Source organism: Sus scrofa, chromosome 5 (assembly GCF_054392235.1).
Source record: "Sus scrofa isolate SSC_HxYL_T2T_F1_AM1 chromosome 5, Sscrofa_HxYL_maternal_Yorkshire_Landrace_v2.0, whole genome shotgun sequence".
NCBI classification, from domain to species: Eukaryota; Metazoa; Chordata; class Mammalia; order Artiodactyla; family Suidae; genus Sus; species Sus scrofa.
In genome coordinates this window covers 35,718,301-35,862,479 of record NC_139387.1, presented here as the reverse complement: position 1 = coordinate 35,862,479, position 144,179 = coordinate 35,718,301, and the positions used below count along the sequence as shown (strand labels likewise).

At 42.4% G+C, this 144,179-nt stretch overlaps 1 long non-coding RNA gene across 1 annotated transcript; it reads left to right on the top strand.

Annotated features, from left to right (window-relative positions):
• The first annotated feature begins 36,566 nt into the window (after positions 1 to 36,566).
• On the top strand, positions 36,567 to 119,241 carry LOC146403329 (uncharacterized). The gene is made up of 8 exons (XR_014803565.1): positions 36,567 to 36,642; positions 76,125 to 76,284; positions 76,426 to 76,570; positions 104,710 to 104,897; positions 109,910 to 109,985; positions 111,529 to 111,592; positions 112,535 to 112,567; positions 118,588 to 119,241. It is a non-coding gene; the product is annotated as an uncharacterized LOC146403329 (long non-coding RNA).
• The last annotated feature ends 24,938 nt before the right edge of the window (positions 119,242 to 144,179 follow it).

The window sequence follows — 144,179 nt, the reverse complement described above, 5'->3', positions numbered from 1 at the left end:
CTGCATTACCCACCTGCAACTATATATGGGATATCATTAAACTATTTCTCACTTAATCCTTGCAACAGTTCTTTGAGTGGAAGTTACTGTCTTCATTGCACAGTGGTGTAGAAAGGTAAAGTTACTAGCCCGCAATTATGGCACTAGTGAATCACAAACCCTAATTTGCATCCAGATCTGATCCCAAAGTCTATGTGCTTAACCAGGAAGCTATATTTGCTATGACACTACTGCCCTTTGCAATGGTTGCTTCATAAAATAATACCTTACATGGTAAAAATCAACTTTCTCCATGCTCTGAGAACCATCATCTTCTCCTGTGCTGAGAGCCAACCCAGCAGGTCCTGTCCGTGAGCACCTTCACGCCATGCCACAGCCACTCTTGACCAATGAGAGCTGAATCAAGTGTAACATATGCTGTGTTGTTCCTTGGGGCCTCTCTGCCTGACATTTCTGTGAATCAAGAGATGTCTAAGTGATGGTGCTAGACCTTCTGTAAATAAACAAGAGACACAAAGCTAGATGTTAAAATGCAAGTTCAACAACATCTTCAAGGACATAGTGGAAGAAACAGAGGATAAAAATTAGTGGGCAGTTAGGGGTTAGAGGAAATCCTTTGGCAAATGAAGGGTACCACTGTGGGCTGGGAGGAGTGGCAAACCATTCTATGAAACTCTGGAGGCTTGCCATGACCTCAGAGAATCTGAAGAGAAGGAGAGAACGAATTCCAAAGAACTTGTTGGAAACTCATCTCCACAAGGACCAGTCCATGCACTGCTGTGACTGTTCCCATATAAGGATCCCATCTCCTGTGCTGATGGGACAGCCTTGTGCTGCCTCTTTTATTAGCATCCACATATCTCAGTCTAGTAACCAGCCTTCTCCCAGCACTGTTCTGCACAGCCTTCCATACAAAGAGAGGAAAAGTTTACAGTTATGTAACTGCATGTCGAAGGATGGTCTAACCAGATAACTAGGTTATCAGAACTAACCTAGTGACCAGCCAGGTTATCAGAACTAACCTAGTGTGACCATCTTACTCAGCAGGGGCCATGACAGCATGTTTTACAGAAAGAGTGTCCAGTTAAGAAATTTCCCATCTCAAGACATTCAGGAATTTAAATTGCCAAACTTGAAAGGTATAGTTTTGGGGAACCCTATTCCTCCCTTCTTAAGATATCCCCTTATCCCTCCATTCAAAGTGGTTAGGACTTTTCCACACATGTATGAGTTTGAAATTGTTGCATAATGAATCAACTCTAATACTAGTGGCTTAAAACAACTCACATTTGTTATTTATTATGCATCTACACATTGGCCAAATGATTCTGCTGATTTGGGTTGGACTTAACTGGTTTTAACTGAGCATCCTCATGTAACCTTGGCTAGCTGGCCAATCACTAGGAGGCTAGCTAGTCTAGGATGGCTTGACCTGGCACAACTCACCTCCATTCCATGTGGTCCCTTGTCCTCTAGCAGACTAGCCTGGGTTCATTCTCATGGTAACTTCAGCCATTGAAAGGGAAAAGAAAGCAAACCCCCATGTACAACTGCTTTTCAAGCCTCTGGATTTGGCATATTTTCTAATGTTTCATGAGCAAAACAAGTTTCCTAATGAGCTCAAGGTCAGAAGAGGAAGGAACAACAAAGATACAGGGGAAAGGCCATGGTAGGTACTCTCATACATCACAAACATTTCTCTTTTTAAAAAATTCTGGGAGTTCCCATCGTGGCACAGTGGTTAACGAATCCGACTAGGAACCATGAGGTTGCGGGTTCGGTCCCTGCCCTTGCTCGGTGGGTTAACGATCCGGTGTTGCCGTGAGCTGTGGTGTAGGTTGCAGACGTGGCTCGGATCCCGCGTTGCTGTGGCTCTGGCGTAGGCCGGTGGCTACAGCTCCAATTCGACCCCTAGCCTGGGAACCTCCATATGCCGCAGGAGCGGCCCAAGAAATAGCAAAAAAAGACAATCAATCAATCAATAAATAAATCTTAAAAAAAAAATTCTGTAGTGCTTTTACACTTTTTAAAATTTCACACCCATGATTTCATATCATCCCATAATAACCCTTTTGCCCCCACTCCTATGTTGTTCCTCTCCCCACTGTTAACCACTAGTTTCTTCTCTATATCTGTGAGTCTGTTTCTTTTTTGTTTTATTCACTAGTTTTTCATACTTTTTACATTCCATATATGTGATATCACACAATACTTGCCTTTCTCTGACTTCCTTCCTTCCATAATGCCCCCCAACTTCATTCATACTGCTGCAAATGGGAAAATTTTCAATCTTTTTTATGGCTGAGTAGTATTCCATTGTGTGTATAAAATATATATAATCACATCTTCTTTATCCATTTATTTGTACACTTAGGTTGCTTCTATACCTTGGCAATTGTAAATAATAAATAATACTGCTATGAACATCGAAGTCCATGTATTTTTTCAAATTACTGTTTTTGCTTTGTTTTGTTTTGGATATATGTCCAGGAGTGGAATTGCTGGGTCATATGGTAATTCTCTTTTTAGCTTTTTGAGAGATCTTCATGCTGTTTTCCATCACAAATATCCTTTGACTTCAATTTGAATCATACGGTGGATAGAATTATAGAGGTGGCTTGAGTTGTCCTAAGAAGAACCATACTCACCTAGGCCCTTGGATGACTCACAATTCCAGAATTAGCCTAAGACTCAATTCAGAATATTGGAAGCCCTTTTCTACAAGTTTAATCAACTTAAAGAATTCAGTACTGAAGGGGATCAGGATGTGCCACCCCAAAATATGCCACTTGGCGTAAGGATTATTTTAAGCTGAAGACATTTGAAATTTAACAGATGCGGAAAGGCGGCTTCCTGGAGCTTCCCTTAACGGAATAAAAGCAGAAACTTCTGGGAAATCAGGTTACCACAAATTACCTCTTCAGGGTGAGTCTGTCTGTTCCATAACCAAGAATAAACCTACCATAATCCCCTCTCTTGAGGACTTTTATGGCCCTGAAGGAGACAGAAAGACCACTCATATCAGTCTAGACAGATAACACAAACTTTCTTAACTCTCACTTGTTCTCCTAAAAACTCATTTGTCTTTCCAAAAAAAAATTAAATAAATAATCTGACTTGTCCTTCCCATAGAAGCCCTTCTCCCCTCTCTTCCCCTACTAAGTTAGGTATATAGGCCCCATTCCTTTAAGTTACCCATCATTGTGCACTCCAGCATGTATCTGCATTGCATGTGGAAATTTTTTCTCCTCCTAATCTATCATTTGTCAATTCAATTTACAGGACTCGGTCAACCAATATATGAAGTTAGAGGAAAGATTTTTCCTCCCACACAGTACCCTACCTATGCTCTCCAGGTTAGAAACCACACTCTGAGAATGCCCTATTTAAGCCATTTGAATAGAGTCATCTTTGCTGATAGCCAATAGCATCCTCCCTAATTGATTATTAGGTTTAAGATGCCTATTGAACAACTAAAGGGAGATATCCAAGAAGCAAATGAACATGTGAATCTACATTTAGGAGAAGAGGTCAGGGCAGAAGATAGAGATTTGAGGCATATAGATCTATTTAAAGCCACATGGATGGATAGTACCACATTGGAGGAGTTCCTGTTGTGGCTCACTAGGTTAAGAACCCAACTAATATCCTTGAGGATGCAGATTCAATCCCTGGCCTTGCTTAGTGGGTTAAGGATCCAGCATTCCTGTGAGCTAAGGTCTAGGTTGCAAATGCAGCTTGGATCCTAAGTTGCTGTGGCGTAGGATATATCTCCAATCTGATCCCTAGCCTGCGACTTTCCGTATGCCAAAGGTGTGGCCCTAAAAAAGAAAAAAAAATTGGAAGGAATGTAAAAAGAGCAGAGAAGAGGGTCCAGGACTGAGTTTTGGAGAGTGTAATATTTGAAGTTGGGCAGGGGAAAAGGAGATACCAAAGAAGACTCAGAATGATGAATAAAGTAGAAGGAAAAACCAAGAGAATGTGATGCTATGGAAGCCCAAAGGGGAAAGAAGGAATTTCAAGAGAGAGAGGAGTTGCATTATGTTGACTACTTGTGAGAGCTCATGCTCTAAAGCCCTTTTGGACTTAGAGACCTTCATCTGTTCCAGAACCAGCACCCTTGCCCTCCAGGCTCCAAGTTATTGGCCTTTCTTTTCCTCTGTCTTATATCTCCTGGTCATGCTCTCCTTTCTTCTGTGGTTTCACCTCCCCTGTAGCCTCCACCTAAAACATGCCTCCTTTCATCTCCCCTCTCCAACTCCTGCTGTTCTTTCAGGTTTCAGCCTAAGCACTGCTTCTCCAGTTCTGGCTGAGGGGCCCCTTCCATATGCCTCCAAAGAACCCTATAATTCCCCTATTGTATTAGTCAGCTTGGGCTGCCATAACAGAATACTCCAAACTGGGAAGTTGGCCACACTTTGGGAGACTAGAAGTCCAACATCAAGGTGCCATCTCCGTTGGTTTCTGGTGAGGCCTCTTTCCTTGGCTTACAGACAGCTGCCTTCCTGCTATGCTCACATGGCATGCACATAGAATGCTCTAATGTCTCTTCTTAGAAAAAAAAATAAATAACAGTCCTAGTAAATTAGGGTCTAACTTTATAACCTGTTCTAGCTCTAAGTACCTCCTTAAAGGCTTCACTTCAAATATAATCACACTGGTGGTTAGGGCTTCAACATAAGAAATCTGTGGGAAACACAGTTCAGTCCATAATACTATCAAATGCATACTGGATGATAACTTCTCTATTCCCCATTTGACTATAAATTCTGCGAGGCCAAACCCAGGCAATGTGTGTAATTTGTTTTCTGTTATATTCAGCATGTAACAGAGTGCCTAGAAATGCTTTAAAAAAAATTATGGACTAAATGAATGAATGCAGGGTTGGCCTCTGCTCTACCAACTGGCTAACCCACATAGTCAGCCAAGACCATCTCCTAACTGGAAATTCTCCTCCCAGGAGTGTCCCCTTTTCAATGGTCAGTAAAATCTAACCCATTTGAAATGAATGGAAGGAAGCATCGTGTGAATTAGTGAGAAACTATAGAATTTTTTTTCAAAGTTTTGATATGTTCAGGGAAGCCCTTCAAAAAATATGTCATCTCTGAACTACTGTTCTATAATTTGTCCACTAACTGTTTGCCTTCCCACAAATGCTAAAAAAAAAAAAAAAATGTTTAAAATGTGATGAAAGCCTTTCTTAAGTCAATCATCCTGACAATGGGTTTATACTCTCTCTTTGTTAGCAAGTACCGATAGGACAAAGGTAAACTTTAATTTAGCTTCTAGGGGAGAAAAAAAAATAGTTGTCTAAGTCCCTATTGAGGATTCTGAACGTCCCTGCACTTTTGGCAAAATGAAAATGGATGAGAAAAGGGGATTGAAGAGAGGCTCAGGATTGTTTTATTTCAAAACTGTCTTTTGCTACATAATATCCAAGTAGTGAGTTTGATTTACAGATGTTCGAATACTATCTTTAGAAATAGGAAGTCAGCAATGGCATGTATATTCTCCTTCCTCCCCTGAAGATTATACACACAGTTTTTTAAAGATATGAAAATGATTTAGAAATATGGAGAGAAAGTGGCTTTTTTTAGGAATTTCATTTCTAGGTTTTCCTCAACTCTAGAGTGTTAGGGGAAAAAAAAATCTTTTAACAAGTTTCCAACTGTTCACTAGTGTTAACCCTTCAAGGGTGCCTTTCTTCTTTTTTTAAAATTGAGTGTGTTAGGTAAAGGCTGATGGGGTGGAAATGCCTAGTTCCAATTAGAGCAACACAAGAAAGAGGCACTCAGCTCCCCGAAGGTTCCAGCTTTCTGTGTAGCTGGATTAGGGCTATTATCCCAGCGGTGGGCCCATGAGGCTCGGTGACATGTGACAAACAAGCCCACAGGCAGCCCTTGCTGACACAGACTGGACTAACAATAACACTCAGACACACCCCAGCCTGCTCCTCCTTCCAACCCCAGGCGGTGTCAAGTGGAAACAGGGTTCTAAGAGGCAGCACAGACAATACCTCTGGCTTCCAGTATCATTGCAAGGAGCCAATTTCTTAAACAACTGAATAGTACAAAGAGAAGGGACAGATACTGGGAGAGAAATACTAAACTTGGATAATTATTTCATTTTAGCACAACTCCAAAGCAACATGACTTTGTCCCTTTTAGGCCCCTGACAAACATCACAGATTTGCAGATATCTTCTGTCAGTGAGTTCTTGTGATATTATAAAGAGAAACAAATAGGGCCCAGAGATTTGCAGAGATTTTCAAGAATCAGCAATACCCAGAAGGAAAGGGGACAGTGAGTGCTTGTGCCATGGGCTAGTTCAGATATGGCCTCTTCTTCCAGTTTATCCCTAACGGTTCCCATGGAAAAACTCCCTGACAAAGCCACTTTCTAACAAATATTTCTCACTTTGGCCACCAGACAGCTCTATAAAGCTGTAGCCTGTAGGTTCTAAAAATTATTAAAAAAAGGCTTCAGTTTTGTAAACAAGGCAGCGTATGAAGGTAGGCATGGTGCTGTGTTTGAATGAAAAGAGGGAGCAAGCTGTGGCGGATATGACTGGAAGGGTTTGGTGGGCACTGTGTGTGAGCAAAGGCTGTATCTTAAATGCTGGCAGTTCTTGGCACGGTCCAAGCCAGCCCTGTAGAAGGGTTATGGGCCTCTCTCCAGCACAGAGACAGCAAGACGCAGCTCTGGTCTTGGCTATACTGAACGGAAGAAACTGCCTTGCCTCATCCTTATGGGATAAGGTAGACCTCATACTTGGGCATCCACGGGCTTCCGGGAAAACCGGGAAAACGTCTACGCATGCCCCCCCCCCCCCCCCCCCCCCGCAGCCTTCAGTAAGCGCTGCCCCAGGTTGGTGCAAAGGGTAATCCTTGCTCTCCTCTGGCCTGGGAGCCTGTCCTGCCTTCTCACCAGGCAGGCTGAGAGGATTATGATGCTTATTTTGACTTTGTTCCTAGCTGATAAATGAGTCCTTTGAAAAGGAGCCTGTTCAGTCAGCTGTCCTTTCTGAAACAGAAGATTGGTCTTTAGATAGCATGCATTTGCAAATGTCCCTAGGATTAACTTGCTTTCATATTTTCACTCATTTGGGCCTCAGTTTCTTTATCTGTGGAATGGGATTACAGTGACCTAATCACAGAATTGTGGGATTTGGATGAGAGGAAACAATGTGTGTGATAATGCTTTGCTAGGTGGGAAGAAAAAGGTCCCCATCATTAATAAGATGCACTGATCAAGAGTCAAATTTGTATAGCTATAAGCAGGGATTCTGGGAACATTTTTCTTAGCCATTTACCAGCTGTGTGAACTTTAGCAAACTAATGAACTTTTCAGAGCCTTAATTTTTGTACCTATAAAACTGATGAAACAATACCTATTCTTAGGAAGCGGTTGCAAGGATTAAAAATACCTCCTCTTATTTGATCATGATAAACAGTGGTGAATGCTAATAAAATGGTAGTTACATGGCTGCTCTGTTAACCCGGAAGATGTGTACAGATGGAACAGCCCTTCCTTCTCTAACTCACCAAAGTGCTCTTTCTTGCTCAAGAACAGACATCCCCACTTCAGTTATTGTCCTGAGTGTACAGGGGTATGGCCAATGAAGATGACATCTGGGACAAGGAAATGAATAATTCATGCGCTATACCCTGAACACTTTATGGGAATTTATATGAGAATTGGTAGTTCAGTTTCCTAGACCGAAAAGGCACAAGCACCAAGGACCTGAAAAACAAAGCAAACCAAATTGACCAATCAACCTTCCTAGTATCCAGTTTGGAAAATTTTCTATAAGGTTAGCCAGGGACTGGGGTCTTGACTGACTCAAGGGAGAATGGAAATTGTATATATATATATATAAAATTTTAAGGCCTACTAAATATATTAAGGCCATGACCATGACGTTCAACCTGTAAATTTAATAAAGAAAAAAAAATACCCTAAAGCCTTTCAAGAAGTAAGATAACTTTCAGAGCCATATTATGGTCTGTCAAGAGAGGGGGGAAAAAAGAAACCTCAGAAAGAACTAGATAGAGGGGACTAGCCTTCCATAAGGTTAAAAAAAAAAAAAATTCATTTTACGACCTTGAAGAATACAGCATATCTGCAAACACAAGCTTATGTGAGAATATGTTCACTTGTCACCCTTCTCACGGGAATAACTTGAGACAGAAGTTTGCCAACTACCCAAGTACCTCGATGAAAGGACTCTGCCACTACCAAGGGCCCAAGCAAAGGTCATGGGTCCTGGAACCAGAGTCAGCCAGGCTGGGCTGGCACTGGATTCAATTATATCCTCCAAAGAAAAGAGGAGCTAGTTTTGAGGAGAAATAGTAAAAACCAAAGAGAGCAGGAATTCGGGTTGCAATGGACTGAAAAAAACCTCTGTGTGTCTCCCCCACCCCCTTATAGTTAGAGTCACTCTTTCTCTCATACACACATACTAAAAAGGTGATGTCCACTCACTCCTGCCAGGATAGTCCTATTTGGCTGCCATTTTTGTAAGCCCAGGTAACATGGCAACGCAGGAACAAAACTTGTTGGTCAGTTGGTCATCCACTGTAACTTTATCCAGGGGCGGGGTGCTGCCAGACCTTGTCCAGAAACCTAGTAACCTGACATGCAGTTCAGGAGTTTCTATTTTAACAACCCTGAATAGAGCTTGCTTATTTGTCACTTTGCAAACAAGCACATTGAGACCAAAAACACCATAGGGAGTTCCTGATGTGGCTCAGCGGTAATTAACCTAACATTCAATGAGGACGAAGGTTTGATCCCTGGCCTTGCTCAGTGGGTTAAGGATCTGGTGTTACCATGATCTGTGAGGTCGCAGACAAGGCTCAGATCCTCTGCAGCTGTGGCTGTGGTGTCGGCCAGCAGATGCAGCTCTGATTCAACCCCTAGCCTGGGAAATTCCATATGCCGTGGGTGTGCCCCCAGACACCCCAAAAAACCACCAGAAGAACGCTGCACACCAACAAGATCACTATGAATCCTGGGGAGGGCTGTGGTGGGGGTGGGGGAGTAAGGGTGGGAGAAGGGCTCTAAGACCATTTCCAAGTTTGGAAGAGGTTTTGCTCCCTAAGGGATGCTCTGAGAGTGGCAGCAGTGAGATAATATATCTGCCACAGGTGTATTAAGCACACACAAAACCATCGCACACGTGTAATGCCTGAGTCACTATCACCTAAGGATTGATAGCTGCTGTAGGGTCGGTCTTTGAGCTTCAGCTGTTCCTTGGGACACACACACCCACCCCATCTTTGGAAAGATAGTGCCTATAGGATTTTCTCACACTAACCCTGCGTTGGTATGAGTTTCAGGACTACTGGGTTGGGGTGGTGTTGCTATTGCTGCAATACTTGGCCCCTCTCATTTTTGGGTTTTTGCATTTACATAACCCTGCCTGAATTCCTCTGCTAGGTTGGAAAAATCTCTGGCTACTTAGGAATATCAATAACTTTGTTTTAATTGGCCATACTTGGTGCTTGGTATCTCTCCTTTAGGTTCATTTGACTCAGTGTATGCTACCCAACTCTAACCCAATGAGGGACACTCATCTGCACGCCTAACTGTGCTTCTCTTTGCATCTGTTTCTCAAGACAGCAATTTTCTTCTGGCATCTGCCCCCTTAAGAACTTCGGGTCCTTTTAAGATCTCAAACTTGCCCAAACAGCTGCCAAATCAAGGCCCTCACTGACTATGAAGCGTTGGCCCCAGGCTCCAATAACCACATCAGCCATATTGGTCATCAGTGTGTCTGTGTCCCATTGTTTCCCGTCCACTTCTGGGGTGGGGAGGGGCGGGCTACACCAATGATGTGGTGCAGGAAAGACTAGCTTCTAGGCAAACTGCCAAGAAAAGTCCTTAAGAAACTGACCCATTTCAAAAACTTCCTTCTTCCTAATTAGCATTACTGCTACCTCTGCAGAAAAATTCCCTTTGAGCCTTCAAGTCCTTTTTAGACTCTTTGGGCAAATACCAGCCAGCAGTTTCAATCCCCTTTGCAATCCCACAAGTGCAAGGAGGCAGAGAGGAAACAGAAGAGAGATTTGACACGTGATGCAAATACCTCCCCTTGTACCAAATTGTGCTTCCTTTCCATCTGCTGTGCCTCCGTTTGGTTTCAGGCGCCAACCCCACATTGCCTGTGTACTTGGGAGGCCCAGAGGGGCCAGGAACCCTTCCTCACAGCAGAAAGAAAGCAGATGGAGCTTGCTAGCTTGAAGAGGGAGAAGTGAAAATAAAAAAATTTGTAGCATTTACCTGTCCCTTTGTATAGGTCTGGCTGCTTGTATACCCTCCTTCAGACTCTTTCTGGATGTCCAATTGCACTTACAAAAAAATGGCAGCCACCATTGGATGGCCCCATCACTGCCTCCAAGAAAAAGCATGGAAATTCATGAACACAAAATAGATTATCAAGTAAAAATTAAGCATACAACCAGCATACCTCTAGCCATTTGGCATCTATCAGGGAGGGTGACTCTCCTGAGTTCGAGCGTAAAATTTAGATTGATAAACCTGTCAGAAGAGAAGAGAAAGATGGGTGACTAATCTGATTCAGGGGGAAGAGAAGGTATGTTTCCTATATTAAATAGATTTACCTTCCAGTCTTCCATGTGGGAAAAATAGTATTTGCTTTTCTTTCATTTTTCAGCCACTTGTGACAAGCACACAGCCTGAAGTCCCATGATTGGATTAAATCGCTATAAATAGACCTTGGAAAATTCACTCTGACTTTTAGACCCTGGTACTTAGATTCAGGAATTTCCCTTCTCCTTCCCGATATTAAAAAAAATAAACACATACACACACACCTTTGCTATGCTTTTTTGATCTGCAAGTTATTTTTTACACGATTTCCATCCCAGGTGATGGATGAAAAGTCTGCAGGAAGAGGTAGAATGCAGAACTGTTTAGTTTATTAAAGTGAACAGAAGCACTGGGATGAAGGCTTATATGTGACCCTTAGATCTGGTCCGTAATTCCAGGTACCAGTGGACAGCAAACATTAATTATGCTCTGAGAAAAATCCCATTCTAACAAATGTCCTATTTAAATTCATTTGCAGTGTGCTTAGTTGTGCTTAAATCATACATCTTACTCAAGTCACAAATAAAGAAATACATAATGCTTACCAAATAAACCAAAAGTTGGGCGTCTGTGGCTCTTCCTCTCTCAGTGGTGAGAGCTATGGACTTGTTGGAAGATAACTTGCCTTAAGCTATGCAGATGCCTGCTTGGATGCATCATTCCTGTGTGAAAGAATAAAATCAAAATACCAACTCAGTGTAAACTGATTTTAATGGGCCTCAACCTGACTTTGAGAGAAGAATGTGCCACAAGAGGCACAGCTATTAGAATCCATATCCTGAAACTTGAATTTTTAAGAAGGCTATGCCATTTCTCTAAATTGGTAATAAGCATTCATTTTCTTTTCAGGGATGAAAGGTTCACTGCTTTCATTTAGTAATCTTAGGCTAAGAAAATCTCCATTTGTGGAATTCCCATCGTGACTCAGTGGAAACGAATCCAACTAGGAACCATGAGGATGCAGGTTCAATCCCTGGCCTTGCTCAGTGGGTTAAGGATCCGGCGTTGCTGTGAGCTGTGGTGTAGTTCACAGACTTGGCTCAGATCCCGCATTGCTGAGGCTATGGTGTAGGCTGGCGGCTGCAGCAATGATTCAACCCCTAGCCTGAGAATCTCCATATGCTGTGGGTGTAGCAGCCCTAAAAAAAACCCCAAAAAGGAAAGAAAATTTGCATTTGATATTCACATGTATGGACTATTTGCAGAGATAGAATTCTATCCCGTTAATCCTATAACCAGGGCCTCAGTGAGAGCATGTATGCCTTTTGATTGTTTAGAATGACTTTCTTGATTTGCCTAACTTAAACTAAAGAAGTAGCTCTCAAGAGTTACATGCATGGTAGTAAACTCCTTGAAGGCAAAACACAATTCACATTGTACACACTAGAGGTGTTTACTTTAATGATGATGATTGGAATATCATCAATATCTGCCAGTTACTCCCATCAAGAGTTTTAAAAGAGTTGCCAGGAAATGGTTTTAAATTTCCGGAAGACATGACTTTCTTTGCATTTCCGCAAATATGAGCAGAAAAATCATCAAAGCCAGAGAGTAAGACAAGCCCTGGGTTCAGCAATAAAGGCAGGAAAATATTTCGTGGGAATGCTATGAAGTGATTCCTATAGGACCACTAGAACACAAAGCCAAAGACTATTTTGAAGAAAGCATGGGTGGGGTTTTGCCATGAAGCTCGATTACAAGGTGAACTCCAGGATGGACTATAAAACTTTATGTCTGAAATGCAGATGAGCCTAAGGTGAGAATGGGCAGCTGTCACTATTCTTAAAGCAGCCCAGAATAAGAAAAGAAGTGTTTGTATGCAGATAAAGATGGGAGATATGAATTGGAAGAGGCACCCAAAGCCTCAGAGATATGAATTGGAATTAACTCGGCCCCCTCACCACCACTGGACCTAAGAACACAGGTGTTTTTGCTTCTGTTACTGTCCAGTGTGCTTGGCCTCCTTAATAATACGATTGCTAAAACGCTGGACAGGAAAATTCAGGCAAGGCTTCATTGGAGTCCCTTGCTGCTCGTTTGCTCATGGGGGTTTGAGGTGAGCTGGTTCCTTATATGGGGTGAGGGTAAGGGTGGGTATAGGGGGTCAGGCCAAAGGGGTCGCTAGGTGGTCTGCCCACCCCTTTGGTGGTGTTATCTGCAGGAGGCATACATCGTACCCTCTTTTGCTCTCTCTGCTCTTCAGAAGTGGCAGGTTTGTTGGGTTTTCTTTTGGTTGTTGTTGTGTTTTGTTGGTTTTTTTTTTTTTTTTGAGTCTCTTTGCATCTTATTGCCTATAATTTGCCCTAACTGCAAATATATGCACTTCTTTTTAATTCCTTATGGTTTCTTTGTATTTTGTTTCTCAAGGGAACATTTGTCCAGGTGGAAGCACTGCAGCAAAGGGTCCCAGGTCCCAGCCTGTCTCAATTCCAGGGTCTAGTGATGTCACAGCCTGCTGTGCTTCAGTGCAGGAGACAGAGGGGGCCAGTAAGCCTCCTCAAACAGAGCTCTCTATTATCTCTGAACTGTTCTTTGATGCTGTGCAACTTGAAGCTAGGTAGTAGATTCTCTTGGTAAGTTTGGCTGAAGAAGAACAAGCCAAGCAAAATAAATAATGACCTCCCTTTCGGGAACTTTTAATATTCATTTCAAAGACACCAAAGCATGCTTACCCCACTCCCTCTCATTCCTATTCCAACCACAGGGATTGCCTGACTTCAGAAATAACCCTGAAGGAGTGGTTAGGGAATGAATGCGAGGCCTTCCATCGCTGGCAGTGCTGGCTCACTCCCCATAGTTTGGAGTTTTGGTAACTCAAAGGGTCTCATAAATCTTGTGTGTTTTATTCCTGCCCCTGTGTTCCTTCTCAAGGCCTCCTACTGTCCCCAAGTAATGAAGAGACACTATCCCACCTTCACTCCTGACATCCTTCCTGGGTTCTAACCTTTAAGTCTCCATATTTCATCCCAATGACGGTATCTTAGGAATTAAACTTTCTCAAATACACAGAAATATCCATTTCCCAGGCATTCAAAAAGATAGTCAGGAAGGTCTGAGGCAGGAGGTAGGTGGAGTCCAGCATAGACAATTGCAACTAGCCTTGTGTTTATGCTTCTTGAAGCAGGAGATTGGGGGACTCTAGGATAGACATTTACAACCAGCCACCTGTCTATATTACAAGAGAGAAATAACAACAGACACAAGGCAAATAACTGGTATCTGTCTTCAGTGAACTTGGTAAACAACAGGGATGATAGGATCAGAAGAGGGGCTGAGCCCTGCTTGGGCAGAGTAAAGAGGTCACATACTCCCCATCCTCAGGTTCAGGGAGACCCCTCTGGGTCAGAAAGGGAGGGGCTTCCAGGCCATAATAAGTCTGGATAACCTTGCTGCCATGCTCTGCTTTGGAATTAATCTTGGCCAAAAGACACACGCAGATCAGGGGAGGCCCCTAGATCTGGTCAGGTGTAAAAGATAAAAGAAGTTAATTGGCCAAAGGAAGACAAAGACCCAGAAAAATTTCCCTATATAAGTAATTTTTTTGGGGGGGGGGGTCTTTTTAGGGCCACACCTGCTACATACAGAGGTTCCCAAGCTATGGGTCTAATCGGAGCTTTTGCTGCCGGTCTACACCACAGCCACAGCAACACCAGATCCGAGCCACATCTGTGACCTGTACCACAGCTCACGGCAACGCCAGATCCTTAATCCACTGAGCAAGGCCAGGGATCAAACCAGAGTCCTCACAGTTCCCAGTCAGATTAGTTTCTGCTTTGCCAAGATGGGAACTCCCTATATAAGTAATTGAAATCAACTCTCTGGCATGCTCCTCATTCAGGGGGACGCCCTTGCCCTCACTTCTTTGGGTGTGTATTACTGCTTTACTTCTGCCTTAGATAAACAGATAATACTCTGTATTTCTGTGCTCTCCCACATGTTACACTGTGTTTCTAACAATAAACTTTATACCTGTTTTTACAGTCCTTTGCCTCCTTGAAACATTCTTGCTTTCGATAGGGGCAAGAATCAGGGCAATTCTACTTCTAGCCTCTAGTTGTTCTAGCAGTTCCTGGTTTTCATCCAAGCGGCTCAGGTTCAATTCCTGAGCAGAGAATTAGGATCTCACTTCAAGCCATCACCCACTGCTGCCTCTCTGAAATCAGGTCTAACCTTTAACAAAATACACTCATAGTTATCTAGAAAACAGACAAGAAATATTCTTAACTGAAGTTTTGTCAGCTGGAACTTCTTAATTTTTTAATGGAAAAATTTAGTCTAGGAATTCTGTTGTGGCTCAGCGGGTTAAGAACCCAACTAGTGTCTGTGAGGATGCACGTTCGATCCTTGGCCCCACTTAGTGGATTAAGGATCCCACGTTGCTATGGCTGAGGCATAGGCTAGCATCTACAGCTCTGATTTGACCCCCAACCTGGGAACTCCGATATGCCATAGGTGCAGCCCTAAGAAAGAAAGAAAGACCCAGTTTTAGTCTATAAATCCAGTTTTTTAATTGCTTTTGAATATTTCTCAAAGAATGATAGTGTTAGTGCTGGAATGGATAGTAAAAAATTTTACAACGCCTTGATTTCTTAGATGAGGAAACTGAAGAGGTTAAGAGATTTGTTTAGGAAAATTATACTCCAAAATTCCTTATATAGTAATATTTTTTCATAAAAATAGAAAACCCAAATCCCTACACAGACCTGATCAATAAGCCTGTGACTCCTGCATTAACTCTCATCACAGCATGAAAACCACAACGTGATCAGGAGTCTTACTCCTCTCCCTAATTTAGATTTGACAGTTAGTGGAATGGGCAGAGGCTGCCCACAAATGGTCACCAGGTGAGATTTTCCTGATGCATAAAGAGAGCTTGTAGACCCAAGAGAAGGATTCTTCCCAGATCAAGCCTTCCTGGAAAATTCCACTTTAAATCTGAAGCAGAGAGAAAAACTGGAGGCCATCCCTGTCTTTTTTTTTTTTTTTTTTAATAGTTGATTTACGGTGTTCTGTCAGTTTCTGCTGTACAGCAAAGTGACCCAGTTATACACACATACACATTCTTTTTCTCACATTATTCTCCATCACATTCCATCACAAGTGACTAGACATAGTTCCCTGTGCTATACAGCAGGCTCTCATTCTTATCCACTGCAAATGCAATCGTTTGTATCTACTAACCCCAAACTCCCCAAAGTTCCAATCTTAAAATATAGCAGGACTTCACCACTGTTGAGCCTATTTGCCCAGGAGACGATGCTAACAAAAGTATTCTTTCTTAAAACAGCTCCCGTCTCAGCCACCGTGATGTTTTGTTTGTTTTGATTCTTCTATTCTTGGGGAGGGCTTCAGGGAGGAGGGAGAAGGCAAAAGTGTCCAACATGAAATTGTTCTGGGGACACTGAGCTCAGGGAGGAAGCAAACTGCTGTGGCAACCACTGCACCCCGCCCCCACGCCACCCCCACCTCGACCACCCCTCTCCCACCCTCCCTCCAAGCCACCCCACCCCACCCATGCCCCGCTCCCAGAGCCTGGCGGGAACTCTTGGGCTTCCTAATTTCATATCCTCCATCCAGAGAAATTCCCACGGAGGCACCACACCCCCAATGATCTCTCTTTCCCTTGCATTCCCAACAACTACACAGAAGTAAGAAAAGGCTTTCACCGCAAGCGTGGAAGATAGGATCTTGAAATATTAATCACTGTGTTTCTCCTTCCCTCCAGCCCTTCCTGACCTTTCCCCTAGTGGGCAGAAGTATCTCCTTTGCCTGCAGAGGTATTAGAGTTGTTATGACTGGAAAGCTGAAAGAAAGGAAGAGTTATTTTTCAGAATTTTTCTTTCCACTTGAGGCACATCAGAGAGTTTATGCTAAAACAAAGATTTGTGGGAGGCCTGGTGGAGGCCTGGCTGGCTCCTGTCAAGAGCACCTGTCCCTGGTCTGACTCTCATTTGTTTGTTTTTCTTTTCTCGGTGGGAGCCGCCCATGTCACGTTCCCACGTGTCACCCGAGATGACCCTCCCATGACCCAAGAAATTGCAGAGCCTGTCACACTGCCCAGGGGACGGCCCTTTGTCAATGGTCCAACATTTAGAAAATTGGACTCCTTGACCCCCAGAGGGTGGTGGTAGCAAGGGCCAAGACCCAGATAGGTATGTGAGTAGAGCCAGGGTTAGGGGTGGGGAATTCACCCTAAAACACAATAAGCAATGGTGTTCCTAGGACGGGTATATTTTTAATTGCAGTGTAGGTGATTTACAATGTTAGTTTCAGGTGTATAGCATAGTGATTCCATTTTTTACAGATTATAATCCATTGAAACATATTATGAGATAATGGCTATAATTCCCTGGGCTGTGCAATATATCTCTGTTGCTTGTCTACTTTAAACATCCTAGTTTGTAGCTCTTAATCCTATAGCTCTACTTTGCCCCCGGCCCCCTCCTCTCCCCTGTAGTAACCTCCAGTTTTTTTCCTTTGTCTGTGAGTCTCTGTTTTGCACATACAATCATTTTACTATTTTTGAGATGCCGCATATAAATGATATCGTAGTATATTTGTCTTTCTTTGACTGGTTCTATGAAGCATAATATTCTCTAGGTCTATCCATATCGCTGCATGTGGCAGAATTTTATTCTTTTCTTTTTTTTTTTTTAATCCATCCATCTGTTGTTGGGCATTTAGATTGCTTCCACATCTTGGCTATTGTTAATGTTGCTTCTATAAACATTGGGGTACATGTATCTTTTCAAATTCGTATTTTTGTTTTTTCTGGATATTTACCCAGGAGTGGAATTGCTGGATCATACAGTAGTTCCGTTTTCAGTTTTTTGAGGAACCTCCATACTGTTTCACACAGTGGCTGCGCTAATTTACCCATCAGCAGTGTACAGGGTTCCTAGAAGGACAGGATATTCTGAAACAATTTCTCAAAGTTTCTGATACCAGCTTTTCTAAATACCTAAGGATTCTCTGGAGATGGTTGCTAAGTGGATTTGTGACCCAGGAGTGCTAGTGGTGTTTATGCCTGGCCTCCATATGTTGATCTGTGCCAGGCCAGTGCTGCGTATCTCATTTCATCTTTACAACAACCCAACAGACTAGGTGTTATGTTATAAATGGAGAAAGAGACTCTAGTGCTTCTGATCTTAAATGCTATGCCACATTGCCTCTTACAAGACTGGATGATAGACAATAAGGATAATATATTTCTTCAAATCTTCTACTTCCTAAACTATATCTAGATTTTATGATAGATTCTATTTTAAATAAGCATAGGAAAATACATTTTCAATTAGAACTAGAAAACTCCCCTCATATGTAAAATAAAATTTGACCTACCTGGTTGGTTGAAGACCCAGCTCCCAAGTTGGCTAATGTGCTATTCTAATACAAATTTGTATAGGAAAGGGTCAAATGAATATGGTTGCTCAAATGAAATCATCAAAAATGATTCTTTAAGGAACAATTCAAAGACTAGAAGCCTGTGGTCTCAACCTCCCTTTTGAAGCATGGAAGTCCTGCCACTTGTCCCCCACAGCAAGCTGGCCCTGTCACCACTCCTCAAGCACCCCATTCAGGAACCCAGAGGGGCAGTAAGCTTTTGGAGAGCCTTACCAATGGGAAGAGAGGAGCAAGGGAGATAGATTCTTTATTCATATTCAAGTCCTATCCTAAGGGAATTTGCTGGGAAATTCCCTTTACAGATCACAAATTAAAAAGGCCGTCTGCCATGTGACCCCACCCCATTTCAACCCAGTTTAGTGCCACAGAATGAAGGTAAATAAACTGACTGGATCTTAAGGCTAATTTTGGGAGGCTTAGAGTCTTTGCAAATTAGTTTCCTCCATCCATTTTCCCCCCTTATATGTAAAGCAACATATTTCTGCACCATGTAAGAGAAAAAAAAAATTAGTGTGAGCTGCCGACAGCTGGCTGACAACCTTGAGGGCTGGGTGTGTTGGAACTGGTCCAGATTTCACATAAGGAGTTCATTTTGGGTTAGTCAAAAAAGGGAAGGAGTTGGCCCAGATCCTGTTCCACAAATTCGGGAACAAGGAGCTGAGAAATTCAGGAATTGCTGGAGGGTGGCTCTGCAGGTTCATTGGCCAAGCCTATCTGACATCCATTTGTTTCTCTACCTGATACAAGAACTGTTTGCTGTCTGGGTGTTTCCTGTGACAAGCCAGTGATTCAGTACAGCAGTTAAACCAAGTGAAGTTTAATTCCCTTCTCTCTATATTCCTTTCTGGTATTTCTGCAGTCTCCAGATTCTTTAAGTTTCTTTTTCTTCTTCCTCATGAATTCGCTTCACCTTCCTTTTGAGTTTACCTTATTAGACAGAGGCCGAGTTCACTACCATAACAAAGAACTTAGCATTTGTTGAAGAATAAAATCCTCTTATTTTTCTAATCTATGACTCACTGTTTCAGAGTAATAAACATTTCATGTTTCGAAATGGCCACAGCCATTTTTCTTTTCAAAGTAACAAGTAATCAATGTGAAAAAGTTAGATAATGCAGAGAGGGATAAAGAAAAAAGGGGAAAAAAATCATCCCAAATCTCACCACTGGAGAAAACTAACCACCAATAACATTTTAGTGTCTCTGACTTGAGTCTTTTTAATTTTATTTTGCTTTTTTTTTTTTTTTACAAAAGTAATCTGATTTTTTTCCTCCACATATTTTGGATATTTTTCCATGGGAATAAAATAGATCAATGTCACTGTCTTTAAGAGGTGCATAGTACTGCAATGTATAAATGTGCTTTAACTTATATTCATAGCCACTTTTGCTAATGTAAACAGTACCGTGATGAACTCCCTGTACGTATGACCTTGCCCGCTTTTCTAGCTATTTCCTTATGATAAATTGCTATGAGCACACGACTAGATTGTCATACATTTTTTTCAAGGTCTTTGACACATATTGCCAAATTCCCCCTAGAAAACTTGTATTCATTTACAACCTCAGTAACTTCACAAGAGGGCATTTTTCCTTATGTTCTCACAAAGACTGAGCATAAGCATTTTTTAAAATTTTTCCCATTTGAGAGATACAAATTATTTTATTTTCCTTTGATTATTGACTAGGTTGTACCAACAGGCACAGTACGAGTTAAAATGGAAAGTCTGGAGTTCCCATTCGTGGCTCAGTGGAAACAAATCTGACTAGTATCCATAACTATCCCTGGCCTTGTTCAGTGGGTTAAGGATCTGGTGTTGCCGTGAGCTGTGGTGGAGGTTTCAGACACGGCTTGGATCCTGCATTGCTGTGGCTGTGGTGTAGGCCGGCAGCTGTTGCTCTGATTCAACCCCTAGCCTGGGAACCTGGGAACCTCCCTATGCCACAGGTGCAGCCCTAAAAAAAAAGCAAAAAAAAAAAAAAAAAAAAATCATATTTTCCTCTAAGAATTTTTACAGAAATTAATTTTGGTGTTAGCTTTACAGCAAAGAATCTACTTTCGCCCCAATGGTTAGCCAGGTTTTTCCAGCACCATTTATTAAGGAATGTTCCCTTTATCAGATACTATTACTTACTTTTCTGTGTTTTTTTCTGTGTTCAGTCTATTCTGATCCCCAAATCCTCTCTTTCCTTTCCTTTTCAGAAAAGTCATATCTCTATTTGCCTGAATAGAAAGCACATGTTGAATCCCCTCCTAGCGTAGGCCCAGGAGACACTTGGTTGGGGTGAAGGACCTTGTGGGGCTTGGTTTTCAATGATGCAGATAGGAAATGCAGACACCACAGACTTTTTTTTTTTTTTTTTTTTTTTTTGTCTTTTTAGAGCAGCCCCTGCAGCACATGGAAGTTCCCAGGCTAGGGGTTGAATCAGAGCAACAGCTGCCGGCCTACACCACAGCCACAGCAATGCAGGATCCAAACCGTGTCTGTAACCAACACCACAGCTCACGGCAACGCCAGATCCTTAACCCACTGAGCGAGGCCAGGGATACTCATGGATACTAGTCAGATTTGTTTCCACTGAGCCATGATGGGAACTCCAGACTTTCCATTTTAACTCGTACTGTGCCTGTTGGTACCCACACCCTACTGAGGCCTTGCTGCAACCAGAGCCTATGGATTCCCTCAGGAATATTTGAACTCTGCTATTGTTCACCGTATCACAGAAAAATCCTCAAGACCCATCTGGTCACTGTCCTTTCTGTTGCATCCGTCAAACACCCTGTACATGACTAGAAAGAGATGTGAGGGGAAGGAGACTCACCTGACCCATCCCAGGCTGTGGCAGGAGAACCACGTGGTCTCAGCTCAGAGGAGCACGTAACCCTGAGAGGCTTTGATGAGGTGGGGCCAGCACAGCTTTGAAGACAGTTTCCCTTGGAGCTGAGGGAAAGCTGGAGGGCTCGAACACCCTATAACCTCCTCCTTCTCTGCACCCCATTGCTGCTTCTTCACCTCATTCCCAACAGCCTCTCTCCTGTTCTTCAAACATGCCCCCGGCCATTTGCATGTGCTGGTCCCTAAAATGTTCCTTCCCTAATACCCACTTTGCTTATTCCCCAGTCATTGAAGGCCTTGACTCAAATGCCAACTTGTGGGTGAGGCCATTCCAGATCATTCTACTTCAAGCTGGGCCAGTGCATCCTACCCCTGCCCTGCTCTATTTCCTGCCCAGCACCCTTCACTGTCTGACAAGCTATGTTCCTTGTTTATTGTCTGGCTCCCTACCCTAGGCAGTGAACTTCCCAAGAGTCTATAATCTGTTTGGTCCTCTGATAGCTTCTCAGCACTTAGAGCAGTGCCTGGCTTGGATAGGACTCCGTGATTTTTTGGACATAAATGAACAAATGCATGTCCCAGTCAGGCAGCCTTTGGGATGTGTCTAGGCCTGTTAACAATAGCATGATTTCTCAGAATACGGCTGCTTAAAGGACTCTGGATTTTCAAGCCAGCCTCTGCAAACCAGTCTTTTCTAAAGTAAGGAGAAAAGGCTGCCTCTCTTCAAAGAGGCAGTAGGTGTCTGTCTGCGGTGACTTCTTTCATTCGATGCCCTGACTTCATACCTGGGGCTTCCACAGAGCCAGGCTAAATGAAACGTAGGTGAAAACTACAGTGAGATACACTCCAGCAGGATGGCTAAGGTGAAAATAGAGTATATGCTGAGCTGCGCAAGGGTGGGGAGGAAGGAACTCGCTCATACACTTTGAAAAGCTATCAGGTAGCACATAACAAATGCAGACTTCATGACCCAGCATTTCCACACCTCCATAGATCCTACAGGAAGGCCTTTGCAGGTCCACCAGAAAGACAGGTAACACAACACTGGTACTGCCTTTACAGCAGTACTATTTGTGATGCCCAAACTCTGGAGCAAAATGGTAGAAAGAAGTTAATGCAAACTATTACATTTAGAATAGATAAGCAATGAGATCCTACTGCACAGCACAGGAAACTACATCCAGTCTCTTGGGATAGACCATGATGGAAGATAACATAAGAAAAGGAATAAATATATATATGACTGAATCACTTTGCTGTACAACAGAAACTGGCATAACACTGTAAATCAACTATACTTTAAAAAATTAAAAATAAAATTTAAAAAAATGGTAAAATGGAATTTTGAAACTGTGGTATGTGTGCATGGTGGAATACTATACAGTACAGAAAATGTACACTGGATAAGCCTATGTGACGATGGGGATGAACTATATACACAAAATAATGAGCACAAGTCAGATATTAAGGAGTATAGAGCGTATGCTTCCATATGCATAAGATTATAATCAGGTCAAATGAATCCATGCTGCTGGAAGTCTAGAATGATTAGAAAGGAATGTTAGCAGGCCTTTGGGCTTCGGATAATGTTATATTTTTAATCTGGGTGCGGGTTCCCTAGGAATAGTCATCAGGCTGTATATTTACAGGTTGACTTTATGTAACATTTTTTTGGAAAACTGGGTTCATGCCTTAGAACCACCAACTGGGAAGGCAGGCCACTGGTTTGCTAAAGCTTTATGTTACTCCAAGCTGAAAGGATTCCAGGAAGCACAGCTCTAGCACCTGGTGGGGAGGGTGGGGAGGACCTGACCACAGGCTGGAACACCCCCTCTGAGATGCTACAAGAAAGAAGCGTGGCAGGGCGATGTGGAGGGGGGAGGCCAGTGTTTGAGGTCACTTTTGGCCTCGAGGTCACACTGCTGCCTTTCCGTAAGGGGCAGGATGGCGAAGACTCCACAGCTGACCCTGGGGAGTAACAGCGGCCACTGGACTGGGGAGGTTAAGTTTCTACCTGGATCCGGAGGGAAGGATAATGACCTCTGCTTGTAAATTGAACCTGGGAACTTTGTTATAGAAAGCAATAGAAAATGAAAGGTAGCAGAAAGAGAGAGAAAAAAAAAAAGAAATATGGATATACGGTGGGCCTTATATAATTTCTAAGAGCCAGCTGCAGCAGGAACACGAACTGATATGCCAGAGATAGATTTCTTATTTCTTTCAATTGCTGAAACAAAACAGGAAAGACAAAAATATGCAGGAGCTACCAGGCCCTTCTAGGATGCAATGGCTGGTGTAGAAGAGAACTCACTCCACACCAGACCTCCAGGTTTGTAGCATGCGTTGCGGGTGGCTCCAGCTTTAAGGATCTCATTGCTAACGTTGGGATGTAGGGATGTGTAAAGAAAGAAAAAGAAAACCACTCTCCATTGCTGTGCAAAGGAAGGGAGCTCGTCTTTAGCACCCCAGGAGTAGAGGCCACTTGGAGAAAGTTGGAAAACAATGCATCGGCCAAGTTCTGCACGGTTTTCAGCCTTCCAGGAGCAAGCTCTTGTGAGAGCAAACCTCCAGCCCTCACCCCCAGGATCTGGAAAGGCCCAGAAGGAGAAGCTGCCAGGAGAGACGAGCCTTGGAGCCCAGTAGTGCTAGTTAGGGAATCTTTAATGACACTTGAAAGCCAGCACAGGTCATGCTGGCTCTGGGTCCTGGGGCCCCAGAAGCTCCTGGTCTCTCCTACATATGAGAGTCAGGGAAGAAGTGGGAGTGGGCAGAGGAATTGGAGAAGAGAACACAGCCCATCTGGGAGGTGTGCAAGAGGCAGCTGGACACACAGAGCCCACACTGGCCTGCCTGCTCTACGTGTTCAGATGTGCAGGCAGTGGGTTTGGGTGGTCCGTATGTCTCTTCTCAACCCTATGTGCAGAAAGCGACACAAAGAAGAAAAGAAAATATTCTAGCAGGTCTGGAATATTCCCCATATCCTCTCTTGAGAGGATCCCAAGCAAGTCTCAGAAGATGGCAAGCTTCAGTCTTGTACCTGAGGAGAAGCCAGTGAGGCCAAGAGGGCATTCCTAGCCAAAAGCCGAGTGTGCCCTTCAGGAGAGGGGTGTGCATGCTTCCTGGGTGGAGAGCCATCTAGAATAGAGGTACAAATCCCCTGACCACCTAGGGAAAGTCTAGATGAGAATCACACTTTCTGAGAGGAACAAGGTACAAGATGGGAGTTCCTGTCTCTGAGCCTCATAGCATGTGCATCGTGAAGCATAAAAATCCAGATAAAACTTAGGTTTGGATGGACACTTGCTTTCTAAGCAGACACCAAAGGAAACCCAAACTCAAAACCTAGTTTCAGGAGTTCCCGTCGTGGCACAGTGGTTAACAAATCTGACTAGGAACTATGAGGTTGCGGGTTCGATCTCTGGCCTTGCTCAGTGGGTTAAGGATCCAGCATTGCCGTGAGCTGTGGTGTGGGTCGCAGATGCGGCTCAGATCCTGAGTTGCTGTGGCTCTGGCGTAGGCTGGCAGCTACAGCTCCAATTCAACCCCTAGCCTGGGAACCTCCATATGCTGCAGGAAGTGGTCCTAAAAAAGGCAAAAAGAGCAAAAAAAAAAAAAAACCAAAAACCTAGCTTCAGAATGTCCAGCACTGCTTACCAGAGACAATGGTTTTATTTTCTCTTCTTTTTTTAAAGCTGTTTTTGAAGGAAAGTTGAGTTACAAGTTCGTGATAATTTCTGCTATACAACAAAGTGATATAGTTATACATGTGCACACATCCATTCTCTCAGATTCTTTTCCCACACAGATTATCCTGGGTAGAGTTCTCTGTGCTATACAGCGAGTCCTGGTTGGCCAGTCATTCCATATACCTCAGTGTGCATAAGCCAATCCCAAACTTCCAGTCCATCCCTACCCCCACCATCTGTCCCCTTTGGTTTTCAGTGACTACTTTCAAGAGCCAACAGTGTCAGAGCCAGGTGTCCACAAGGTCAAGGAGAAGACAAATTCACCACCCAGTGGATTCTCTCCATTTTTGGCCACGTTCCCAAGGGATCTTGTAGGCTCTAGATGCTACCCAGTCATTGATGGAAAGGATGATGGCTGATAGGAAATATCTGAAGGTATTAATCTCTTTAGATAATAAAGTTGTATCTTACAAGACCTCAGAAGCACATGCATTCTGATCCTCAAAGTTCGGAGCTGCCTGGAACAATCAGGATTGACCTTGTTCATTTTTCAAATACAGTTTCCACTTGATGTTTAGCATCATGACGGAGTAAGGGCAGATCCTGAATAGCTCTTTGCTGGCATTCATCAGACATTTCCCCCAAAACTTAGAGAATCAAACTCCTGTCAGCTTAGTGGGAAATTATAGGTGATTTCAGGATAACCATGCCATGAGGGCACAGCCCTCCTCTGACTGCACCCAGGGATATTCGGCCAGAACTAAAAAGAAAAGAGCCAGAAGAGGCATACCATGGACAAAAGAGGAGCCAGAGGAAGTTCTGCATCGTGGCTCAGTGATAATGAACCTGACTAGGATCCATGAGGACACGGGTTTCATCCCTGGCCTTGCTCAGTGGGTTAAGGATCCGGCATAGCCATGAGCTGCAGTGTAGGTCACAGATGCAGCTTGGATCTGGTGTTGCTGTGGCTGTAGTATAGGCTGACAGCTGCAGTTCTGATTCGACCCCTAGCCTGGGAACTTCCACATGCTGTGGGGGCAGCCCTGGAAAACTGGGAAGCCTTGTAAGCAGATGGTCAAGGCCTTGGTGACCTGTTCCAGCCAGGTTCCTGCACTAGTATCTGCTGATGGCACCAGGTTTAAATCCTTTAGTTTAAACACATTCCTGTGGGAAGAGTGGAGGGGCTTCAGAGCTATGCTACAGTAGGAAGATGCCAGGAACATAGCCACATTCTGCTGACAGGAGCTTGAACTTGGTGACACCCAGGATCTTGTTGACAAGTCAGAACATTTGGCTCTAAGTCAGATGGTGAGATTCAGCTTCTAGGAGGTTCAGGGGTGAGCAGTAAAACCCTCTGACCTCTGGGCCTACCAGTGCCCAGCAAGATATGACAGCAGTGGTAGGTGGTCCTTAGGGTTGACTCTGCTTTCAGGATTTTCTTGCAGATTTACTGACAGGAGACCACCTCTCTTGCAGGAGTCGGAGTCATATGAGACTCGTGGGATCTAGAGACATACAGGACCCTTCATACCAGAAAGCTGGGGGCTTTCCAAGATGGAGCCAGTGTAGGTTCTCACCTCTGCAGCTCTAGAAAATGTAACTGGTCCAGCCAGAGGGATTAAGGGGAAGCTCAGAATAGGTGACAGTCAAGGAAAGAAACCCAGGACCTCCTGTTGGATTGGACCAGAGTTTTCTCTAAGTGAATTTGAATTTGGCATTGAGATTGGCACACTTTTTTTTTGGGGGGGGTGTCTTTTTGCCTTTTCTTGGGCCGCTCCCACGGCACATGGAGGTTCCCAGGCTAGGGGTTGAATCGGAGCTGTAGCCGCCAGCCTACGCCAGAGCCACAGCAACTCGGGATCTGAGCCGCATCTGCGACCCACACCACAGCTCACAGCAACGCCGGACCCTTAACCCACTGAGCGAGGCCAGAGATTGAACCCGCAACCTCATGGTTCCTAGTCGGATTCGTTAACCACTGAGCCACGACGGGAACTCCTGACAACCATTTTAATAATGCACCACAACTACTTGATGGTGTATTATTAAAATAGATACTGGCGTGTTCTCTACAAAGACTTCCCTAGACTATTGTCATATGGTTCTGAGAGTCTGAAAAAGCTTTGAATGGAGTGTATGAATGTTGGAGAGCTTAACACCTTCTGGAAGCGTCTCCTTCGGGGGCCGAACTCTGGTGGAGCGTTCCACTTGCGAGTCCCACCCTAAAAGTTTGGATGATACTGAAACTAATAAATTCTAAAATTATGTTCAGTTCTCTAACTTGAAACTTAGGGAACTATCGGTACCTATGACCATCATCCCAGGAACTCTTCCTGGTTTTCTCCTGGGAGGCCCCAAGAGGCCTCTGTTGTTTTTCAGATAAATGTTACAGCCATGTATCCCTTATTTATTTATTTATTTATTTCCACTCTACAGCATGGGAACCAAGTTACACATACATGTATACATAATTTTTCTTCCCTTTGTCATGTTGCCTTGTAAGTATCTAGACAGAGTTCTCAGTGCTACACAGCAGGATCTCATTGTAAATCCATTCCAAGCCATGTATTCCTTACTCTCTAGCTCCACTCCCCAACACCCTGCAGTGCTTCTCTCCCAGTTCCACCAGATTTCACTTTACAGGTCCCTTCATGGGATCAGTGAGTTTCTTGCCAAGCATCTCTCAAGACTTCCTGGACGTAGCTTGCCAGGAAGGCATTGCCCCCTCATTTAAAAATATTTAGCTACCTCTTCATTTTCCAGATTCTCCTTCTGATTACAGGGGTCATCATGCCAGTGCAGGTGCATGTAACCTGTGTTTCCTAAAGCCTCTCCAGCCTGGGGTTTTAGAAGGATCTCACTAAACCCTTAATTACCCCTTTTGGCTTTCTCTCCCATGTATGCCCTGGTTCCGGGAGAGAAATCACAGTGGAGAATGACTTGCAATCCAGAAGCCGCTCCCTGGCCAGCAGGAGGCTTTCCTCATCTCCCCTAAATGCTTAGTCTCAGCCTTGCTTTAAAATAGAATCACCTGGGGAACTAAAAAAAAAAGAAAAGAAAAAAAACTGATGCTTGATTCCCACGCCAAGTAAATCAGAAACTCCTAGGCTGAAGCCCCGGGGTTGGTATTTTTCAATACTCTGCAGTTGATTCCAAGGTGCAGCCATGGCTGGGAAGAACCATCATGAATTCTAGGTAGTGAGGTAATCCTTTGGTGAGCATCTGTGTACACCACGGTATCAACCCACGTAGTCATGGCACAGGAAGTCACACCAGGACCCTCCAACCAAGCCGTGCAGATTCTCCCACCCACAGCTTCTTGCCTCCTATGCCTCCCCCGCTCTCTGAGGCAGAGCGCCTGTCACTAAAGCAACTTCTGAGAACACAGGGGATCTCTCTGCTTCTTTCATGAACTCCTCTGCAGATTTCTGAGGCGTTACCACTTCAATCACTATCATTCATTCAGAAAATGTAAATCACATTTTTAGTTTGAGCTAATCATTTCCCATTTTCCCAAGGTGATTCAGAAGCTCAGAGCTCACTGACAATATGTGAGCAGATGCATGGGCCTGCGGACACACCTCACAGTTCCATGTGTGGCAGAACACACCTTGAGAGGTAACCAACAATGACAATAGCAGCAACAAAAACTGGTCTTTGTCCAGTTATGAAAAAAAAAAGAGAGACCTGTCTCTGAAAACACATTTTCATCTCTCTAGAGTTCAAGCAGTGTTAAAATGCACTATCAGTTCAAACCTTGTTTGCATTAATCTTCTTTTCAGAAATTGCACATTTGTTTTCAAAGCATTGGGTTGGAGCATTTTGCTGCTACATGGAAACCATACCAACAACCATAGTCAGAAAATTAAAAGCACCTGCACATAGAGCCCATGCAAGTTTCATATCTGCTAACCCAATGATAAGCACACTAGAAGGAGCATTACTGGAACTAGGGCAGAGAGCCATTGAGCTAGGAAATGTTCACTTTTTAAGGATTGTCACCTTCTGTTGCTAATTAGTACCCCCACCAGCCACTTCAGCAGAGGTTAAATCATTGATTCATTCATACTTGCATACAATAAACATTTCCTTGGATGTCTACTAGGTGCCAGCTACTGTACTTTGAGTTGGGACTAGACTAATATGTAAAACATAGCCTCAGCCCCCCAAATATAGGGTCCACAGCCAATCATATGAAGAGATAATGACTCTTGCAAATGCTTTTCCTCTCCCTGGTATGCTGTTCTCCCATCTCTTTGTCTGGATAAATCTTATTCAGCCCTTTGGATCTTGACTAGGATGTCACTTAATCTAGAAAAACCCTCCTTGACACTTCAAGTCAGGGTCAGGTGTCCTTTCTATGTATTTCCATGGCATCCAATACTTCCACCTCTCTTAGGACTTTGCACTTTGTCTTTTAGTTACTTGTTTACACATCTGTATCCCCTCCTTAGACAATGAGCTACTTAAGGACAAGAGCCATGTCACACCCATCTTTGTATATTCAATGACTAGCATATAATAGGAGCTCCATAGATAACTGTTGAATAAATGAGTGAGTAAGATCTTCATGTGGTATGTTGAGAACACAGAGGAGATGTGCTAAGAAACTTCCTGTAAGAGGTGACTGCTAAATGAAGTCATAAATGATAAGTTCAAGTTATCCGGATCTGGGCTGGTTAGAAGGCAGAAGCAGAGTCATCTATGCTATAAAACCCCCAGTGCAATGGTGTTGATAGAGTGTGAGGTAGGGTATGAGGAGAGGACAGGCCGGTGCAGCTGGAGCACGGGAATGGGGGGATGGGTTCCAATAAACCCGACTCAAACTCTATTTTCCCCTCTGTTCCCATCTAAATGAACAAACACACAGATTGGAGGGTCCCAGGAGCTGATCTCCAGGCATTACACACTTATTTGCAGTCTCCAAGACACAAACTGCACTGAAAACCCTTCTCTGACCTAAGGACCATTTCCTACTCTGCCCTGTGAGGTTCAATGCATGGGAGGAAGAGGGGAGCTCCAGAGGGGAGCCTCCAGATCACCTGCTTAATACTCTGCCCCAGACTTCAAATTATGGGTAAAACACTTGTGAAATGTCATGGGCCCACCTTTCCTCTGCTCAGCCTCTTCCCCGAATCCAGCTCTTCTTCTTCAACCTGGAAAGGCCTGGGAAGAGGACACTGTCTGATTTCTCCTTCTTCCATTGTGTTTTTAATATTAATTCCAGTGATTTACAATCCATCATTTACGTTCAGTGCAACCAATATCCCTTTTAAGATAATCCCAAGCCTTTAGAAAACCCACTTCTGTTTTAAGCAGATCAGCCAATAGGATTCATTCATTCATTCAACAACCATTTAACTAGTAGTTGTATTGGGCATGACTCTGGAGTCTGGAGACTCAAAGATGAAGAGATGTGGTCCCTACTCCTTTGCTGCTCACAGTCTAGTGGAAGAAGCTCTAGGACATGGAAATCTCTTAGGTGAGGGCAGTGATGAAGCCACTGTGGACCTTCTTGAAATGTAGTCACCTGCAGGCTTACAACTGTACAATCTTGGGCCCCTCTTCCTGATCTATGAAATCAAAACTTAGGAGGCAGAGCCAGGAATCTGGGCCCTGCCTTCCTCTCCACAATGCCCCTCTTCTGCTTAGGGAACTACTTGGAGTCACAGGAAACATCAGTCCATTCCAATATGAAGTGAAATACTATTTTATCATGTAATGGCCCCACCAGACACTTCTCCTTAAAATCACAGAGATGGATGGTTTCACGAAGATGGGCGTGGCATGGACTAGACTGCCCAGAATCATTTCAGTGTCAGCATATAAGGAATCAAAGAGATCATGTCCTCTCTCTCTCCATCCTGCTCTCTACCCTTGGAGGAAAAAAAAAAAAAAAAAAAAGAATCATAGCAGCTTGGCTGTTCAGCTAAGAAGCAGGAGCCCCAGAGTTATTTCAGTGCGTGAGAATGGAAATGGGATAAACTGAAACAATAAAAACTTGAATGTTTAAGAAAGTCAAGGCAAGGAGGAGAGATCACCATCCGGGCATGTGAGTTCTGCAACCCTGCCGTAGTTCTAAACCAATTCAAGCACATTGCTTGCTTTCTGAAGTCCTAGCAAAATGGATCTTGCCACCAGCAGCCGTTTCAGAGCTCCTGGCCGCCTTTTTTTGGCTTATTGCCACATGTCATTAGTGACCTATTTTCACTGCAGCAAGAACAGCCATGTCTGCAGGCCCCTGAATCAGCAGTTTCTCCTCCGCTCACTAACTCCAGGCTGGCAAAGCTGATACCAGTGTCATCGAAAGTGCCACCCCCACACTCTCCCCAGAGGTGGGGAGGGCACCATTGTGTTACAATGTCCGCTCTGACCCCAGGCTGTCCTGAGAGTCCAGCTGTCAGGTCTCCTCGGAATAAGCAGCTGAACTTGGAATTATCTTGGCCTAATAATTAATCAGGACTAAAAATAGCTCCAAACTGCCTGGGCTTTGCTTAATTCCTACCCAGGTGGGAAAGGTAGTTTTTAAAAACTAATTGCAAAACCCTATTTTGTAAGGCTTTGCACTGAAATATAATTATCTAACACACCAGCTTGAAAGACAATTCACAGTTAATCTGGTGCTCTAAAATAAATAGGTAATGCTGTCTTTTGCATTGCACATTGATCTGAAATCATCAATTCTTGGTGGATATTAAATGACGCCGGGAATTTTACTCAGAATCTTCTAAGAATATCCTCAAATTCACGGAAAGAAAATAGCCATTGGCTTAAAGAGCTGCAAAAGATAGCCCGTTGCCAGGCAGATTAGACAATGAGTCAAGTTCCACAAGAGGGCGCTCTCTCCACTCGTCCTTCTAGTCAAAGAAACCAGTTCTGCATTTCTCCGCGCTTAGGCGGCTCTTGGCTTTGCCCTCTGCAAACAGCGTGCTCCTAAGAGCAAATGCTTGGTGTCCCTGATGAATGGTGCTTCCGTGATCGCTTTCTGGCTGAGATCATCAGGCAAATGTAATCTCTGCGATATCCGACAAGCAACTTCAAAATGAAAGGAAATCAAGCAAAACATTCAAAATAAAAGGGAAAATATAAACAGGACTAGATTGACTTCTCATAGTCACCTACACTTGTGCGCTCATTTTTGTGATATTCTAATGAGCATATGACATGAAAGTACACTTATCACAGTGATCCATGTCTGGCCCAAAGTCAGAAAGAGGCACCAACCCAGTATTGACAGTCGGGGCGGGGCGCGGGTGGAGGGTGGGGGGGCAGGTGTATTTCAGGAGGCTCCTCACCCTCCTGTCTCTCCTCCCTCCCTGTGCAGCCTCACCTCCCACCCAAGCAGCCCCCTGGGCTGGTCCCAAGGGCCAGTACTTCCTGCTGGATCCCTGGCCTCCATTCATATCCCCTTTTCTCTCTGTTGCTTGTCTTACCTCCTCCAAGACATTCAGGGAGGACTAGCTGGTGAATGAAAGAATAGAATTCGCTCCTTCTGGAGACAAGAATTAGAACAAGGAAGGCAGAATGCATGTACGAATGACTTGGATTCAGCAGAAAACAATGAACAGGCAGCTGGGCTTTGAGAACAAAAAACCTCTACTTCCATCCCTCACACACCCCCCACCCTCCCCACCTATCTGAATTCAGAGACCAAGACTCCACTATGTACCAGCAGCATAAATTACAAGTCGCTTCTCTCCTCTGTGTTCAGCCATAGCATCTGAAAAAAAATGATAATAAAAATATCAGTTCTACTCCATAGGTTATTCTGGGGCTAAAATAAAATAATGTATGTGAGACCCTTTGTGGGTCATAAGAAGCTGTAGCAACCTCGTGAATAGCCGTCCCTGGAGCTGCTCAATCATTCATAGATTGACAGGGATGGACAAGACAGGAAGGAAAGTTGAATTCGGTTCTATTATGATTAACTTATGAGTTAACTTATCTCAGCAAACGAAGAGCACTGAGTTTCGTCCTGAAGAGAATCTGTGCTTCTATGAATCTGTCTCTAGTCCTGGGTTACCCAGTTATGAACTGACTGGTTGCGTGGCCCCCGATTCATATATTGAAAGCCTGCCCTGCAGCATGAGGATATGAGGAAGTGGAGCCATTTGGCAAATAATTAGGATTAGATGAGGTCATGGGGGTGGAGTGTTCATGATGGGGCTAGTGCCCATAGAATAGTCTTGAAAGAGCTCTCTGCCCTCTGTTCTCCGCCATGGGAGGATCCAAGGAGAAGTTGGCTATTTGTAACCCGAAAAGGGGGCTCAGCAGAGCCACCATGCTGGCACTCTCATCTCAGACTTTTGGCCTCTGGAACTGTGAGAACTACATGTGTGTTGTTTACAAGCCACCCAGACCATGGTACTAAATGGACTAAGAATCCAAGTTGGCTTTGACCCAGAGGAACGTTCCGAAAGGTAAACATGTAGAGACTCCTTGCAAAGAGTCTACTGTGAGAAATGTTTATTATAGACTTGCAAAAAAAAAAAAAAATGGAAGCTAAATATCCCACATACAGAGGTTTAATTAAACCTCTCCATATACGGAATTAATGTATATCCATTAAAATGACATAGACATATAATAAGAGTCTACAATAAGGAATTTTTTTTTTTTGTCTTTTTGCATTTTCTAGGGCTGCTCCTGCAGAATATGGAGGTTCCCAGGCTAGGGGTCGAATCGGAACTGTAGCCACTGGCCTACACCAGAGCCGCAGCAACACAGGATCCGAGCCGCGTCTGTGACCTACGCCACAGCTCACAGCAACGCCGGATCGTTAACCCACTGAGCAAGGGTAGGGATCGAACCCACAACCTCATGGTTCCTAGTCAGATTCGTCAACCACTGCGCCACGATGGGAACTCCAGTCTACAATAAGGAATTAACAGAAAAAAATAACTTATCAAACACGTACAGCGGACTGATGTTAAAACCTGTGCACAGGAGTTCCTGTCGTGGCGCAGTGGTTAACGAATCCGACTAGGAACCATGAGGTTGCGGGTTCGGTCCCTGCCCTTGCTCAGTGGGTTAACGATCCGGCGTTACCGTGAGCTGTGGTGTAGGTTGCAGACGCGGCTCGGATCACGCGTGGCTGTGGCTCCGGCGTAGGCCGGTGGCTACAGCTCCGATTGGACCCCTAGCCTGGGAATCTCCATATGCTGCGGGAGCGGCCTAAGAAATAGCAAAAAAAAAGACAAAAAAAAAAAAAAAGACCAAAAAAAAAAAAACCCTGTGCACACATGCCACACTCCCACACACAATGCATGCAGCGTGCAAATCAGAGTCCAGAAAAGTACATATCAACAAGTATGGTTACAGCCTAAGAAGGTTGAAATTATGGATGACTTTAATTTGATATTTTGGGCTTTTTTTTTTTTTTTTTCCTTTTCTAGGGCTGCTCCCGCAGCATATGGAGCTTGTCAGGCTAGGGGTCTAATTGGAGCTGTAGCCACTGTCCTACACCACAGCTCACAGCAAGGCCAGATCTTTAACCCACTGAGCAAGGCCAGGGTCGAACCCATAACCTCATGGTTCCTAGTCAGATTCGTTTCCACTGCGCCACGACGGGAACTCCTGGGCTTTTTTTTTTTTTTTTTTTCCTATTCTGCAAGGAACATATATTACTAGAGTAATACAGCAATCCCAGTAATATAAAAAACAATTTTGGAGTTCCCGAGGTGGCTCAGTGGGTTAAGAACCAGACTAGTATCCATGAGGATGCAGCCTCGATCCCTGGCCTCATTCAGTGGGTTAAGGATCCAGCATTGCCACAGGCAGTGGTTGTAAGTCACAGATGCAGCGCAAATCCTGCATTGCTGTGGCTATGGCGCAGGCTGGCACCTACAGCTCTGATTCAACCCCTGGCCTGGGAACTTCCATAAGTCACAAGTGTGGCCGTAAAAAGAAAAAACAAAACAATTCTGAGCTCTAGCAAAGACCAATGGGAGAGCTTTGAAGCCAGGAATCTTTGAGGATACCCTTAGCACGGCTGCAAAACAGGCACCTGGGCCCAGAGCTCTGCCCAGTTGGCCCTTATCTAAGATGACTCAGGCCCTTGTCTGAGATTTCTGCTCAGACAGCTCTGTTGTGCCAGCTTATCAGAGGAGGCCTGAGTCAGAGATAGAGAAGAAGTTGGCCTCTGAAGTCGTGTGAAGAAGACATCACTCCAAAACCTAATATGTTTTCAGTCTCAAGCCAATGGGAGACCAATGGATGACTTAGCAACACAATGATTCCATGAAAGGAAGAGGATCCCCAGAATACAACACACATGTGACCTTTTAGCTTCTTGCCTTCAACATGGGCTAGGTAAGAACCACTAAGAGAGGTGAGCTATGGCAGTTACACAGAAATATACCCTATTCATCTGGAAAAGTCTCAGCCCTCCCCAGAAGTATCTAATAGATTAATGCCTTTTTCCTACTCAGTGTATTCAGTCAATAAGAAGACTGCTAAAGATCATGGTTTATATTATTAAAATTCTAACAAGTGCATCAGGTCCCAGGCTTGGAAATGCATGCAAATCTCCTCATTTGAATAGTTGATTTAATATTGTTAGTTCTACCCTGGGTCATTGGGGTAGAGCTCCAGTCTAATGAAGCCTCTGGAGCTGGTTTTATTTCCATCCAGTCTTATTAGCTTCAGAGAGAGAAACTTCCCTGCAGCCTCAAAAACCCTTCTCCCCAGCTCTTAACCTGGATATGTCACCAGGAGCGGGAGGCCTCATAACTCCTGGGGAAATGACCCTAAATCCTTGTCCCCACTGAGACAGTAGCCCCATGTCCCTATAAACAGGAAACCGTGGGCCATTCGTTGTGGGGGTGGCCAGAGGAGGCTGGGAGTGAAGCTTGGTTTGGAAAAATGAGGCAGCACAGGGACTACTTGGCAGAGAGGAAAGGTAAAAACACGACATTCTAACTAGCGATGTGGCTGAGAGTCGGCCAGATAGGCAGGGCCAATTTGTGGCCCGTGGTTCCCCAGAGGTGGGAAAAAGATGCAAAGGCAGGATGGAAACACCTAGAAGATGAGACCAGGAGAAGCAGAGATTTTTCTGTCCCTCTTCAAGACAGTGGCATTTCTCCTTTCTCCCTCTGTGCTCCCCACACCTCCTGTTATCCTTCTATCAAAGCTCTTCCCACCCCATGTCACTGTTGCCTATTTGTCTGTGTCCCTTTGTAAACCTCAAGCATCACGTGCCCTGGGGCCATTTCACTTGTCCACATGGTGAACAGACTGGTGTCCCCCAAGCCCAGCAACACACGGCAGACTCACAGGAGATGCTTCATAAGTATGTCATAAATGGGAGGAAATGAGGGAGGTATGCAAAGCTTGGCCCTGAGGAAGAAATGAGCAGCATACTCTCAGGAAGACAGGCCCAGCACAGAACTTGGAGGAGACTCAAAGCGAGCCCCTTGGGTGGGTGGACTTCAGAGACAGGTTTTAAACAAGGAGGCAGGAAGAACTCCAGCATTACTCATCAGTGAGATCAATGAGCTTCTAGAGTTGTCGGTCTAGAAATCGTGTGTATATGCAGCACCTCCTTGGTTTGATAGGAGCTGTAGAGAGTGTTTTCTTCTCTTCCTTATGCTTAAAAGTTAATTTCGTGGGAAAAGTGGTTGCTGTATGTTTCAGATACTCCTGGAGCTAAATTCTTACGTAAACAGGAAAAGGATGGAGAGGAGCTGCATGGTCAGGCCACTCAAGGTGGCTATTCTCTTGCTGTCTGCATGTTCCCTGTTCCACCTGTCCCTGCTTCACCCACCCCCTGCTCACCTGACTGGCCTTGCCCCCTAGCATAATCGGTAAATGCTGGTAAATGCCTTTGTACTTGGCCCCTGCCTCAGCTAGTGAGTGTTCCAGTCCTTAGGTCAAAATGGTTCCACCTGCTTGTTTATTGAAGGGAAACATCAGCCCTCATGATACCCATTAACCTGAGAGGCTGTGTGCTCCTGGTTTCCCTGGTAACTGATGAGCCAACCTGACGTCACTTCCCCCATAAATGGTAACCACCGTCTCCCCCACCAAGGAGCAAAGATGGCTGCTGTGTCCTGCCTGCCGCGCACAGTGGGGTGCCGCTCCAGGACCCCTTTGCTACAAATATGTAAGTTGCTCTGTCCAAAGAGCTATTGATATCTCCGCCACTGTCTCTGGGCTCTTTCTTTGGTCTCGAGGCTGGACAACTCCAAGGCTTGCAGGCTTCGAGGTGCAACCCAACAGGGGCCCATGTCACCAGCAATTTCCTTTAGGGACCTGGGGGAACTGGTATACAGGTGCTCTCGTGGGGTGCGACATTGAGAGGAGGAGAGCCTTTAACGTCTAGTAGATGGTTTTCCTATCTGAGGCCTACTTCTCTTTCTCTTCATCATTGATTTACAAAGGGGGTTTTCCCATTCCCCATTCTTCTTGATTAAGGCCATCTGTCCAAACCAGGAGGCTTGGTCTGGTCACACATTTGCAGGGGTCTTTTCTTTCTTTCTTTCTTTTTTTTTTTTTTTTTACTTGAAGTATAGTTGATTTACAATGTTGTGTTAGTTTTGGGTATGTGGAAAAATATTCAATAATATATGTGTTACATATTATATATTTTTATATATTTTTTAGAGTCTTTCCATTATAGTTTATACAAGATATAGAGTTCCCTGTCCTATATTGTTGGTCCATGTTGTTTATCTATTTTATATATAGTAGTTTATATCTGCTAATCCCAAACTCCTAATTTATCCCTCTCCCCAACCCCTTTCTCCTTTGGTAACTATAAGTTTGTTTTCTGTGTCTGTGGGTCTATTTCTGTTTTGTAAATAAGCTCTTTTGCATCATTTTTTAGATGTGACATATAAGTGATATGTAATATTTGTCTTTCTCTGACTTGACTCAGTATTGTAATCTCTAGGTCCATCCACGTTGCTGCAAATGGCATTATGTCATTCCTTTTTATGGCTGAGTAATATTCCATTGTATATATGTACAACATTTTCTTTATCCATTCATCTGTTGATGGCCATTTAGGTTGCTTTCATGTCTTGGCTATTGTAAATAGTGCTGCTATGAATATTGGGGTGTATGTATCTTTTGAATTAGAGTTTTCATCTTTTCTGGATACATGCCCAGGATTGAGGTTGCTGGATCATATGGTAACTTTATTTTTAGTTTTGAAAGGAACTTCCATACCATTTTCCATAGTAGTTGCACCAATTTAGATTCCTACCAACAGTGTAAGAGGGTTCTCTATTCTCCACACCCTCTCTAGCATTTACTATTTGTAGGCTTTTTAATTATGGCTGTTCTGACTGTTGCGAGGTGATACCTCATTGTAGTTTTGATCTGCATTTTTTTTTTTTTTAGCAATTAGCAATGTTGAGCATCTTTTCATGTGGCCATCCATATGTCTTTTTTTTTTGTTGGAGAAACGTCTATATCGGTCTTCTGCCCACTTTTTTTTAAATTGGTTGTTTTTGATACTGAGCTATATGTGCCGTTTGCATATTCTGGAAATTAATCCCTTTTTGCCTGCATCATTTTCAAATATTTTCTCCTAGTCCATAGGTCTTTTCATTTTGTTTATGTCTTCCTTTGATGTGAAAAAGCTTTTAATTTTAATTAAATCCCATTTATTTACTTTTGCTTTTATTTCCATTGCTCTAGGAGACAGATTCCCCCCCAAAAATTGTAGCAATTTATGTCAAAGAGTGTTTTGCCTATGTTTTCCTCTAGGAGTTTTATAGTATCTGATCTTACATTTAGGTATTTAATCCACTTCGAGTTTACTTTTGTGTATGGTGTTAGAGAGTGTTCTAATTTCACTCTTTTACATGAGACTGTCCAGTTTTTCCCAGCACCACTTATTGAAGAGACTGTCTTTTCTCCATTGTATATTCTTGCCTCCTTTGTTGCAGATTAATTTACATGAGTTTATTTCTGGGCTTTCTATCCTGTTCCATAGATTTGCGTCTGTTTTTGTGCCAGTACCATTTTGATGACTGGAGCTTTGTAATACAGTCTGAAGTCAGGGAGTGTGATACCTCCAGTTCTGTCCTTTCTCAGGATTGTTTGAGGTCTTTTGTTTCTATACAAATTTTTAAATTCCAGTTTGGTGAAAAATGCATTGAATCTGTAGATTGCCTTGGGTTGTACAATCATTTTAACAATATTGATTCTTCCAATCATTATACAATATACACTTCAAGATACAAGTGTCCTTTCTTAAATGGCTATTACATCAATTGCATCATAAGTTCCCAGAGTGAGGTCTGTATCTGAAGATTAAAGGTCACGATGTCTATTATTAGGAGTAGTTAAGAGGGATAATTTTATGCTAATTTTGCCTTCAGTAAGCATTGTAGACTCAGATCACAACAAAGGTTTTAGAGGCTTAGCTAAAAATAGGAGTGATTGAGGAAAGGGAGTGACTTGAAACCAGCTATGCAATCTGTGTTTTTGTCTTTGCTAGAGAATGCCTTGCAAAGGAGCGGAAATCAGCAAAGAAAACGGCCCACATTCTTAAACCTATGGGGTACCCACTAGTGACATGGCTAAGAGAGTGTAAAACTGGCCTGGGAATCTGGATACCCAGCTACTCTCAACATCAGCCAAGTGAATATGGGCTTCTCAGCAAATGAGCTGGGCCTTTCTTACCCTCGTGCTTGATGTTCCCTTAATAAGGAACACCCTATGCCAGATCCACCCACGGCAGATCTCTGACCTCAGGTCTCCACTCAAATACCTTTCCTCAGAGAGGCCCCAGATACACCACCTCCCTGGTCATTCTCTAGTGTCACTCCTGTTTCATTCATCATATCCGAAGCTGTCTTGTACCGGTATTTGTTTTATTAACTATCTCCTCTCACTCCATATATTAGCTCCATAAAGGCAAGGACCCTGTGTCTTTTGTTCACTGCTTTATTGCAAGCACTTAGAACAGCATCTAACACGTAGTAGGTTATCTATCACTGTGTGCTGAGTTTATGAATGAATGAACGGCCTGAATATGAGATATAAGATGGCAGTGGGAAAAGTGCTTTCCTTGACTAGTAGGGCAGGTCCCTTCCCTTGGGAAGGAAATGTGCATTTCTAAAGGTAGGGAAGCAGGGAACAAAGTGGATATTTATATCAGAGGAAAAGCCCTTTATTCCCACGTTGAAGCACTCACATTTCCTCCTGGGTCTGCCTTTCTGCATGTGGGTGGACACAGCAGAAGACAGCTGTGAACCTGAAGAGCAGCAGGGGAAGGGCAGGTGGTAAGAATTAACAAACTAACCAAGTTACCGCTGTGATTTAAAGCAGGATGTTTACATACAGCTCCCAGAAGGCAGGGGATGGCTTTGTCTTCCCATTTGGGTGCAGTGAGATTTAATTAGTCACTGAAAAATCTCTGGGAACGTGTTCAAGTCTTTTGAACAACTGCTGTCCATGGGAAGGTGGTGAGGAGGGGATGTGGGCAAGCTCAGACAGCTCACATTTGGTTGGTTGCCATGTAGCCAGGCAGCTCAGGATACCAGACAAAACTGAGCCTTCCATGGGCCCTCTGCCCACAGCACCCTTCGTACCCATTCTCCCTCTGTCCCCAGGCATCCGTCCTCTGGTTGGTTGTCTCTGAGCACCTGTTCAGTGGATTGATTGTGTCCACCATGCTGTTGAGCAGTATGAAGCCAATGCCTTATTTACAGAATCACTTTGATTTATATAGGATGTCATGCGCTAATGAGAGGGATGGGGGAGACTTGCTGAGAACAATAACCCTATGTACCTGTGTTTAGTATTGTCCATGGCTGACAAAGCTCTTTCCTCCAGCTCATCTCACTTTAATCCTCATCACTGCACTTCCTGAGGGGGAAAAAAAAAGTATTTTTCCATCATCATTCTATAGGAGAAGATGCTAAGGTCAAAACAGGTGAAGGACTCACCCCAGGTCATACAATGGGGAGGACCCAGTTCTCTCCATCTCCACAAGCAGCATTAAAAAGCTAATTTCTAGCAAAAGAACCACGGTTGACACCCTCTTATGTCACAGCCCAATTGTCTCTCTGCAAAGATTTATGCAGATACATGAAGAACCTATTTGATAATTGTGCTGTATCTGATCAGAATCAATGGCTAGACAGGCTTTGCCAGGTGCCTGGCACCTGAGGCAATAGAATGATGGAAAGAAGAGAAGGAGAAAGAAAGCTCTTCTGTTGGAGGGCATGAGACTGAGTGCAGAGTACATCCAAAGCTTCCCTGGGATGACAGTAGGACAGCAGAGCCCCACTGCAGTTGGTTGTCACTCAGTAAATAGAATTTAGGACCTGGCAGGAGTTCATCATAAGCCGTGGAGCTTGCTTTGCTCTGTCACTGTGCTGCAGCTGCAGGGATGTCTGGGTGTCTGCCCCCACCGGCCACTGATCTGAGCTCACATTCCCATACACAAACATTAAAAGCAAATACTTTCCAGACTAAAAATAAAGTCCACATAAAAGTCTGTTTAAATGAATCATTCTTCTTTTGGACGCTGAAAAGGGTGAGGGGGGAGCATACCGGGTACGAGGAGCAATGGAGACAGTCTCTCTTTGATCCTCTGAGAATCTTCAAGTCAAAAATGCCCTGGGGAGAGGATTCCTTCCCTTGGGATACAAGCTGTATCTGACCTTCTCCTGTGGATGTTGGAACTTTCTCTCTTCTCTCTCTCTCTCCCTGGAAATGACTTGGCCATTCGCTACGTAAAATTTTAAACAGCGTGGCTGAACAGATAGGAGAGGCTGGAAGGGGTCACAGCCTGGAGTCAAACAAGGAAACTTACTATTTAAAGTAATGTTAGGGGTGGCCATTAGGTCTGTGGAATAGCCTTCTCCTTTTCCTCTTGTCTCCATCACATGTCCATTCCATCCCTCCTTCACTCATTGCCAGGCGTGTAGGTACAAATATGAATCAGAAATCGCCCCTACTGTCAAGGAGCTCTAGCCAAGAGAGAAGGAGTAGAGAGGAGGAGTAGACGTCAATGGGGGGGGGGGTGCGAAAAGGAGGCTGGAGGGTGATGATGACAAGATATGAAAGGCCTTGTGCTGCTCTGAGTTTGTCCTCTACCCTACAGGTCGGCGTTTCTGAACTTGGACACACAGAACTGTACAGATCAACATTAGAAGTTCCCTCGGTGGCTCTGTGTGTTAAAAATCTGACTATAGGGGCTTGGGTTGCTGGGGAGGTGTAGATTTGATCCTGGGCCTGGTGCAATGGGTTAAAGGATCCAACGTTGCTGGAGCTACAACTCAGATTCAGTCCCTGGCCCAGGAACTTCCATATGCCATGGGTGCAGCCATTTAAAAAAGTATAATAAGATAAATAAAAACCTTTTAAAAATTGGTTAAATATTCCTAGTATGGACAACTTATCTTTATGACAACATTATTTAAATCTACAAAAACATAAGCCAAGTATAACTTCTCAATGTCTAGAACCCTTAGACAATAATGAAACCAAAGCAAATTTACAAAGCAAAAGCTTTTACAAGGCATATTAACAAAATTCCCTTAATGCAAAGATGTTATTCTTTAACAGAAACCAAATGGCTACTGACACGTGAACATGGCACTGGCTAAAAATAAGTGCATTATTTTAAATTCAGCAGGTGCTGAGTTGCTGAGGTGCTAAGTTCAGACTCGGCTCTCCCATTCCGTCTTCCTAGTCAAACTAGCATGGAGCTGCCATCGAAAGAGACTGTGGTGATATCACATAGCTGTCAGTCCCCTTGTCTATGTGTCAAGTTCATCTCTATTCAGGTCTCAATAGCCTGGAACAGTAAAATAGGGCTACTTGGCCCCAGGTTATAAGTGGTCATCAAATAACCTAGAAGATCAATTTTAAACTGTCTTTGAAATTTAAAAAGGATTTTAAAAGGATTATTTTTATTTTATTTTACAGCCACACCTGCAACATACGGAAGTTCCTGGGTTAGGGGTCAAATCGAAGCTGCAGCTGCAGGCCTACACCACAGCCACAGCAACACTGGATCTGAGCCACATCTGCAACCTATGCCAAAGCTTGCAGCAATGCCTGATCTTTAACCCACCAAGTGAGGCCAGAGATCGCATTCACATCCTCACAGAGACAAAGTTGGGTCCTTAACCCACTGAGCCACAATGGGAACTTTGATTATTTTTATTTTTACCAAATAGTGGAAATTTAATATGGGTAGACTACTGCCAATGAATATACAGCCCATATTTGAAATTACTAATCTTCCCAACAATGTCCTTTAGAGCAAAATAAAATATTTCTTCTTCTGATGGGCACCACCTTAGCCAACCAAAGATAATATCATCAATGTATTGGGATAAAACTGGAAGTTCCTGTTGTGGCTCAGTGGGTTAAGGACCTGACCAAGTCTCCATGAAGATGCGGATTTGACCCCTTGCCTCACTTGGTGGGTTAAGGATCTGGCATTGCTGCAAGCGTAGTTTGCAGATGCAGCTTGGATTCAGTGTTGCTGTGGCTATGGCGCAGGCCAGCAGCTGTAGCTCTGATGGGAACTTCCACATGCTGTGGGAGTGGTCATAAAAAGGAAAAAAAAAATTGGAATAAAACCATTTTAAGAATTCTCATCACAAGGAGACTTCTTTTTTAATAAAGGATTGTTTTTGAAGGTCCAAGAAACCCCATTGGCCCCAAGAGATTGAGCAGGGAAATGACATGATCCGTTTCCATGTTAGAGCAGTTACACCAGATGGACTGTTCGAAGAGAGAGACACCTGGAGTCAAGACCACTTAAGAGACCCCTATGATCATTAGGTGACTGATGATGAACAGACAGGATGAGTGATGGTGATGATGTATAAGAGAACAGGCAAGAAACGTCTGCAAAAGTCAGGCTCCATATAATGCAGGGGCTGGTTACATGTGGCAGGGGAAGGAGGAGGGGCATTTCCAGCTTAGGTGATGCTGTTAAACCCATTGGGAAATAAAGAAGGTGAGTCTAGTTTCAGACACAGCCACTTCAGGGAGGCTGTGCACGACCGGGGTGCAGACAGTCAAATACAGTGGATTAGAACTGAAGAGAAAAATTTCTGGGGGAAGCCAGCATGCTGGGACGGCCAAGAAGTCCCCAGCCTAAAACTGTCACTTCTACATCCAAGAAAGTCTCAGTGCTCATTCTCCTGCCTCCCAAAAAATGTTTCTCCTGCCTTCTAGTTGCTACTCAAAGTTCCACCCCCAAGGATCATAACTCCAGTAATCTAACTTAATACTCTGATGCTATTGAAAGCAAAAATCTGAAGAGCCTGACACCCTGTGATTGGTGACATGGATCCAGGAATGCTGTGGTGGGCAGAATGTGGAATCTGCAATCATTCAGGCTAGGGCTCCGACCCCTGCTCCTCACTTACTAGTTTTGGAATCTCAGCAAGTGGCTTTTCCTCTCTTTCTTCTTTGTAAAATGGGGTTATAAAAATCTTACACTGGAGCTCCCCCTGTGGCATAGTGGGTTAAGAATCTGCCTGCAGCAGCTCAGGTCACTGTGGAGACACAGGTTTGATCCCTAGCCTGGCACAGTAACAGGATCTGGTGTTAACTCTAGCTGTGGCATAGGTCGCAGCTGTGCCTCACATTCATTACCTGGCCTGAGAACTTCCATATGCCACTGGTGTGGAGATAAAATAATAATAATAGTAATAAAGCCTTATGTTGAAACTATTTAGGAGCATTAAATGAAGTAATGCACATTTCGGTCAGTGAATCATTCCTGTTCTCCGAATATAATGGCTGAGCTCATAGGCAAAGTCAGACCTCCTAGGTTCAAAGGCTTTACCGCATTCTAATGCTATGACCTTGGGCCAGTAAACTAATTTCTCTGTAACTACAAGGGGTAAAGACACCTAGTGCATAGAATGATGGGGATAACTCAGTGAGTCAATGTAACACAAAGCTGAGAACCAGGTGTCTGGCACAGAGCGTGTCCTACCTAAGTAAGAGCTGTTACCATCTTCCAAGTTACTCCTTCCCCTCTTCCAACAATTAAGCTTGAGAGCCTTTCTTGGTCATCATCTTGATGGAAGAGGAGAGAGAGTCAACGTGACTCTGGGTATCTGACCCACTGGGTGTGAGACCCCACGGGAAGAGGAACAAAATCAAGATTCAGAGCCCCAAAGGCATTCTTTGCCCATTTCTCAATTTTGTTCAAGATAACCCAGGGTTTGCATGGCCGCCCGTAGGGAAATAAAGGGACAGAAGCTGAAAGCTGGGGGATGACCTGGAAAGACTCTCATCAGATGTCTGGCCAAGAAGACAGCCCCCAGAAATAGGTACTGTGAGTTTTGAGGAACTCTAACAACACTTGCAATAAATTTGATTTTCCACTTCTCAGTGGGTCGAGGCCACAATTATGCTGGATTTTGTCCCAAACTGGGAAAAGAAAAGGGAAAAAAAAAACCCTCAAACCAACTTATATTTCCCAATGTCTAAGCCTGGAGAAGTCAGAGCTGTAAGTTAGAAGCCTGTTGGGGGCAAGGAGCAACCACAGATATTTCTGATACGTTCAGCATTATTATATCAAGTTCCTGACGCTAACCAACCAAGGTCAGGAACAAATTAGTCCTTTTACATGTCTTAGGAAAGCAACGGCTATGTCTCTTTCTCTCTGGACTCTCTCACCTGGGATACAAATGTGGCCTGGCTCTTCCAAGCTTGTGCTCACAGCCATTGCAGTACAGAGCCTGGTTCTCGGTGATTTGCTGCCTCCATCAGGATCGGGGAAGAATCTTTTAAAAATGCATTTCAATTCGTTTTAGTCCTGAGAGGATGCAGTGACTTCAGAGCCAAAGTGGAGCAGACCATCTCAGTTGGAGAAGAATATGTTATTTAGGTATACAATTTAATTAATGTTTCCCAAAATTAAAAAAAAAAAGATGCAAAGGGATAATGCAGAAAGAGCTCTGTTTTTGGGGGTAAGGCAGACATTAGCTCCAATTTTAGGTTGGCACCTGCACTGTGTGATGCTGGGCAAGTCGCCTAAACCCCTGAGCTCACTGGCCTTTGCTGTAAGATGATGATAGCACTTCCTACCTCATAGGCTGCTTATAAACCCATCACGATCTGTCCCCGACTCATGCCTCAGTTCCACCCACTTCCTGCTGGCATGGTTCTCTCTAGTCACATCAGGCCCTCAGGGCTCCCTCTTCTTCCAGCTCTTACTCAAGTTGAGATTCATCTACCTGAAGAAAAAAAAAAAAAATCCCCCTCTCCCATGCCCATTTTCTGGGTTGACAGTGACCCTGCTACAGGCCACCCTGTAGATGCTCCAGGAAGTCTCCTTTGTCACTATCTTCTCCAGTTAACATCTAGTTGCAGTCCCTCCTCTGAGTCCAGAGGACCCGTGCATAGCCTATCAAGGCACTAACACCACCACCATGTGGATTGGCCAATCATCCCCCTGGACTATTATCTCTTGGCAAACAGAGATCACGTCCTTGTAATGGCATGGTATCTCCAGGGCTCAGTGCAAGGCCAAACACATATGAAGCATCCACTGTATATTTGCAAAGTGAATGAAGACTGGTAAATGTTACTCTGTTGCTATTTATATGCTCTGGGGATGACGGCTCCTGCAGAAGAAGCCAGGGATATTGGAGCATAATCTGGGATGGTTTTCTAAGTTTCGGTGTCTAGCAGGTGCACTTGCCTTCATGGCCACTCCCCTGTAGCCTAGACTTCACCTTTCCCTTGAAGTGGATGCTGGGAAAGTGGATGCTTTCCTTCTGAACACCATCTGCTGCCCACCTACGATGTTTCAGCCAGGATCCCAAACAAGGCTGTTTTTTGGCATCTTCCTGCCTTTGCTAATCCAACAGCCCCTCAGTCTCATTTCTACCAGATCGCAAGTTGATGGGTTACACAAGATTCACTCTGACCTGCTATCTGAAATCATGCGATCAAGCAACACTCGTCTCCATCTTCAGTAGGGAAAGATCTAACCCAAGCATCCTCCTTTCCTCCCCTCATACAGGTCAGATTCTCTAAGAATATACTGGAAGGGGAGACTGGTTTTCCATCCCTTCTTTGCCTGGACCTTGCTTCTGAGCACCCCATTTTCCTTCCTCCTCTGCCACAGGCCCATCCCCCTCCCGCATTGGTCACCAGCAGGAACTCCCCGGCAACCCCCTTCAATGGGTACCCCTCCCTCTCTTGGGCTCAGATAAGAGGTTGCTGGGCTGAGCATATTTCCACCAAGTGCCCGGATCTTTCATTCTACATTGTGTCACCACAGAGGAACAGAGGTGTATTGGTCTAATCTGAGCAAGTGGGGTAATTGAAAGCAATGATGTATTTTCCCCTTACAAAACTTCATTCCATATGCTGCTGATGATTCTTCTCATTGCCTAAAGGAGAAATATCCCAAACAGTAGGCTTGACTCACAGGGTTTCCATCATGGGCTCAAGCTTATCCCCAAAGAGGCTCTCACATCTACAAATGCCTTGCTCTTCCCACTCTGCAGAGCAATGACAGCTAGTTTGGAATCTAATTTATTACCCAAAGACCTGGTCTTGACTCAGCAGCCATACTTTTCCCTGTGGCACTTTTCCCTAAGTCTGAGTCACTCAGCCGAAGGAAACTGAGAGGAGCTTATTGGAAAGTAAGTGATGGGAACATCCTGATTCTTCAGTGAAATCCTCCCCCTGTCCCCGCCACCAATAGAAGCATGGCTGTGAGCAGGAACTTTGGATCCAGGGAACCAGGGCTTGAAAATGGCTCCAATTTTCCCAGCTGTGTGACCCTCCTCATGTTTCTCAACCTCTCTGTGCCTTAGCCTCCTTATCCATGTGATGGGGATGATAACAGCCTTTCCAAAGAGTGAGGCTTTAAAGAGTTCAAACACATACAGAACTGAGCTTAGCCAAGAAGAAGCACTCAGTAAATTCTGGCGACAACTCTCTATGGTTTCCCACCAGGGTTGACCTGTCTGTCGCTTATTCTGTTCATCTAGCAAGGAATTGTGGCTGCGGACATGTACACGTTTGCAGACAGCTTCTGAGAACAAATACAAATTCCCAGAGACAGTACAATCTGGGGACATTTTTCTGAATGACTCATGAGGAAGTCTCAATGTGGAGTTAGCCCAGAATGTTCACTCCTTCTGAACTTGCAATGTACAGACTTCCATTAGCTGCAAATGGAACTTCCCCTAGTGTCTGCATTTTGGCGGAACCGCTGCAGTGAAAACAATAAAGTACAAGCATCTCTGTCTTTAATCCTCCAGGGACCTGTTTACTGCAAGGTGGCCAAATTGGTCTTCCTCCAGAGTCTGTAAAAGGGGACAAGTCGATGCCACTAGAGGTCTAGGTTGACTAGAAAAGGAGAGGAGGGCTGCTTTGGAATTATGAGGATATTCTGCTTCTTGATCTGGGGCTTGAGACTTGGAATTCCCAAGGGAGGTTGTTGAAGGGAGTTCCTAAGAATAGAGGACACTTGGCTCCACAGGGATCCTTGAGGACTGCGGACATGGTTGAACAGACCACAGCCTGCACTGTGCACTGACCTTAGGAAGGCAGGAGCCCACTAGAGGCAACTAGCAAAGTGGGATCAATGATGAGGAAAGAATTGAGTTTGTCCTGGAGGCAAGAGAAGAGAGTGGAAAAGAGGAAAGGCGCTGTCCAACTCCCTTGCAGAGTTCTTGAAATTTAATGGCATGGTATGGTTATTGTTTGGTTTTTGTTTTGTTTCCTTGCTATTTGGTCCACCATTCTCTTTCAGCAAGTCTTTCCTTTCACAAAGGCTTAGGGAAAAAAAATACAGTTTCCATGTGAGACCCAGAAGAGTCAAGGGGAAAATGCTGGTGGGTTTCCTTTCCATTTTCCACTCTCTCGAAAGCTTACTTTTTGGTAGACACTCTGAATTTTCTTGTAGTAACTAGAGGAGAAACAGCTGGAATAGCAATAGCTAAATTAAAAGGCTGCTGACCTGCTAATATTAACTAGTCTAAAAATACCGTGACGCATGTGGTTTTCATTACAGCAACAAAGCAACTATAGTAGGACAAGCGGCCTGCCTTCCAAGATCAGCCTCATTTACATGATATTATGTTACCCATGGAGTTGGATTCTTGCGCTTAAAGAAAGCAAGAGTTCCACAGCAAGAAGTGAAATGAAGATGTAGGCACTCAGCCAAAACTTTCAAGCTACCCAGAAATGATTTGAGCTTACAGTCACATGGCCCCCCTCTGCTCAGCACTCTCGTCACAGGTCATTTATTCCATGCATTGGACCTTCTCACACATGGTTCTTACCCCAGGCAATTGCGAAAATCAGGGAAGAGGCTGTTTCTTGAGCAAAACCACATCCCATATAGAATCCGTCAGGTGGTCTTCAGCATTGATGGCCTGGCAGCGATATGAGATAAGCATGGGTGGAAAGAACAGACTCTGGAACCCCAGGACTGAGTTTCAGGCCTAGACAGCCTCTTTTTTTTTTTGTCTTTTCTAGGGCTGCACCCACGGCATATGGAGGTTCCCAGGCTAGGGCTCAAATCGGAGCTGTAGCTGCCAAGTCTACGCCACAGCAACGCGGGATCCGAGCCGCATCTGCAACCTACACCACAGCTCATGGCAATGCCGGATATTTAACCCACTGAGCAAGGGCAGGGACCAAACCCGCAACCTCATGGTTCTTAGTCGGACTCATTAACCACTGAGCCACGACTGGAACTCCTAGACAGCCTCTTTAGAACTGTTTAGCCTAGGGAAAGTCTTTTACTTCTCTAAGTCTTGGTTTGCTAATCTATAAAAAGCGTATTATTTTTAAAAATGATGGCTGCTATTGTATTCAGAGCTAATGTTCATTGCCTGCCTTTGATACACCAAAGACTCCACTTAATGTTGTGACGGGCACTATTTTAGTTCATCTTCCCAATAATCTGATGGGGAAGTCCTCGTAGCCTCCCCATTTACAGATGGGATTACTGGGGAACAAAGAAGTGAAGTCACATGGCAAAATTGCAAGTTCAATCCCTGGCCTCGCTCAGTGGGATCTGGGATGCGAATCTGCATCTGCTTCATGTCAAGACCTGTGTCCTCACCTATAGAGTTTAAAGTCAATACCTGGAATTCCTGTCATGGCTCAGTGGAAACGAATCTGACTAGCATCCATGAGGATGTAGGTTCAATCCCTGGCCTCGCTCAGTGGGTTAAGGATATGGCATTGCCGTGAGCTGTGGTGTAGGTTGCAGACACAGCTTGGATCTGGAGTTACTGTGGCTGTGGTGTAGGCCAGTGGCCACAGCTCTGATTCGACCCCTAGCCTGGGAACCTCCATATGCCTCCGGTGTGGCCCTAAAAAGACAAAAAATATAAATAAATAAATAAATAAAGTCAATATCTACCCTGACTTCAATTTGCAAATAGCAAAGTGGTTAAAGGCAAGGACACTGGTTGTACCCCTCCCTGGCTGGCACCTCAATGTCTCACCTAGAAAATGGAAACAATAGGACCTACCTCACACTATGGCTGTAAAGGATTGAATGACTAATATGTATATGGCTATGGAATAATTCCCAGCCTGCAATAGTGCCTCTGCTGTGTTTACTATTTTTATTACAGTGAAACAGCTGACATATAGGTGCTGAGGGGGCCTGTAATGAGGAACAGCATAGGAGGCCACCAAGTGACTGCTTTGTGGCACTTCAAGGGAAACTTTCAGAGATGACCAGGAGCAGTTTCAAGGATGCTGAGTCCCTACTAGGTACACAGATCCTAGAGACATCGATGTGTTTTTCTATGCTTACATGACTCCAGCTGGTAAAACCAAGGGACTTCTGAATAAGAAATGTAATGCTGGGAGTTACCGTTGTGGTACAGTGGTTAATGAATCCGACTAGGAACCATGAGGTTGCAAGTTCGATCCCTGGCCTTGCTCAGTGGGTTAAGGATCTGGCGTTGCTGTGAGCTGTTGCGTAGGTTGCAGACGCGGCTCGGATCCAGCTTTGCTGTGGCTCTGGTGTAGGCCAGTGGCTACAGCTCCAATTCGACCCCTAGCCTGGGAAATTCCATATGATGCGGGAGCGGCCCAAGAAATGGCAAAAAGAACAAAAAAAAAAGAATCTGGCGTTGCTGTGAGCTGTTGCGTAGGTTGCAGACGCGGCTCGGATCCAGCTTTGCTGTGGCTCTGGCGTAGGCCGGTGGCTACAGCTCCAATTAGACCCCTAGCCTGGGAACCCCCATATGCCACGGGAGTGGCCCTAGAAAAGGCAAAAAAAAGAAGGAATGTAATGCCAAGGAAATGTATAGCTTAGTTGTGGCCACCTGTTTGAGGGCTGAAGAACCAGGCTAGAGCAGTCTACTGGTGCCTGGTCCAGGCACATGCACCCTTGGAGGTGCCCCTCCTGTGTGATGATGACACCCTGTGGCCACACGGTGATCCTGAAGCTGACATGCCCATGGACACATGGTGAGGGAGCTGACATGCCTTGTTCATCAACCCCATAAAACCATTTTCTGATCATGCCCATTTGGAAGACTGGCAGCCTACCTCATGGGAGGCCTCCAGGGCAGTGGGCCATTGTACTAAAACTGACCTGGGAACTTCTTAGCAAACCTGGCAAACAAGAAATAAAAACTCTCTGAGATGTGATGTGAGGCAGGGTTAAAAGATCAGGTAAAAGAGGCAAAGCCCTTTCAAATAATTTATGAGGTTGCCATTAAAGCCACAGAGACTGACCAAGCCTCATTTCCAAGTTAAGATCCAAAGGGAGAGAGTTTTTTAGTCTCAAGATGTAGCAGGGAGACCAAGAATGAACATTTATGATGCAAAGACAGAAACAACTTCATCTTGGACTGTGTTTCTGAATTTTGTTTCCACCTGTGAATTCCTGACTCTAACAAAGATGACCAATAAGGAAGCAAGCATTTCCTCTCTTTCAAACTCCTTATTTTATTGCACATATTAGCTATAACCTCAGTTTTCTCCATTTACCTTTAATACGCATCACTAGCTAATTCACAGTGTCCTGGAAATAAAAGCTTATATATATCAGTATGGAGATACTTTAGAAATCTACACATAGAACTACCACATGACCCAGCAATCCCTCTCGTGGGCATATATCCAGACAAAACTTTCCTTAAAAAAGACACATGCAGGAGTTCCCATCGTGGTGCAGTGGTTAACAAATCCAACTAGGAACCATGAGGTTGCAGGTTCGGTCCCTGGCCTTGCTCAGTGGGTTAAGGATCAGGCGTTGCCATGAGCTGTGGTGTAGGTTGCAGACGTGGCTTGGGTCCCAAGTTGCTGTGGCTCTGGCGTAGGCCGGCGGCTAGAGCTCCAATTCGACCCCTAGCCTGGGAACCTCCATATTCTATGGGAGAGGCCTTGGAAAAGACAAAAAGACAAAAAAAAAAAAAAAAAAAAAAAAAAGGGCACATGCACCTGCATGTTCATTGCAGCTCTATTCACAATAACCAAGACATGGAGACATCCCAAATGTCTATCAACAGATGATTGGATTAGGAAGATGTGGTACATATATACAAGGAACACTAGTCAGCCATAAAAAAGAATGAAATAATGCCATTTTCAGCAACATGGATGGAACTAGAGACTCTCATACTGAGTGAAGTAAGTCAGAAAGAGAAAGACAAATACCATATGATATCACTTATATCTGGAATCTAATATAGGGCACAAATGAACCTTTCCACAGAAAAGAAAATCATGGATTTGGAGAATAGACTTGTTGCCAAGGGGGAAGGGGAGGGAGTAGGGGGTGGTTGAGGAGCTTGGGGTTAATAGATGCAAACTATTTTCTTTGGAATGGATTAGCAATGAGATCCTGCTGTGTAGCACTGGGAACTACGTCTAGTCACTTATGATGGAGCATGATAATGTGAGAAAATAGAATGTGCACATGTATGTGTAACTGGGTCGCCATGCTGTACTGTAGAAAAAAAAAATCATATTGGGGAAGTAACTATTAAAAAAAATAATAGTAAAAGAATCTGAGGAAGAGGAGGATGAGACAGCTTATGGGAAAAGATTTCTTCCTCAGAAGGCAATATGGGGGATTTCCTGTTGTGGAACAATGGAAACGAATCTGACTAGTAACCATGGGGTTGCAGGTTCAATCCCTGGCCTTGCTCAGTGGGTTAAGGATCCGGTGTTCCTGAGAGCTGTGGCGTAGGTTGTAGATCTGGCTTGGATCATGTGTGGCTGTGGTTGTGGTGCAGGACAGCAGCTGTAGCTCTAGTTCGATCCCTAGACTGGGAACTTCTATATGCAGTGGGTATGGTCCTAAAAAACAAAACAAAACAAAAAAAAAAGAAAAAGAAAAAAAATATATATGTAAAAATGGGGAAAAAAATTACATTTAAAATCTGGCCCTATTGAGTCTTATCTCTCCTTACTCTGTGATTTTCAAAATATAGCCTTATTTTAGCAATACTATAAAAATAATTGTAGGAGTTCCCGTCGTGGCGCAGTGGTTAACGAATCCGACTAGGAACCATGAGGTTGCGGGTTCGGTCCCTGCCCTTGCTCAGTGGGTTAAGGATCCGGCGTTGCCGTGAGCTGTGGTGTAGGTTGCAGACGCGGCTCGGATCCCGCGTTGCTGTGGCTCTGGCGTGGTTCTGGCATAGGCCGGTGGCTACAGCTCCGATTCAACCCCTAGCCTGGGAATCTCCATATGCCGCGGGAGCGGCCCAAGAAATAGCAACAACAAAAAGACAAAAAAAAATAATAATAATAATAATAATAATTGTGATACTTCAGTTATTAGAATATGGATATGGTATAGACTTCAGTAGAGCAAGGAAATTTTTTTTTTTTTTTTTTTTTTTTTTTTTGGCTTTTCAGGGCTGGACTCACAGCATATGGAAATTCCCAGGCTAGGGGTTGAATCAGAGCTCCAGCTGCCAGCCTACACCACAGCCACAGCAACGCCAGATCCTCAACCCACTGAGTGAAGCCAGGGATCGAACCCACATCCTCACGGATACTAGTCGGGCTCATTACTGCTGCACCACAATGGGAACTTCCACAAATCATTTATTTCCAAATCTATTCATGAAAATTCTCTCAAGATGGAAGTGCCTTTTGCTTAGCACAAGTGCCTTGAAGAACCATTGGGTTGTGAAAAATGTAGTCTCTGAGATCATATTCAGAAGGAAGATCAGTAAGTCAGAGGAAAATGTAGTCCTCTGGGTAAAAATACAAGAAAAAAAATTAACTTTCCAAGGCAGACTGAGATGATGGGGGCAGGATATATTGGTAGAAGAAATAGGTAGGTAAAGAGAGAAGGCAGGGAGGGAGAGGGTCTCAGAGGATGGAATCTGGGAGCCCAGGAGAAGAGAGCTGGAGAGAAGTCACTGCTGGAGAGAGCTGGTCAATTTCAACATCAATGGGGAGATCCCGTAATTAGCTTTAAAGAATTTGCTGTGCTCTGTGGCAATGCAGTCCTTCTGTTATCTCAAAGCCTTTGCAAAAAATAGGCTCCACACTAGTGCCTTCTGTAAGTGGCATCAAAGGAAAAAGCAACTGTGTTCGATTTGAGAAAAGAAAAACCGCATGCATCTAGATAGAAGAGAGATTGAGAATTTAGTAGCGACAGAAGGCCTCAAAGAGCCAAGCCCACCCCACCCCTTCCCCGAGAATGTCCACAGAGTGGGGAAAGGCATACAGGGTTTCCCTTTATGTGTGTGTGAGGGTGTCTCTAGCCATTTTTATTCAATTACTAATGTTTGGGGTGATCCATAAGGCTGGCAGAATTGGGGAACACCCAGAGAGAAGACATCTGCATCCCATTAAATCAGGGCCATCTCTCCGGATGCGAAAAACTCCCTTATGAATGAGAGATTAGGTGGCATCACTACCTTTTCTGCAGCTGGTGCTATTTCTAAAATACCCCAACAGCCATTAGGAAAGTGGCTGGTGACATAAAAATAGAGCCTTTACAGCTAGAAAAATAGGTCTCTCTCCGAAGGAGTTCTTCGGGATACAGCTGCCAGAGCATGATTTCCTTTTTTTTATGGACAGAGAAAATTTTCCCATGAGCTTTTGGGGTGGCAGTGACAAGAAGAATGAAACTCCAGGTGTGGAAGTCTGCGTGATTTTGACTAAGATGTGATTTGAAGGGGGGTTGGGATCTGGTTCCTCCTCATGTCCACCTTTCTAGTTGGGAAGTGATGCCTTTTGAAGTCAGTGGGTTTTAAAGATCCAAGAACCATGACTGGGGGTGCCTGGCTGCAGAGCTTACATTGCTGAGCAGGGATATATGTTCTCTCAGGATTTCTACACGTGCGATGGCAGAATTAGTACAGAAAGTTCTGACAGGCACTGTGTGCGTCAAACTGTTGGACCACAAAAGCTTGCAGACAACTGTAGAGAGTTGCCTTTTAATCTTCACCTTGCCGCTTGCCTCCTCAAATCATTCCAGGGTCTTTATCCTTGTTATCTGCTTCGGCTTCCTGGTCTCTTCTGAGTGGCCCTTTCAAAGGCTAATGCTGATCAGCAAAGAGGGAACTGAGTGGTTCTCTTCCTGCCCTGTGCTCCCTGGCTTCCCAGGGTCGCCTCCTTGAGTTCATAGGGGAGCAGGGGATGTTAGACTCTGACACTGGGCGGAGCCAAGCAGCAGGGGAGGTGTGTCCTGGAGTCCTGGGAACTCTGAGGCTCTGTGAGATCCCTCGTACTCTTTTTTCTTTTTAACCCTTGACCAAGACTTTCTCCTTTGGAGTTCCCGTTGTGGCTCAGTGGGTTAAGAAGCCAACCAGTATCCATGAGGATGTAGGTTGGATCCCTGGCCTCACTCAGTGAGTTAAGGATCTGGCATTACTGTGAGCTGTGGTGTAGGTTGCACATGTGGCTCAAATCCCATGTTGCTGTGGCTGTGGTGCAGGCCGGCAGCAGCAGCTCTGATTTGACCCCTAGCCTGGGAACTTCCATATGCTGTGGGGTGGCCATTAAAAAAAAAAAAAAAAAAGACTCTGTCCTTTGACCAAACTTGAGTCAGTCCCCTCTGAGTCCTCCGTCTGACTTGGTCCTGACCTTGGATTCCATCCTTAGGCCACTGCATCCAGTCTTAGCAAGAATCCTGCTGCATCAGTTTAGCAAACATCTCCTACCCTCGATATCTGATCAAATTCCTCATCTGATGCCCTGAGTGTCAGATCATGCTGGTCCAGCTGTGGTTTTTCTTGAAGAAAGTATTCCTTTTGGTCTTTAACAAGTATCTGAATCATTTTGCCTTGACCCCATCGAGAGAGGCTAATTCCACAGCCTATTTCTGGAATAGCTGTCTCTGCTCTCCTTTTCGGGCCTCAAACCCCTAGATCCATATGCTCTGATTTTCCAAGTCTCTTCTTCAGCTTCATTGCCAGCCCATCAATGGGGTGTTGCTGCCTCTCTCCTTACCATGTGACCATCATTATCTCTGGCCTTCTAGTGGTTTCACTACTTGTTCCCAGTCTACTCCCAACACACTCACACACACACACACACACACACACACAAGCACACAATCCTTGTCCACAATGATGTCACAATAACCTTCTAAACACAGCTCTGATCTTATTCAATGTAAATCATTCAACATCTCTCCATATACTCCAAGGTACAACATTATGTCCAATTCTCCATTTTTTGCTGTCCCCCTTGCTCAAAGAGCCTATCGCTGTTTCATACTCCCGGGCCTGATGCTTTCCCTGCCAGAATTATCCAGTCTGCCTTTCTAAAATTATCCATTCTGCCTTTCCCTGCCAGAATTATCCATCCTGCTTTTCTGAAGTCAGTATAACCATTTCTAATTATCTCTCTGCCTTTCTAAAGTCAGTATGACCATCATGTCTTCTAGGAAGTCTTCCCTAGCCTTTGAGAGAGTGAAGTGGGGGTCCTTCTTTGTGTTTTCAATAATCCTACAGATGACTGGATAAGAGGTTTAGTGAAATGAGCCTCCCACGCACACACCTCTTATAGAAATCTGAACTGAATGTGATCACCACAAGGGGTGCATTCTTTGTAGGGCCAAGGAAATCTCATAACAGGGAGGGAGAGATTAGCCTCTTGCTTCATATGACCAGAAATTTGACCAGAAATTTCTGCATATGTTGTATTAATCATGGCACTCTCAGTTTCAAGTGACAGATATCCAACTCAAATTAGTTTGAACCAAATGAGACTGTATTAGCTCTCACAGTTGAGAAGGTGACAAGTAATATGTTCAAGTTCAGGTATGGCTGGATCCAGGATATCAGATTGTCATTAATGTGCAGTTGCTTAGAGTTCCTGCTGTGCGGCAATGGGCTTGGCAGCATCTTGGGAGTGCTGGGATGCAGGTTTGATCCCCAGCCCTGCACAGTGTGTTAAGAATCCGGTGTTGCCGCAGCTGCAGTTTAGGTCACAGCTGCAGCTCAGATCTGATCCCTGATCTGGGAACCCCATATGCTGTGGGACGGCCAAAAGAAAAAAGAAAAAAAAATGTAATTGCTCCATCACCTCAGACTCTGCTTTCCTCTTCCTTAAGCAAGCTATCTCCACTTGGCAGCACAGATGACCTCAGCCACTTCAGACCTAATGGTTCTTTGCTCTTGCAATCTTCACAAGAAGGGAACCTGTCTCTACTAGCCCCACACCAGTGCCTCTAAAATGAGTCTAAAGTTCTGCTTAAGTTAGATGCCCACCACAGGACACGTCGCTATACTGGGGAGAATGGGGTAGGCTGGTCCATTCTGACTCACATTCCCAACCCTCAGGGAAAATCACCATTTGACAGACCACCAGACTTGGGAGGGGACTTTCCTAACAGACAGATGCTGGGCAGACAAAAGAGTTGCTTGCTTTTTTTATTTTTTCAGAGAAATCTTTGATTCCCATCCTCTGCTGTAACATTTGCAGCACATGTATTCACCCCTTATTCAGAGGGTGTTCAGTGCACTTAAAATTGCAGGGATAGGCATCCACAGACTAACCCCAGGGATCTCAGGGGGAGCTCCACATCCATGTCACCTGCCAGGGTGAAGGTGCTTCCTGAGTGACAGGTACCACCACCAGGTATAAAAGTAAGACACTCCGTGCATGGAGTGTTTCCTCAACCACCCCATCCCTATCTGATTTTTTTTTCCCCTGAAAGGCTTAGAAAATTTCTTCCTAGATCTAGTTCAAAAACAAAACCAAACAAAATTTTAGGCCCCCAATACAAAAATGGTTGGTGTTTGGAGAAGCCAGGAGGTTCCAGGAACTGTAATAAGATTAAAGGATTTGAACACTCAACTTCCAGCAAGTGATTCCCTCAGCCTTGATGAGTCAGTTTCAGCCAAAAGTACATGTTCTTTAAAACAGATTTACCTCTTCAGCTGAGGTGGAGATTCTAAGGCAGGATAATTGAAGGATTCTAAGCCAGAGAAAGTCAAATAACAGTTTTTGTCAGGAGAATAAAATAGCATCAGTTTTCTGGTTGGACACTGTCCAAGAAAAGCCATTACCCAGCAGTGACGTGTGAAAGACCTGCTTTGATTTCACGTGGGAGAGTATTTAGCAGTGTCAAGACAAAACACGCCATTTCCCACGGGGGATCCAAAAATGCCATTGTAAGCACAACCCTGCAAAAAGCAAGTCTCCCATTGCAAATGTCACCAAGCTTCTGATGGAAAATGGATACATTTGCCAGCTTAGAAGAATCAAGAGAAGGCTGGAAGGAGGGAAAGATGGCATGGGGGTGGGAGGAGAGGAGGAGGGAGGGAAGAAGAAAAAGTGAAAGAAAAATGACCTTTCTTAGCCTGCTTCAGATTCATGCTGAAAAGCGTGATGGTTAAAAAGGCAGGCTTTGATCAGACTCAGAAAGACAAATTCTGTTATGGTCTATATTATGAACTAAAAAGTAGTCAGACTCTAAAAGGAGAGAGCATAGTGGTGGTTGCCATGGGCTATGGGGAGGGGGAAACGGGGAGGCCAAGTCAAAGGGCGCCAAGTTTTAGTTTTGCACCATGAATAAATTCTGGAGATTTGCTCTCCAGCATGGTGCCTGCAGCCAATGATACTGTATTGTGTATTTAAAGTCTGCTGAGAAGGTAAACCTTATGTTAAGTATTCTTATCACAATAATAATGATCGTGATAACAAGGGGGCAGAAGGAAAATGTGGGAGGTGATGGGTGTGCTTATGCTCTCTATGGTGGGGATGGTTTCACATATGTATACTTATCGTCAACCTCATCAAGTTGTATACATTAAATATGCACAGATTTTTACATATCACATCTCAATAAAATGATTTAAAAAATGATTGCCTTAGAATGTGATCGCCTTCGGGCAGGGGGGGTACAGGGGGGAAGATGAAAATGTTCCAAAACTGATTTTAGTGATGGTTGCTAAACTCTATATATTAAAGGCCATTGAATTGTAGGCTTTTTAAAAATTTTATCAAAGTATAGTTGATTTATCATGTGTTAATTACTGTTCTGCAGCAAGGAGATTGAGTTACATACATATATGTGTGTGTTTCATATTATTTTCCATTGTGGTTTACCATAGTATATTGAATATAGTTCCCTGAGCTATATAGCAGGACCCGTTGTTCATCCATCCTATGTATAGAATTATATGCTTTTTTCTTTTTTGTCATTTTCCAGGGCCGCACCTGCAGCATATGGATGTTCCCAGGCTAGACGTCTAATCAGAGCTACAGTTTCCAGCCTATGCCACAGGCACAGCAACGCCCGATCCGAGCCACATCTGTAGCTTACACCACAGTTCACGGCAACGCTGGATCCTTAACCCACTGAGGGAGGCCAGGGATTGAACCCACAACCTCATAGTTCCTAGTCGGATTCATTAACCACTGAGCCACGACAGGAACACCAAGAATCGTACGCTTTAAATGGAGACTTAGATGGATGTGGATTATGTACGTGTAGTTAAGTGCTCAGTATACAAGATCTGGTGCCATTGAAGGCTGATGAAAACCATTATGCTGGTGCTCCAAAGAGCATTCCACAGAAAAGCTTTCCTGTACAGAAGCTTATTTAAATTCATCAATTTATAGGAGTTTCTGTGATGGTGCAGCAGAAGTGAATCCAACTAGGAACCACGAGGTTGTGAGTTCGATGCCTGGCCTTGCTCAGTGGGTTAAGTATCCGGCATTGCCATGAGCTGTGGTGTAGGTCACAGATGCGGCTTGGATCTGACGTTGCTGTGGCTATGGTGTAGGTCTGTGGCTACAGCTCAGATTTGACCCCTAGCCTGGGAACTTCCATATGCTGCAGTGCGGCCCTAAAAAAATAACAATAATAAAATAAAGTAAACAAAAAATACCTAGACAGAAATTCTGAATAGGTTATGCCTCTTTATTTCATATAGAATGGCAAGCTATGAATAAAAGGGCACTCTTGTTTGACAGATTGAAAACAGAGAACAGCATCTAAAGAAGCTTCAGCATCATTGATTTCAAATTTTTGTGGAACACTAGAGGTCCCTCTTGGCACTGAATCTCCCAGCCCTCATGATGCAGAATTCAGAGGACAGTTTTCTGCCTCAGCCCCACTAGATGTCTCTTCAATAAAGTTTTAAGATAGTCAGTGTCCTGATGTCAATTCAGTATCCAAGAATCATTACACAGAAAGGACATGGTGTTAAATAACCAACTAATTTGCCTGACTGTGCATGTAGCCGTAAGAAGGGACCTTCTCCTGCCCCACACACAATTGTAATGGAGGAAGTCTTTTTTTCCAGATCCACTGTCTGGTATTAAGAAGACACATGGAGGGAGGCAAAGGTGACAGTGATGTTACTTTGATTCATTAGGAGCCATAGAGGGTATTTGGAAGACATGGAAGATTTCTCCCTAAGAAATTAAAAAGCAGGAGTTCCCTGGTGGCTCAGTGGATTAGGGACCCATCACGATGTGGCTCAGGTCACTGCCATGGCTTGGGTTTAATTCCTGGCCTGGGAGCTTCCACATGCCGTGGGTGTGGCCGAAATAATTAAAAATCAGGTTGCTCTGTCAGAGTTAAATGACCAAATCAATGGAGATGATAGAGATGTGTTGTGACCTCAGTAGGATAAAACAGCTCACGGGATAGAGCAAGTTTTGACTCTGTGGTTGGAAGGAATTAATGCATCAAAAGAAAAGCAACAGGAGTTCCCATCGTGGCTCAGTGGTTAACGAATCCGACTAGGAACCATGAGGTTGCGGGTTTGGTCCCTGGCTTTGCTCAGTGGATTAAGGATCCGGCGTTGTCGTGAGCTGTGGTGTAGGTTGCAGATGTGGCTTGGATCCTGCATTGCTGTGGCTCTGGCAAAGGCCGGCGAAAACAGCTCCAATTAGACCCCTAGCCTGGGAACCTCCATATGCCACGGGAAGCGGCCCTAGAAAAGGCAAAAAGACGGAAAAAAAAAAGAAAGAAAGAAAGAAAAGCAATGTTTCTTCTGGTAGCTGGTCACCCAAGGAAGGCTGGCAAGAGTGAGAGAGGCATGCAGAGAAAGGGGCCATGGCTCTGGTTCTGTGGTGGATAAAAGCTGGTGAGGGCCTAGCCCATCTCACTGGGGAAACTCCAAGAGTGAGCAGACCTCATTCTCCCTTGCAAGGCTTCTGAGAGTCACTGGAGTTGCCATGTCCATCTGCCAGCAGGGAGACGGGACGCTGCTCAAGCTGCATGGGAGAGGGTTCTCATCCTTGTCACAGGTCCCTTTCTCCTAAACCTCACAGCTCGCCTTCTGGCGTGTTCTTCAGTCTCTTCTGAATTTGGTAGTGTGGGCTAGCCTCCCCAAGACTCATGACTTTGGGCCTTGATGAGATTGAGGTTCCTGCCCAAAGATGGGGTTTCCAGAGGTTGTGAGGTAGCTCCTAGACAGACCTTCTCAAGAGACATGGCTTCCATACTTTGGTTCCCCCTTCACATAGTCCTGAATCTTCCTTGGCTGTCAATGTTGAGTGTTTTTCATGCATTGTTGAGAGCAGGCTCTCCAGGACAGTCTTGACTGAGAAGCTTCCCTAGAGAAAAATGCTAAAGGATGATGCAATGTTTGCATTCTTGGAGACTTCTTTCTTATTAGCAGAGTATAATAACTCTAATAACTCTTAGCTAACACCAGTAGTTAAATAGCAATGGCCAGGCTGACCTTAGAGAGGTATTTAATGAGTTAGCAAATATTGAGTGAATACTTGTTCCAGCCAAAAGCTTCCCAAGCCCAGGGATGCAGCAGTGAATTAGAACAAAACTCCCGCCCTTGGGGAGCTATTCCTTATGGTTACACACACAGAACTACTACCAAGCACACCACTGAAGTGCAGAATATGTCCCACGATGGCGAGTGCCGCAGGGAAGACAGTGCTGCGGGCTCCACCAAGGAGCCCCAGACTTGGAGGGCTTGGAAATGATCAGGGTGAGCTGCCTGAGAAGGGGACAGCTGGCTTAGAACTTGAAGGAGGTGAGGGAGCCAGCTCCATGGTTACCTGGAAGAAGACTTTTCCAGTAAAGGGAACAGCATATACTGAAGCTCCAGGGTGAGCCTGTGTCTGGAGAGTCCAGTGTGGCTGGAATGAACTGGGTGAGGGGAGAAGAGGAGGCAGTGTCACCGATGAGAAGGCTGGGACTAGGAATGTGATCAAGCTGGGCGTTTTGGAAATGCAAACATAACCCTAAATTGAGGAGATGATTTTCCTCACTTCACAATGAAGCCTGAGTTCACACACACACACAAAGTATGTTGTTACTACCTTTGGATGGAACAATTAAGACTATAAACAGCCCATGGGAGGAACTGCTCTGTGTTGGTGCATGTCATGCCGATGGAGTGACAGTCTCTGCTCCAGCTTCTCCCCTCGAAGCTTCTTGTTTCTAATGCCTGGTTCGGCTCTCTTTTCATAGTGTCATGTAATTCTCGTCTATTTGTCTGTCTTCCTCCCAATTATGAACGCCTTTTGGGCAAGAAATCCACTCATTTTTGTAATTCCAGCCCAAGCTAAGCAGAGGGCACAAAAGAAGAACTCAATAGTTGCCTTCTCACTTCAGGTGAATTCAATTTTTTTTTTTTTTGGTCTTTTTAGGGCAGCTGCACACATGGTATATGGAGGTTCCCAGGCTAGGGGTCGAATCAGAGCTGCAGCTGCCAGCCTACACCACAGCCACAGCAACGCAGATTCTGAGCCATGTCTGCAACCTACACCATAGCTCATGGCAATGCCAGATCCTTAACCCACTGAGTGAGGCCAGGGATCGAACCTGTGTCCTCATGGATGCTAGACAGATTTGTTTCCATTGAGCCATGATGGGGACTCCTCAATTATTTTATATTTAGTCAATAACTGCTCACTCCTTCAGGATCTCCCAGTATATCCAAAAAAATTTTTTAATATTCTTAAACTACAGCTACTCTTCGGAATAAAAGTATAAATAACACAATAAATCACTTCCATAAGATCAACACATATTATTTTAAAGTGGTGATAGTATGTAATGGGGAGAGTTGACTTTGGATCAATGAATTGACCGAAATATTGAAAATTGAAATAGAAACACAAAAAGTAATTTGATTATATTTTAGGGCAGCCAATTACATTTTCCAGACATTAGCTGATTCCTTAGATTAACTACACATAACCAGTACACTCAACAAAATGCATGTCCATCACCTTGGCCAGGGCATGGTAGCCTCATGACTAAGGACCTAAGACTCACTAGAGTCAGACAGAGCTGGGTTCCACGCCCAGCTCTCTTATTTATTAGCCAGGTGACCTGAGGCAAGTTATTTAACCTCTCTGGTCCTCAGTTTCCTCATCTATAAAAGGGCTCATAATAGTACCATCCTTATAGGGTTCTTAAGTGGAATAAATGATATAATCAATGGAAAGCAGCTAGCATGATTCCTGACAAAGCATTGCACCTGATGTTATCTATTACAGTGGACAAAATAAGCCCACCCCATTACAGATTTTATCATACTCTCAACTTTCATTTGGATTTCTTAATTTTCATAATTGCAACCCTTTTTTAAAAAAAACTCTGGGTTGGGGTTCCCGTCGCAGCGCAGTGGCTAATGAAACCGACCAGGAATCATGAGGTTGCAGGTTCGATCCCTGCCCTTGCTCAGTGGGTTAAGGGTCCGGCGTTGCTGTGAGCTGTGGTGTAGGCTGCAGACACGGCTTGGATCCCGCATTGCTGTGGCCGCTGGCGTAGGCCAGCGGCTACAGCTCTGATTCGACCCCTAGCCTGGGAACCTCCATATGCCGCGGGAGCTGCCCAGGAAATGGCAAAAAGACAAAAAAACAAACAAACAAAAAAAAACCTCTGGGTTATGGAGCACTGCAGACTAAAATCTGCAATAACAGACACTTGAGCAGGTCTGTAATGCTTCATCTGCAATTCCAAAATACGGAAAGGCTTAAAAGTTTGACAGTTTTGTCATGACTTCTTTAGAAGGAGAACCTGAGTTAACCTCAATCATGTGATCGTAAACCTTCACCAGACCTCAAGAGAAAATCTACTTCGTCTTGAGTTATTGCACTTGATTATGAATATTCATAGTTTTGGTGCAGAAATATCCATGCCTTTGATTATGCAGTATGGCCCCAGACTCTGCTGGGGGTGTTGCAGAATGCATAACGAGTGGTCAGTATTGCTTTTTGAAAATCCAAAAACATCTGGATTCTGAAACACATCTGGCCAGCAGGATTTCAGGTTAGAACTTGCAAGCTGCAGACTCGCAGGGCTAAGAGGCAGTACCATGCCTTGCTTATGTGTTGGGATTGACAAAAGTTCCCATTGATACTGACTGTGGCTTTGATGGCTCAGATTCCTGTTTAGCAGGAAAGTTAGACATCTGACTTCGGAGCAGCCAGCTTCCTCCAAACACAAGGGGGAGAGAACGCCTTTCTGCAGGAAGCTGGTTTCTTTTAGTTATGTTCAATCCAAACTATATACAGAAGGTTGACATTGCCTCTTATTTTCCTATTAGGATGCTACTGGCTTCTCACCAGCTACAAAAACCACTCCAAGTTTTCTGGGCGTGATCCTCGACACAAACCAACATCATACCAGGACAAAAGGCACTATTTTTGTCCTATGTTTAATACACGTCCTTATCCACAAGCTCAGCTAGCATTGTTTCTTTCTTTTCTTTTTTTTTTTTTAGACCTATGGAGCATTTGGAGGTTCCCAGGCTAAGGGTTGAATCAGAGTTGTAGCCGCCAGCCTATGCCACAGCCACAGCAACACAGGATCTGAGCCATGTCTGTGACCTACACCCCAGGTCACAGGAACGCCAAATCCTTCACCCAGTGAGCGAGACCAGGGATCGAACTTACGTCCTCATGGATGCTAGTCAGATTTGTTTCCAATGAGCCATGATGGAAACTGGCATTTCTAACCAGCATTTATCCATTTGTCTGAGTGGATGACGGATCACCTTATGGGCATAGTAACTGTGGCAAGTGGAATGGCTCCGTGAGGGGACCTGGGGAGTGATGACGGGGAAGCTGCATCCTTGGAAGGTGCAAAACTTCAAGGTCATGTTAGTTGGTCTGGATGAGGCAGAGACAAGTAACAGTGGGGGGATAGCTTGTATGAATGACTACAATTTAGCCTGGCACTTCAGGTTTTAGGTATTTTACTGAAAATGCCTTCAAGCATAGCATTCACTCCAGGCAGCCACTGTCCCACCAGATCCTATTATTTCCTATTGTCTTAGGTCTGAGCTAGTTTGATAATGTTAAATGCTTGGGCCAGGACATTTGGGGGGGGGCGGGGTAGGTGGGTAATGTGTGCTATAAAAGAAAATATTGGAACAATTAAAAAGATATGAATGTTGGACTTCCCTTATGGCTCACAACAAAAAATATGTGAATATTATCTATAAATAAAAGTATTATAACAAGGTTAATTAGGGTTTTTGATCATCACACTGTGATTTTGAAGAAAATAGTCTTATTTTTATGTAGTGCACATATAAGGGTAAAGGAGCAAAGAGAAAAATTCAGATTTACAAAATTAGAAGCTCTGGAAGGAAAGCAGAGAGGGAGGCATTGGTAGGAAATAGGCCAAGGGGTTCGCAAGCCCACAGAGTTGAGACCCAGTGAACTATCTATCAGTGCTACTCAAAGTGTATTCTGGGAGTTCCCCAGGTGGCACAGCAGAAATGAACCCAACTAACATCTATGAGGATGCGGATTCAGTCCCTGGCCTCCCTGAGAGGGTTAAGGATCAGGCGTTGCTGTGAGCTGTGGTGTAGGTTGCAGGCTCAGCTCAGATCCCGAGTTGCTGTGGCTGTGGTGAAGGCCGGCAGCTGTAGCTCCAATCTGACCCCTAGCCTGGGAATGTCCATGCGCCATACCTGCGGCCCTAAAAAGCAAAAAAAAAAAAAAAAAAAAAAAAAAAGTGTTCAGTTCAGGGTAGCTCTGGCCTCACCCGGGAGCTTGTTGGAGATACAGCCTCTCTGGCCCCTGCAGTGACAGACAGCATCCAAACCTGCACATTTAATACATTCCCCAGGGGATTCCTCTGTACCTTCAGGTGCGAGAGGCCCTGATCTATATCACCTGCTTTCAGATGTCAGTGTTCTAGGTGCGTGAAACCAAAGAAAAAGCTCTTCCTTTGCTGTACTCTTTGGGAGACTCCAGAGGCCAGGAAGAAGGAAGGAGGGAGAGAAGGGCAGCCCCCACCAACATCGCTGTCATGTATAACTACCGCTGCGCTCCACTCAGCTCAGATGGAGAATTTACTGCTAGTACACAAGTGTCATTTCACTCCATCAGGGAGGTACTTGGTGTTCTGCCTGCCAGACATACTGCCTGGGAGGGACACATTGCCCCAGACAGACACACTGGATGCTGCCCGCAGATCAACACTCAGAGCTGCCACGGCAATTTTCACCACAGGGCTAGAAATGCAAATTTATCAGGTACAGGGGGTGTTGTTCCGATTCCAAAGACCCACTTAGCCTTCCAGTAAAAGCATCTAATGAAATGGAACTCGATGGTCACGCGACACAAACAAAACAAAACAAAAAAACCTCTTCTTACCTCGAAATATGGGAAGCAAAACTGACCTCCAGTACTGAGGATAGGACTCCGCTGAACACCATGAAGCATCCTTTCCCAAAGGATGTTCCAAAGAACACCAGCCTGGTAGATGCTCCTGACAACAGGACCTCGTAACAAAATAAGTGGTGGAAACACTGTATGTTCTCTCTCTTCTTGGAAACAGAAGATGTATATTAACATAATTAATAAACACTCTGAGAAGCCCTGCAGTATAGAAAAAATGTCTATGTCAGCAGGGTTTCCCAAATATTTCTCAAAGAGATTCTTTGATAGAACCCCTTTTTTAAATTTAGGGTTTTTTTTAATTGAAGTATAGTTGATTTACAGTGTTGTGTCCATGTCTGCTGTGCAGCATAAGGGCCCAATCATACATTGCTTTTCTCTTACTATCTTCCATCATGTTCTATCCCAAAAGATTGGATATAATTGCCAGTAGTGTACAGTAGGACCTCATTGCTTATCCAGTCTAAATGTAATAGTTGCATCTACTAACCCCAAACCCCCAATCCATCCTTCTCCCTCCATTCTCCCCCTTGGCAACCACAAGTCTATTCTCTATCTGTGAGTCTGTTTCTGTTTTGTAGAAAGGTTCAGTTGTCCCATATTTTAGATTCCACATATAAATGATATCATATGGTATTTGTCTTTCTCTTTCTGACTTATTTCACTTAGTATGAGAATCTCTAGTTCCATCCATGTTGCTGAAAATGGCATTATTTTGTTCTTTTTTATGGCTGAGTAGTATTCCATTGTGTATATATACCACATCTTCTTAATCCATTCATCTATTGATGGACATTTAGGTTGTTTCCATGTCTTGGCTATTGTGAATAGTGCCACAATGAACATAGGGGTGTCTGTGTTTTTTTGAATTATAGTTTTGTCTGAATATATGCCCGGGAGTGGGATTGCCGGACCCTATGGTAATTTTATATTTAGTTCTCAGGAACTTCCATACAGTTTTCCATGGTGGTTGTACCAATTTACATTCCCACCAACAGCAAAGGAGTCCTTTTTCATTCAATATCATTAATACTTTCTATAACTAATATTTTAAGAAAGAAACTGAGGAAACACTCTCGTGGAGATTTTATACCCAAAGGAAGAACTCAGTGAGTTCCATATGTGGAATGTTTAAAGGAGAAAGAATGGCAGTTGTGAAGCACATCTAACAATATTGACAGGGCCTCTGAAGGATTTGGGAAACGGACTCCTGTTTCCTGCCATGAAACTGCCATAGAGAGATACTCTATGGTGCTGAGCAGAAGAGAGGAAATATTCTTTGTCTGCATGAGGGCGGAAGATGGGGATGACTAATAAGCTACCATTAGAGTTATCTCTAACCTTCCCCACTCCTGCATCCATCTCCACCAGCAAATCCTGCTCTACTTCCTCAACATCCCACCTCTTACGGGTCTGCTGCCACAACCCTGGCTCAAGGTACCCAAACTCCTCCAGTCATCTATTCATGCGTCTTCCAGCTTTCACCTAACATACTGCCCACACTGCGGCACATTGTTTCAGACCTTCCAGGAGCTTCCCCAGGAAGAATACAGGAAGGTGGCATTGGTGTGGCCCGGCATTTCCCAGCTCACGCATCCCACTCACTCTGAAGCTCTCGCCATCTTGACCTTGTTCAGTATCCCCCTACCTGGAATTCTTGCCATCTCGGTTGCCTATTGATCCTTCAGATTACTATGCAAAAATCATTTCCTCCAGGAAGACGTGCTTGATTTGTCAGCCTAGGCTAGTCAAAGAGCAAATCCGATGCCTGACCACAAGATGAGCATAGAAATGGAGAAATCAGCATTTAGACATTTTCATATAAAATACATAGGATTTTAATATTCCTATGACACTGAAGCACATAGTCAACTAATGTTGTTGAACCTGGTAAAGACCAGTCCAAGTTGGCGTTCCCATTGTGGCTCAGTGGTTAACGAATCCGACTAGGAACCATGAGGTCGCGGGTTCAATCCCTGGCCTTGCTCAGTGGGTTAAGGATCCGGAGTTGCCGTGAGCTGTGGTGTAGGTTGCAGATGTGGCTCGGATCCTGTGTTGCCCTGGCTCTGGTGTAGGCCGGAGGCTACAGCTCCAATTTGACCCCTAGTCTGGGAACCTCCATATGCCATGAGAGCGGCCCAAGAAATGACAAAAAGACAAAAAAAAAAAAAAAAAAAGTCCAAGTTATTGTCAACCTCATGTGGTGAGTCACCCATGGCACCAAAAGTAGACAAGCCTCAGTCCAGAACAGATCGAAGGGAAAACCAGTCTCCATCACATTGAGTTTGAGAAGCACTGCTCTAGATCACATGCCATGCTACACACTCTCACAGCCCCAGGCACCTTCCTTTCAAAGCATTTATCATAACTGGTCATTTTACATATGTTTATGAGATTTTTTTTTCTCCCATGCAGAGTCCTGGCTGCATGAGAGCAGGCACCAGGCTTGTCACTCCTCAATGTTTCACCCTCCTAGCCTAGCACAGTACCTGGCGCATTAGTGGTACCCCAAAAATATGCCCAATTTGTAAGGGGAAAGAGTGAGTCTTGTTATTGATTTTAACTGTGTCAACTCAGTTCCATTCTTAGTACTTACTGAGTCATCTGTGGATTTTATACAAGGATGGGAAAATGGGAGAATGGCAGAGGGAGATAAGAGAATAATTATTCTATTCCATAAACACAAGATTCTTTCAGATGGTGTTTCCATGGCGTAATAGATGTAAAATAAAAAATGGATGAATTCCCATTGTGTTTCCTGAGTTAAGGACCTGATGTTGTCTCTGTGAGGATGTGGGTTCAATCCCTGGCCTGGTTCAGTGAGTTAAGCCTCTGATGTAAGCTGTGGTGTAAATTACAGCTGCAGCTCTGATTTGCCCCCTAGCCTGGAAACTTCCATATGCTGCAGGAGTGGCCATTTAAAAAAAAAAAAAAAAAAAGGAAAAGGACAGCGTTGTTTTTAAAGAGTACAAAGGAATGCTTTGTCTTTGGTAACTTGGATCTAGACCCTTCTACTGTCACACCTTGAGGTTGTTATGTTTGATATTTATGTTTCACTCTCATCAAGTCACATGAGAAAATATTATTGCTCGTATGGCAGCAGAGCTGGGCACCTGCCAGCTTCCTGTGGGATTGTATTTCCTCGCACAGCTCTCCTCTCCCTGCCCTTGTTCTCAGCTGTGCTTCGGATAAAATGGTGAGAAAGAGAGCTGGTGTGCGGTGGGGCTCTGACAGCTTGACTGCTGGCAGCCGCTGGACCTCAGAGCATAATTTCCTCCCCGGTGGGTTATCAGAATCAAACACCCCTGACTAATCAGAATTTCAAAGGATGCAGATATGCAGTTTAATTTAAAAGGATGATTTGAAAGTAGCTCTGAGGAGGACAGGTGGACTTTTGGCCCTCTGACTCAAACAGGCATCAGAGGCAGCTGGAATCTTGACTTTTTTCCAAGAAAGAGAAGAAATGTTTATATAGTGAAGAGAGCAATGGATGGCATCAGTCTTAGCCCAGCAGTGGGAAAGGTACCTAATTCCCAGAGGCTTTTACATCCTCATATGTTAAAAAGGAAGATTTGACCAGATGACCTCTTCTATTTCTTCCAGCTCTGAAATTCTCTGACTCTAACCTCTAAGGTCTCTTCTAGCTTTCAAATTGGGGAACGGAACAATTCCAATTCCTCTAGGCCACCAGCTTTCAGCACGCTAAGCTCTATGTGTCCCCTAGCCTCGATTTGGTACTGAAAGAGGTAGCAAAGGTTATAGTTAAAGGATTTGCCATTTGCTACTCACTGAGTTTAAGCTTTCTTCTGAAAAGCCTGCAATACAACCTTGTGCCTCTTATTGTGGAAATGAATTTGTTTCCAAAATCCCATGGCTCAGAGGCTTAACATTAGTGCCACCAATTGAAAGTGTATAAAAGCATAGTATTCCCCAAAACAGCTTGCCTGCACAAAAGGTCCTAGAAGCAAGTGAAGCTCTGGAAAAACTGCCCTGGATACCCTCTCGATGGTGCATCACCCTACAGAAGGGCCTTCCTACACCCTGACAAATTCCACGCTAATGAAAACCGGCAGGACGTAGCTTGCCCCAGCCTTTTTCAACATTTAACCACTGAAGCCTGCCTCCCCCCATCCCCCACCACCCCGAACATTAATTAGTATTTACTAAACTGGGCTCCACCAGACCTATTTGGAAAATGCTGCTCTAAGCATCTTCCACTGACAATTCTCCAGCCCCACCTCAGACAGACAAAATCAGAATCTTTGGAGGTAGAATCCAGAAATACTACTTTACAAAGCCCTCCAGGCAGTGGTTCTAGGGCTGGTAAGTCCCAACTTCTAAGAACAGAGTGTTAAAATGACAGGAATTTCAGAAATGTGCTAGCCAACGGACTCCACGTAGGTAGACGGAAATTTGCCTTGGTGGGAGGATTTTCACCATGAAAATCAGCAAATGCTACAATGCAGGGTTCTCTGTTCTTCCCTCAGTTGCTGATGATTAGACATTTTCCTGCAAACCATGGCCTCCAGGCAACCCTTATATACAGTACAGTTTGAGAACCGCTGATAAGGCAATGTACTTCTGTGAAAATTTTGTGAAAATTTCAAGCACTAGTTTTAATCATGGTTTTGGTATGCCCAGAAAATTATATGCAGGAGAAAATCTTGCATTTTCCCCTTAAAATTAAAAGAAATTATCTAGGAATAAAAATAACCAGGTAACAGAATTCCCCTTGTGGTTCAATGAACTGGACTAGCAGCCATGAAGATGCTGGTTCAATCCCTGGCCTTACTTAAAGGGTTAAGGATCAGGCGTTGCTGTGAGCTCTGGTGTAGGTCAAAGACTCGGCTTGGATCCATCATGGCTGTTGCTGTGGCATGGGCTGGCAGCTGTAACTCCGATTCGACCCCTAGCCTGGGAACTTCCATATGCCACAGGTGTGGCCCTACAAAAAAAAAAAAATCAGGTAAACATAATCTCATTATGAACAGGAAATTTTTGCTTTTATAGACTTCATGAATGGAGAGGTACATAAAGGCCTTACTGAGAGATGTAGCTTTATGATGGCTATTCTATTAGTCATCTGGAAAAAAAAATCTAGAGATATAAAAATATTCTCAGACTATTGATTGTCACTTCTTAATTTTCTAAACGTCTCTTCACCACCACATTTCACACTGAAAAGAAACATATCTGACATGTGTCGAGGTTCTCCCTGGACTCTGGTCCCTGGGGTGTTGTCTTGGGGTGGGGAGATATGGCACATAATTTCTTTCTTAAAGGGGTTCCTCTGACACATGCAATTACAGTTCTGATTTCACATCTGATAGAAAACACAGAGCCCAGGGTGATCTGTTCTTTATTTCTCTGGTTCAAGCAACATGCCAAATCCAGTGACAGAACAGAAAGTCGATTATGAGACTGAAAAGTTTGAGTTTCTCCTTAAGATTTGCCTCTCTAGAAGTTCCCATTGTGGCTCAGTGGTTAACGAATCTGACTAGAAACCATGAGGTTGCAGGTTCGATCCCTGGTCTTGCTCAGTGGGTTAAGGATCTGGCGTTGCCCTGAGCTGTGGTGAAGGTCGCAAATGAGGCTTGGATCCCGAGTTGCTGTGGCTCTGGTGTAGGCCGGCGGCTACAGCTCTGATTGGACCCCTAGCCTGGGAACCTCCATATGCCACGGGAGTGGCCCCAGAAAAGGCAAAAGACAAAAAAAAAAAAAAAAAGATTTGCCTCTCTAGTCCCTCTAAAGGTGGACAACCTCAAGGTGATCGGGATGGAGTAGGACAGTTACACAGGTCCTTGTAGAAGTCCCCATAAGGGACCATAGAGAGGGAAGCCTAGGGGAATTTGGGAGCTCATTGTAAGTGAATAATTACTCAAGAGAACCGTCAGAACAAGGCAGGCTTGCTTGACTAGTAGAGGCATGAGACAGGCCTCAGGTCATTGGGTGGGGAATGGGGTAAGGCCTGCATTCAGGTTCAGATGAAGGGCAGGAGTTTAAGGAGCACCCTTCTGCTGATTTGAATAAGCACCTTGACACTCCTAGTCTGACCTTATAGGACCAAATACTCTCTTACCAGATACCAGGGAGAAGCTACGACTTGAAGAAGAGGAAGTCTTTTCCAACCCCCACTCCCCTTGGATGATAAAACTGTAGCCCACACTAATCCTCGGGGCAGAGTCTCTTTGCCGGCCTGCTTGCATCTCTCACAAGCGTCCGCTCTTAATCTGTCCTCTCTAAATAAATCTGTCCTCTCTTAATAAATCTCACCTATCACTTTGTCTCTCGCTGAATTCCTTCTGCACAGAGGCACAAAGAACCTCAATCTCACTAAATATAGACACCAGGTGAATGATTCTCATTTTAAAACTGTGGGTTCAAGTCCCAATCTGGGGCCTGGCTGGGTTCAAGTCATAAGTGCTGTCAGTTTCTAAAGTGCCTGCCGGCTTAAATAGGGTTTGGCTGGAACGGCTTCTCTGGCACAAACACACTCCAGCAGGCGTCACATCCCAGGTGGTCAGGACCCTGACCTGTCACCAAGAGGTATTTAATTGTTATGAATCCAGCAGTTCATTCTGACAGCCAAACACAGGAACACTGCCTGTCTCTCCTGTAAAATGCCAAGTGGCATATGCTTAAAGATAGAAGCCTCTCTTCTCTCAGGCAAGCCTAAGACTTTCTGACAGCCCTGAAATATACCTGAGGCCAAATGGTGACAGGGAAGTAGAGATGACGAGATCCTGTGTTTTTCGAACACTTAACCCTCGCCAACCTCTGCCTAGACATTTTGCATATTAAGCAACTTGTACAGCATACCTGACAGATTTTCTTTGCCCTGTCCAATCTCTCCTTGTCCTTTTAAACTAAGATTCAAAAATTAAATGTCGGAGTTCCCGTCATGGCTCAGTGGTTAACGAATCTGACTAGGAACCATGAGGTTGCAGGTTCGATCCCTGGCCTTGCTCAGTGGGTTAGGGATCTGGCGTTGCCGTGAGCTGTGGTGTAGGTCACAGATGTGGCTTGGATCCTGCGTTGCTGTGGCTCTGGTGTAGGCCAGAAGCTACAGCTCCAATTAGACCCCTAGCCTGGGAATCTCCATATGCCACGGTAGCGGCCCTAGAAAAGACAAAAAAAAAAAAAAATTTCTGGCTTGGGGGCCAGAGAGATAAGATCAATCATTGAAATGAGTACAGAAACAGTAGAAATACAACTAAAACAGCTAACTCCTCAGTAGTGGGAAGGTAGAGGGAGTGGCCGAGACCATGACAAAATCTGATTTTGGGGACTAATACTTTAAATTTGTAACTATAGCCAATGATGCAGCTTTTTTAAAAAAAAAGACAAATTCTATAGGCCAAACACAATGCATATGGGGGTTGGATCTGGCAGCTGAGCCACCACTTTGCAGCATCTGCTTCAGCCTTAGTCACCCATTTAACTGCTGCTTCCCAGAGGCCTTGAAATGCAGCTGCAAGTGGAGCATTATCACATTTAAAATTAACTTCAAAAATGCAATACTCAAAATGAATTTTCCCAGAAAACTACTCTTTATAATAGGCTACACCTAAAAAGATTTTTAAAGGAAGCTCTTAAGATTATGAATTAAACTGAAAATGGTTTGGAAGTTGGAAACCTTGGCTAATTCTACTTATATGCACATTCACATGACTTGGAGAGGGCATGATCTTTGAAAATGTGCTGCACTGGAATAAGAACCCAAAGAATGAAAAAAGAAGAAAGCCCAAAGTAATGATTCCTAAAGGATAGCATGTCCAACCCATACTAGAGAAATATTTTAGAGCAGTGAAAAACTTTTATCAAATTGTCGTAATGTAACTACAGAGGTGAATCTACTTGCCAAGTGATGTAGATTATTTTTTATGATGTTAATCAAAGTCTCAATTAAGGTTCCCATTTTATAGATATAAAATATCACATTATAGATATAGAAGGTTGACACATTTTTTAAATGTGCAGAATTTATGAAGGAAATGCTTAAAACCAGTTCATGGAGTCCCCGTTGTGGCTCAGCAGATTAAGAACTTGACATTGTCTCTGTGAGGATGCAGGTTCCATCCCCGGCCTCACTTGGTTAAAGTTCTGGCACGACTGTAAGCTGCAGCCTAAGTTGCAGATGTGGCTCAGATCTGGTGTTGCCAGGGCTGTGGCGTAGGCCTTAGCTGCAGCTCTGTTTCAACCCCTGGTCCAGGAACGTCCATATGCCACAGGTGCAGCCATAAAAAAATTAAGAAAACCAGCTCATGATGTTTAGATGTTCAGCCAGGTTAAAGACATGCCAAGGCGAAGGATTTCTGAAGAGAGTTCCTGTAGGGAGCTATTGCCATGCTCAGAGTTCCCACCCTCTCCTCTACCCTCAAGGCTCCACCTTGAGCCTAACAGAAGTCTGTGAACAGGTCACCTATTCTTCAACAGTGGAAAGCAAGGAGTGTACAAATATTAATCACATCCCTTAATCAGATGTGAGCCATGGGAGAAAGCCAGCATAGGGTCGGATCTAGGATTTCCCAGAGGGCTGGAAGGACCCTAGTGATAAGAAGTCGAAGGGGAAAGCTGAGTTTCTGCTGGTTCCAGAAGAGTAGAAAAAGACTCTACAAACTTTAGACAAGGCAGTCAGCAAACTTCTTCTGGAGAAGACCAGATAGTAAATATTTCAGGCTTTAAAGGCTGGATGGTCTGCATGGCAACTACTCAACTCTCTGCTTGTGTTGCAAAAGCAGCCATCAACAAGCTATAAACAAATGGGTATGACTGAGTTCCACCAAAACTTTAGTGATAAAAACAGGTGGCATGTTGGATATAGCCACAGAAGCCCAACTTTACCTGCTGTGCTCTAGACATGACCACCTGGGGCAAAGGAGGAGAGCGGAGCAGAGGCCAGAATGGAAAAGCTCAAGAAGGTCAAGTCAAATTTAACATCCCGCCAGGCCTGCTACACAACCAAGACCATGATTCCCTTGAGAGCCTTTCTCCCTCCTCCCCCTCCCTCCTCCCCTGACACTCCTATCCTGGAGAAGTTAGAAACTGGCCAACTGTAACCTAGCAGGACCCTATGGGGCCTTCCCAGGACAGACCTCTCCCCCATATCCTCTGCTTTAGCTCCTCTCTGAAGTACCACCTCTGTAATAGCATCTGATGCACATTCCCTGAGTTGTTTTAAAGATGCTAAAACCCCACAAAATGGAAGAAATTAACCACTTGATGACCTTGAGCACATAGATCTGCTGGTGCCTAAGGATTCATAGTGCACCCCTGTGACCACCCCATTACCTCACCATCAACCAATCGGAGAATTGTGAATGAGCCAATCAGTACCCCGGGATGTCCCTCCCTCGCTGGGCCTTTAAAAAAGCTTTGCTGAAACCCTTGGGGTTTTCTGAGCACTAGCTGTCCTAGACTCTTTGTTTAGTGCCTTGTAGTAAATGCTGTGCTTTCCTGAACCACAACCCAGTATCAGTAGATTGGCTTTGCTGTGCGTGGGCCAGAAGACCCAAGTTTGGTTCTGTAACACAGCTAGCTGGGAAGGGAGAGAGAGAAAAGCCACAGGAAGAAAATAGAGAAACAACAGCAACCACCTTTTCTCCCTTCCAGATTCCATCCTGAGGAGGATAGAGCTGAGTGAGGAGGAGGTATTTGACATTTAATCCAATTCAGAGATCTTAGGCTGGACACACTTAATTTCTGAACCAAGACTGCATTTCCAACTTAATTTCTGAACCAAGACTGTATTTCCAACTTAAAATGACCATAGGTAGGTGTAAGAGTTTGTAGAAAAGTCATGGAGGAGGAGGAAGAAAAAATAAAATCCTGTATTGATTAAATCATACTCGCTTTTTCAAAATACAAGTGACCTACAAAATCAGAGTCAAGCATGTTCTTTTCTGCCCTGAAGACCTCAGCTCTAATGCAAAAACAAATGGCAATGGCATCCATGTCAACTGATTTGCACAAACTCTAGAAAGAAACATCTCACCAAGATGGCCACTCAGCATTGAATATTATTGACTCATCTTCACATACAGTTTCTCCAACTCCAGGTATTCAATTATAGAAAATAATTGGGAATCCTTCCGTCCTTCAATAAATATTGTGACAGTTTATGGCTTCCTTCAGGTCATGCACCTACCTCTACTCGTGCATTTAATTCCCCAGCAGGGACATGATTCTCAGGGTCCTTCACAAGGGTTTCAGTTGTATGGGAGAAAAGTGAGGCTTGGCACCCCAAAAACCTATTTGTCACCTGCAATTCAGAGTGAATGTCTATAGAGGGTGCTGATAAGCTCATTTGGGTTTCTTGAACTGCCCCTCAGGAAGGCCAACTGAACTATCACCTCCCCTACGGGGCATCTACAGGAATAAGCTGGGAGCACTGGAGCAAAATGCTTTATTCATTCTCAGTTTTAAGACCAGCACAGCCAGCAGTATGAGAATCTATCTGGCTTTTGTTAAAGATGTAGAGGGAAGTCTTGTTTTGTTTTTTGTTTTCTAAGCTAAAAAGGGTTTTAAAAGAGAAGGCATCATCTTCTATGATCTTGGTAACTCTGTGCTGTGAATGTTGCAGCATAAAGTTTATATAACTTGCACTACATTCACTCTCCAAAATGTGTAACTCCTTGGATTGCATTGTTTTCACCTACTGTCACCCAGACATCATATTACTTGATAATGGTGAAACTCTATTTCATTACGGCATTTGCCAGTTTTTGGCTAATCACTGACTGCTCTATGCTTGGTTACATGGGGTTTTTTTCTTAGCCTATCAGCTGCTACTGGAGAGGATGGATATGTGTCCTTCACCCAATTCACACTGTTCTTAGTATAGTGTAATGCAGATCATATTTACTTATATAAATTTTCTTTTCTTTAAATTCCATCACATTGCTCTAAAATGACTATCGGAAGGAAAAGGAGGTTGATGATATGTGAATCTTGGTTGACTGCCAACTCCAATAATCATTTCATATTTGAGAATTTTATATTTCTGCAATATCAATTATTAATCTAAAGTTAGTAGTGAAGTTAATTGGGATCTACACCTTTTTTTTTCTTTCTTTTTTCAGCAACTCATTGTCATTAGGGATAAAAGACTCTCCTAATCAAGGCTGCTTTTGTCTTTGAAAGGGTGGATTATGTGGAAGATTGTGAGAGAGCTATTTTCAGGTTAAGGTTGCAAACACCTTTTCAATAAAAGAAAAATTAGGTATATATTCAGTCTCTAACACTATTCTTTCAACATTTATTTTCTCACCTTCATTCAATAAACGCTTGTGGAGAGCCCACCATATTTGATAAAATGACCTAGGCATTGGGATATAACAATGAAAGTGACAAGGCTAAAAACAGTATCAAAGGGTGATACAAGTTATGCAGAGATGTAAAGTAGGATGATGTAAGAGAGTGACTAGGTAGTAACTTTAGATTGAGTGGTCTAGGAAAGGCTTCTTTGAGAAGGTGAACTAAAATTTATCTAGATGATGAGAAACAGTCATGCAAAGATCAAGTAAGAACAAACACTTTCCATACAGAGGAAAGGGTTAATGCAAAGGACCTGTAGTAGGAGTAAATTTCAGGGAGCAGAAGGAAGGTTGGTGTAGCTAAAGTCTTATGGTGTAAGATGCTAAAAATGAGCATAGAGAAGGAAGCAAGTGTCATAAGATGAGGGCTTCTCAAGAAGCTATTAGAACTTAGGATCTTATTCTGTTTTACAGGAAGTCATACAAGGTGGTGGGTATTTAAATCAGGAGAATAACATAACCATAAACTAATCTACATGTTTAATATTGTGTTCTGGCTGCTATAGGAAGACTAGATTATAAGGGGACAAGAATGGAAATCAATATGGCAACAGTTATAGTCCTTCAAGTAAGAGATGGTGGTGTCTTGGATTAGAGTGGTAGTGAAGAAGGAAGTGGAAGAATTCAGGATAGACTTTGAACTTGAGTTGGTAGGTCTTGCCAAGGGGTTGATGTAGGAATAGGAGAAATAGAAGAAACAAGAATAATGCTTAGATTTTTGTCTTGAGCAACCAGGTGGTGTGGTAGTGCCACTTATGAAGTGGAGTCTATGAGATAGGATCTGAGTGGGCAGGTTGTGAAAAAATTAATTTTGTTCTAATCATATTAGGTTTGAGATATCATTTGGACACCCAAGTGGAGATGTCAGACAGGAAGAGAGTTGGAAAATTCATGCTGGATATAAATATTTGGGAATTATCTACATAAAATAGTATTTGATGCCATAGGATAGATGAGGCCACCAAGAGAAAGAAGAACAGAAGAAGAGAGAAGAAGAGATCCAAGGTCAAAGGCCCTGGCAGAATCCATTGTTTAGAATAATAAGAAGAAAGAGGATCCATTTTAAAAGAATGCAAAGAAGCAGGTGGCAAGTAGGAGAAAAACCAAGCAAATGTGGTGCCACAAAAGTCAAAAGAAAATGCTCTAGGAGGAAAAAAGTAGACAGCTGCTCCTAAAGCTGTGGAGATATCAAACAAGGGAGGGAAAGAGGTGTAACTGTTATACAGAGGGCACTGGAACAATTCAAGAACAGTCTCAAAGAAGAGGTGGGATAAGAAGTTCAGGGAAATGGAGATAAAGTCCGTAACCGTAAGACAGTCACTTAGGACATTTCACTGAGACAAGGAGCAGAGTAATAGGGAAGTCGCTAGAGGGTAATTTTGTTTCCCCAACAAATATTTATTGGCCAAGTGATAAATGCAGGGCACTGTGCTAATTGCTACTGAGGAATAGAAAGATAAATATTGTCTAATGAATGCCTTAAACATCTCACAATATATAATAGAACACTGGGAGCATAATAATAGTCATCTGAATTTATTATTATTGTTGCCATAATAGTGCTACATAATAAACTGCCCCCCAAACTCAAACACAATAAGTTTTTATTATTGTTCATGAGCCAGCTGGGAGGTTCCACTTGCCAGGATCTGGTTCAGCTAGTCTGGGCTGGGTTTGCTCATGTGTCTAAGTTCAGGTCTGTATTAGTATTGGGACTTTTATGAGTGTAGGGATTGTACATCCACGAGGCTGGCCCTATCCAACAGTTTGGAAAAAGACCACCTGCCAAAGAAGAGGACGAGAACAACATACAAAGAGGAACAGAGCTAATTACTAAAAAGACAATACCATAGAGCCTGAATCCAAGCCTGCCTGGAGTCTTCCATCCTAGAATTCCTAGCCACGGAAAACCCCAACGCCTCTATATGTTGAACACAGCCTGAATTGAGCTCTATCACTTGCAACCCAAAGAGTTTTGATTAATACATCCAAGTTAGAATTTCTAGACCTTAAAAAAAAAATCTACTGATGATCTAATCAAATATTTTCTAAAGGGGGATTTTAGGAAGATTGATTCTCACAGACTGGTTGGAAATTATAAGAACCTGCTAGAAAGAATTTCAGTATTTAGTTCCCGGGGATTAAAAAGAAGTCCATTTCCTGTCCCCCAGCCCATACTCAGTCAGTGCACACAGGTGCTGTCACGCCAGTTGTTTAATGCTAGCTTCCATTCTGGTAAGTGACACCCACATTTTCTGATCCAGGATCTTGATATCACCCCTACCCATCCCCATAGGGCAATGTATTTTCAATAAAGTGAAATTGCTTAGAAATAGTTTCGAATTCTGTTTTCTGTCAGCCTATGATGTGTGACCTCAATAATTTCCACTTTGGATATCAAGATGCAACAGAAATAACTTTGCCTGCAGCCTGGATGAACTGGCTCCCTGTGAGAGGGACTGACCTCACTCCTGTCTGACCTTGTCATGCTGAAATAATCAACGCAGAGCCCAGCAGAATGCAAAAGTCAATAACATCCAGACCATCAAAGACACTGACCGGAAGCTGACCTCTGGCCACAGTGCCAGAAGCAGACAGGCAGGGAGGGAGCCAGGGAGATGCCATGGAAAAAACGAAGATATGTTAAAACGCGAGAGTTATGTTGGCCATGCACAACATACCGCTGTATTACCAACAAAATCCTGGAAGTCAGGGCCTGTGGAATACACAGGCCAAAAAGATGGCGGCTCCCCAGGCTAAACACTTCCCCTACACACAGGCTACTGCTCAAAATTCTACCAGCCAAATGTGATTCTTTTGTCTAAAGAAATAATCAAGCAAATGGACAGTAATTGATGTTTTGTCAATCATTCAAGAACAACCTCCATGTCCAAACTTAGCCAGCTTCCAGGCTAGATAAATTATGATGCCACCATACCATGGGAAACTAATTCCATTTGGTCAAAGCTGTGTCACGTGTCCCCCCTACCTAGAAGGGGGTGTTAATATTTTTAGTTTTAGTTGAGGATATTGCTATCTTGAGCAAGTTCTAATATTTTTCTCAGAAAGAAGAGAGATTCATAAGCATTTGCTGCATCTGCCACACCACTTAACTATTCTGAAATAGGGGATTGTTTAAGTAATGAATGTTAGCAGCCATGGGATGGTGTACACTCTCTGCAGCTGTCTGTAGCTATGAGGAAGAATGAAGAAGGAAATCGTATAGTAAATGTCCTAGCCATTTTAAGTGAAAAAAGCAAGCTGAAGAAATGCAAATAGTATGGTGTGTGTGCGTGTGTGTATCTCCTTATAAGCGCACACAGAATGTATGGAAGGCTAGAGAAGAAAACATTATCAATGGTTGTTTTTGGAAGATGAAACAGAGAAGGACTGTGGCATTTACTTTTCACTTAAATTCGTAATATTTTTAAAATTTCATTTTATTGGAGTATAGTTGACTTACAGTGTTAGTTTCAGGTGTGCAGTAAATTGATTCAGTTACACATACACAGATATCCATTCTTTTTTCCCATATAAGTTATTACAGAATATTGAGTAGATTTCCCTATGCTATAGGGTAGGCCCTTGTTAATTACCTATTTTACACAGAGCAGTGTGTATATGTTATTTTCATCCTCTAATTTATCCCTCCCCACCCACCACGGTTTCCCCTATGGTAACCACAAGTTTGATTTCAAAATCTGAGTTTGTTTCTGTTTTATAAGTAGGTTTTTTTTTTTTAAGTTTGCTTTTTAGGGCCACACCCCAGCATATAGAGGTTCCCAGGCTAGGGGTCAAACAGGGGCTGCAGGTCTACACCACAGCCACACCAGATCCAAGCCGTGTTTGTGAACTACACCACAGCTCACAGCAATGCCGGATCCTCAACCCACTGAGCGAGGCCAGGGATTGAACCCGCAACCTCATGGTTACTAGTCCGATTTGTTTCCACTGTGCCACAACAGGAACTCCTCAATAAGTAGGTTGTTTTGTATCATTTTTATTATATTCCACATATAAGTGATGTCATATGATATTTGTCTTGCTCTGGTTGGATGATTTCCTTTTATTTTATGTTAGTGTCCTTTTCTTTTTAGTTTATGTGAATGTGGTGTTTGGTTTTGATTTGTGGTTGCCCCGTTTTTCAAGTATGTTAACCCCTTCCTATATCTGCTTGCTTTAGCCTGATAGTTGTATAGGCTCCAACACATTATAAAAACAAGAGTGTACATTTCCTTATTTTCCTTCCCCACATTCTATGATTTTGAAGTCTTTTTTCAACATTTTCATGTTGTCCTTTTGCAGTTCCTTGTGTTTATCATAACTTTTACAGTAGTTTTTTTTTTTTTTCCTTTTAGATCTGTATACTGGCTTACTTAAGTGATTGCTTTCCAATTGTGATTTCCTCCATCCTATTTCTTCTAACTTTTTATATTTAGAGAAGCCCTTTCAGTATTTCTTTTAGAATGGATTTAGTATTGCTGGACTCTTTTAGTTTTAGTTGAAAAATTCTTTATTTCTCCTATTTTAAATAATATTCTTGCTGGGTAGCATATTGTAGGCTGCAAATTTTTCCCTTTTAGATATATCTTTCCACTCTCTCCTGGCCTGTAGTGTTTCCGTAGAGAAATCAGCTGATAACCTTATGGGGGTTCCCTCATAATTAATGTTTTGTTTTTCTCTTGCTGCCTTTAGTATCCTCTCTGTAACTTTTGCCATTTTTATTATGTCTTGGTTGGGCCAGTTTGGGTTCAACTTGTTTGGGGCCTTCCTATATCTTGATATCTGTTTCCTTGAGATTTGGGAAGTTTTCAGACATAATTTATTCAAATGTATTTTCAATCCCCTTTTCTTTTTCTTCTCCTTCTGGAATCCCTATTATGCATAGATTGGCCTGCTTTATATTATCCCATGGATAACGTTATATTGCTTTCATGATTTTTCATTTGGTTTTCTGTTGTCCTGATTGAGTGATTTCCATTTTTTTATCTTCCAAGTCACTAATTTGTTCATCTGCATTATTCACTCTGCTCTTTACTGCTTTTCTTTCTCTGACTTAGTTCACTTAATATAATAATCTCTAGGTCCACCCATGTTGCTACAAATAGCATTATTTCATTCTTTATTATGGCTGAATAGGATTCCATTGTATATATGCACCACATCTTCTTTGTCCATTCCTCTATTGATGGACATTTAGGTTGCTTACATGTCTTGGATATTGTAAATAGTGCCACAATGAATATGGGGGTATACTATCTTTTCAAATTATAGTTTTCACTGGATATATGCCCAGGAGTGGGGTTGCTGGACAATATGGTAGTTCGATTTTTAGTTTTTTAAGGAACTTCCATACTGTTATCCATAGTGTTTGTACCAATTTACATTCCAACCAGCAGTAGAGGAGGGTTCCCATTTCTCTACACCCTCTCCAGCATTTAGTGTTTGTAGACTTTTGGTTGATGGCCATTCTGAATCATATGAGGAGATACTTCCTTGTAGTTTTGATTTGCATTTCTCTAATAATTAGTGATGTTGAGCATCTTTTCAGGAGTTTTTGGCCATTGTCTGTCTTTGGAGAAATGTCTGTTTAGATCTTCTGACCATTTTTTAATGGCCACACCCACAGGATATGGAAGTTCTTGTGCCAAGTACTGAATCTGAGCCACAACTGTGACCTATGCTGCAGCTCTGGTAATGCTGGATCTTTTAACCCACTGCACCAGGCCAGGGATTGAACCCACACCCCTGTAGTGACCTCAGATTCTTAACCCATTGCACCACAGTAGGAAATCCTGACCATTTTTTTGATTGGGTTGTTTGTTTTTTTTATATAAAGCTCCATGAGATGTTTGCATAGTTTAGAGATTAACCCTTTGATGTTCCCTTCGTTTACAAAAGTTTTCTCCTTTTCTGTGTGCTGTCTTTTTGTGTTTTTTTTTTTTATGGTTTCTATTGATGTACAAAGCTTGAAGTTTAATTAGGTCCCATTTGTTTATTTTTATTTTCATTACTCTGGGAAGTGGAACTAAAAAGATATTTGCTGTGATTTATGTCAAAGACTATTGTGCCTATGTTTTCCTCTAGGAGTTTTATAGTATCCACCCTTAACATTTAGGTCTTTAATCCATTTTGAGCTTACTTTTGTATATGTGTTAGAGAATGTCCTAATTTCTGTTATTTTAGATATAGCTTCCTGTTTTCCCAGCAGCGCTTAGTAAACAAAATATCTTTTCTCTGTTGTATATTCTTGCCTTTGTCATAGATTAGTTGACCATAGGTGCATGGGTTTAGTTCTGGGCTTTCTATCCTGTTCCACTGATCTATGTTTCTGTTTTTGCGCTATTACCATACTGTTTTGATAACTGTGGCTTTGTAGTCAGGAAGCCTGATTCCTCCATTTCCATTGTTCTTTTTCAAGATTGCTTTGGCTATTTGGGTGTCTTTTGTGCTTCCACACAAATTTTAAAAAATTTTTGTTCTAATTTTGTGAAGAATGTCATTTGATAGGGATTATATTGAATCTGTAGATTGCCTTAGATAGTAGAGTCATTCTGATAATTCTTCCAAACCAGAGTGTGGTATATCATTCCATCTGTTTGTGTCATCTTTGATTTCTTTCATCACCGTCATGTAGTTTTCAGAGCACAGATCTTTTGTCTTTTTAGGTAGGTTTATTCCTGTGTATTTTAATCTTTTTTGATGCAACAGTAAATGGGATTATTTCCTTAATTTCTTTTTCTTATATTTTTTTTGTTAGCATATAGGAATGCTAGAGATTTGTGTATATTAGTTTTGTTTCCTGCAATTTTACCAAATTCATTGATGAGCTCTAATAGTTTCCTGGTAGTGTCTTCAGGATTTTCTAGGTACAGTATCATGTCATCTGCAAACAGTGACAGTTTTACCTCTTCTTTTCTGATTTGGATTCCTTTTATTTCTTTTTCCTCTATGATTGCTGTGACTAAGACTTCCAAAACTATGCTGGACAAAAGTGGTTAGAATGTTAGAGCTCAGATCAATAAAATTAGAAATGAAAAAGGGGAAGTTCCAACCTACACCACAGAAATACAAAGGATCATAAGAGACTACTGCAAGCATATATATGCCAATAAAATGGACAACTTAGAAGAAATGGACAAATTATAAACATAAATTTAAAGAAAGTTTACACTTTTGGCTGTGGTTAAGTTTTCTGAGCTTAGAATATACCTGTTCAATTTCTTCAGCCATTGGGAAATGTACCAGTTTTCAATTCCAAAATGGAAGGAAGTTAACAGCTTTCTACCAGCTTGATAGAACTAAAATTCTATCAAGCTGGTAGAAATTCTAGGCTGTAGAGAGGGTTTTAATTTAAATACAAAGAAGGAATTTTATTGTGGCTAATTAAAAATAAGTCAGATTATCAAAATGAATTTTCAAAAATAGGAGTATATCCTTACCTTAGTCAAAAAAATAACATGGAAAGGAACAAATATATTGCCCTCCAAAACCTGTGAGTGGGCTTCTGGGACAGAATCCTGGATGGGTCTATGCCTCTTTTTAAATGACGAGGACATGGATCATCATGTTTTCCTTGTCATTTGTCTCTAGGTAAAGTTTCTTCAAATTTATGTTTGTATTCATAACTTGTGAGCATCTTTTTTTTAATAATTTTTTAAATTTTCCCACTGTACAGCAAGAGGGTCAGGTTATCCTTACATGTATACATTACATTTACATTTTTTCCCCCACCCTTTCTTCTGTTGCAACATGAGTATCTAGACAAAGTTCTCAATGCTATTCAGCAGGATCGCCTTGTAAATCTATTCTAAGTTGTGTCTGATAAGTCCAAGCTCCTGATCCCTCCCACTCCCTCCCCCTCCCATCAGGCAGCCACAAGTCTCTTCTCCAAGTCCATGATTTTCTTTTCTGAGGAGATGTTCATTTGTGCTGGATATTAGATTCCAGTTATAAGTGATATCATATGGTATTTGTCTTTGTCTTTCTGGCTCATTTCACTCAGTATGAGATTCTCTAGTTCCATCCATGTTGCTGCAAATGGCATTATGTCATCCTTTTTTATGGCTGAGTAGTATTCCATTGGGTTTATATACCACTTCTTCCGAATCCAATCATCTGTCGATGGACATTTGGGTTGTTTCCATGTCCTGGCTATTGTGAATAGTGCTGCAATGAACATGCGGGTGCATGTGTCTCTTTTAAGTAGAGTTTTGTCCGGATAGATGCCCAAGAGTGGGATTGCGGGGTCGTATGGAATTTCTATGTATAGATTTCTAAGGTATCTCCAAACTGTTCTCCATAGTGGCTGTACCAGTTTACATTCCCACCAACAGTGCAGGAGGGTTCCCTTTTCTCCACAGCCCCTCCAGCACTTGTTATTTGTGGATTTATTAATGATGGCCATTCTGACTGGTGTGAGGTGGTATCTCATGGTAGTTTTGATTTGCATTTCTCTTATAACCAGCGATATTGAGCATTTTTTCATGTGTTTGTTGGCCATCTGTATATCTTCTTTGGATAACAGTCTATTCAGGTCTTTTGCCCATTTTTCCATTGATTGATTGGCTTTTTTGCTGTTGGGTTGTATAAGTTGTTTATATATTCTAGAGATTAAGCCCTTGTCCGTTGCATCATTTGAAACTGTTTTCTCCCATTCTGTAAGTTGTCTTTTTGGTTTCTTTTTGGTTTCCTTTGCTGTGCAAAAGCTTTTCAGTTTGATGAGGTCCCATGGGTTTATTTTTGCTCTGATTTCTATTGCTTTGGGAGACTGACCTGAGAAAATATTCATGATGTTGATGTCAGAGAGTGTTTTGCCTATGTTTTCTTCTAGGAGTTTGATGGTGTCTTGTCGTATATCTAAGTCTTTCAGCCATTTTGAGTTTATTTTTGTGCATGTTGTGAGGGTGTGTTCTAGTTTCATTGCTTTGCATGCAGCTGTCCAGGTTTCCCAGCAATGCTTGCTGAATAGACTTTCTTTTTCCCATTTTATGTTCTTGCCTCCCTTGTCAAAGATTAATTGACCATAGGTGTCAGGGTTTATTTCCGGATTCTCTCTTCTGTTCCATTGGTCTGTCTGTCTGTTTTGATACCAATACCACACTGTTTTGATGACTGTGGCTTTGTAGTATTTCTTAAAGTCTGGGAGAGTTATGCCTCCTGCTTGGTTTTTGTTTCTCAGGATTGCTTTGGCGATTCTGGGTCTTTTGTGGTTCCATATAAATGTTTGGATTGTTTGTTCTAGTTCTGTGAAAAATGTCATGGGAAATTTGATAGGGATTGCATTGAATCTGTAGATTGCTTTGGGTAGTATGGCCATTTTTACAATATTGATTTTCCCAATCCAGGAACATGGAATATCTTTCCATTTCTTTACATCTTCTTTGATTTCTTTGACTAAAGTTTTATACTTCTCGGCATATAGGTCCTTTACCTCCTTGGTCAGGTGTATTCCGAGGTATTTGATTTTGTGAGGTACAATTTTAAAAGGTATCATATTTTTGTATTCCTTTTCTAATGTTTCATTGCTGGTATACAGAAATGCAACTGACTTCTGAATGTTCATCTTATATCCTGCCACTTTGCTGAATTTATTAATCAGTTCAAGGAGTTTTGGGGTTGAGTCCTTAGGGTTTTCTAGGTATAGTATCATATCATCTGCATACAGTGACAGTTTGATCTCTTCTCTTCCTATATGGATGCCTTTTATTTCTTTTGTTTGTCTAATTGCTGTGGCTAAGACTTCCAAAACTATGTTGAAGAGCAGTGGTGAGAGTGGGCATCCCTGTCTTGTTCCAGATTTGAGTGAGAAGGCTTTCAGTTGTTCCCCATTGAGGATTATATTTGCTGTGGGTTTATCATAAATGGCTTTGATGATATTCAGGAATGTTCCCTCTATACCCACTTTGGCGAGGGTCTTGATCATGAATGGATGTTGGACTTTGTCAAATGCTTGTTCTGCGTCTATTGAGATGATCATATGATTTTTTATTTTTTTTTTGGTTAATGTGGTGTATGATGCTGATTGATTTGCGTATGTTGAACCATCCTTGTGAACCTGGGATGAACCCAACCTGGTCATGGTGTATAATTTTTTTGGTATGTTGTTGGATTCAGTTGGCTAAGATTTTGTATATTCATCAAAGATATTGGGCGATAGTTTTCTTTTTTGGTGGTATCTCTGTCTGGTTTTGGAATGAGCGTGATGGTGGCCTCATAGAATGTCTTTGGGAGTATTCCTTCTTCTTCAACCTTTTGAAAGAGTTTAAGGAGGATGGGCACCAATTCCTCTTTATATGTTTGATAGAATTCACCTGGTAAGCCATCTGGTCCTGGACTTTTATTTGTAGGGAGTGATTTTATGACCTCTTCAATTTCATTTCTAGTGATTGGTCTGTTCAGTTGGTCTGTTTCTACTTGATTCAGATTTGGCAGGCTGTAAGATTCTAGAAAATTGTCCATTTCTTCCAGATTGTCAAACTTGTTGCCATATAGTTGTTCATAGTATTCTCTTATGGTTTTTTGTATTTCTGCTGTATCCGTTGTGATTTCTCCTTTTTCATTTATAATTTTGGTTATTTGGGTTCTTTCTCTCCTCTTTTTAGTGAGTCTGGCCAGGGGGTTTGTCAATTTTGTTCACCTTTTCAAAGAACCAGCTCTTGGTTTTATTAATTTTCTCTATTGTTTTTTGAGTCTCTATTTTATTGATTTCTTCATTGATCTTTATAATTTCCTTCCTTCTGCTGACTTTAGGACTTTTTTGTTCTTCTCTTTCTAATTCATTTAGGTGGAGGGTTAAGTTGTCCATTTGGGATCTTTCTTCTTTTTTGAGAAAGGCCTGTATTGCTATAAATTTCCCTCTGAGCACTGCTTTCGCAGCATCCCATAGATTTTGAGAGGTTGTGTCTTCATTATCATTTGTTTCAAGGTAGTTTTTAATTTCCTTTTTGATTTCCTCATTGACCCATTGGTTTTTTAGTAGCATGTTGTTTAGTCTCCATGGAGTAGGTTTTTTCTCTTTGCTTTTCCCATGTTTGGTTTCTAATTTCATGGCCATTGTGGTAAGAGAAGATACTTGAGATAATTTCTATGCTCCTAAATTTATTGAGATTCGCTTTGTGTCCCAATATGTGGTCTATTCTTGAGAATGTTCCATGAGCATTTGAGAAGAATGTGTATTCTGCTTTTTTTGGATGTAGTGTCCTGAAGATATCAATTAAGTCTAACTTTTCTATTGTTTCCTTTAGGATCTCTGTTGCTTTATTGGTTTTCTGTCTAGAGGATCTGTCCATTGATGTGAGGGGGGTATTAAGGTCTCCTACTGTGATTGTATTCTCATCAATATCTCCCTTTATATCTGTTAATATTTGTTGTATGTATCTGGGTGCTCCTATATTAGGGGCATATATGTTGACGATAGTAACATCCTCTCCTTGGATGGATCCCTTAATCATTAAATAGTGTCCTTCTTTGTCTTTCTTTATGTCTTTTGTTTTAAAGTCTATTTTGTCTGATATGAGCGTTGCGACGCCTGCTTTTCTGTCATGTCTATTGGTGTGAAATATTTTTCCCCACCCTTTCACTTTCAATCTATAGGTATCTTTTGTCCTAAGGTGAGTTTCTTGTAGGCAGCATATTGAAGGTTTTTGCCTTTTTATCCACTCAGCCACTCTGTGTCTTTTGATTGGGGCATTCAGTCCATTGACATTTAAAGTGATAATTGATAGATGATTATTTATTGCCATTTGAACCTCGTGTTCCAGTTGATTCTATGGTTCTCCATTCTTCCTTTCTTTTTTTTTTTTTTGGTTGGATGGTCTCCTGTTATTATCTGCTTGAGTGTATTTTTTTTTTCATTTTTTGCAAATGCAATATTTGGTTTTGGCTTGTGGTTGCCCTGTTTTTTAAGTATGCTAACCCCTTCCCATAATTGTGTGTTTTAGCCTGATATTCCTTTAAGTTCAAACACTTCATTACTATATTAAAATTAAGAGAAACATACAAACAAACAAAAGGGTTATTTACTTCCTAACATCCCTTGCCCACATTTTATGGTTTTGATGACTCTCTTTTATTTTTTTCTTTTTAATTTTATTTTGTTTGAAGCATGTTCATGATTAAATCTGTATGCTGGCTTATTTGAGTGACTGCTCTCTGATTGCAGTTTCCTCAGTCCTAGTTCTTCCTCTTCTTCTTTTTTTTTTTCCTTTCTTTTCTTTTTTCTTCCCTTTCCTTCCTTTCTTTTTGGTTTAGAGAAGCCCTTTCAATATTTCCTTTAACCTGGGTTTTGTGTTGCTGTATTCTTTAAGTTTTTGTTTGTTGGAAAAAATTTTTATTTCCCCTTCTATTTTAAATGATATTCTTGCTGGATAGAGTATTCTAGGTTGCATATTTTTTCCTTTTAGCACTTTAAATATCTCTTGCCATTCCCTCCTGGCCTGTAGAGTTTCTGTAGAGAAATCAGCTGATATTCTTATGGGGGTTCCCTTGTAGGTAACATTCTGTTTTTCTCTTGCTGCCTTTAGGATCCTCTCTTTATCACTAACTTCTGCCATTTTTATTATGATGTGTCTTGGTGTGGGTCTGTTTGGGTTCAATTTGTTTGGGGCCCTCTGTGCTTCTTGTATCTTGAACCCAGTATCCTTTAGATTTGGGAAGTTTCCATCGATAATTTCTTCAAATATATTTTCCATTCCCTTATCTTTTTCTACTCCTTCTGGAATTCCTATTATGCGTAGATTGGCCTGCTTTATATTATCCCATAGGTCTCTTATATTGCTTTCCAGTTTTTTGATTCGGTTTTCTGTCTGTTGACCGGATTGAGTGATTTCCATTATTCTATCCTCCATATCACTGATTCGTTCTTCTGCATTATTCATTCTGGTTTTTACTGCCCTTAGTTCAGTTTGCATCTCTGCAAATGAGTGTTCTAGTTTTTCTTGGCTCCTCCTTATATTTTCTAGTTCCTTTCTGAGGGTATCTGCATTACTGTTCATATCTTCTCTTAATTCCTTCAGTATTTTCACTATTTCTCTTTTGAACTCCAGGTCTGTCAGACTGCCGAGATCTGTTTCATTGTTGACTGTTTTAGTTGAGTTCTCCTGTTGGTTTGACTGGGGGTGGTTTCTCAGCTTCTTCATCTTGCTTGTTGTTTTCTTTTTCCTGAGGGAGTTGTACTCTCTGTTATCGGGCAGTGTTTGCCTCGTCACTGCCGTGGAATGTTTTCTGAGGGTTGGCGTTGTTGGTCAATCTTTTTTGAGGCAGTGTGGCTTTTCTGGAGTGTTGATGGGGCTAACAGTGTTTCTTTGAAGCAAAGGAGGACTTCCTGAGGGCAGACAGGACTGGGAGGTCCACACCACGATGGTAGCAGATTTCACTTGGTCATGCAGAGCTTGCTCTGGTGTTTTTAGGTTGTGGGGTTCTTGCAGGGGGTTGGCGGTGTTGGGCAGCTGTTCCTCAGGAGTTCAGCACCCCCTGGGGGCTGGAGCAGCTATCTGGGTCACTGAGAACCTAAGAGGCTCTTCCCTAGGGCAGCCCAACACAGAAGGACGGCCTGAGAATGTAGGCGGATCTTTTCACAGTCTGGCCAAGCTTGTTGCAGCTTTTCTGGGCTGCAGGGGGTCCTCCAGGGGGCTGGTGGTGCTGAGCAGCTATTCCGTGGGAGTGGGGCACCCCCTGGGGGCTTGGGCGGGTAGCAGAGCCGTTGGAAACCCAAGAGGCTCCTCCCCAGGGCAGCCTGACTCAGAAAAACCGTCCGAGAATTAGGCAGATCTATTCAAGGCCTGGCTAGGCTTGTTCTAGCTTTTCTGGACTGTAGGCCTTTTCTCGGGGGCTGGTGGTGTTTGGTGCTGCTCTGTGGAAGTGTAGCCCCTCCAAAGGGCAAGCAGGCCTGTGCAGGGACAGCCCCTGCGGTGGTAGGCTTCAGGCAATTGTTGAGGCCAGCCCTTCTGGATGGCAGGCAGCCCCAGGTTTGGCGAGAGCGTAGGGGATGGTGGGGGTGGTGGGGGTGGGGGAAGGGGATGCACCGGGAAGCACAGCTTTCAGGTAGCTAGTGGGCCTGTAAGTTTGCTGTTGCGTGGGGGGTATTCTATGGGGACCCACACCTTCTTTTCTCCCCTCCCCAGCACGGGCGCAGACCAGGCTCTCCTCCCAGGTTCCCTCTGATGGGGCTTTCCACTTCCCCGCCCCTAGAGTATTGCTCCCCTTCTCTGTGACAGCTTTGTTTTCTAGTCTCCCAGGCAGTCTCTGCCCCGTCAAATGGTTTCTAGACCTCCCAAGCAGTTTCCGCTCCGCCCTGCCCCCCCAGCCCGTTCTCGCGGACTAACCTCTGGAGCCGAGGTCTCGGTGCCCAGCCCCCACCCAGGCGTCCCCCGGCCCTTTCCCGGGGACTAACCTCTGGAGCCGAGGACTCAGTGCCCAGCCCCCACCCAGGCGTCTCAATTTTTGGTGACTGTGCCCGTAGTTCAGATGGTCCGTTCGGTTCTTGATCGGCTTTTCCGTACTCCAACTTACTGCTACACTCTTCTCTGCATCTGGAGATTCCTCCAGTTCGTTTGATCTTTCCCCCATGTAGGTGACTTTCCAGGGTGCAGGATCCCTTTCTCCTCTGCAGTTCCCTTTCAGGAGTGCCCGTCCCGCTCGGATTCACCTTCTCTCGCTCTCCTCTTTTCTCCTGTTCTGCCCAGTAATGTCACGAACTTCTTGCCGTTATTGGAGTTTAGGTTCCTCTGCCAGCGATTGGTTGCTGTTCTGTGCGAGTCATTTATTCTGTAGATGTGCTTTTTTTGTTGTGTTTGTGGGAGAGGGCAAGCGTGCCCCCCTACTCCTCCACCATCTTGTCCTCTCTCTCCTTGTGAGCATCTTGAATTCTACTCCATACTATAGCTATAACTAATTCACACAAAAATAATCTCCTCCTCCCTTACCACATCAATACTTGAACATGATCCTTCTTGGAAAATGTTGCATCTCTTTGCACAGACCACTTTCAACACTAAATTCCCTCAGATTATGCTTCCACATGACCTCATCCCTCAGGCTTCTTAATTTTTTTAAGTCAGTGCATAGACATGGGCCTCAAATCTTCAATCCTTTATATTTTTCAGTCATTTTCGTCCAAGGTTTATTCTAACTTGCCACTACCCTTAAAGCATAGTTCTCAAAAACTCACCACTGTCCTCCAATGAGACACTGTTGAAAAAGATTCATATTTACAGTCTCATTTTCTCCCTCCTCTTACCTGTATACCCACCACTTACTTGTGCCTATGTACTTCCTAGAAAAGAAAGCAAGCATTAACTAAGCAAGTCAATCAGTATTATTGAGCCTCTCCACTGAAGACTCATGTATCATTGCATGGTGCACAACAGGACTGACTGAAATGGCAAAGTAAAGATACTGAAAGAATAAACTAGAAAAGTCCAAGGGAAATTATAAAAGAGTGTGAGTTATAGAATAGAAATTTGGCTCAGAAAGCAGTAAGAGATGTAGAAAATCAAGTATGTGCATAAAGCAAACAGGTAAGTTTCTAATATTCATCATCTGTTCCACTGCCACACCCTTACCATTAAGCAGGCCAAATAGCTCACTACTTCACACAGCCTCAGTGGGAGAGCACCCCAAAAAATGTGCAGTGTTCCCTTCCCAGTGCTGGACCATTCTGCCTGGTCATGCCTCTGCCTGGTCATGCCCCAGCCTGTTCTGATGACTCTAGCTCTGGTCCTTTCTTCCCAGTTGCTGCCTTTGCCCTCCCCACTCTTTCAATGATTGATGATAATGTTTCTCTCATACTAAACTTAGCTCCCTGAAATTGCATTCACCCCAGAAACTACATTTTTTTTAACTGCACCAGCATAGTCTAGTACATCCTCCAGATAAAACCCAGGCTGGTACTAACCAGCAATATTGAAGTTACAGCAGATGATCCCAGCCTCTGAAGAAGAGAACTGGACAGTGGTCTGGTGGAATTTCCAGTATATTTTCAAAGGAAATGTTTATGTCCATGTACATATAGTTGAATTAAAATAATGTGTGTGATAGAATTCCAGTGATTGTAGTTCCAGAAGTGGAAATGTATAAGGGTCTAGGAGGATTTGGATAGAAACTAGGAAAGATTTGGATAGCAACTAGGAAAGAATAGGCATAGAATAAACCCAAGGCAAAACATGTCTCGTATGTTTCAGTTGTAGACAGAAATTTTTATTTGGTTATAAAGAAAAAAATGTCTGATTCTCAGGCCAAAAAATAAGGAGAAGGAATGGTTCAGATTATGTGTCTTTCCCTAAGAAACCATTACATAAGATTTCTCTACTATCCAGAGACCAGAGTATACAGAGGATCAGTGGCCCCCAAATCCGCTTGATTATAAGAATTAAAAGGAAAAAATTAAATGCAGATTTGAGACTTAATGGATTAGAATCTCATAAGAAAGAGCCAGGAAATCTATTTTTTTTTTTTTTTTGTCTTTTGTCTTTTTGCCTTTTCTAGGGCCGCTCCTGCGGCATATGGAGATTCCCAGGCTAGGGATCTAATTGGAGCTGTAGCTTCTGGCCTACACCAGAGCCACAGCAACACAGGATCCGAGCCACGTCTGCGACCTACACCACAGCTCACGGCAACGCTGGATCCTCAACCCACTGAGCAACGCCAGAGATCAAACCCACAACCTCATGGTTCCTAGTCAGATTTGTTAACCACTGAGCCACAATGGGAACTCCAAGGAAATCTATTTTTAAAGCACTAAATCTGTTTCTAGTGATTGGCCAGGTTTGGGAGCCCGTGGTAGAAGACAACATCCTATGGTACCTTCCAAATTAAACTTTTTGTTCTCCGAGACTGGTCAGTAATTACAGGTTGCTCTCTTGCTATTTTGAACTTTTAAATGTTAATCTCTGTTTTTGACCAAGCCTCATGTCATAGGCTTTGGTGTATCCAGCCCAGCTTATAACAATCCTTCCTTCTCTGAGAATTTCCCAGACTCTAGTGAGGGCACATAGCAGAACTTTCTATATATGATAGGACCGAATCCTGGGCCTCAGTTTAGTGGAAAGGGAATGTTCCAACCTGAGAAAATCAGAAGCCCGGCTGCCATCTCAGAAATCTGGAATCAAGAACAAGAGAGTTAATCCTTTGTGTGTGGCTAGACTTTGTGAGATTGGTAGCTATTGGCTGCCATCTTCCACTGGACTGAGTTGCAGGAAGAGCTGATCCCAAGAAAGAGTGCAATGGATACACAGAAAGAAGCAGAACAAGAGACCTACTGCAACCTCCCCCAGCTGCCTTCTCGTCTTTGGGTTCCATAAGCCACCCCTCTTCCTTACAATTAATTTTATTTTAAAGTGAATTCAGGTGGTTCTTCTTGAGCTTGCAGTAAACAATTTGCAGCAAATGGTCTACCTAATGTGCCTACTTATACTTGATAATGATATATTATTGAGACAAGAGAGGTGCCGTGGCCCCCAGGAAAGATTGACATCATGCTTTCCCAACTCCAACAGTTCGGAGGACACACGACGACGACCTCCTTGATATCTGAAGATCTGCATATGCTGTGTATCTATCCGTACTGATGTGACTAGGGAAAAAATCAACTATTTTCTTTGTTAACATTGAAAAAAATATTCCAAGCAAGATCTGGGTCAAAATCATTTTATAAGATTTTTCACAACCTTCTTCTGGGAAAAATTATCATTCCTGAATAAAAATGCTTAAGCAATTTTCTGATAAACTTTAATTAGCTTAAGGCCTCTTCTGGGAACTGGCTACCACTCTCTCAGCTGCCTGTTTGTCAGGAATCAAATGATATTTAACCCGACATTGCTTTTTATCATATCCAGTCAAAACAAAGATCATTTCTTTTCCTCTAAAACATTCTCACCAAAAGTAAGCCTTTGAATTGGCCTATGGGACCTCTTTGCTTCAGCAAGTGTGAGATAAAATATTGGCACCAGCTCATAACAAAATTATCCGAAAAATTTAAAAATCATTTTTGTTGGGTCTCTATGAAGATCACTTCTTTGGTCGCTGTTGAAGTTTCCATTAACCATCCAGCTGTGACTTTGCTTTAGCCTGCTCTAAAACAAATTTTTGTCACTTTGTTCAAAAAGATCCATTTCAGGAGTTCCCATCATGGCACAGCAGAAACAAATCTGACTAGGAACCATGAGGTTGTGGGTTCGATCCCTGCCCTCACTCAGTGGGTTAAGGATCCAGCATTGCTGTGAGCTGTGGAATAGATCACAGATACGGATCCTGCACTGCTGTGACTGTGGTGTAGGCTGGCAGCTGTAACTCCAATTTGACCCCCTAGCCTGGGAACCTCCATGTGCTGGTGGTACAGCCCTAACAACTAAAAAAAAAAAAAAATTCAATTCAGTTTTGATAGCAGATGAAAATATCTGCCATCCTTTTTGAACTATTCAGAATCCTGTTATACTATTTAACATGCTTAGGATTAAAAAAAAAATGCTTCTCTACTGCTTCGTCACCTTTAAGCTTGGTCATTCAAAGTATGGTTTGGCATCTGATATAACTTACTGACTCATCCCAGAAAAATTCTTTCTTTTTCTTTTTTCTTTCTGCTACTTTGATCCTAACTGCTGAGCATATTTCAAAACAATATCACTACCCTTTTCTTTTGTCAATTAACATATGTATGTGTTCATTTATTAGATCAATTTTTTGTAAGTGGCCACCATGTGCTAAGTATCCTTTATGTGTCCTGTCTTCCAGAAGCTAAATAAATAAAAGAATAAGGAGTAAGTAAAAGAAAAACAAGCAAAGCTTAGTAATGTAGTCATTCCAGACCACTTCACGTTTCAAAATTCCATGGCATTTGCATATCAGATGACATTGAAGAAAAGGTTTTAATATAGGAAAGTATAACCAGACTGAAATCTTTCAAAGACGCGCTTAACAGTCATTACATTGCACAACCCAAAACAGTTGTCCTAAGGATCCTTTCCTCAGAGTCCACTCTTCACAGCATCTTCTTCCTTCAAATCTCTTTCCTCCTGTCCCAGTTCCAGCAGCTGTTGACTTTTTCTTTCTCTCTCCCCCTCCCCTACCTTAGTCTAGCATCCCAAACTTCAGGAGCTTCCAGCCCTTCCTAGCCTTTCAAGGTTTTTTTTGAGCCTCTGCCGCTCTCTTGTCCTGATGAGTTTTAGTCCAGGCCTGGAAACTGTCCTATCCACCAAATGTCCTTCCTCTTTCCTAGGGGGCTGAGGGGAGCAACAGGACTGTTTATATTCAAATAATAACAATGCTGTCACCTGTAGAGCTGTAAACTGATGCAATGTGGGATAAGGTCCATAAGCAAGTTGGAAGCTACCAAGGGCATGCAAAAGAACCCCTTTCTATTTGTGAGGATTAACCAAGTTTCATGGGTCAGCAGGTGGAAATCAACTTGAAGCTCAAATGTCAGTCATGTAGAGCATGTGAGGCCTAATGACCACATAGACTGTGAGCCAGGATTTTGCCCCACCAGGCAAGTTGACCCTTTCCTATATACACTGCAGTACAGCCAAAGTAGTTCTATGTGAGCTTCTCTTCAGATGACCCAGGCAGTTAACTGAGGGACCAGGCCAAGGCTGTCAGGGGCCAGCAGAGCAGTGCTACACAAAGCAGGGAAGAATTTCTGCTAATGCCCTTGACATGGATCAAACCCACCTGTGCAGGACAATGACCACAACAGGCCTGAGACTCTGTTATCCTTAGAAGGGTCTGTTTGCAAGATGGTCCTTTGACTGCATTTGGGAACTTGGATTCCAAGAGAGTCTCCACTATTCCTAGAACTAACAAGAAGGGTTCACTGTGCAAACTTGTTTGTGCAAAACTTGTGGCTCAGGCTAAACACCTGCTTTCTTTGGGGAAGTCTGGAATTCTAGTGAGTGCTAAGGGGAAGTAGGCTTATGTGACCTATTCGCAATAAAAACCCTGGGCACTGAGTCTCTAAGGTACTGCCCTGATCACAGCTCACTGCTGGAGAACTCAAGCCTAGCTTGGGCAGTTCCACTGGGAGAGGACTCTTGGAAACTGTGCCTGGCTTTTCCCAGATGTCACCCTAGGCACTACTTTTCCTAGCCAATTTTGCTTTGAACCCTTTTGCTGTAATAGACCATAGCCTTGAGGACAGTTATGCACTAAGTCCTGAGCATCCTACTAGCAGATAATTGAAACTGGGACTGGTCTTGGACCTCCTGACACATGACCCATCCTACTTAAGCAGCCTCATCTCATTACACTCCTGCCCTCTCTCACTCTGCTCCCTTCTAGTCCTGAAACAATCCAGATTCTTTCCTGTCTCAGGGCCTTTGCACATACTACCCCATCTGCCTAAAATGTTCTGCTCTGTCTCTTATTAAAAATTTTTTTCTTATTAATGTAGAGTTGATTTTTAATGTATCAACTTCTGCTGTACAACAACGTGACACAGTCATACATATATATACATTTTATGGCTCAAGGATTCAGTTTATATGCAACCTCTTCAGAGACCTTCCCTGACCACCACTAACTGAGTTATCTTCTCTCACATCACCTATTTGCTTACTGTCCTATAATTCAACCTATAATTGGGTTGTTTACTTAAATACTGTTAGAATGCAGTTCCAAAAGGTACAGGACATATCTATCTTGTTGATACTATACTCATAACATTTATGACACAGAAAAAAAAATCCAACCTGTAGCTAATGATAGGGTAAATGAATACATCCCTGCATTCAGATCAAAATATCTGGAGGGGGCGACACAGGGTCGGGACTCTTGGAAATCCATCCTAGCTTCTTCCATCCCATTGGAGGTCCATTTTATATCAACAGAAGTCCCTTCTTTAAAAAGAAAACAATTCTTATTCTTTCTGTGTGTGTGTCCTCTCAGTGCTAATTTTAGCAATTCTCTTGAGGTACTACAAACATTTTAGTCTCTCCTTGCTCAAACAGCTGGCTGTATTTGACCTGAACTCGTGTTTCACTGTGAGACCCAGGACTTGGTAACCATCCTGCCTGCTAGTGGTGAGAACTCAGATTCTGGCGAGGCCATGCTCTGTCCACACACCTCAGAATACTCACTCCCTCGTGACCTTCTTCTTTTTGTATTTAGTTATAAGAGTTATAAAACAAATGCCTGAGGCCAAGTAATTAAAAACTTTTTTTCAGTTTAGATTTTAAGATCATTTGCTCTACAAAACCACAAAATAGCATTGCCAAAATATGAAACAGAGAGAAGTATGAATTGCCTCCCTAATGACTTTTTCTTCCAGTAGCTCTTGAATCATCCAAAGGACCTGGCCCTATATTCTGAAACCTTTCAATCTTAACTTCTGTCCAACGAATAAAGTGGAGAAGGTCAAAGAGGAGCACTTCCTCCAAAAGGCATTGATTTTGAGGAATCGTTCCCAGAGTTCAAAGCCAAAAGATGTCAATGCAGTACGACAGCTCACTCGGCTGTATAAGACAAGACTTTATTTTGCAAAGACATGGTGTGTCAGGAATAGAAAGAGGCCTAATCCTGCCATATACTTGGCTGTCAGGGACAGAAAGAAATCTGTTCAATGAGCTCTACTTTGGCATTCACGATTTTATCCCTGACCTGAGCTGTGCCAACCTTTCAAGTTGCATCTCCTACCTCATCCCAACACATATCTTAAAACCCCATCATATCAAAATCTTCCATTGCTCATGTATGCCATACATTTTTACATCTCTGGGTCTTTGTACACAGTTTTCATCTCTCCGTATAGTCTTCCCCTTCCATTTCTACCCAGAGGAATCATTCTCAAAGAATCTGATCAAGTGCCACTTCCTTGGTCAAGTCTTCCTAAATTCCCTGAACAATTAGTAGCCCCTCACCTGTGTTCCTATTGCCCTTTGGGGAAACCTTTGTGATAACATGGAAGATATTATATTTGTATTATTTGTTTGAGTGTCTTTCTCCCCCACAGCCAGGCTGTGAGCTCTTGGAGGCAACCAACTCCACCATCTTCTTATCTTTACCTGCTTCATGGCTTCATAAACACTGATGGGCTGGCCAAAGAGTCAGAATTGAGACTTCAGGTGTTTGATTCCAAGTACTAACCTCTGGACTGTTAAGATAAAGAAAACTGATATGTAATAGATTATAACATGTTGCAGATGTTTTTTCTTTTTTTTTCCATTGACAGCGTTCTAAAAGATTTGTTACGAAAATTTTCTAAGGACGTAGTTGATGCAAAGGAAACATCAACCATGTCCTCTCTTCCTTTCAACACAGAAGGCTGTAAATTCAATTTTTCTTCCCTCCAAGGGTATTAGATTCTATAGTCTACAAATTTTGTTGATAGTTTCCAGAGTATAGCTCCCTCTGGAGCCTACCCGCCTCCCACCCTTCTTCGTCCAGGCTGTGTGTTCTGGGAGGTCTTTACACACCAAGGGAATGTTACTGCCTAAGCAGGATGGAATTTCAGCTGCAGAAAAATTAACTGATGAAGACCAGAGTCATAGGAAGAGAATTACGGTGTTTGTAGTTGCTCATCTCCGGGAAGATTTCCTACCCCACCTGAAAAGACACCCTGCTGTGTGAACAGGATCTTATTTACTTTTCAAGCCTGACCTTTCTCCAAGTTGAGGGAGATTGCATTACTGGGTGGCTTGGGGATTTATTGTCCCTGTTTAGCAGCAATGACATTTCCTGCCTATTGGCTGCAGAGGCCCTTCTAAGCTCAAGCACAGAAAATCCTGACCCTTATGCCCCTCCTCTACGGAGGGGCAGATTTCTTGGGGTAAGGGGTGAATAGGCTTAAAGGACAAGGTTTATTGGAAGAGAATGAGAGCAAAGGGGACACCATGATGACCAAAATAAACAGGCTACCTTGCCACCTCCCATAGAAATCAGGACGGGCAAGTTCAAATCCACTGGAGACTCCAGGAGCCCTGCAATATGAAAAGGCAGGTGGCAGAGGCAAGGATGTGAAACGGCAGGGATGTAAAATAGGACCCTCCGTCCCCTCCCCCTCTGGTGTCCCTCCTGTGCCACATCTAAGTAATAGCACCACAGTGTTGCAAACCAGAGAAGGGATTCTCGATCTGGCTTCTGCTAAACTGCTCCAATTCCAGGTGATCTTTATATACACACGGCATAAACTGCCAAGCAGCTCTGTGCATCTGAGGCCCGTCTTAAATTTCCTTTTGCTAAATCTTCATTTTTTTCTGCATCCTATTGTGATAAATTTTGTTGTTGTTTTTCCATATATATATATATATATATATATATATACACATACATATATATATTTAAATACCTCCAAGGAAATTTAGAATTAAAAAATCTCCAGATCAGTAACACTCACTACACATTGGTCATTGTGATTAACAAAACCAAGTGTTCCCAATTAAATTAGATCGTGAAAATGATTCAAGATAGGAATGTGTTTAACAATGAGGACCATTTAGATGCACCAAATTCGATGAATCACTTCGAGAATAGCCTGTTTAGCATCATTAGATTCACAAAGATAAATATCATATGTTGCAATTAGCCCGGAGAACGGCGATTTAACTACCAGCCTGCCTTCCCCTCTACCCCGCCCCCTGTATCTGCAGTGTGTACCACTAATCACTGTCCTATATAAAACTCCAAGACACAAATGGACAAGAATTAAGATGTTCCACTAAAGGCATTTTTTTTTTAAATTACACGCATTTTTTAACTCATGTTGCAAGATATTTCTATTGTTCAAAGTATAGAATTAAAAGACTGGAAGGAGACCTAGTTATTATCTTGGACAGAGTTTGGTTTGTTTTTTTTTTTTTTACATTTTTAAATGATTTTTATTTTTTTCATTGTAGTGAGTTTACAGTGTTCTGTCAGTTTTCTATTGTACAGAAAAGCGATACAGTCACACATACATATATACATTCTTTTTCTCACATTATCCTCCGTCTTGCTCCATCGCAAGTGACTAGATATAGTTGCCAGAGCTATACAGCAGGATCTCATTGCTCATCCATTCCAAATGCAATCATTTACATCTATTAACCCCAGATTCTCAGTCCATCCCATTTTCTTCCCTTCCACCTTGGCAACCACAATTCTGTTCTCCAAGTCCCTGTGTTTCTTTTATGTGGAAAGTTTTATTTGTGCCATATATTAGATTCCAGATATGTGATATGATAAATGGTACTTTTATTTCTCTTTCTGACTTACCTCACTTAGTATGAGAATCTCTAGTTCCATCCATGTTGCTGAAAATGGCATTATTTTGTTCTTTTTTTATGGCTGAGTAGTATTCCATTGTGTATATATACCACATCTTCTTAAATCCATTCATCTGTTGATGGACATTTAAGTTGTTTCCATGTCTTGGCTATTGTGAATAGTGTTGCAATGAACATAGGGGTGCATGCGTCTTTTCCAAGGAAAGTTTTGTCTGGATATATGCCTAAAAGTGGGATTGCGGGGAGTTCCCATCATGGCTTAGTGGTTAATGAGCCTGACTAGCATCCATGAGGACACAGGTTGGATCCCTGGCCTCTCTCAGTGGGTTAAGGGTTAAGGCGTTGCCGTGAGCTGTGGTATAGGTCGCAGACTCAGCTGGGACATGGCGTGGCTATGGAGCAGGCCAACAGCTACAGCTCCAATTCAACCCCTAGCCTTGGAACCTCCATATTCTGTGGGTGTGACCCTAAAGAGACGACAAAAAAAAAAAAAAAAAAGGGATTGCTGGATCTATATTTTATTCTCTGAGGTACCTCCATACTGTTTCCCATAGTGGTTGTACCAATTTACATTCCCACCAACAGTGTAGGTTCCCTTTTCTTCACACCTTCTCCGGCATTTGTCATTTGCAGACTCGTTAATGATGGCAATTCTGACTGGTGTGAGGTGGTACCTCATAGTAGTTTTGATATGCATGGACAGAGTTTTTCCAACTTTTTTTTCTTTTGGCCTTGCCCATGGCATGTGAAAGTTCCTGGGCCAGGGATCAAACCGGCACCACAGCAGCCACCTGAGCCACAGGAGTGACAACACCAGATCCTTAAGGTACTGAGCTACCAGGGAACTCCTTAACTTTTTTAAAAAGAAAAAAATTTTTTTTTAATTTTCCTGGGAGCCTAGCAGTTAAGGATTTGGTGTTGTCACTGCTGTAGCTTGGGTCACTGCTGAGGCACAAGTTTGAACCCTGGCCCAGGAACTTCTGCATGCTTAGGGGTAGACCCCAAAAAATTCCCCCCAAAGGAGTTCAACAAATAAATAAGAGCTGAGTTTCCCAGTGGGAGGTGTTGGAGACCATTTCTTTGGGGTCTCCTTCCCTCATTGCTCTTGGCCTGGCTTAGCCCAAGAGTTCCTTGGTAGTATATGGAAATGCTGAATCTTATTCAGGAAAGCCTGAAAGCCACTGATCTACAAAGAACCTCTCTCTTTTTTTGTGGAGAAAAATGAATCCAAAAGAGGTTAAATTACTTTCTTAAAACTGATGCAATCAACTAGTTGCTCATCAGGAATTTATGACACCAAACTCATTCTAGTTAGTGCCTAGGTCTCTTCTGGAGAAGAATGCTGGAAAGCAAGCCTTTTATGCTGGGTTAAAGAGATTAATTCTCTGCCTTCTTTAGTGCCCAAGATAGAAGTCAATTATTATTACATAATTTGACATAGCAGTTAATGAACATCTGTTTCCTCTCAAACATCGCAATTGTGGGTTTCTCCTGTCAAAAACAGAACTGCTGCATCATTCACAATAGCCAAGCTATAGAAACAACCTAAGTGTGCATCAATGTATGACTGGATAAAGAAGATGTGATGCATATATAAAATGTATATTTTATATAGGTATATATACATATATGCAGTGGAATATTACTCAGCTATGAGAAAGAAGGAAATCCTGCCATTTGTGGCACAACACATAGACTTTGAGGGCACTATGGTAATAAGCCTGATAGGGAAAGACAAATACTGTATGGTATCACTTATATGTGGAATCTTAAAAAAAAAAAAAAAAAAAAAAGTCAAATTCATACAAAGAGTAGAAAAAATGGGCAGGAGCTGGTGGGAGTGGTTAGGGAGAGGTTGGTAAAAAAAAAAGGGGGGGGTACAAACTTCCATCTATAAGATGAATAAGTTCTTAAATCTAATGCAACACCTGGCAGCTATAGTTACTAAAACTCTATTGTTTGTTTTGGAATTTGCTAAGAGAGTAGAACCTAAATGTTCTCACCAAAAATAAATCCATAAACAGATATGGGAGGCAATGAATGTTTTAATCAACTAGATGGGGGAAATCCTTTCACAATGTGTACATGGATCAAATCACCAGAACACACGCTTTAAATATCTTACGGCTTTATATGTCCATTATAGTTCAATAGAGCTGAAATTAAAAAAAAAAAAAAAAACAACCTGGAGTTCCTGTCGTGGCTCAGTGGTTAACGAATCCGACTAGGAACCATGAGGTTGCGGGTTCAATCCCTGGCCTTGTTCAGTTGGTTAAGAATCCGGCGTTGCTGTGAGCTGTGGTGTAGGTTGCAGATGCCGCTCAGATCCCGTGTTGCTGTGGCTCTGCCATAAGCCGGTGGCTACAGCTCCGATTGGACCCCTAGCCTGGGAACCTCCATGTGCCGCAGGAGTGGCCCAAGAAATGGCAAAAAGACAAAACAACAACAACAACAACAACAACAACAACCTGATTTTCCACATAATCTATAGCCAGTTATCTCCACCAAGTACAGCGTTTTGTCATATTTATAATGTGAACAACAAATGATGATTGCAACGCATTTTAAACATGTTAAATGCTGCACAATTTACGCATAAAATATAAAGTTATTTCCTGTAAATAAGAACTTGAATTCAGAAGTCTTGATGCCTAACTACACATCTCTTTCTGTAACACTTGTGTCTCTCAGGACACCACTGATGCAAGAACACAGATAAAGCAGGGCAGCAGTGACACAAAGAAGCCAACATGGTCCAGAACTAGAATAGCTTGTTCAGACATTCAGATGTTCAGAGTGGCCACTGGCTATAGATGTTCCTGTTTTGTTTTCTACAGTCGGCTTATTTTTCTCTTCATTTACATCACCCCAGATTTAAGGTGACTATTTCCTGTTACTGTTTGCTTTGCTTTGTTTGTCCTAGGCAAAAACAGAAAAGGAGATATTTCCGGTACAGTATAAAGTGAGCCAGGCTAATTAAATGCAGTGAAGAGCCAAGAGACGGATTAGCTTTTCATCCCATTAGCCTGCAGGCATAAACCAAAGTCATAAACATTTAGTAAGTTCTTTGTCATTTATTTTAATGTTTTTTAAACATGCTAAGGAGAAAAAATTTATGATGTGTTTCTACGGCACTCTGGTCATGAAGGTTCTATTCATCAATAACTAATTTATTTCTATAATGGAATACCAGTTTACAAAGAAGACTTCATATAATAAAAGCATCAATGTGAATGTCTCTAATTGTTGAATGATATAAGCAAAAATATAAGTAGTTACTGACAAAAAGTTATATGTACTGAATCATCAAAAAGCAAGATAAGGAGGCAGAAAAGTTTTAGGTATTTCAAGAAAAACAGGATAAAAGAATCACACAGATTCACATTTTTACCCTAAAGAAAACAGATCCAAAACTCAGCTTACCACCTACTACTTAAAGCCTAAATTCCAATCCAAAGAATTTAACCTCACCCCAGGAGGATTACTGTAATAGGATTTAAAGGATTACTAAGATAGGGCTATTATGTAAAAATAACTGACTCTATAGCACACTTGAAGATTTACCTTAGTGGACTTCCCCTCGTGGCGCAGTGGTTTACGGGTCTGACTGGGAACCATGAGGTTGCAGGTTCCATCCCTAGCCTTGTTCAGTGGGTTAAGGATCTGGCATTGCTGTGAGCTGTGGTGTAGGCCGGTGGCTACAGCTCCAATTAGACCCCTAGCCTGGGAATCTCCATATGCCACGGGAGCAGCCCTAGAAAAGACAAAAAAGCAAAAGAAAAAAAAAAAAAAAAGATTTACCTTAGTAAACACAGTCCCTTACACATCTACTGTCCTAATAAATCTGAATTTTCACTATCACCTAATCTGCAAAATTGATGTTAGCCTGACATGCATTTACTAAAAAACACTTCCATGGAAATAAACATTGCAAATAATTTTAATTAGACCTGTTTCCCATTGCTTCAGCTTTGTCCCAACTAACCTTCCTTGGATCTTACATCACCCAGCCTGGTTTATATTGATAAGGTAGCTGAAAGTGATCAACTTTTTTTTCTCCCCTCAATCAGAAATGGTGATCTTATAACTGACCACACAATTTTTTTTTGCTGTAACTACCTAGCACAGTTTTATTTCTGGGTTTATGTGGCCAGTGCATCTCGACCAAAGAAAAAAAACGTAGAAGTAAAAAATACTTGACATGTATTGAGGAATATTAAAAGTATATATTAGTGAAGTTCCCAACATCCCTTTAAGTGCCAAGAACACCCACTCCCAAGCATCAGAGAAAAACTTGGGAAGATCCACAAAAGAAGGCACTTCTTTCTCAACATTTTCTAAAATAAATATGTTCAAAGCTTCTTACAGAAAAGTGCTAATCATCTTAAACCACAGGCTTAATATTCAAAAACCTTCCTTGGTGTGCCCTCCTTTTAAAAAGTTCAGTTCAAGTCTTCAAGTATGCCTTGACGCCTATTACGTATATTAAACACCACAGAAAGGGCAGAAAGTAGGAGTGCCCATTGTGGCGCAGCAGAAACGAATCTGACTAGTAACCATGAGGTTGTGGGTTTGATCCCTGGCCTTGCTCAGTGGGTCGGGGATCTAGCATTGCCATGAGCTGTGGCGTAGGTTGCAGACATGGCTCAGATCCTGAGATGCTGCTGTGGCGGTGGCGAAGGCCGGCAGCTGTAGTTCTGATTCAACCCCTAGCCTGGGAACTTCCATACAGTGGGAGGGTGCCTCCCTGAAAAGCAAAAAAAAAAAAAAAAAAAAAAGGGGGGGGGGGGAAAGTCTTCAAACTAAAGAAACAGAATTCTGTTGAGAAGACAAGATATTCACATGAGACCCTTGACCCTTGAGAAAAGCATGACGTGTTGGAATATAAGACACACAGGTCACAGTAGAGTGGATGACTGTGGATTGGGTCCATGCTAGGTAATCTCAGGGAGCCTGGATGGTCCAAGAAGACCTCCTGGGAAGAGGGCTTGGATGGTCCTTAAGGGAGTAATATAGGAAAGTGGAGAAAAGATGGAAGGACATTCCATGCTAGGAACCCATTATAGCAAATCTATAAAGGTGGTGATGACCAGTCTCATTCAGGAGGTAACAGGCAAATTTTCCTGAAAAGAGAGCACCTATCAGGGTGATGATATAAGTGGACAGGGGACAAGCAGATAATAAAGAGACTTCAGTGCTACAAGGATGAATTTAATTTTATTTAGTAGAGTAGCCATTAACATAAAAGTATTAGAATATATCAAATATTATCCCATGTATGTTTGAAAAACTGACACACACCCATATTTACCTATGAATTAAAAAGCCCAGAAGGAGTGCCCACTGTGGCACAGTTGCTTAAGGATCCAGTGCTGTCTCTGCAGAAGGTAGGGCGTTGCTGAGTTGCAGGTTTCATCTCCAGCCCTGTGCAGTGGGTTAAGGATCCAGCATTACTTCAGCGTGGTGTAGGTTGCTGCTTCAGCTTGGATGCAGTCCCTGGTCTGGGAACTTCCATGTGCCGAAGGTGTGGCCAAAAAATTTTTTTAAATTTACAAAAGCCCAGAAAACAATCTGGAATAATACACAAGGTATTATTGCCAGTGGTTGCCTCTGGAGCAGGGAGGAGGTCAAATCAAAATGGGTTAAAAAGGAAACTTAGCTTTTTTTGTGTACATTTTTGTGTTTCCTGTTTTGTTTTGTTTTTTTTATAAGAGGTTGCACTGATATATCACTTAAGTGTATTTACATACAATTTCTTTAAGAGAAAATTCTGTGGTGGTTTGTTCACTCTTAAAAGCCGAAATGTAATTAAAACCCAAAACGTAATTTTTACATAGAAGAAGTAAGTGAAATCCAATGTCAGCTTGTCCAGCATAGTCTCGCTGATGAGGACTCCTCGATCATTCTGGACATTCTAGAAGCAAGTGTTCACTCAGGTTTAAGTATAAAGTCAAAAAGACATAGGTTTGGAGGACGGAATAGCAACTTGCAAGAGTTAAGGAGCTGGCATTTCAAAGAGAAACTACCTTTTGAATCTCAACATAGACTCTAGCTGCAGTGTCTGATGCATGCTGAACTGGCCAAGAATATGGGCTTTGGAATATTGATTATAGCTGAGGTTTATTGAGTAACCTGGGCAAGTACTATTTCCACTACTTTTTATGGATAAGGGAACAGTTGCATGGAGAGGTTACAGAACTTGCCCCGTATTATACAGGCATGAGTGGTGAAGCTAAATCGCTTCATACCTGAGCCTGGCATCGTAGACCTTAGAGTGGACTGTCAGGTCCAGCCTCAGATCACAGCCACCACCAGCATCATGACCCAGGACACATCTTTTCCTTTTTTTTTTTTCTTAATTGAAGTCAGTTGATTTATAATGTCGTGTTAATTGCTGTTGTACAGCAAAGTGATTCCGTTATATATACATTCTTTTTCATATTCTTTTCCCTTGCGGTTCATCATGGGATGTTGACTATAGTTCCCTGTGCTATACAGTAGGTCATTGCTGTTTACCCATTCTATACATAACCCTTTGCATCTGCTAACCCCAAACTCCCACTCCGTCGCTGGGCCACTCCCCTCTCCCTTGGCCACAAGTCTGTGAGTCTGTTTCCTAGATAAGTTCATTTGTAGAGACACATATTTTAACCTCTCTAAACATAAGGTTTCTCACCTATCAGATAGAAGGAAATGAAATACTGCATTAAAGGACGTAGCATATTTCCTGGAACTTATTGAATGCTCAACAAACTGATGATTATTACATAAATGACAACACAGTAATGACCATCCAAAGACTTCCTTCTTCCAATATGAACACAAGTCTCTGGTTCAAGAAACTATCTTGAACTTGCCTCCCACTTGCCATGTTTTTGTGCCTTTTTGCACCACATGGTCTTGAAGAAACTGTAGCGTTAGGGCAGAGGGGCAAGAAAGGCAAACACTGAAATGGTGGAGATTTCACCTGTTTCCACCCACAAGACAGCGGTCCCTACCAAAGAGAAGCGCTACAAACGGCGAATCTCCAGAATATCTGCTTTTATACACATCAGCAGTTTTCATCTGGTGCCATTTCAGATCTCAGAAGGAAGTGATATGTCAGAGGTGATGAAGTTCCCCCCTTTTAGGGGTCACCTTCTTTTTTTAGGGCCACACACCCAGCATATGGAGGTTCCCAGGCTAGGGGTCCAATCAGAGCGGTAGCCGCCAGCCTACACCACACCCCAGCAACACGGGATCCAAGCCTCGCCTACAACCTACCCCCCAGCTCACGGCAACACTGGATCCTTAACCCACTGAGGGAGGCCAGGGATGGAACCCGAGTCCTCACAGATCCTAGTCTGATTCGCTTCCACTGTGCCACAACGGGAACGCTTTTTTTTTTTTTAAGTCAACTTCACCCTTGAACCTAATGATATTTTCTGTAATGAAAATTTAAATTAAGCATTCATATACTCTGTTTTGTGAGGGTTTTTTTTTTTTTAACAGTTGAAATGCCATCAATCTGTTGACTGAACCCCCCCAAAGAGTGCAGGAGAGGCTAGCTGCACAGCGTTGGTTAGCGGCTTTGGCATTCTGTCCTTTTAAACCTCCCTCTTACATTTCATCATAATTTCCTCTGTCAATTGGCAAGCTTTAAAAGAAAATGTTTAAAAATAGCCCTAGTTGACAAGTTGCAAAGATACCTAGAAAAAGTCAGGGTTTTGCTTTCTCTCTAGGTATTTCTTTCTCATGTCTTTCAAGGAAAACGTCATGAATATTTCATCAAATGTGAGAGAGAAGAAGTCCTAAATATGAGCATTTTTTATTGTAAACATCTTGTTATGGAACTGTTATGAATTCTTCATGGAACACCTACTCAGGTGCTTTGCAATTTGGGTTTTCACAGCCCCCTCTCCTCTGCCTCCACCGCCCCGATGGAAAAAACCTTAGTCTCTCAAAGTCTCTGTGGCCGAATTTGCAAGGTACTCAACTCTCAATTGCCAGCAACTGCTAGTTTCCTAAACAGTCGCTTTGATGATCACCTGATTCCCATTGTCTTATATTAACATTCCAGAGACGCTTAGCCTTTCTCATTCCTGTGCCTTGGTAAAATTGCTTACCCTGGGTCGTTTTTGTTTATAATAAGGAAAAAATAATGCCTACTTTGTGTACACCTGAAACTAATATAACATTGTTAAGTCAACTATACTCCAGTAAAAATTTTTTAAAATCATGCTACCTACTTTATGGAGATAAAATACATACAAAGTTCTGACCGTACTTCCTAGCACAGAGTAAGCCAGTATGTGATTTTTTTTTTTTTTTTTTTTTTTTTTTTTTTGTCTTAAGTCCTTTTAGGGCTGCACCCACAGCATATGGTGGTTCCCAGGCTAGGGGTCCAATCGGAGCTGTAGCCGCTGGCCTACACCACAGCCACAGCGATGCCAGATCCGAGATGTGTCTGCAACCTACACCAGAGCTCATGGCAATGATGAATCCTTAACCCACTGAGCAAGGCCAGGGATTGAACCTGCAACCTCATGGTTCCTAGTCAGATTCGTTAACCACTGAGCCACGACGGGAACTCTCCTGTGATGCATTTTTTAATACTTATTTTTCTTATGTTTCCCTGACTATCCTACGTAAGTAAATGAAGGAGGTACTATTTCAACGAATGGTTAAGAGACCTGAACAGCTTGGCTCCGTGGGCCCCCAGGTGAACTTGATCTTTGGGCAGAATGGCCAGGTGCCTCTGTGGGAAGGTTCTTCTTGGCTTCCCTAGTTCCGGCAGGAATGACTTGTGGGCAATGCTGGTGGGTCCAGGTCCTATCAAAGGTAAGGATACCTTGCTCACAATGTGGATTAAGACTGGATTTTAAGGAGTTCCCTGGTGGCTCAGCAGGTTAAAGACCCAGTATTGTCACTGCTGTGGTGCTGCTTTGATCATTGGCCCCAGAACTTGCTCATGCCTCTGGCCTAGCCAGAAAAACAACAGCAACAACTGGGATTTGAGTATCAGTTCTTCTGTTTGTTAACATATGACCGAGACAACAAAATCATTCCACTTCACTTTCCTCTAAATTGGAGATAGATTGTAATATTATCCACTTGTTCAAGTTATTGCAAAGACCGAACAAGAACGCATAGTCAGGCTTATGGTGGAATTCAGTAAATTCCCAATACCTGGCTTGTTCCTCCCGTCCAGCTGGTGGTCATATGAAGCAAAAGGCATGTGGATCAGCTCTCCTTGCGTTTTTGGCAATTGCACACATGCCCTGGGGGTCAAGACAACCTCACCATCGCATTTTCTGTTTGGAACATTAAAATGTTCCTATATTGGGTCTCTGCTTAAATTAGATTTCTATCCGACCTAGTTATCCACCTGACAACCATTCTTACTGGTGTTTACTCACAAGTCTCTATAATATAAACATTGAATGGGTGGATTTGTGCATTATTAGTAACAGCTAAGACTTACCAAAGCGTTTCTGTATCAGTCACTTGTCATGCATTATGTCATTTAAGGTTCACATCAGCCCTTTGAAGCACTACCTCCATTCTACAGATAAGAAAACCGAAACTCAGAGAGGTAAACTTACCCAGATTTACAAAGCTAGGACGTAGCAGAGCCTGCATTTGCATGTATACAGTTGAAATCCACAACGTGTGGTATGATCGCCTTTCTTCAAAATGTTCATGTGTTAAATACTTTATAGATATCTTTGGAATGGATAAGCAATGAGATCCTGCTATATAGCTATATCTAGTCACTTATGATGGAGGATAATGTGAGAAAAAGAATGTATATAGATTATGTGTGCCTGGGTCACTTTGCGGTATAATAGAAAAAAGACAGAACACTGTAAACCAACTGTAATGGAAGAGATAAAAATCATTTAAAAAATACTTTAGAGATATAATTTCAGTCCTGTGATGAGAGACCTCTGGCTGGTGCTGGTGCTAGTTGCCTGCTGGCACTTGGCTTGGTAGTCACTGACACAGCCCCCTGGGGATGCTGCTGGGCAGACCAAGGCCTCCACTTTGCCGTCCTATTGTCTGAATCTCTGAACCTGGGCCAAGCCCATGCCATTTTTCATAAAATCTTTCCATGGGAAAATCTTTCTATGGGATCCTGAAAAGAAAACAAAAATGGAATGCTAAAACCCAACATAATCTAGATCTTACAGGCTATTTAGGGGAAAGGGCCGAAGGAGCTATTTAGGGGAATGTCTACCAAGCATTCTAGAGAAATCAGAGGTGTCAGCATTTGTACAAAACATTAAATACCCATTTTCAAAGATTATGCATATAAATCCTAGCACTCAAACTGAACATATTTTCATCTTTCTCTGACAATTCAGAAGTCATGGGTGTGTCTCAAGATCATTATAAGGCATATCACCCACCTCATTGTAAACTACCGATGAGGAAGAAAAAGTGCAACTTAAATGGAATTTTCTAGACTGCAGAGAGTATACTGTATATGTCTATTGGCTGAAAGGGTATCCTAAATTTTTATTTTTATATTCAGCTTACTGAAGCCAGAATCCATCAGAGCCCTCGGGTAAGTGAAAACCATGTGGATATTTATTTGTCTAGAAAAGTTTGGGTCAAGTTCATTCGCAAGTGTGCTACCAAACCAAACTTGAGTCTGCTTGCCCATGCTCAATAAAGCCAATCTACTGACACCAGGTTGCAGCAAAGGGAAGTGTAGCATTCATTGCAGGTGCCAGACAATGAGTCCAGGGCAGCTAATGCTCACAAAACCCAAAGTCCCTGACAGTGTGAGGGAGAGAGTTGCATGGTCCATGGACAGCTCATGGCCAGCTCATGGCCATTTTTCTGATTGGTTGGTGGTGAGGTAATTGAGAGTCAACATCATCAACCTTCCAACTCCAACCAGTCTGGGGTCTACATGCTGTAAGCAGAATACTGTTGTGGGCAGCATACAGTTAACTTCTTCCACCTGGTGGGGTTTCAATATCTGTGAAACAACTCGAGGTTATGGCTCAATATTATCTATAACCCTTGAGGAGGAAGTAAAGTCTTTGACTTGGTTTAATGGCTAAATTATTATTATTTTGTCTTCCTTGACTGTTTTCCTTTGCTTCTGCGTTTTCTCACTTTTTTTATTAAATTCATTCTTTGGAAATTGGGGAAGGCCTAGGAGGCTGGTTTAAAAATAAGAGTTAGGTGGAGGACATTTCAGTAGGGTGGGTGGTGGGTGGGGAGGGGTTCTGTCCTGGGAAGGCCCCATAGGGTCCTGATCAATTACAAATGTCCTGTTTTCTAGGTTGTCAGGGTTACCCAGGCAACCTTCCTTTGGTATATTGAATAGCTCTGGATTCATAGTATGGATTCAAGGGTAAGACCCATGAACCTAGTGATAGGCAAATGGAAAAATCACTGGATTTGTCCTAAAAATTCACTCAGGAGTCTTCAGGGGAGCATCAGAGAAATTTCCTTCTTCTCAGGGTCCCCCTTTCCTTCATCCTCTACTAACCCCAGAAAAACCTCATTCTCAGCCCTGGCATCTTTCTCCACTGTCCTATTATTGCACCTTTCTTGAGGTTCAAATTCAACTTGCCAGGAGTCCTTAGGTTTGAGTCATCACTTTCTTGGTTCCACTGCCCAGGTGAGGACCTTAGCAGATACTTCCAGCTCTGACTCTATCCCCAGAGGACTCTGCCAAATTAGGAGTCAGTATTCTGAGTGTGAAGGCTGAGCTGATTCTCTACTTTAGGCTCTAAGGTCTTGGCAGGTCTGGCAGCCTTGCTAGATAGGGAAAGATTACCTTGGGGTTCTCCCTTATGTCTTAGATAGTTGGTTATAAAACTTGGGAGCTTCTCTGGTAAAATCTGAAACTGGCCCCTGTACACAAAGGACAAGGAGGCACTGGAGAGGCAGACCACTCCCAATTGGTAGGTGGCAGATTTAACAGGCAAAGGAACTTACATACAAGGTTTGGCTTTGGCCATTGAAGGACAAGTAGACAGATTTCCGCACCTGCCCACTAGAACCTTAGACAGTGACACAGAAGAAGCCTTAATTGGGTCGAGTCACGTATACCATCCAGATGGTCTCAGGTCACATTGTTCTCTCAAGGCTGAGTCCTTGAAAGGAGCTCCCACTGTGGGAAAAGTGAGCAGAGCACACATTCCAAGGACAAGGGAGGAGATAGGAGCCTTCCATTGCCAAGGTTCAGCTCAAGGGTCAGCTGGCAGTCACATGCTCTCAATGGCCTCTTCCAATGTGTCTGTGAAAACACAAAAGTGATTCCTTATGTCAGTAAACATCTATATTTCTTTTGGTTACACTATTAAAATCTACTCTATTTTTATGTGCTTGCCACATAGTTTATTGATCATATGATAGTCTTCTCACAAACTAAAAAGATTAGAGGCAGCAGTGATGTGGGATTCTAAATAAAAGCTCACTGTCCACCTACATCTGGCCAAGAAGCCCCCAGTGGGTGGATTCTGCTATATTCATTTCTGGGGTAGATGGAATTCTAAAGGTGTCACCCCAAGATGACTCAATCAAACAAGAACCTAGGTACTGCTGTACAGGAATTTTGCAGCTGTAAATTAGGGTTATAGATCTTAAATTAAGGGGATTAACCCTGATTATCTGGATGAACCCAACCTAATCACCTGAGCCCTTAACACAGAGATATTTCTTAGGCAGCAGTCAAGGTGATGGAGCAGCAGCAGCAGAAAAAGACAAGGCAGGAAGGAGCAAAAGTCTGAGAGATAGGAAGTGTGATGAGATTTGACCCACTTTGGTTGGCTTTGATGGACTAAGAGAGCCATGAACCATGGACATAAGTGGTTTCTAGGACCTGAGAACAACCTCTTATGGGCAGATAGCAAGGAAAGAAGGACCCTGATTCTTCTACAACAAACAACTAAATTTAGTCAGCAACCCGGAGTGGGCAGGGAAATTCTTCCCTAAGACGAGTCTGCCAGACTTTCTAACCTATGAAACTGAGAGAAAGCAAATGGATGTTGTTTTAAGCTACTGTGGTAGTGGAAGTTTGCTGCAGTAGAAAACTGATATATTAATCGAGGATTTCATGTTTTCCAAATTCTGTGCCCTATTTGGTTTTCTTACCACAATTATCTTTGATTCCATTTCTCACATTTCTACTCCCATTCCCTAGGATGTAGACATGGATCTGTGAAGTCCGTATGTACCCTAAAATTGAAATCCATAATTATTATAGGATAAGGGTCATTTTGAGCATCTAATTGTGTGAAATTTTTCTGCTATTTGCACCCTATTAAAGTATGGGAGAGTTGTTGTGTCACAGAAATGCACGCTCATTTAACACAAAGCCAGTCAGTTTGGAGAGGCAAAGGGAAAACTCTGAAATTCTGTCAAATGCCTTGACTCCAGCTTAAGCCTACCTTTTATAAGCAAGAAACCTAATTTTAGAAATGACCTTTAAATACTTAAGTTGCATATCGGAAAGTTTTAAAAGCCTTATAAAAGTCCCAGGAATGGATACAATACCATTTTTACAAAACCTGGCAGTAGAAATGAAGTGCACGGAGTCAGAAATGCTAGTAAACAGTTATGTTAGACTTTAAGGAATCCATGGTTTATTTTCTTCAACCATTTTGCTCAGAACCTGGGAACCATTTATACAAGTGTATGGTTTAATGTCTCTCCATCAATCCTAAGTGAAATGTGAAAGAGCTGATCCTACAGTAGTACAGTTGAACAGGACTTGGTGTATTGCAACTCATGCCACATCAGCTGCCTTTGCAAACAGCAGCCATGAGAGAAGCAGCCCCACCACATTGATGAGGGAAAGGTTAGGAAGAAAAATGGATGTGCCCCAGAACTGACCATGGCCCACTTTCCTACGGAGATTTCCCTTTGGGATAAAACCAGTTACCTCTGAGCGTGAGTTGGCTTGAGCCCTCCGTGTGCCGACGCGGTGTTGGGATCAGGCAGAGATGGTTGAGGTGGGCTTGGCCCTGGGCTTCTGCATTTCTGTTCGCCAGACTAGAAAGGAACCAAAGGCCCATTTGGCATTTTGTGTGCAGCTTAAAAAAATAATTTCTTTGGCACATCATTGACTTCAGATCTTATTTTTTTTGAAATGGTGAAAACCAAATGGTATTCCAAGGAAGCAAAATCAGCCAATCAGCTTTCAGAGAGCCAAGACACTAAAATCTGGATTCTATTTCTGGTGCTGCCAGTGACCTGCAATGCAAAAAAGAACAACTTGCAGGCATGAGGGGTCTTGGTATACATTCTCTTTCCACCATAAAATGGCAGGCAAATAATGCAATGCCCACGGGCATGGACCTCCCTGTCACACAGACCCAGCCTCAAGTTCAGCTCTGCTATTTAGTGGCTGTGTGCCTTTGTATTACTTAACCTCTCTAAATTTCAGAGTATAATAATGTCTATCTTAGAAAGATAGTGTTATAATGAAAATAGTACAAGTTTAGTACATTGCCTCACAATTTTTTCAAATTTTATTGGAGTATGGTTGATTTACAATGTATTAGTTTCAGGTGTACAGCAAAGTGAAAATCAGTTATACATATATCCACTTCCCCCCATATAGGTTATTACAGAACACTGAGTAGACCCCCCTCTGCTATACAGTAGGTCCTTGTTAGTTACCTATTTTATATAGGTAACTTGTGCTTATGTTAATCCCATCCTCCCAATGTACCAGAGTTTTCCCTTTGGTAACTGTACATTTGATTTTGAAATCTGTGAGTTTGTTTCTGTTTTATAAATGAGTGTTTTATTAATGAGTTCTTTTGTATCTTTTTATTAGATTCCACATATAAGTGATACCCTATGATATTTGTCTTTCACGGTTTGATTTACTTCACTTAGTATGATAATCTCTAGGTCCATCCACTTTTCTGAAAATGGCATTATTTCTTTTTATGGCTGAGTGATATCTCATTGTGGATATGCACCACATCTTGATCCATTCCTCTGTCCATGGACATTTAAGTTCTTTCCATGTCTTGGCTATTGAAAACAGTGCTGCAATGAACATTGGGGTACATGTATCTTTTCAAATTATGGTTTTCTCCAGATGTATGTCCTGGATTGGGATTGCTGGATTGTATGGGCATCCTATCCTTAGTTTCTTAAGGAACTTTCATACTGTTTTCCTCAGTGGTTGCACCGATTTACATTCCCACCAACAGTCTAGGAGGGTTCCCATTTCTCCACACCTTCTCGAGAATTTATTTTTTGGAGACTCTTTGATGATGGCCATTCTGACTCATGTGAGGTGATACCTCAATGTAGTTTTGATTTTCATTTCTCTAATAATTAGTGATGTTGAGCATCTTTTCATCGTGCTCATTTGTCTGTTTTGTCTCTTTTGGCCATTTGTTTTCTTTGAAGAAACATCTATTTAGATATTCTGACCATTTTTGATTGGGTTGTTTGGGGTTTTTTTTGTTTTGTTTTGTTTGGGGTTTTATATATATATATATGTATATATATATATATAGAGAGAGAGAGAGAGAGAGCGAGAGAGAGAGTGCTGCATGAGTTGTTTGTATATTTTGGAGATTAAGTTCTTGTTGATCACTTTGTTTGTAAAGATTTTCTTCCATTCTGTGTGTTGTCTTTTCATTTTTTCATGGTTCCCCTTGCTGTGCAGAAGCGTTTAAGTTTAATTAGGTCCCATTTGTTTATTTTTATTTGCATTATTCTAGGAGGTGGATCCAAAAAAAAATGTTGCTGCAATTTATGTCAGAGAGACCACTGACAAATTTTGACTGTTGTTATTATTACAACTGTTTAACATGACTGACAGATGCCTTCATGTAACATTGTGAAATATCTTTATCAGGCATTCCTAATTTCACATTTATCTAAAGGTTTACATCATCAGAGCCAAATGATTACTGAATAAACCTAAAAAAAAGTAAATCTCATTGGCCGCATATTTCCTACCTCCACATCTTTGTATTCCTGATGCTCTAACCTGTATGAATTCAAATAACACTGCTTGAAAAAGAAAAAACAGGGAGTTCCGGTTGCGGCTTAGCAGAAACGAATCCGACTAGTATCCGTGAGGATGCAGTTTTGATCCCTGGCCCTGCTCGGTGGGTTAAGGATCTGGCATTGCCCTGAGCTGTGGTGTAGGTCACAGACACGGCTCAGATCCTGCATTGCTGTGGCTATGATGTAGGCTGGCAGCTACAGCTCCCATTCAGTCCCTAGCCTGGGAACTTCCATATGTCATGAGTGCAGCCCTAAAAAGCAAAAAAAAAAAAAAGAAAGAAAGAAAGAAAGAAAGAAAGAAAGAAAGAAAGAAAGAAAGAAAGAAAGAAAGAAAGAAAGAAAGAAAGAAAGAAAGAGAAAAAACAGAATGTGAGGAGGACGCTGTTAGCACAGGGCAAAGCCAACACGCAAAGGCCAAACAAAGCATAAATTTGTCTCTGTCATCACCACCTGGCTCTGTTTCCAGAGCTTAGAGACCATTTTTATATGTTCAGTTTATTAATTGGGTTCCTGTTACCTACTAAGTCCACACTGATGGTCTGGAGTTGGGGGGTCATGCCCTGTAATCTTGATGCTTTGCCCTAGGAGGAAACTTCCTAAAAATCATCAGAAGCCACAACTAGTATTCTGTGAACTGTCACTGCAAGGTGACAGCCCTGGCTGGTGCCCAGAGGAGGGAGGAATAGCACCTATTCCCAGAGGACCAAGACATCATCTGAATCAGTCAAGAAGTGTCTTAGACAACTGAACTTGTCAAACAAATGGAAATATCGAAAAAGTGAGGTTACCTTATATGGATTTGTTGCTGGAGGATTTAATCTGACACATGCGTTGGCAAAAACAATGCACATAACAACAAGATTTGCTTCTTCACCCACATTCTATGATTATGTATGCATGGACTGTAGTTACATGAACCCAAAATCAGAAAATATGGGCATGAGATCTGGTACTTTGTAACTTTGCTCTAGTCAATGAAACTGCTTTGAATCCCAATTTCTTTATTTCTAAAATATTGGAGATAGATGCAGATACAGATATGGAAATGTAGATTAGACCTCATTATATATGGATATAGATCCCATATATATCCCATTAGATACATAGATAGACAGACAATATGTAATCATACACACACACACACACACAGACACACATATATAGTGGTAAATGATCTAATAAGACATCACATGGGAAGCCCGTGGCTTTTGTATGTTTCCAATAAATCTTCACATCCTGGAGTTCCCGTCGTGGCGCAGTGGTTAACGAATCCGACTAGGAACCATGAGGTTGCGGGTTTGGTCCCTGCCCTTGCTCAGTGGGTTGACGATCCGGCGTTGCCGTGAGCTGTGGTGTAGGTTGCAGACGCGGCTCGGATCCCGCGTTGCTGTGGCTCTGGCGTAGGCCGGTGGCTACGGTGGCTACAGCTCCGATTCAACCCCTAGCCTGGGAACCTCCATATGCCGCGGGAGCGGCCCAAGAAATAGCAACAACAACAACAACAACAACAGACCAAAAAGACAAAAAAAAAAAAAAAAAAAAAAAAAAAAATCTTCCCATCCTGCCCACTGTGACCTCTACCAACTCTTAATTATTCACCAATTGATTATATTGGTCAAGAATTAGATCTTTTCTCATCCCCTTTCTTTTTAGCTTTTCCACAGTTGCTAGGCTCTTTATTTAAAGTTACCCCTGCCAGAAGGGGAAATCAACGAGGGAACTTATCAAGCCTTCTTATAAGACATTATAAAAGAAAGTTATTGATACCAGGCTTAAATAAAACCTGTGCATTTCATTTCTCCAGACTTCCCTTGAAATCTATTAAAAAGCCACCCAAGTCTGTATTAACAATACAGATATAAGAGCCAATATTAGTCCTTCAGGCCTCACTTGGCTTAAAAATAGCAGAAAGTTGGCATGGTATTTCAGTGGCAAGCTCATTTTACATTAATAAATACCATTTCAGAATGATCGTTATTTTTTAAAAATATTTTCATAAAATCTGAATTTCTTCTTTCACCTTTCTTAAAACCTTATACCAACAAAATTCTCCTTTCACTGCCATGTCCTTGACAGTTACCTAAATAATATTTTAGCTCACTGAAGAGAATTAAATGGCTTCTGTCCAAGGGAGATATTATTCTAGTTAATTATTAGCATTAAAATTCCAATTTACTGTTCAACATACTAATAGCAGATGCTGCCATTGCTATGCGTCAATGCTTCTGTAAAAGACAATCTCATACTAGTCAGGTATGAAATTACGTTGAAAGGCTGAATGAGCTAATGTCACTGTGTGCTTTGGCTGTGTGCTCAGAACTCCTAGCAGAGAGTAAGGCTCCAGAGACTGCTTGGGGGTAAGTCTAGGACTTTGGAAAATGAAGTTCATTTACATTCTGTAAATTGTGGCTATGAATAGTATTTACTGAACAAAATATAGTAAAGGACACTCTGGGGGGTTTTGAAAGAAACCTCCGGCTCCAAGGACAGTCAGGGTGTAGAAATAGGAATCCAGTGGAGAACAGCTTTCTTTACATATCAACATGCCAAAGTTAAAACAGGTCCAACTGCTCTCAGTAGACTTTAGAGGGCTTCAGCTTACAAAGAAGGGAAGAGGGCTCAATCAGGAGAGTCTTGGAGGGCTGAGTAAAACTCAGAGCATTTCAGACCCAGTAATGGTGGTCAATACAAATGCCTGAGTCAGGAGCAGGCAACTTGTGTGAGAGGAAGGCAATTCAGCACCAGCCGCTGGGGGAGATGTGTATGAGAGTAATCACAAGAGGTGGGAAGGTTTGAGGAATTATTCTGTATCTGGACCATGAGGCTGTCTACCCAGGTGTGTACAGCTGTCAGAGTTCACTGACATGTAAACATAAAATAGGCACAATTTTGTAAATGTAAGTTATACCTCAACAAATTATGTTTTTAAAGATACACAAAAATTTTTAAAGATTTTAATCAACAGAAGTTGAATTCTTTCAAGGTTATCTTTTTTTTTTTTTTGAATTTAAAATCTCATAGAGAGCAACGAAAGAGCATGCTTTCCAAACTTGTGTTTTTTCAATAAGACACTCAGAAAAATCACACGTTTGGAAATGTATACAATTTGACTTAATGGTGTACACATTTGATTTAACGGTGTACACATTCGATTTAATGGTGTACCCATGGCATAAGGAGGTTCCCAGGCTAGAGGTCAAATCGGAGCTGTAGCTGCCGGCCTGCACCACAGCCACTGCAATGTGGGATCCAAGCCCCATCATGGCAATGCTGGATCGTTAACCCACTGAGCAAGGCCATGGATCAAACCTGCCTCCTCATGGATACTAGTCAGGTTCATTGACCCCTGAGCCATGACAGGAACTCCTGTGTACACATTTTTATGATCAATGTTATACTGAGTTCAGAACAGAATAATTTTTAGTTTCAGCAGTTGATTGAACTAGGATAAGGTCTTCTTGTATATTCCTTGGTAATATATTTAAATCCTAAATCTTTGGTTGTAGACTAAGACAGATTTTATGTATTGTGAACAAGTAAATTGCCTTTCCTGACCCAAACTATGGTGAGATTGAAGTTCTGAGCCTCTGATCAACAGCATCAGCGCCATTAATTGTAAGGTGGGGTGCAGCAGGTTATAGAGGGCCAAGGTTTCTACTGTAATAACCAAAAGAAAATCAAATTGAAAAAAATTGTTTCAAGATATTACAGTTTTCTGGAGGCAATGACATTTAGACTAACTCCAAAATCCAGCGTGGGAACAACCCTCCCTAGGTGAATGGACCATAGCCACCTGTTTTCCTCCTTGGGTGCTCTTGCCAAGAGAGAAATGCCCTGGTCAGTGATTGAGCTTGGCCCGAGCAGAGTAACATCAGTGGAGCTTTTGGGGTCACACAGATCTGACAGACTGAAAATACGAGGCGACCCAAACACAAGCCTGGTTTTTAACCACTGATCGGTTGCTATGTTCTGGGACGACATGGAAGGCTGGAGTCCTGGAGATGTTGGGCTAGAAAAGCCAAATGAAATCTCCTACAGACTTTTGTTGCCTAGAAGATAAAACCCCACAAAATAAGAGACCCACAGCAACACAGCTAGTCTCCTCCTGAAGACAATTCCCAGGCCTTGATTTTGTATGGGGCAGGAAGGTAAAAAGTTAACACTCTGAAACTTTGAAAGAGCCAAAGTTTCAGGCTAAGAGACAGAAACCCACCAAAAGTGAAATCAAAAGCTTGGATGGGCCATGGCTGAGGAAAAGCAAGAAACAGAAGTAGATTGTTTTTTATGAAACCCTGGCTCAGCCTATTTATTAATCCCTGGGTGCAAGAACAAACCCACAGAGACTTAATGTGATCTTGATTTTACTATGACTACAGACCAAGGTAGCCCATCCCCAGTCCTTCCGAATGTTTGGGTATTATAAACAGGACTTGTCAGAAAAGTCACCACAGAATAATTCATTCTCTCTACTTAATAGAAAAAAGGGGAAATTTTCTGGTGGAAGACATCATGCAGAACCCTAACTGTACTCTTAGACTCAATGACCAGCCTATAATCAAATATTAATAGACCTATAAAAAGGTGGGAATGTGTGGCTGGTAACCAAAAGAAAAAAACAATAGCATATCTACAGGTGATATAGCTATTGGAATTGGTAAACAAAGACTTTAAAATAACTAAGATTAAAATAAAATATAGGTGGAGTTCCCGTCGTGGCGCAGTGGTTAACGAATCCGACTGGGAACCATGAGGTTGCGGGTTCGATCCCTGCCCTTGCTCAGTGGGTTAACGATCCGGCGTTGCCGTGAGCTGTGGTGTAGGTTGTAGACGCGGCTCGGATCCTGCGTTGCTGTGGCTCTGGCGTAGGCTAGTGGCTACAGCTCCGATTCGACCCCTAGCCTGGGAACCTCCATATGCCGCTGGAGCGGCCCAAAGAAATAGCAAAAAGACAAAAAAAAATAAAAATAAAAATAAAATAAAATAAAATATAGGAAAATATGGGCAAAATGTATTAAACTATGGAGAAATTTACAGATAAACGGATTCTATACAAAAATGAAATGGACATTTTTTGGTAAAAATGTACAATACCTAAGATTTAAAACTAACTGGATGTGCTTATTAACAGTGGACTGAATACAATAGAATATAAAATTAGCGAGCTTAAAGACAAGTTAATACAGGAGTTCCTACTGTGGCACAGTGGGTTAGGAATCCAACCACAGCAGCTCTGGTCACTTGGGAGATAGGAGTTTGATCCCTGGCCCAGTGCAGTGGGTTAAAGGATCTGGCATTGCCACAGCTGCTGTATAGGTCACAGCTGTAGCTCACATTCAATCCCTGGTCAGGGAACTTCCATATGAACTTAGAGTGTAGCCTTTAAAAAGTAAAATAAAATTTAAAAAAAGACAGGTTAACACATTACATCCAAACAGAAGCACAGTAAGAGAAGGTACAAGAACAGAACAGAGTATAAAAAACACATGGAAGGAGTTCCCATCGTGGTGCAGTGGTTAACGAATCCGACTAGGAACCATGAGGTTGCGGGTTCGGTCCCTGCCCTTGCTCAGTGGGTTAACGATCTGGCGTTGCCGTGAGCTGTGGTGTAGGTCGCGACAGGGCTCAGATCCCGCGTTGCTCTGGCTCTGGCGTAGGCTGGCAGCTACAGCTCCGATTCGACCCCTAGCCTGGGAACCTCCATATGAGGTTCTTTGGGCTCCCGCAGCCCAAAGAAACAGCAAAAAGACAAAAAAAAAAAAAAAAAAAAAACATGGAAAACAGACAGGGTTTAATATGAGTATTTGAAGTCCCAGGAGGAGGAGAGAGAAACTGGGATGGAAATAATATTTAAAGAGATAATAGCTAGTATTTTCTAAAATTACGAAGGTCATTAAACTGCTGATTCCAAAAGTTCAGTAAATTCCAAGCAAGAGAGAGGGAGGGAAGGAAGCCTCTTAGTTGAAATGTAGAAGACCAAATAAAGAGATAGGAAAAAAAAATGTTAAAAGTGACCAAGAATTAGAACTACGTTGCTTACAAATGAGACAAGCAACAGCTACATTGAGAGCTAAATTTTCAAGGAAAATCAGAGGCCAGAAGACAATGAGATAACAAACATCGTTTTAATATACTGGGAAGGAGGGCTGGGAAGGAGATAAAAGAAAAACCGGTAACTTAAAATACTATACCCAGTGACTAGATCCTTCAAAAATTAAAAGCAAAATGAGATGTTTTTAGACAAAAGCCTTGAGACTTTGTCACCAGCAGCCTGACACTATAAGATCTTCAGAGTATAGGGAAACAACTCCAAATGGAAGCTAGTACCACAGAAAGACATGGAGAGTAATAAAAAGTAAATATAAAATCATATATATGGCTTTAAAATATTAATAATGTCTTGTGGGGCTTACAAAGGGCAGGCAGTTGTAAGTGACTTTAAACTATTGCAAGCTCTTTCACTGGGTAAAATTTAAGGAAGTCGTTTTATAATTGGTCAGAAATGCATATTAAAATCCCTAGAGTAGCCACTAAAAGTGAACATAAGAATACAAAATCAAAAGGCTAATCAAGCAGAAAAGTTTAATAAATATCCCTGATTAATAACTCCACCCCAGCCCTACTGAATCAGTCTATTATGGCTGGCCCTACAATCTGAAATTTTAATCAAGTTCCCCCTGGTGTCTCCTCTGCTCACCAGTTTGACAGCCAGTGCAGAAGAACTTCCATAAACGTTCAACTATCCCTTTTACGAACTGCTTATAGTTGTAATTATTAAGTGCCACACAATATAAAAACACAAACCTATTCGGAGTCCACTAAAGAAAAAGGAGCAACCATAGCAGAAGTAATATCTAGCAATAAACACAAAGGAAGATGATAAACGTCCAGTATCCATAGTAGTGTTCTCAAGGTACCTTCTACCAGAAACAAAGTGAGGCTGATGAATGGAGAAGAGTTTTGTCATTACCCCCAGGCTTTCCCTGAATCAAGTTATTAATTCTAACAGATCACAAGGCTCCTTAAAGAAGTGAACCATTGCTGTATTGAGAACAGGAATGAGATCATCAGATTTCCTTTCTAAAATTGGCATTCCAACAATATCCCTGAGTTCAGAGATTAAGAAAGGTGATCTATTGCCATTTTGACAAGAGTCACAGTAACTATTACTGCTGCTGCCACCTCTGAGTCTGTGGCTTCTATTAACATCTGTTTAGCACTCTAGTTTATAAGGGGTGTCAATACACATTATTTCTGTACAGGAGTCCTAAGATAGATATATAATAACACTTTGTTATTGTTATCATGCACATGCTTATGTATGAGGAGTCTTGCCTGGGGGGGCGTGTTTGTTATAGTGCCTGGTATTACCTAATACAGTAATCAAAATTAACATTCTGCTGCTGCTGTTATCAAACCATTCAGGGAAGCAAGTGGCATCCTATATTCTGTCTCCTACTGCTATACCTCTTATTCAATATCACAAGCCTAAATCCAAATTGTATCCCTCAGAAGAAAACAAGCATAATAAAAGACAAAAACAAGTTTTAGTGAATCAAATAGATTCCCTAAATAGTACCCTAGTTATTCATTCAGATAGCTAGAGCTATCTAAAATACATATTGTTTTAGGTTATGTATCTCAGTGACATTTCATTTAGAGATATACTACCACAAAAAGTCAACACTGAGTGGTGGGACGTAGAAATGGATAGAAGAGAACATGTAATAATAACTTTGCGGCTGTTTGCTTTAATGTCTGTTCTCAATCCCCATCCCCGCACCCCCTTTTAAATATAATCCCTCCTTTTATCCCCAGCACATACCACAGCATCTGATATATATGAGATTCTCAAAATATATATATTTTTTTCCTGAATGAATAAAACTTGCCTATCCTTGCAGTGGTGCCTCAGGACTGTCTCATTGCCATTTCCCATCTATATGTCTTCTCAGTTTCTTTGAGGACAAGAGCCATGCTTGCTGCTCCCTCTAATTCTCCAATGGCAAGTACAGCATGCAAAAAAAGAATACTGGAGTGATTTGAGAAGCTCAAGAATCTGGACTTTGCCCTATTTTTGCTCCTTTTCTCCTTGGTAATACCAAGGAAAAGTGACTATCATCATCAAACAAAATTTTCTTTACCTCAAAGAAGATGTCTAGATTAATAAAATCATGATGCCAGGCATTCTCCTGGGTGCTACACATACATTAGTTCTCATCATTAAAACGTCATTCCAAAAAAATCAAGCCAGAGACTGGAAGAAAATGTTTATCAAACATATATCTGACTTGTATCTAGAATATGTAAAGAACTGTGACATCCCAACAATTAAAGAAAAAAGCAATTTTTTCATGGACAAAAGAGTTGAACAGACATTTCACTGAAGAAGGTACATGGGGTGAAGGAATACATGAAAAAATATTTAACATCACTAGCCATTAGGGAAATTCAAATTAAAATCACAATGAGATAGCAGTACACACCCACTAAAATGGTTAAAAAATTTTAAACTGATCATACTAAGCGTTGACAAGGAAATGGAGCAACTGGAGCTTTATACATTACCGGTGGGAATATAAAATGGAACAACCAGTTTGGAAAACAGTTTAACAATTTTTAAATAAACATGTGCCATGACCCAGCATTCCACTTCTAGATATTTACCCAAGAGAAAGGAAAGCATGTATCCAAAAGACTTGTCCACAAATGTTCACACTGGCTTTATCTGTAATAGCTGAAAACTGGAAGTGACTCAAATGTCCACTAAAAGAAGAATAGATAAAGAGATTGTGGTCTATCTATATAATGGAATATACTCAGCACAACCTGAATAAATCTCAAAATAAAGATACTAAGTAAGAGAAGACAGATTTAAAAAAAAAAGAGTACATATAATGCGACTCCATTTATATAAAATTTTAAAATGCAAACATATCTATAGTGACAGAAACTGGGTTGCTATTGCAACCCAGGGATGGGTGGGGGAGAATAAGGGACCCAGAGAGATAGGAGGTAGAAACTGCAAAATGACAACAGAAAACTTTGGGGGGGGTGAACAAAATTAACTTTTGGTTTTGTTTTCTCCAACTCTTCCATAGACTTGGCACATAGCACTAAATCAATATTTGTTGCATGAATAAATTTGTTGCATAAAGAAGCAAGTGTAGGCTCTTGTTTTGTGGAGTTTGGTAGAAGGTAAAGAAAGTCATAGGACAGTAAAAGTAAATATATACATTTGTGTATATAGATATGTGTGTATGTTTAAAAGGGGTTAATATTTCAGTAGGTTTCAAATGGTAGAGGAGACAGCAGTAAAGAAGTTAAAAATAGAGAAATAGAAGGGATAAGCTATGGGACAAAATCTGTTTTGGACCCCTCTAAAAGAATCCATTTTAGGCAAAGGGGGAAATGTGAATATGAACTGATTACTAAATGATATCAAGAAATCATTATAAATTTTGTTTACCCCTATTCTCGTTTGTAATACCAAGGAAAATAAATGTCATCATCAAACAAAATTTCCTCTTCCTCAAAGAAGATGTCTAGATGTCTTGATGGCTACACAAGAATATGTCCACTCTTTTTAAGATATAAAAACTGAAATACGCAAGGTGCCTGAGATTTACTCACAGATGCGGCCAAATCTAGTCATTGTCGAATCTGTATAATAGCTATGTGAGAGTTCATTACTCTCTTTTCTGTATTTTCACATGTGTAGGTGCAGTTTCATAAGAGAAAGTTTAAAAAATACTATTAGTCTTTTCACGATTCCAACAGAGAAGTAGTAGAACAACGAATATAAAGTTACAAGCACAGGGTTCAAGATCAAGATCTAACACCTTGGAAAATTCACTCACTTTGCACTTCATCTTTCTCAGCTGCACCAGAGAGATAAATGGTCCCTGACCCATTTTAAGTCATTGAGTTATTGTGATTTTCAAATGAGACAGTATCTGTGTAAGGACACTTTGAAATAAACGCTTTGAAGGTCTACATCACTGCAATAATAATTTAGGCAGAGCCAAGGCCAGCTACACAGTGCCTTTTGTGCAGGACAGAAAGGGAGACTCCTGGGTAGATGAATTACACAGGCCCCCTTTGGGCTGATGGAGCCCCCATAAGGTATATAGTAGGAGAAATGATGCCTCAAGGCAAAGAAAAAGGAAGCACAGTTGGACCTCTGCCCATACACACCCCAGGCTGTGTGTGTTGGGCCAGTCAACAACCCCCCCCCCCCCGCCCCGCACCATTCCCCCATGATTTTAGATGTAGTCCAATCTTTTTCTCCTAACTGGATGGAAGCCACGTATCTCGGTGAGAGTTTGAGTGCAGTGAAAGAGAAGCCAATAGGTACTTTTGTGCCTGGGGTACCCTAAGTGATAGTAATTGGCAAACTCGTGGTTTCCTTGAGGGCCCTGGCCACCTATGAGGGAACACCAGGAGGCAGGGGCCCAGCGCAGAAGGGAAACGGAGAGGGACTCAGCTATCTCCTTCTTCATGGTCTTGGCCTGGGCTGGCGCACACCCTTCCCCACCTGCACACAGAGCTGCCTTGTTCTTGGAAGGTGAATTAACCATGTGGGCTAACGGACCGGAACCAGGAGCAAGGCAGGGTCAGGTTTCTGCTCGCCACTCTAAATTAACTTGCTCCAAACTGCTAAACCAAAGGCCATTATCTCAACATCATAAACCTTATTTCTAATTAAGATGATCTATGCCTCTTTCAGAATTACACATTCCAATTAGCAGGGAATAAAATTATTCGTATTGTGTACCGACACACTGGAATTATTGTGGAAAGAGTAAAAAATGGCTTCAGCTACATAAACGTATTAGTCTTTTGTCAGGCTTGTTCTGAAATATGGGTTCTCCATATTCTACTTAATGGGATTCCAGCTTCATTAAGTATATTTGCTTTTTAAAATAATATAGTCTTCAATATTTTAACAAATTGTCCCTCAGCGTTTTTTAAATTGCCACATGGGCATACATCAGCTGTGAGTTCTGTGATCTTTCATATTCCATGTCCATGTTATTTGCATCTAAATAATTCTCCTGACCTTATTACAGAAGATAATTTTACTCTAGGGAGACACATGAGACTTGGTATCAGATTTCTCCTTCATGTAATTATTCAATTTTTTTTAAAAAGCTCTATCCATTCTATGGAAAGATGATCACATTTAAAAAAAAATGGTAACTGTGGTGATGGTTGTTAACTAGAATTATCATGGTGATCATTTCAAAATATATACAGATATTGAATCATTATGTTGTACACCTGAAACAAATGAAAAATGTCAATTATATCTCAATGTAAAAGAAAATACTGGAGTTCCCTGGTGGGTTAAGGATCCAGTGTTTTCACTGCTGTGGCGTGGGTTCCACCCCTGGCCCACGAACTTCTGCATGCTGTGAGCAAAGAAAGAAAGAAAGGGAAAATACTGACAATACCATATATTTGCAAGGACGTGGTATTTCATGTCCTAGATAGAACATTCTTACACCACTGGTGGGAGTAGAATTTGCAATAATACTATGGAAAACTGATCGACAGTTTATTTAATAAGAATAAGCATACATGTGTGCTATGACCAAGAAAAAAGATAATCCCATTATGCCACGATATTAGCTCTCTTCTAGCACACAGATCCAATTAAGATCTTAGAAATGTGGTATCTAGAAGTTCAAGGATCATGAGGACATAATAGAACTGGATTTGAATTCCAGCTCGGTCACTCCCTCCCTAGCGGCTTGCCTTCTCTGGTTTGGGTTCATCACTTGCAAAGTGGGTTGATGAGGAGATCAAGCGAAATAATGCAGGCAAAACGCATGTCACAGAATAGGTGCTCATTAAATGCCAGCATCACCTTATTCGATAATGGTACCCATGATGGTGGTTTAATAACTATCATTCAATTAACTGAAAATGAGAATCTCAAAGAAATGTTTATTGATTCTGCAAACGAGGAATATCTTTCCTAGACGTAGAGGCTGAATCAGCGACAGGCGAAGTCCTGGGCAAAATTTCCAATAAGTAAGCCCAGGGCCTTTCCTGCTATTCCATGCTGCTTGCATGTATATTGGCATTCCCCCCACTCCACAGAGGCTCCTGAAATACTGTCCTCTGTGGGTCTGCATTATAATCTCCAAAAGCCTTAGCTTTTCTGGAAAACAAGCTGGTTAAATCAATTCTTATTTGGCAATGTCCGTTTAATCTACCCAGAGACAGCTGCATTTTTGAAAAAAGCTTAGGGTGTCAGAGTTCCCCCTGTGACTCAGCAGGTTAAGAACCCACTGGTATCCATGAAGATACCAGTTCCATCCCTGGCCTCCTTCACAGAGTTAAGAATCTGGCGCTGTCACAAGCTGTGACATAGGCTGCAGTCTCAGCGCAGATCCTTTGTGGCTGTGGCTGTGGCTGTGGCTGTGGTGTAGGCTGGCAGCTGCAGCTCAGATTCAACCCCCAGCCTAGGAATTTCTGTATGCCATGGGTGCTGCCTTAAAAAATCAAAAACAGGGAGTTCCCGTCGTGGCGCAGTGGTTAACGAATCCGACTAGAAACCATGAGGTTGCGGGTTCGGTCCCTGCCCTTGCTCAGTGGGTTAATGATCTGGCGTTGCCGTGAGCTGTGGTGTAGGTTGCAGACGCGGCTCAGATCCTGCGTTGCTGTGGCTCTGACGTAGGCCAGTGGCTACAGCTCCGATTTGACCCCTAGCCTGGGAACCTCCATATGCCGCGGGAGCGGCCCAAGAAATAGCAAAAAGACAAAAAAAAAAAAAAAAAAAAAAAAAAATCAAAAACAAAAAAACAAGCCCAGGGTGTTTAATTTAAAAAAACAAACAAATCAGCAGAAATTTAGGTAGCAAATAAACAGAAGTTATACTTTTGTGTGGCAGAGTGTTCAGGATAGACTTAGGTCCTGTGCTCTTTAAATGACGACATTTAAGCAGCTGGGGAGCCCTTATTGGCACAATGACTAAAGAAGTCATTCAGTGTGGTTTCCTTTATGGGGAGAAGATCCTTACACTGGGGACCTTTACTTCTGGATTCCCCCTTGGCTATACTTTTTACGCTTCCAGCACCATGGCTCTGACTCTAGAAATGTCAGTCAGAAGCACCAAAATCAGGAGTTCCCATCGTGGCGCAGTGGTTAACGAATCCGACTAGGAACCATGAGGTTGCGGGTTCGGTCCCTGCCCTTGCTCAGTGGGTTAAGGATCCGGCGTTGCCGTGAGCTGTGGTGTAGGTTGCAGACGCGGCTCGGATCCCGCGTTGCTGTGGCTCTGGCGTAGGCCGGTGGCTACAGCTCCGATTCAACCCCTAGCCTGGGAACCTCCATATGCCGCAGGAGCGGCCCAAGAAATAGCAACAACAACAACAACAACAACAACAACAACAAAAAAAAAAAAAAAAAAAAAAAGAAGCACCAAAATCAAAGATTTATCTTGCAGAAAAATGTAAATAACTTCTACAGCTTTTTTTGTCCTCAGGGAGGAATTTATTATAAAAGAATATCTTTCAGATAATAAATTACTAAATTACAAGCTGTGACAGTCATATAACTTCCAGAAACTGGGAATTGTTTGCCTTATGATCCTAGATGCTTACAGACGATGAAAAATGGGCCTGGGATGGTGAAATCTATGAATAACCCTTGAATTGTACTTTTTGCCAGCTTTTTAGGCTATCTTACCTCAATTGTTTTATCAAAGATGTTAATAAGTAAGAAACCCAGCCAGTTTTACAGATACTGATCATACCACACTCTTCCAAGCACGTTACTATGGTTCCAACACTGGTGTAGATTTTAATGAGGCAAGATCTTAAAGCATAGAGAAAGGAGGAAATCAAAAAGCCTAGATAATCTACTCAATGAATGGCTCTTTCATAATTAATCACTTACAGTTTTTCCCTAAAATAAAATCCTTGACCTTGGCTTTTACAGTGCAGGAAACAATATTTTCACATCAATGCTGTAGGAAACATCTATTACCGTTTATTAAACTATTGCTTTCTGCTGTTTCACTTGTCCCTCATGATTTTGTCTCAATTCTTCAAGCTCAAAGCAGGAAATAAAATGATGGAAAAGTTGTCCCAGAAAGTACCAGAAGACCTTCGCTCAGACAGGTCTTCCGTTTAGATGAAGTTACGTGAGGAGTCCCCATTGTGGCATAGCGGAAACAAGTCTGACTAGTAACCATGAGGTTGCAGGTTCAATTTGTCGCCTCGCTCAGTAAGTTAAGGATCCAGTGTTGCCATGAGCTGTGGTGTAGGTCGCAGATGCAGCTCGGATCTGGCGTTGCTGTGGCTGTGGTGTAGGCAGGCAGCTACAGCTCCGATTTGACCCCTAGCCTGGGAACCTCCATATGCCATGCATGTGGCCTTAAAAAGCAAACATTACAATAAAAAAAAAATAGATGAAGTTATATGAGATAGCAGGAGAAACAAGAACCATTTCTTGACTCCAGCATTTCTTCTTAAAATATCACTCTCAGAAAATAAACCCCAACTCCTCTGAAGCACAGTGAGAATTTTTCCTCCAAGCCTCTTCACACCCTGCCTCAATTAGGGCTTCACTGATACCCTCTGGGAAAAAGTGTGCTGGAGGAGCTGGAATTGCCAACATCAACAGCACCTCTAGAAATGCTGCTGCCAGACCCCCCTGGGTGGTTAAAAAGGCAAGAATGGCCTCCCAGAGAGCTTGATCCCTGACACATAGGAATAAACACAGCTGGTTCTCCTTCACACTTGAGATAAGGGTGATAAGCCCAAGTCCTCAGCTCCCCAGGGTGGAGCAGCACCTCCTGCCGTGGGCCACCCCAGGACTAAGCAAGCCAAGGCCCCGCTCCAAACCACACCCCTTTGGCTGAAGTTCTTGGTGTTTCCACTGGCTGCTACCACCACCCTTGGCTTAACAGTTAGGTCAGACCTTGTGCTGGCTCTCCCTTCTTTTCATCAAACTCCTTTATTTCTCTGTTCTCTTTTCCTTGCCACCTGCCTACTCAGGGCTTTAGAGAAATACTGAGTAGTCGGCTTGGGTGTTGGCTTCTTGCCTTGGTTAATTTCAAGGTTCCCTCACCTTCCCCTACTTCTTAAAATTTCCAACACTTCTCTAACCAGTGTCCTTAATAAATACCCCCTACTATCAGTCACAGGTTCTGATGTCCCAACTGAACCCTGACAAATGCAAATACACCTTCACAATGGTTCTCTGCATGCTCCCCAAGTTTTTGCCAGTGTTTGAAGAATGGATGGTCTTGTCTTGATCCTCCACAATGTCCTCCTAGGTCCCTTGTGTCCCTTCTGGTCTCAAGGGATGTTGAACAGACATCTGCTGCTACAGTCGGTGATTCCAGCCATTTGCCTCCAGTCGACAGGTCCTCAAAATCTGATTTCTTCTGCTCCTAAGCCTCTGCCTCTGATTCTCTGGCCTCTGAGCAGCTCCAAATCCCTTCAACAGGGCACAGGGGCTCAGGGATCTCCTGTAAACTTGGGGTCCTCATGGCCTCAGGATTTTTCCCCCTCTCTTTCTTTCTCTTTCTCCACCACATCATACTCATTTTTTATTGCCCTTTCTCCATTTTGGACGTGGTGCCAGTTTTTTTTTTTTTAATTGAAGCATAGTTGATTTACAATGTTGTGTTAGTTTCTGGCATACAACAAAGTGGCTCAGTTACATATATGTATTATACATAATGTACATATATCATGTAGACACACCTTTATTTTCAGATTCTCTTCCACTATAGTTTATTACAAGGTATTGAGTATAGTGCCCTGTACTATACAATTAGGACCTTGCTGTTTATCTCATTTATGTACAGTAGTGTGTATATATCCGAAGCTCCCAATTTATCCCTCCCCCTGCCTTCTGTTTAGGTAATAAGTTTGCTTTCTATGGCCGCGAGTCTATTTCTGTTTTTTCTTTTCTAAAATTTCTGTTTTGTAAATAAGTTCCTGTGTTATCATTTTCTAATGTTTCACATATAAGTGATATCATATGATATTTGTCTTTCTCTGACTTACTTAGTATGAGAACCTCTAGATCCATCCATGTTGCTGCAAATGGCACTATTTCATTCTTTTTATGACTGAGTAGTATTCCATTGTATACATAAGTACCACATCTTTATCCATTCATCTGTTGATGGACAGTTAGGTTGCTTCCTTGTCTTCACTATTATATGTTACTATGAGCATAAGTGTGCATGTAATTTTCAAATTAGAGTTTTCTCTATATATATGCCCCAGAGTGGGATTGCTGGGTCATAGGATAGCTCTATTTTTAGTTTTTTGGGGAAACTCCATGCTGTTCTACATGGTGGCTGCAAATGGCACCAATTTAAATATAGGGTATCTAAGAGCCCACAGCCTTCCCTAGGATATGCTCATGGAAATGGGTCGCTCACTTCACCATGTTCCTTCAGGCTTACACAGATGTTTCTACAGCCCAAGCCTCACCATGGCTCACCCCTAAGACAGTGGGATAAAGCAAGGACACTGGCATTTCATTCTCCCCGTCCCTCACTTCCTCCAGCCCATCTATCCATCTCCTCTTCAAATCAGAAGAAATTTCTTTTACTTCATCCTGTTTGACAGGGACTTGCCCCAGTTTATTTCTTTCTCTGTCAAAGTGTTATTTATACACATCACTCTCCTGGGAGTCATACTGACAGAGGGGCTACAGGAAAACATGATTTCCAGTTGGAGGAAAGCGGAATGAAAAGTAATTCACTTATATTTTAATATGTTACTGCCACTGCAAGCTTCCTCTAGTATACGTATGTGCCCTTCAAAGGACATGTATTCTTATCTCAGTCAATTCTGTTTCTAAGAAAATGAGAGCCAGACCTCTGACCTCCATGCATCCTCTAGGCCTGCGCTGTCTGATAGGGCAGCCTCCACCACCACAGGTAGCTGTGGAGCATTTGCAGCGCAGCTGATCTGCATTAAGATGTGCTGTGTCTCAGATTACCTATCAGGTCCTAAAGACTGAGTACTCAAACAGAATGCAACTTACTGCATTAATAATTTTCACATTGCTTTAATAATTTTTATGTTGCTTACACAGTGAAAGGACAGTTTAGAGGTAATAGGGTAAGTAAAATATATTATTGAGATTAATTTCACCACTTTTACTTTTTACCATGACTCAGAAAATTTTAAATTACATGTGTGCACCCATCGTATTTCTACGCCAGCAACCAGCCTCATAACACATAAGACAGTTGCTGGTCATTCAATTTTGTACCCCTGGCTGGTATTTAGTGCATTTGCACCAATGCAGCTGTACCAGCTGTTTATCGATGTTGTTGGATTGGGTTAGTGCTGCCATCATAGATGGTTAAATATTTTTTTGTATCACCTGATTGTATGGCCATTGGCTAGCACAGGGTCAGCACATAGCATTGGATGGATGAATGAATGAATGCAAATTCAGATGACAATTTCTTCAAGTCTCTAAAATTACCATGCAACTCTGACATGACCGATGACGATATAAATCTGTCACACTAACCAGATTTCCAATCTCTGCTCTGTGATAGAGGAGGCTAAGCTAGAGTGAGTGTCACTTTAATGTCAAAGCACAAACAATAAAAAAGCCTCCCGCCTCTTCTCTTGGGAGGGAGATTTAATTTCCGCTTTCAAACATGGTATTAGATGAGTGGCAAGACACCACACACAATCCTGTGAGCCTCCCTGTTTCTACTCCCGGCCTAAGTGGCGCTAACAGAGCTGAGCTGCTGCCGTTCCCATGGCATGATTGAAAAGTCCCAGGAGAAACTATTACCCCTAAAACACCCCCCTTTCTTTCCTTCTTCAGCTCCTCCCTGCTCACATTCCGTTATGTGCTGAATTCTGTGCCCCCTAAATTCATGTTGAAGTCCTCACCCCTGGGACCTCAGAATGTGACCTTATTTGAAAAAAAGGGTTGTCATAGATGCCATGAAGTTGGGATGAGATCATACCAAAGTAGAGTGGGCCCCTAATGCAATGTGACTAGTGTCCTTACAAAAAGGGGACAATTGGACATAGACAAGCACACAGGGAGAACACCAAGTGAAGAGGAAGACAGGGAAAAAAAAAAAAAAAAGAGTTCCCGTTGTGGCACAGTGGAAACGAATTCAACTAGGAACCATGAATCCCTGGTTCAGCAGGTTAAGGATCTGGCATTGCCATGAGCTGTGGTGTAGGTCACAGACGCGGCTCAGATCTGGCGTTGCTGTGACTGTGGCATAGACAGGCAGCTGCAGCTTCGATTCAACCCCAAGCCTGGGAACTTCCATATGCCATGAGTTCTGCCCTAAAAAGCTCCCCCACCAAAAAAAAAATATATATATATATAGTTTTGACATTTGCCCATTGTTCACCATGTGCAGGTACAGTTCTAAGCGCTTTATATCTATTTGCTCATTTCATCTTTACAACAGCCTTATAAAATGGGTACAATTATTTCCCACATGTTGTAGAAGAAGAAGTGGAGACTGATGGCTTAGTAGGCTAGCGGCTACAGCTCTGATTAGACCCCTAGTCTGGGAACCTCCATATGCCGTGGGTGCAACCTTAAAAAGACAAAAAGACAAAAAAATAAATATATATATATATAAAGGCAGAAATCAGAGTGATGCTTCTACAAGCCAGGAAGGACCACCAAAGACTGCCAGCCAGCAAACCACAGAATCTACAGGCAGGCCTGGGACAGATCTCCTTCACAGCCCACAGCAGGAACCAACCCCACCCACACCTTGACCTCAGACTTCTAGTCTCCAGAAGTGTGAGACAACTCATTCCTATCGTCTGAGCGACCCAGCCTGTGATGCTTTGTTACAGCAGCCCTAAAAAAAGTAATGCATTCCCTCAGTCTAACTTAGGGTCCCGTGCTTCTTTTTCATACTTTATGGTATTTATTAAATCTGTCCATTTTTGTTCATGCGCATCTGTTTGGGTAATATCCATGTCCCATTTTTCTCCAGGCTCCATGAGACACCATTGTCTGTTTTGTCCACCTCCGTACACCCAACACCTAGAAACAAAGAGTCCCTCCACAAACATGTTTTAATAAAGATATGGGCTGTCCTACCATGGGAACCAGAAATGCGATGCTTCCAGGATCACACACATGACTCCTCAGGAGGAAAAGTCGAAATGCCTGAGGACACATAGTAGTAGCTTATCTCTGCAGCTCCCCTTAATGAAAGTAAAATATGATGTTTGCTCACTGTCACCTCTTCAGCATAGGCTAGTCCCTCAGATGAGCAGGATGGTATCTGGCAGGAGTAAGGAGTCTGAGATAAGTTCTAGGAATAGACCCCTGTGACCCTGGAGACAGGAGGCCTAGAGAAAGCATCCCTGCATGCATGCATTTTTGAAGAGGCCATGGCAGATATTGCTCTAGGACCTCAGCAACAAGATAAAGGCAGCCAAGCCCTTGGCAGAGGGAGGAGAGCCAACTAGAGAGACGCAAGCTGCATGATCCCATTAAATAGACTCGCCAGTGAGTGTTATTAATCCCATTTTATATGAGAAAACTGAAGTTGAGGGACTTTAAATCATTTGCCCAAGATCACACAGTTAGCAAGTAATAAGCCAGAATTTAAATCCAGGGATTTGCTATCAGGATACTTTTCCAGCTCCCCAGTCTTGCATACAGCTGCCCTGAATAACTTTCATGCTGTAATCACAAAGAACTGAAAAATCCATGTATTTTTAGAAAGCATTAGGAGTTCCCACCGTGGCGCAGTGGGTTAAGAGTCCGACGGCAGATGCTTGGGTCACTGCAGAAGTACAGGTTCCATGCCTGGCCCAGCGCAGTGGGTTAAAGGATCTGGTGTTAACACAGCTACAGCGTAGGTCACAGCTGTGGCTCGGATTCAATCCCTGGGTCAGGAACTTCCATATGCCATGGGTATAGCCGTAAAAAAAGAAAGCATTATTTAGCAATGTTTTTTAACGTGTCTGTCTCCATCTAGTAGACAGCAAACATTTTGAGATAGAAGGACTGTCTGTCTCCTTTACATCTGCATACCCAAACCTAGTTAGGTTCTGCAATCCTACTACCTAACACAGGATCCAGCATGTAGGAGGAACTCCAAAATGTTTGTATGTGAATGAGCCAAATCAGCACTTGTTGCTCACCTATGCCTACTTTATATTTTTATTGAAATATAGTTGATGTGCAAAATTATCTTAGTTTCAGGCATTCTACATAGGGATTTGACATTTGGATACATTACAAAATGATCACCATAAGTCTAGTAAACCTCTGTCCCCATAAGATGTCATTACAATATTATTGGCCGTATTCCTCAGTCTGTATGTTACATCCCCATGACTTGTTATATAACTGGATGTTTGTAAGTCTTAATCCCCTTCACCTCTTTTCCCCACCCCACCTCCAATCCTACTCCCTTCTGGCAGCCACCCCTTTGTTCTCTGTAGCTATCAATCTGTCTTCATTTTGGTTTGTTTTCTTTTTTAGACTCCACGTATAAGGTCACGCTGTTTTTCTATTTCTTTTTCTTTTTTTTTCATATGGAGGTTCCCAGGCTAGGGGGTCTAATTGGAGCTGTAGCTGCCAGCCTACAACAGAACCACAGCAACTCGGGATCTGAGCCACGTCTGTGATCTACACCACAGCTCATGGCAACGCCAGATCCTTAACCCACTGAGCAAGGGCAGGGATCGAACCCACAACCTCATGGTTTCTAGTCGGATTCGTTAACCGCTGAGCCACGATGGGAACTCCGGTCATGCTGTTTTTCTCTGTCTGACTCATTTCACTTGGCATACTTCCCTCTAGATCCATAGCAAATAGCAAAAGCTCACTTTTTTTTTTACAAATGAGTAATATACCATTTTATGTGTATACATCATGTCATCTTTATCCATTTGTCTGTCAATGGATACTTAAGTTTCTTCAATATCTTAGTTATTATAAATAATGCTTCAGTGAGCACCAGTATGCATATATCTTTTTAAATTAGTGTTTTCATTTTCTTTAGGTAAATACCCAGAAGTGAAATTCCTGGATCATATGGCAGCTCTATTTTTAATTTTTTGAGGAAAGTCCATACCATTTTCCATAGGGATTGCACCAATTTACAATCCTACCAACAGCGCATGGGGGTTCTCTTCTCCACATCCTCACCAACACTTGTTATTTCTTATTTTTTGATACCAGCTATTCTAACAGGTGTGAGGTAGTAGTTTGCTATGGTTTTGATTTGCATTTCCTGATAACTATCGATGTTGAGCATCTTTTCCTGTGTCTCTTGGCCATGTGTATTTCTTTGGAAAAATGCTGTGGAAATGGAAAAAATGATTTTTTTGTCTTTTTAGGGCTGCATCCGTGGCATATGGAGAGTCCTAGGCTAGGGGTTGAATCAGAGCTATAGCCTCTGGCCTACACCACAGCCACAGTAAAGCCAAATCCGAGCCAGACCATACCTCATGGCAACACCAGATAGATCCTTCACCCACTGAGCAAGGCCAGGGATTGCTCACGGATGCTAGTCAGATTCGTTTCTGTTGAGCCATGATGGGAACTCCCTGGAAAAGAATTTTAATGGCATGGAAATGCTAAATTTTTAAAAATTTTAATCAGGTTTTTGTGGATTTTTGATGTTGAGTCTTATGAGTTCTTAGTATATTTTGAGTATTAATGCATATCAGATGTATTGTTTGCAAATATCTTCTCCATTCAGTAGGCTTCTCTTTCATTTTGTTGATAGTTTCCTTCACCATGCAAAAGGTTTGTAGCTTGGTGCAGTCCCATTTGTTTATTTTTGCTTTTGGTTCCCTTGCCTGAGGTGACAGATCCAAAAAAAATATTGCTAGAGTGATATCAAAAAGTGTACTACCTCTGTTTTCTTCTAGGACTTTCATAGTTTCAGATATTACATTTAAGTCTTTAATCCACTTGAGTGTTTTTCTTTAATAGAGTGTGAAAAAGTTGTCCAATATGGTTTTTTGCATGTGACTATCCAGTCTGCAACACCATTTATTTCAGATGCTGGCTTTCCCCATTGTATATTCTTGCCTCCTATGTCATAGATTAATTGACCATATGAGCATGGGGTTATTTCTGGGCTCTCCATTCTGTTTCATTGAGCTATGTTTCTGGTTTTTTTGTGAGTGTCATACTGTTTTGATTATTGTAGCTTTGCAGTATAATTTGGAATCGGGGAGTGTGATGTTTCCAAATCTGTTCTTCTTTCTCAAAATAGATCTGACTATTAGGGCTCTTTTTGTGTTTCTATACAAAGTTTAGAATTATTTCTGCTGATTCTGTAAAAAATACTATGGTATTTTGATAGCAATTGCAGTGAATTTGTAGATTGCTTTAAATACTATGGTTATTTTAAAATATTAATTATTCCAATCCCTGAGCATGGTATAACTTTCTATTTGTTTGTGTCATTTTTAGTGTCTTTCATCAGTGTCTTATAGTTTTCAGACTACAAGTCATTTACCTCTTTGGTTAGATTTATTCCTAGGTATTTTATGCTTCCTGATGCAATTATAAATGGGATTATTTTCTTAATTTCGCTTTCTGATAGTTTGTTGTTGGTGTATAGAAATGAAATGATTTCTGTATATTGTTTATATCATAAAACTTCATAGAATTCATTTACTCATCCTAATACTTTTTGGTAGCATCTTTGGGATTTTCTATATATAATATCATATTAACCACAGTGACAGTTTTACTTCTTCCTTTCCAATTTGGATTCTTTTTTATTGCTTTTTGTTATCTGATTGTTGTGGCTAGGACTTCCAATACTATGGTGAACTTAGTGGTGAGAGGGTTTTATTCCTGATCTCTGATCTTAGAGGAAATGCTTTCAGTTTTTCACCACTGAGTATGATGTTGGCTGTAGTTTGTCATATGTAGCCTTTATTATGCTGAGGTATGTTCCCTCTATACCCGCTTCGTTAAGAGTTTTTGTCATGAATGAACATTGAATTTTGTCAACAGCTTTTTCTACATCTTATTCAGCTCATCATATAATTTTTACTCTTCTGTTTGTTAATGCAGTATATCACATTGATTGATTTGTGCATCCCTCAGATAAATCCTAGTTGATCATGGTGTATGATCCTTTTAATGTATTGTTGAATTATTTGCTATTCTTTTGCTAAGAATTTTTGCATCTGTGTTCATCAGTGATAATTGGCGTATAACCATCTGCTACTTTTACTGTATGTTTACCTTTATCAGTGGCATCTTTTTTTTTATAATTTTCATATTTCCTTTTCTTCTCTGCTTAGAGAAGTTTCTTTAGCATTCCTCATAAAGCTGGTTTCATGGTGCTGAACTTGTCTGTAAAACTTTCTTTCCTTGAAATATGAATGATAGCCTTGCTGGATAGAGTATTCTTGTTCATAGGTATTTTCCTTTCGTCACTTTGAATATATCATACCACTTCTAGCCTGCAAAGTTTCTGTTGAGAAGTCAGCTGATAGTCTTATGGGAATTCCCTTATATTTAACTAGTTGCTCTTTCTGCTTTTAAGATTCTCTGTATATCTTTAATTTTGCCATTTTAACTATAATGAGTCTTTGCATGAACTTCTTTGGATTGATCTTGTTTGGGACTCTCTTTACTTCCTGGCCCTGGGATGTCTGTTTCTTTCCCCAAGTCCCGTGAGGCCCAGCAGCATGCTCCTAGGTCACCAGAGCTATGATGCTCTAGGGGTGCCCCCATGTGGGCTGCCTATACCCTTCTGTTGTGGTGGGCTGACTACTATGGGTGCACTGGCATGGAAGACCGGCCCTCAGCCAAGCAGGCTAAGAGGTCATACTCATGCAGTAACTGTGGGCCCACTGGAGGGTGAGATAGGCTTCCCAAGTGGCTGTCCATGTGACCTGGAAGAGTATGGGGCTGGTGCCATCACACAGATGGGCAAAGTCAGTTCCCCAAGTAGCTATCTATATATATATATACAGTTTTTCTGGGTTGGGAGGAACTCAGGGCTGGTGCCAGCTGGCTCTTGTGTGGGGCCAAGTCCTTAGCACTTAATAGGTTAGAGGGTAGATTCCAAAATGGTACTGCCAGTGCCAGTGTTATAGTGATAGAACAAGCTCCCCAAAATGGCTGGTGCCAGTTTCTCCATCCCCAGAGGAAGTCCCAGGTGCCTTCTGCTTCTCTGGGAGGCTCTCCAAGATCAGAAAGTGGGCTGACCCAGATTCTTTCCAAACTACTGTGTCTGCGCTGGGAGTCAGAGCAGATGAGATTTCACACATACCCTTTAAAAGCAGAGCCTCTGCTTTCTATAGCCATCTGTCTCTCCCAAAGATGAGCCTTACTGGTTTTCAAAGCTAGATGTTTTGGGGTCTCTTCTACCTGAAGCAAGACCCCCCCACAGGTGGGGGTGCCCAGTTTGGGGCTCAGACCCTTGCTCCTTGGGGAGAATCCCTTTGATTGTCATATTTCTCCCATTTATGGGCCAGCAACCCAGGGGTATGGATCCTGGCTCTATCATATCTCCACCCCTTCTACCTGTCTTGTTGTGATTCCTTCTTTATGCCTTTAGCTGTGGAAAATATTTTCTGCTGGCCTTTGGTTTATTTAGTTATAGCTGCTCTGTAAGTAGTGGTAATTTGGGTGTGCCTCTAGGAGGAGGTGAGCTCAGAGTCTTCCTACTCCATTCTCACAGCTGCAACTCTATCTTTACACACTTTAAAAGAAATCAGTCTGATCCACCCCCTAGAATAAAGTCAATACAAACAAAAATAAACCAATGAGACCTAATCAAAATCAAAAGTTTTGCACAGCAAAGAAAAGCATTTAAAAAATGAAAAGACAACCCACAGAATGGGGGAAAATCTTTGCAAATGATGCAACAAAGGCCTAATCTCCAAAATATATAAATAACTCATACAATTCAATTATAAAAAAAAAAACCCAATTGAAAAATGGGCAGAAGACCCAAACATACATTCCTTCAAAGAAGACATACAGATGACCAACAGGCACATGAAAAAATGCTCAACATCACAATCTCAATTATTAGAGATACAAATGCAAATCAAAACTACATTGAGGTACTGCTTCATACTAGTCACAATGGCCATCATTAATGAGTCAACAAATAAATGCTGGAGAGCGTGTGGAGAAAAAGATACCCTCCTTCACTGTTGGTGGGAATGTAAATTGGTACAACCACTACTAAAAACAATATGGAAGTACCTCAGAAAACTGAATATAGAACTACCACATGATCCAGCAATCCCAATCCTGCACGTATATCCAGACAAAACATTCACTGAAAAAGATACATACATCCCTATGTTCATTGCAGCACTATACACAATAGCCAAGACATGGAAACAACATAAACATCCATCAACAGATGAGAGGGTTAAGAAGATGTGTTACATATATACAATGGAATACTACTCAACCGTAAAAAAGAACAAAATAATGCCATTTGCAGCAACATGGATGGAACTAAAGACTCTCATACTAAGTGAAGTAAGTCAGAAAGAGAATGATAAATACCATGTGATATCACTTACATGTGGAATCTAAAATATGGTACAGATGATCCTATCTACAAAACAGAACCAGATCACGGACATAGACAGCAGACTTGTGGTTGCCAGGGACGAGAGGGGAGGAAGTGGGATGGACAGGGAATTTGGGGTTGTTGGATGCAAACTGTAACATTTGGAATGGATGGGCAATGGGCTTCTACTGTACAGCACAGGGAACTGTATGTGATGGGTCACTTTGCTGTACAACAGAAATTGAAGAAACATGTTAAATCAACTATTTAAAAAAAATCAATATTAAAGTCTTCTTTAGTGTAAAACTTTCAGTGAAAGAACAGCTACGAAAGTACTAGCCTGTAATTGAACATTTCTCTTTTCTAGTTTTTTCTTGTAGAGTACTGCAATATAGTCATATTGTGTGTGAATTAAAAAGCAGGCAGTTCCACCTTATGGAAATTTCCCATTCTTAGTTCCCCAGCTGCCCTTTTCTAGATATTCATTCTCTCTCTGTCTTCTAGCTTATTATGCACAACTCTCCATTGACTTCCCTTTTGCACACCTACTCCAGTTTTGTTTGAAATTGGTTTTGCTGAGCCAAGACCTTTTTATTTTAGTAAAGTCTCCAACTTAATAGGTATTTTCAAATTAGATCTCTGTGAAAGGTAGATAACTTTAGAC